At 34.7% G+C, this 144,179-nt stretch overlaps 4 protein-coding genes and 1 long non-coding RNA gene across 5 annotated transcripts; 4 read left to right on the plus strand and 1 right to left on the minus strand.

Moving 5' to 3' along the window:
• Window positions 1-65,375: 65,375 nt before the first annotated feature.
• LOC115957136 (wall-associated receptor kinase-like 2) lies at window positions 65,376-66,287 on the plus strand. Its single transcript, XM_031075359.1, has one exon. It carries the CDS (start codon window positions 65,376-65,378, stop codon window positions 66,285-66,287), a length of 912 nt encoding a protein of 303 aa, XP_030931219.1.
• Window positions 66,288-75,659: 9,372 nt separating this feature from the next.
• Window positions 75,660-77,008, minus strand: LOC115954567. Its single transcript, XM_031072458.1, has 2 exons — window positions 76,377-77,008; window positions 75,660-75,861 (listed from the first exon to the last, which is right to left on the minus strand). The coding sequence occupies exons 1-2, from the start codon at window positions 76,998-77,000 to the stop codon at window positions 75,742-75,744; spliced, it is 744 nt and encodes a 247-aa protein (XP_030928318.1). The 5' UTR covers window positions 77,001-77,008; the 3' UTR covers window positions 75,660-75,741.
• A 4,076-nt stretch (window positions 77,009-81,084) lies between these two features.
• LOC115958102 lies at window positions 81,085-82,452 on the plus strand. Its single transcript, XM_031076466.1, has 2 exons — window positions 81,085-81,774; window positions 82,088-82,452. Exons 1-2 carry the CDS (start codon window positions 81,112-81,114, stop codon window positions 82,181-82,183), a joined length of 759 nt encoding a protein of 252 aa, XP_030932326.1. The 5' UTR covers window positions 81,085-81,111; the 3' UTR covers window positions 82,184-82,452.
• Window positions 82,453-106,540: 24,088 nt separating this feature from the next.
• LOC115958579 lies at window positions 106,541-108,101 on the plus strand. Its single transcript, XM_031077009.1, has 2 exons — window positions 106,541-107,267; window positions 107,778-108,101. The coding sequence occupies exons 1-2, from the start codon at window positions 106,629-106,631 to the stop codon at window positions 107,874-107,876; spliced, it is 738 nt and encodes a 245-aa protein (XP_030932869.1). The 5' UTR covers window positions 106,541-106,628; the 3' UTR covers window positions 107,877-108,101.
• A 19,695-nt stretch (window positions 108,102-127,796) lies between these two features.
• Window positions 127,797-130,551, plus strand: LOC115957972. The gene is made up of 4 exons (XR_004084429.1): window positions 127,797-127,950; window positions 128,552-128,603; window positions 130,095-130,248; window positions 130,363-130,551. It is a non-coding gene; the product is annotated as an uncharacterized LOC115957972 (long non-coding RNA).
• The last annotated feature ends 13,628 nt before the right edge of the window (window positions 130,552-144,179 follow it).

Here is a 144,179-nt window from a genome sequence, read left to right on the forward strand (position 1 = left end):
AGGTCTCCAAGTAAATAAGATTAATAGATTTGAAGATGCAAACCTTTAAATTCAAGACTAGTGGTGAAAAGATTTATTCAAAAAGAAATAGTTCGACTATGAAAAGATTTTTTCACAAATAGTAAAGTTTGACTCTATTTAGATTCTCTTATTCATTATATTTCATTTGGATGAAATATGGCAATGAATATCAAGAAAGCTTCTTTTGGTAGCAATCTTGAGGAAGACATCTATATGATGTAACTAGACTTGTTCATAGCAAAGAATCAGTAGTGTTTAGTATGCAAGTTGCTTAAAGTCCATTTATGGACTAATGCAAGCATCTAGGTCATAAAATATCATCTTTGATCAAGCAATCAAGTTGTTTGATTTTGATCAAGTATTAAAAGACCTCATGTGTGTAAAAACTATATAGAATAATAAATCTCTTAATGTATGGTGATGACATTCTAATCATTTAGAATGATGTAGAGCTATTGTCATCAATGGCGGTTTTTGTTGTCTAGTCTAGTTTGATATAAAGTACTTGGGAAAGACTAGTCATATCCTAAGAATTAAACTTTGTTAAAAATCAGAAATTAGGATGTTGGGTCTATCTCAAACTGCTTAAATAGATTAGATTCTAGCCAAGTATAGCATGTAATACTTTAAGAAAGGATTCTTTCCTTTTAAGTTTGAAGTTCCTTTATAAAGGACTATAGTCCTAAGACGTATAAAAGGAAGAGCATAGTAAGACAGTTCCTTATACCAAATTTATAGGAAGTCTTTATGCTATGCTAAATGTTAGGCTAAATATCTATTTCGCGGTGAGCATGGTAAGCAAATATCATTTGAATCAAAGATCACTTAATTTAGTGGTAGTAAAGCATATACTCAAATATCTTAGGAGAATGAAGGATTATATGCTTGTCAACCAAAGTAAGGATTTGATGGTTACTAGTTGTACAAATACTTACTTGTAGTTTGATTATGATTCATGAAGTTAGACTTCAAGATATGTGTTCATCCTAGGTGGTGAAGATACACATTAATTGTAAGTATCATCTCATTAGAGAGATATGCGTACGTGAGAAGTAGTAGTAGAAAAAGATAATTTATATAATAAATCTGGCTAAAACTTGTTTCCAAACCTTGCCTTAGAGTGACTAAGAATTAGTCTAAAAGGAGATAAGTGTCGGATATATGGTAAATTGTCTTTGAGGGCAAGTGGGAGATTGTTAGGGTTTGTGCCCTAAAATCCAATTTACTGGCATTCTATAAATAATTAAATTGTTTAATTATATGAGACTACCTATAAATGAACTAATGGGACATTATCTTAGTCCATAAGATGCATAATATGAGATTTATGTGATTTAGTCATAGAAGATATAAATCACAAGTTTTTTGTAAACTCAGAATTTTAGTTCGTAGTCGGTGATGAAATTGGGCATTTCATCTGCGAAGACTATAACATATCAACTAAGATGATTTGTCTTGATCATGTAAGTGGAAACTTTTAGTTGATATGTTAATATGTTTTAAGAGTTAAGACATACTGAACTGGATCATTGTGAAATTTATTATTATCATAACGACTATCAAATTAATAATAAATCTCACGACTTTTATTTACATCAATTCTAAATCATAAGAGAATAATAGATCCAATCATGAGGTGTAGGTTGCTTTGATATATCAGGAGTGAGATCTATAAGTCACAATCAAAACCTCAGTTTGTTGGGCGGCCTCATTTAATGTTGATGAAACATATATTCTCAAGATGGGAATTCATAATCTTTTAAAGGAGATATAAAATATTCCCTTGAGATAAGCTTAATAGGTTTGGTTATTCAGAGTGTTGGGCCCAACCACTTTAGTAAGAAGTTACTAAAGTATATATTTATGAAATTGGATTTCATAAATATATGATGAATAATATAAAGGATTAAACTGGGTACTCAAGAATTAACATGTAGTAATCTTCAAAGTGGCAGTCAACATTCATGACTTTGTATTACTAAGAATATTTTAATGAAGGGGTTGTATGTATAATAAAGTCTTAGGATACAATTTATTAATAAGGCCTAGAGTGCAATTATATTCTTATAATGATATTAAATATAATTAATGGTAACTTTGGACTTGTCAAGAGTTGACAGGAAAGCCCAAGACCCATTGGAGCTAGAGTCTTATTTGTTCCCTTTGGTCCCATCTCAAGCCACAAACTAAAGCCCAATTGGGTAGGTCCAAAAGGCTAACCCAATTAGATAATCAGTTTTTATTTAATAAGAATTATTAAATAAAGTAACTACTAAGGTAGTTAGTATGTACGTAGGATGAAAAAAAAAAGAAAATAGTTTTTCTCTGCAAGGAGAAGAAGAAGGATTTTTCTTTGAGAATCAATGTACAAAAAGACTAATTGAGAGACCACACATCTTGGGCACCATGTGGAATTGTGATGAAGACTAAAGTGTAAGGTTGAATTTAATCAACCATGTGTTGGCTTTATTCCATGACAAATTTGCTTGTAATATAGCACTTAGAAACCTTGTATTTAGGTGGGAATCATGTAAGGGTAGTGTGTGAGAGAGTGTGAAGAAATGCTCAAGACAGTGCAGTGAAGCAGAGACTCGTGGCTAGGACTCGCGGGTGGCTCGCGGCTTGCAAGCCGCCAAAAGTTGCTCACGTACAGAGCATGCAGGGGAGTTGAACAGTCACGCCACCTGGAGCACTACACGACAAAAATCCAGACTGGCCATTAAGTTTGCTCGCGACTTGAACTCGCGACTCAGTCAAGTCGCGAGGTCAAGTCGCCAGCTAGCCCTGTTTTTGGAAAAAACTGACTCTTCGCATTCTATTCTCACACCAGTATAAATACCCCTCATTCCCACAAAATAGGGGTGGCTATTCAGAAAGAAAAACCCTAAGAGAGGTTTCCTCAAAACACCCACCCAATTAGAGAGAGCTACTCATTCTTAGAGAGTAACCTTTGTAGTCTCTTCTCATTCCCTCTCTCATTGTCATACCTATTGAGAGGAGATTTCTATCCAAACACTACCCACACCAATTTAGAGTGTTGAGTGTTTTTGGAGCTTTGGGAAGCATTGGAAGATGCCAAGGATGGCGGATGCTACGGTCTAGTAGCGGAATCCGGTAAGCTAGAAAAGAAAAAGGTTCGGCGCAACCTCGTTGGAGCAAGAAGCTTGGAGGGCTTAGGTACATCGGGTAGATTAGGCTTGGAGGGTCTATTGCTGTTCATGTATCCCAACTACATTTTCTAGTGGATTATTGACCGTTTGGAGGGCGGCGGAGAGGTTTTACGCCGAGGGCTTCGGTTTCCTCTTCGATAACACATCGCGTGTTGTCTTTGTGTTTGCATTTTCCTTCCTCTTTATCTTTGCCTTTTTATTATATGCTGTGAATTGTATTTTGTTTTGGCTTAGATAGTTTTTAACCAATTTCATATTATAGCATATATTAAGTTTCCGTACACTAGTTGTTTGACATATTGCTTGAATTGGTTAAGTTGTAATTTGGGGGTCTAAACGTTCAAAGGTGTTTATACACATTTTTGAACTTTCAATTGGTATCAGAGCGGGTACACTTGTTGTGGTTTAAATACCTAAGTGTGATCCTTGACCCCTTGTGTTTATTTGCCATGGATTGTGCTTTGTATGCCTCTTTGTATGATTTGGTTGGTGATGAATGTAACATGCCACGTGTTTGTGAAAATGCCTCTATGAGTGTTAATCCTCATAAGTGTGATGACATGTTATTTGAATCTATGGGTGTTGTTGACAAACTCTTGAAGAAAAATGCTAAGAAGTTTCAAAAGAATTTGAGCAAGTTATTTTGTGAAAATGATGATTTGATTGCTAAGCTCAATGAATCCAACAAATTGGTTGAGAAATATAAAAAACTTGCTGAAATTTCTCTTGAAAAGCTGAAAGAGTTTGAATGTTTGAATATGGACTTGGATGCTAAACTTGTTTTGTCTAACAAACTTGTTGATGATCTTAAATGTGAAAATGAATCTCTTAAGATGCATGCCAAGTGTTTGATTGCTGAACCCATTGATAAAATGGATGATAATATGTGTTGCAATCATGTTGTGGTACCCGATCTTGTGCCTAATGTGTATTCTACCTCTAAGGACAAATCGGTGTACGTTCCTCCACACAAAAGAAATCAAAATGTGGAGAGAAAGACTGTTAAGTCACAGCCTCTATTTAGGTCTCAACCTAAGGTTTTGGATGGATCTAAGTTTGTTCCAACTTGCCACCATTGTGGTGTGATTGGTCATATAAGACCTCAATGTCATAAGTTGAAGAGGGAACAAAACCATGTTGCTAGATCCCTTCCCAAAAAGCCTAGTAGACCTAAACACATTGTTTGTCACCATTGTGGTGCCTTTGGTCATCTAAGACCTCAATGCTCTAAGTTTCATGCTTTTAAAAGAATCAAAAGAAAAGAAAAACTTGAGCTTTTTGGAAGTTGTGCTAAAAAGAGTAAACTGGTTTTGAGTGAAAATAGCATGTTGTTAAAGAAAATGTTTAATGCTCTTAACTCCTTGACTATGTGCATCTCCGGTTCTCATTCTTCCAACCCTCGTCTCACTTCTCTTGAGACACTCATTCCAAACAATCGTTCCGTTTGGATGAGGAAGGGTTCCTATGGTTGAGCTTTTGCTCTTTTGGTCCTTGATCTAATTCTTTCGATCTTTGTAGGACCCTTCATGCATTAAATGTCATATCTTCATGCATTTTGTGCATCTTGCATTTATTTATATGCATTGTTTTGTTTTTGATCTTACTTTTATATTTCAGTTTTGTGTGAGTAAAAAAAAAATAAAAAATCCAAAACCACATAAAAAGTGAAAAATTCAAAAAGTTTGATCGTATATGTTTGAGCACATATCACATGTGAGTTTGGCCTTGTACCTTTGTACAAATGGCTTTGTGCATTTACGAGCTTAGCTTGTTATTTTTGCACTTATATCTTTGTGGGAAAAATCTTGACATCTTTGTGTGATTGTTGTAAATCGATCTTCAAGCTTGTCATGAATGATTTGTCAATAGTCATGTTGGTTTTGATACATGCGTAGACTTGTGCTTATATCTCTTCCCACTCTTTTATTTTTATTGCTTAAAGAGCTCAATAAATGTAAATCTCAAAATGAAAAGAGATAATGAGCTGCAAAAGCCGTCGCACATACTAGTATTCGACTAGGAAAAAGGGAAAGCGACTTATATGAAAATGTATGATGCCTAAAAAGCCAAAGGCTTGTTCATCAAATTGAAATATCACAAATTTCAGGCATCAATCTCAAAATGAGATGTTTTGATTCAAAATGATCAAATGTTATGAATTGTAAAGAAGCCAAATGAAAAGCTTCAATCTTATGTAATCATTTTCTTGTGGGAGGTCATATATGTTCATTTCTATAATTGAGATAGACCACTTGACTTAGTACTAGTTGTGTATGACTTGATTGAATTGATCATTGAAACTTCACTCTAGACTAAGGACTATTCCACATTTGATACACACACACAACACACATGCCTAATGTTCAATAAATGTCTTATTCATTTGTTAGATTGTACTTGTCTAAATGTGATGTGTGTGTGCTCAATCATATATGATTCAATCCAAAAAGATTTTTGATCATTTTATATGTTTTTGGAAGTGATTTTTATCAATCTTTGTGTTCATGTTTAGTGTTTACTTTGTTTTTTCATTGTTTAAACATGTTCTGTATTGAAAAACAGGTGTCAGTGTTTTTCGCGGCTCAGCTGGCGACTCGCTAGTCGCGAAACCCCAGTCGCGAGCTCATCCAGAAGCTTTTGGCGACTCACTTGCGTCTTGCTCGTGACTCACTCGCAACTCGCGAAAATTTTCGCGACTGAACCTCGCGACTCGCCCAGTCACGAAACGCCTAGAAACAGCTTTTTAAAGGGCTTTTTGTGGGAAACTTGTTTTAAACCTCTCCCATCCTCTCTAAAACCCCCCTTTCAATATTTTTACATCAAAACCCAACCAATTTGAATGGTTTTTCATTCCATTAACATTTCTAAGGTAATTATAAATTCTTTTCATTAATTTTGATCCTTGGATTATGTTTTGGAGAGTTTTGTGCTCTTGGTTGGGATTTTTATCATTGGGGTTGGGAAAACTTAATTTTTGTCAAATTTCTTCATGGGATTGGTTTCTTTTGTTGATTTGCATTGGATGTTGGCCCCTTGTGGCAGAAAGAACATGTATTAAGGGTGAATTTCATGATGTTCATGCATTGTTTCACATTATTGTTCATAGTGTGCATGCTAGGTATTTGATAAAATGCCTCTTAGACATTTTCTCGCTTGTTTGGACTCCGATGAGTACCAAACTTTGGGGTTTCTCATGTTTCCTCATTAGGAACATGTTTGGTTCGTTGGTTGTGTATTTAACACACCTTGCCCCACATGTGCATTTTTCATGCATTGGTCATGCATTGCACTTAGCCACCTCTTGCACACACCTTTGCTACCCTTGTCATGCATTGGTCTATACCTTGCTTCTTCATCCTAGCATGTCATGTCTGTCTTATGCTTTGTAGCATTTTACTTTGTCATGGGTTTGAGCTTCATTTTCTCATTCATCTTGCACCCCTCATGCATCATTAGCATTGTTCGTACCTTCATCTCTTGCCCTCGTTTCTTCTTGACCCTTTGTCTATTCCTGACAAAAAGGGGGAGAGTATACTCTAGAGAATATTTCGGAGTATTTTGTCATTTCTATATGACTCTTGTGCACATCCTTAGGGGGAGAAATTCTATTTCTCATGCACATTTGTAGGGGGAGAGATATTCCATAGGGGAGATGCATATACCAAGGGGGAGAAGACATTGAGATAATAAGAAAACTTTGTTTTGAACAAGCACAGGCTTTATGGTGCTTTGAGTTATGTTTTGTGGTTCTCTTCGCATCATGTTTTTGTTTTGGACATGCATATATCCCTATGCTATTATGCTTCATTGAATGCATGTTCAGATGATCATTTGATTTGATATGTGATCATTGTAGTCATTTCTATATGACTATTTTGGTGTTTGATCAAGTTTCTCATATGTTTCACAACATGTTTACTTGATCGCTTTTTACTTGTTACATTATACTTGTCCTTGTATTACTTGCTTTACCTTGAGGGTCTAATGTGTTTTGTGCAAGTGTTTCAGGTTACAAGTATATATGTTCCAAGTGCATCACAGCTTCTCATCATTTTGAAGGGGAGAGATTTTAAGTACTTTTAGTTTATATTGTTTAAGTTTTTATTCAATATAATGTGGTTTGTACCCATGTTGCTTTTGTAAGCTTTTAGGGTTTATGTTTGTAGGCTTTATGGTTTGTACCATGCTTTATGCAGCTTTTTATACTTTGTTTAAATCAGTACTTCTATATAAATGTATTGCATTTTCTTTTAAGTACTGTCACTCTTGTGCCCTTGTAGGATTGTTCATAGATGCATATACCTTGTGTATTATGCATTGGTTGAGTGTTGAGCATACAAGTATCTTGTCTTGGGCTTGTTAACTTGTATGTCCTTGTGTTCATTCCAAGTGTGAATGAGCACTGTGATCACTACCTTGTGGTGTTCACTTGGTTGATCAAGTCATGGTTTGTTTCTTAACTCCATCTTTGCTTGATCACATATTGCCTGTTTCATATGCATTTTATGATTTTCTGCTTACAATGATCATGGTGTATTGTTGTGTTTCAGGAGATTCATGTTCATATGATTCAAGAGCTGCACAGCTTCTAGATTTAGGTGTGAGTGAGTTTTGCCATTGTTCCCAAACTCACGTTTAAGTCTAGAGTCTGTTTTAGGGTGTTTTGTCATGGAATAGCCAAAGGGGGAGATTGTAAGGTTGAATTTAATCAACCATGTGTTGGCTTTATTCCATGACAAATTTGCTTGTAATATAGCACTTAGAAACCTTGTATTTAGGTGGGAATCATGTAAGGGTAGTGTGTGAGAGAGTGTGAAGAAATGCTCAAGACAGTGCAGTGAAGCAGAGACTCGCGGCTAGGACTCGCGGGTGGCTCGCGGCTTGCAAGCCGCCAAAAGTTGCTCACGTGCAGAGCATGCAGGGGAGCTGAACAGTCACGCCACCTGGAGCACTACACGACAAAAATCCAGACTGGCCATTAAGTTAGCTCGCGACTTGAACTCGCGACTCAGTCAAGTCGCGAGGTCAAGTCGCCAGCCAGCCCTGTTTTTGGAAAAAACTGACTCTTCGTATTCCATTCTCACACCAGTATAAATACCCCTCATTCCCACAAGATATGGGTGGCTATTCAGAAAGAAAAACCCTAAGAGAGGTTTCCTCAAAACACCCACCCAATTAGAGAGAGCTACTCATTCTTAGAGAGAAACCTTTGTAGTCTCTTCTCATTCCCTCTCTCATTGTCATACCTATTGAGAGGAGATTTCTATCCAAACACTACCCACACCAATTTAGAGTGTTGAGTGTTTTTGGAGCTTTGGGAAGCATTGGAAGATGCCAAAGATGGCGGATGCTACGGTCTAGTAGCGGAATCCGGTAAGCTAGAAAAGAAAAAGGTTCGGCGCAACCTCGTTGGAGCAAGAAGCTTGGAGGGCTTAGGTACATCAGGTAGATTAGGCTTGGAGGGTCTATTGCTGTTCATGTATCTCAACTACATTTTCTAGTGGATTATTGACCGTTTGGAGGGCGACGGAGAGGTTTTACGCCGAGGGCTTCGGTTTCCTCTTCGATAACACATCGCGTGTTGTCTTTGTGTTTGCATCTTCTTTCCTCTCTATCTTTGCCTTTTTATTATCTGCTGTGGATTGTATTTTGTTTTGGCTTAGATAGTTTTTAACCAATTTCATATTATAGCTTATGTTAAGTTTCCGCACACTTGTTGTTTGACATATTGCTTGAATTGGTTAAGTTGTAATTTGGGGGTCTAAACGTTCAAGGGTGTTTATACACGTTTTTGAACTTTCATAAAGGTATTCTCAAATTTTGTTTTTGAATTTCACTGCATCAAGGTATGCTTTCTATTATTTATTCTAGAATTCAAAGTTAGATGTTATCTTTCATGAATGAAGTAGATCCATGATTGTTGCTTTCGCTGTGTGTTTTGTATGGGATACAAAACCAGATTTTCTAATAGGTAAGACCTCTTTTCTATTTGTTCTGGTGTGTTTCCAAAAAATTTCTCCTTTTTTATTTATCAAATAATGAATTGGTTGTTATTTTTTAAATGTTTAACGTTGAAAATTATTTTTAAGACAAACTTTTCATTCAAACACCAATCTTTCCGGTTTTTTATTTATATAGGAATTCATGCTTCTTATGGGTAACTCCTCTTTCTCTTTGTTTTGGTCTAGAATCAAACACGAACTCTTTTTCTTTTTCTTTTTTAAAGGAATTTACACCTCTTGGTATTCCAATTTAAGTATGTTTTACATTTTTAAAAAAAAATAATGATAACCTTAAAAAAATTAAATTCTCATTCAAAATGTATTGGTATTTGATTTCCCATTTTAACCCAATAACAACATCAATCATCCACTTTCCCATCATTGTTGATTAAGTCAAAGGAATTCAATGTGTTTGTGAATGAAAAGAGTCATTCAAAGTGTTTCCATTATAAATTTTTTCTCTTTTAAAAAAAAAAAAATTTAAATACTTGGTTTATTAGATAAGTTTATTGGATTGCACAATTTTATGCACAATTTAAAATTTTAAAATACTTGGTTTATTAGATAAGCTGATGTATGCACAATTTTATTGGATTGCATTGAGGAGGCATTGGAATGGAATATTAGATAAGTATGAATGCGAGAATTTACAAGAATTACTATATGATTCAAACTCCACATGAAGTGGTTGTTATCTAAGAAATTGTTGTAAAAAAATTTCTTTTGTAACAGAAACTATATTTATCATCTGTATAGCTCTATGTGAGACTCAATTTATAGTTTTTTTTTTTTTTTTTTGATAATGATTAATTTACTACTCCATCTCCCATAATAATAAAAAAAAAAAAAAAAAAAAAAAAAAACTTCTCCATCAAAAATGCTATGTAACTTTTCTTGGTTTTAAAGGTAGTTGCTAAATTTTAAATTTAACTTTTTTTTTTTTTATGGATGCATAGTAAGTGGCTAACTTTAAGGATTAAAAAGCTACATTTTAGAATTAAAAAAAAATGATAAATGCCATAATTTTAAAAAAATAAAAAAAGAAAAGAAATGAAAAGTGGATCCTGAAGCCTAACATAATAATAATAATAATAATAATAATAATAAAGTGAGCCTTTTACTGTAAAAAAAGAAAAGAAAAAAAAGATAGTTGCTAAATTTTAAATTTAAGCTCTTTTTAACTTTGTTATAGGGGTCATTCTACAGTACCCTTATGTTTTTTAGTGGGTATGGTACCCACCGAAATCTTGACCATCAAAATTAATGGTTTTTAATCTTGGCCGTTTATTCAATTTTAGTGAGATAACAGTTACCGGAAAGACAAGTTAGCATATAAAAGCAAAATGATAGAACCAGATCTTATTAGTTCTCTCTCGCGTCCTCCCAAACTCAATTGATCTTCTTAAAAAATAATCTCAGGCACGAAAAAGTGCTTGCTTGATTCTTTTGTCATTCTGAGAAAATTGCTTTTGCTTCTTCTCTCTTGCGTGCTCTTCGTACGTCAATCTCCTTTCCGCAGTCCGTCAATTTACTCACTAGTGAAGGTAAGGATAAAAAGAAAAAAACTTAATTTCACTCACCTCTGTTTTGTTTCCCCTTTTTCTTCGTTAGTTTTTCAGCTAATCCGTTTGAAAAAATATATACTTTTTATTTCAATTGGTTGTTGATTGCATATCACTGCCCTTTCTATTTGTCGAATATGGGTATTGGGTGCGGGATGGAACTTGCTTAGGGTTCAACACCGAGTAGGTTTTTTTTTTTTTTTTTGAACTCAACATTGAGTAGTTCTAAGTGGATTGGACCTTGTGAAAAATTCAATTGCTTTGTTTTGGTGGGTTCATTTTGAAACCGTCCTAACTGGACTGAACAGAAAAATCTGTAGTCATACCATTCAATTACTTTGTTTTGGTCGATTAAATTTTGAAACAATCCTAACTGGACTGAACTGGATACCTTGATAAAATTCTACCCCATTTATCAGTTATTACTAAGAACCTACCCTCCTAATCCATGGGTGTAACCAAAGACAAATCCTTTATGAATGAATTTATTAAATATGTTAAATTCTTTGCTTATTCTATGTATTGCTATTGCTTCTGTAAATGAGTCCAAACACTTATAACATGTTCTTTTAAAAGTAATTACTAATTTTAATAACTCAGGTTATCAATATGAATAATTTCCTATTTATTTTCTTTTCAGTGTCATCTTTTGCTAGGATTGATTTCTCAGATTATTAAGGTCAAAATTATACACATAAGATATCTTTTCCAAATGATGAAGTCTAAATTTGTGATGTTATATGGATATAAAAGTGAACTATGGCTATCTAGTGAAAACCTATAAGGCTATGGATCAATTGGGTTTTTATTTATAAATCATCTGTAACTGGGGAATCAATTATGCAATTTAGTGCTAAATAGAACCCTATGCTCTAACTGGTTAATGAGCCCTACTATACTGTAGAAACCTATTGTCTAACCATGATCTTAAGTTTCATTGTGAGCCATTTTTAGTTTAGAGTTGGGTGAGGTAACCTTGCTGTAAGTCTTTGTATTTCTATTGAAACCTACTGTCCAATTGAACTATTAGTTTCACTATGAGTCTTTATTAGGTAAGGTGAGTTGTAAACTCTGTTTTGTAATTATGGTTGGACTTGTTGTTCCTTGTACTTGTTGTTTTGGTCTTAACTTATACAGTACTATTGTTTTGTATAAAGGATTAAATTTTAAATGTTTTATTTTAATATATTCACTTCTTGAAGCTTCTTGTCAATTTGCTTGTAACAGAATGTTGCTAGCAGCTTCTGCTTTGATGTAATTGGCTTTGTAATTATGCTGTTTCCATAAAATCCAAACATTTCTGAGGAAAAAAAAAAAGAATTTGTTGTTGTTTATTCCTGCATATGCATTTGGTTCGTAATCATGATACATGGTTCCCTTGTGAGCTTTTGTCATTAATTTTTATGGCTGTATCAGTTTGTCAAATTGAGAAGAAATATCACTTCTTGATGAATCATCTATGCCTTCAACAATTGGAATCCTATTAATTGTATTATTGGACTTCATATTTTTTGGGATCTATTTGAACTCTAAGTACTAGGAAGTTGACATGCATCACATTTAGCCAATATCTATATGCTGTCTGATTTAATTATTTAGCTGTACAAATCATACTCATGAAAATAAATTATATAACAATACAAATCAAGCTCAAGCTATTGCTACTAAAGCGGCAACATCATTTAGTTCATTGATTATGATGAGTCATAGTCATCAATAACTATTCCCCACCAGCAATCGTTTTTAATAAGTAAAAAACAAACAAAATATCATTTAAGCAAGGACTGGACCTTACTTGATTCTATTCCTGCCATTTAAATTGCATTAGTTAGTTGTGTGCTATTTTTTTCATGGCTTCTTTACAAAAATACAATCACATATGATATTGGTACTACACATATGATGTTGGTACTGCACAATGTGACAAAATTACAGTCACATATGATGTTGGTACTGCACAGTGTGAGGCTGGAATCATAAAATGTGAAAAAAAAAAAATAAGAGAACCACCAAATGTGACAAAAGTACAGTCACATGTGATGTTAGTACTGCGCTTTATGAGACTAGTACCATAAAATGTGAGAAAAAAAAAATAAGGGAACCATCAAATGTGATAAAAGTACAATCACATATGATGTTGGTACTGCGCAATGTAAGGTTGATACCATAAAATGTGAGGAGAAAAAATAAGGGAACCACTAAATGTGAGAAAAGTACAGTCACATGTAATATTGGTACTGCACAATGTGGGGCTAGTATCATCAAATGTGAGAAAAAAAAAATCACCGAATGTGACAAAAGTATAGTTACATGTGATGTTAATACTGCGCTTTGTGAGACTAGTACCATAAAATGTGAGGAAAAAAAATAAGGAAACCATCGAATGTGACAAAAGTACAGTCACATGTGATGTTGGTACAATGCAATGTGAGAATGGTACCATCAAATGTGAGAAAAAAATAAGAGAACCACCAAATGTGACAAAAGTATAATCACATGTGATGTTAGTACTACACAATGTGAGGATAGTACCATTAAATGTGAGGAAAAAAAAATAAAGGAATCACCGAATGTGACAAAAGTACAATCACATGTGATGTTGGTACTGCATAATGTGAGGACGGTACCATCAAATGTGAAAAAAAATTAAGGAACCACCGAATATGACAAAAGTACAATCACATGTGATATTAATACTACACAATGTGAGGATGGTACCATCAAATGTGATGTTTAGGTAATCTGATATAGTAGGTTACCTATTAGTGGGTACCATACCCCCAAAAAAAAAGGGAGGGTACTGTAGAATTACCCTTGTTACAGATGTGTAGTATGTGGCTAAATTTTAGGATTAAAAAAATTACATTTTAGAATTAAACAAAAATTGATAATTGCCATAAATAAATTTTTTTCAAAAAAAACCAAAAAATGAAACAACTTGGGTCCTGGAGCTTTTCCTATAACAGAAAAAAAAAAAAAAATGTGAGCTTTTACCATAAAAAAGGAAAAAAGAAGAAGGAAAGAGAGGTAGTTGCTAAATTTTAAATTTAAGCTCTTTTTAACTTTTGTTATGGATGTGTAGTAAGTGGCTAAATTTTAGGATTAAAAAACTACATTTTAGGATTAAACAAAAATTGATAATTGCCATAAATAAAGTTAAAAAAAAAAAAAAAAAAAAAAAAAAAAAAAAAAAAAAAACAAACAACAACAACAACAACAACACGAAAAAGTAAAGATAATATCACCAAGTCATTACACCCTCTCCCTACGTTTTTTTTTTTTTAAATAAAAAATACCCCTAGTGGAATGCATAAACTGAGGTTTTGGTCTCAACGTCTATAGTTTTACTGCTTTTGAGTTCCATTCATTGTTGTCCAGTTTTTAATGCCCCGGTTCGCAAGCATTGTCATATAGATCTAAGGTGAGTAGGCTTGCTTTTTTATTTATTTGTAATAAATTTATTTCAGAATTTTTTTAATCTTAATTACAAGCCAAGCAAGACAATGTATGGTGCTATTAGCAGACCGTGGAACCCAATATGTAGAGCATTCCTCATATAGGGTGATACTCCAATAGTGACTCATTAAAGATAACTCCTCAAAATCTCAATAATTCTTTGATTTTGTAAGAAAATCAATGGAACCAATGGATAGGTTTGCCACTCAATCATTCCTTTGCTTGCACAATTTATTTGGTTTAGATTTTGGATTAAACATTTGCATCTTTGGCCTCTACTCTATAACACCATTTTGTGCTTTGTGTGGAGCCTATTGGTCTTTACCATTTTCTTGCAGAAGTTATGTACATGTGCAAGGAACAAAAGGATATTAGTAGGATGGGAGAACAATTGGATGCCCTACCCTCTTTTTTTTTTTTTTTTTTTTTTCATGTAAATTTTATGTATTGTAAGTAACTTACTTTTTTTTTTTCACCATTTATTGGTGAAAGTTCACTTAGTGTGTAAAACACTAATGAATGTTTAGAACCCCAAATACAAAATTACCAAAGCAAGCTTATATTCAAACAATTGATGTGTGGAATGATAAATATAAGCAATACCCAAATTGGCTAAATACTCTAAACCATAATTAATAATAAACACAGTAGCAGTTAAAAGGAATAGAGTAGGCAAGAGAGAAGCAAACACAACGATAACACCGAGATGTGTTATCGAAGAGGAAATCGAAGAACTCAGCAAAAAACCTTTCCACCACCCTCCAAGCGGTAAAATGATCCACTAGAGAATTAGTTGGGATACATGAATAGCAATAGACCCTCTAAACCTAATCTACCTGATGCACCATGGGCATATCAAATGAAAGATCTTTTCTCCTTTTCAGTAGCTCAGCATGGACCACTCCGAAACTATAAACATCACTTTTCTTGATCGCTTGACTTGTGTTCATGTACCCAGGGTCTAAGTATCCAATAATTCCTTGCACCATTATCGCTACTTCTGTTTGGTCTAGTGGAATCAATCTCGAAGATCCTACCTTTGTTGTGTAATTACTTTCTAGTAATATATTTGAAGAATTGACATCTCTATGATAGTGCTTCCATTGTTTCTATAACTATCCTAACTCAAGTCTCCCATGATATAGTGTGTACGGAATTTAACAAAAATCTCAACTTGTGAGAAACAAACAAAAAAAAAAAAAAAAAAAAAAAAAAAAAAAAAAAAAGAAAACGCATGCCAAAGAAAAACAATCACATGTACAAGACAATATTTACGTGATTAGGCAATTTGTCTACTTCCACAGAGTAGCAGAGATTTCACTGTTATCAAGGAAAAGTACAAAACTGTGGCTACAAGACTTTTCTACTCACTCAAAAACACGCCAACAACCCTATAAAACCCTAATCACCAAAGTCGGTTCCACAATGGGCTAAATGGGCCTATCGGCCCAAGCCTCCGCTCCATGGGCTAAGCTTCAGTAAATCTCCCGCTAAAAACCAAGCAATATTATTCAAGTTGGGTCGAGTCGTCGAATTGGATCAAACAAAACTAGGCCCCATAAAGCCCAACAAATCTCCCACTTGGAGGCTAGTTCAATCACCAACATCAACCGCAATCCTCCAGAACACAATCCCTCATCCCTACAACTCATCCTCCTGTCCTCAAGCTAGAAGACCAACTGAAGCTACACACAACTTTAGCTTCTCAATAGTGACACCCTTAGTCAACATGTCTACCGGGTTCTTAGATCCACAAATCTTCTCAAGTATTACCAACTTATCTTCAACAAGGTAACAGATAAAGTGGTATTTTGTTTGTATACGCTTCGACTTTGAATGAAAAGCCAAATTTTTGGCAAGAAAAGTTGCACTCTGACTGTCACTGTGTAGAATGCCCATCTCTTTCTTCTTAACCAATTTATCTAAGAAACCATGTAGCCAAATCATCTCCTTTCCAGCTTCAGTTGTTGCAACATACTCAACTTCTATAGTAGACAAAGTAACAATCTTCTATAAATTTGAAGCTCATTATATAGCTGTACCACCCAGAGTAAAAAAAAATCTAGTAGTACTCTTTCTACTATTAATATCATTAGCAAAATCAGCATCTACATAACCCTGCAGTTTCAAACTTGCACCTTTGAAGCAAAGACATGTATCTAATGAACCCTTCAAATATCTCAAAATCCACTTGACTGACTCCCAATGTTGCTTTCCAGGCCTACTCATGAATCTGCTCATAACTCACACTGTATATGCAATGTCTGGCCTTGTACACACCATAGCATACATCAAGCTACCAATAGCTGAGGCATAGGGCACCTTGCTCATGTGGTTCCTTTCTTCTTCTGTCTTCGGTGACTGTTCTTTGCTTAGTTTGAAATGACTACCCAAGGGTGTGCTCACAGGTTTAGCTTCATTCATGTTGAACCTACTGAGAACTTTCTTCGCATACTCTGACTGTGAAAGCTTCAATATACCATTAGCTTTGTCTCTAATGATTCTCATACCAAGGATTTGCTTTGCAGCTCCCAAATCCTTCATTGCAAATTGTTTGGACAATTGCTTTTTCAACTTATTAATCTCCTAAATGCTAGACCCTGCAATAAGCATATCATCCACATACAATAGTAATATGATGTAAGAATTGTCAAAAAACTTAACATAGCAACAGTAATCAACTTCACATCTCTTGAACCCAATTCTATATATATAACTGTCAAATTTCTTGTACCACTATCTAGGAGCTTGTTTTAGGCCATACAAGCTCTTTCTCAGTTTGCAGACTAAATTCTCTTGTCCCTGAACAATGAACCCTTCTGGCTGAATCATGTAAAGGTCTTCCTCCAAGTCACCATGAAGGAATGCTGTCTTCACATCTAACTGCTCAAGATGTAAATTTTCTGCAGCCACCATTCCCCGTACCAGTCTGATTATTAACATCTTCACAACTGGAGAAAATATCTCTGTGTAGTCAATGTCCTTTTTTCTGCTGGAACCCTTTAAAAACTAATCTAGCCTTGTAACATATGCTACCATCATGCTCATGCTCATTCTTTATTCTGTATACCCACTTGTTGTGCAAAGCCTTCTTTCCTACTAGCAATTCAGTCATTTCTCATGTCTGATTCCCCAACAAGGAATCCATCTCATCCTTCATGGCTAACTCCCACTTGCTTGAATTCTCATCTTGCAAGGCTTCATCATAACACTCTGGCTCACCCTAATCAGTCAACAGGAGATAATTTAAAACAGGTGAATAACATTGTGGAGGTCTAATGTTCCTGGAAGATCTGCGAACTTCAGCTATAGGTGTACTCAGATCTACCTGTGAATTCACATTCTTTTTATCTTCTTCACCCCGTTTCTAGACTTTACTTTCAATCAATTCATCTAAGTTGACAAACTCAGATTTCTTTTGATCTTCCATTAAAAACCACGCAATATTATTCAAGTCGAGTCGGGTCATCGAATCGGATCAAACAAAACTAGGCTCTACAAAGCCCAACAATAGTGAACACCTTGCTTTCATTATGTATATACTCAAACAGGGTACCATTAGGTACAAATTTATAAACTAGTAAAGAAGCAAATGTATCCAAACAACAACCCCATAATTTAACCACAATCCTGTGGTTAATTTGGGAAAGTACAACTACCGAACTATTCAATTTCGTTTTAATCCCCTATTTTGGACTTCTTGATAGCCACGATCTTACTATGTGGTAAAAATTCTTTGTGAACGATACCAAACTCTCCTTGACCAATTATTAGAGTTTCATCATAATACGATGAAGATTTTGGTGATATTAGCATGAATTTTCTGGTGTAGAGAGTCACTGTTGTAACATTAAACCACCACTTTGCTTAAAGAACCTTTTTTTTTTTTTAGTTTTATTGGCTTCTTCTGCTTGACTATCAAGTACAACCAATAGCAACAGACAAGCATCACAATCAAGCCTTTGTTAGCACTTAGAATTGAAAGAGAGAGAATATTGGGCCCCATTTGGTATAGTAGTTTAGCAAAGTATTTTCAGTTTTTAAACAACATTACATGCATTTTTACACACTTTTTTACCCAAACATATTTCTAAAAAATACTAACAATGTTATTAGAACAGCGTTGCCAAACGGCCCCTTAATAATTGACTATTGACTTCAAACTTTTTTTAGTGCGAATAGGTACAATCAAGTTGAAGGATACATTTTATTAAAAAAAGAAAGAAAGTTGAAGGATACATTAAAGAGTCATTTTGTACATTTCATACCCCACAAAGACAATCAAGTAGTGGAATTTTTTTTTTTAACTTCATAAAATTTTGTCATTGGACTTTTTGTGACGCTGAATTGGTAAAGCTACAATTATCCATGAAAATGGAGAATGGAGACTAAGGGTATGTTTAGTTGAGAGTGAAATAGGAAGGATGGAAAACGATGGAGAAAAAATGGAAAAAATGTGGGTTTGGTTAAAAGTTGAAATGAGGAAAGAAAATGATAGGACCAGACAGTTTTCTTTGTAAGCTCACCAAAACTCTTTCTCCCCCATTTGGGGAGAAAAGTCAGAAAACTCTAGTGGAAAACTGTTCTATGTTTTGGACGAAATTGTCCCAGTCCAACATTCATATTATTTGAACTTCTATTTCTTTTCCTTCTAAGTTATTTTGTCTTCTTCTTAATTTTGTTGTTTTGTCTCTCTTTTTTCTTTTTGTCATCTTATCTTCAGATTTTTTTTCTTCCCTTTTGTGCATATCCTTTCTTCCCCTTTCTTTTATTAAAAAATTTATTCTTTTCTTTTGCGCTTATCCTCTCTTTTCCTAATAGTTTTGAATTTTTTATTTTGGAGAAATTTTTTTTGAGATGATGAATTTAAAAAAAAAAAGAAAAAAAGAAGAAGAAGTAATCATTCATACATAATTTTTTAATAAAACTATAATTTATTAATTTTTATTTTACCTAATTGGGACATAATGGTAAATTTTTACCAATTCTATTTTCTATCATCTTATTTTTTTACTCTATCAACCAAACACATATGAGAGAAAACTAAATTTTTTCTATCCTCCCACTTTTCCATCCCTAACTCATTTTCTATCCTCTAACTTTTCTACCCCTCCAACCAAATGGACTCTAAAGAAAAATTTTTAGCAATGTCAACTTTCCTTTCTTTTCCCTATACCAACCACTTAAAAATAATAATCAAAAAAGAGAAAAAATACCTATTCTCTTGTCAATGGTAGAAAGTCATTCTAAATATAATCATAGATTTAACTTCAATCTCAGATAAAAACAGTATTTCTTTTTTAACAGATAAAAACAGTGATTTTTTTTTTTTTAACAGATGGTAATCGTACTAATGGCTAGGGCTCTACTTTCCTCCTTTACCCTCCATCCAATCAGGTCATGCGTTTAAAACATTAATCATGTTCAACATTTGATCCAAATTGATGATACCTCGGAAAGGATCTGAGCGTGCAATACTGGAAATATACTAACCAATTACGACGTTAACTGCTTGCGATGATTTACGAGTGGGGACACATGCCCCTTGTCCAGATGGGACCGCTTAATGCAAAAACAACAATAATCTCCGGGTTCATTAACACAATATTGAATGCTTGTGCAATTATTGAGCTCTTTAATTAACATCACATTAGTTAATTTTTGCATTTGCAGGAAAACCAATTTTAAGTAACTTGGAAGTACTATAATCAAAAGCAATGACAAACTAATGAAACGAACAGTTTTTATCCGTTTTGCTGTAAAATGTTCACTTAAAGCAAGTTTTCACTTAAAATATTTTCAGTTGTTTGATATGATGTAAAATTTTTCAAATACAAACCATTAAAACTAATGCCTCCCAACAAACGAATGTGTGAGTAGAGAGGTATTGTGTGTTTTCTGTAAAACGTTTTATCAAATTGTTTTAGCAAAACATTTTACAAAATATTTACAGATATAATAGTGCTTCCATTATTTCTATAACTATCCTAAGACAAGTTTCCCATGATATAGTGAACACCTTGCTTTCATTATGTATATACTCAAACAGGGTACCATTAGGTACAAATTTATAAACTAGTAAAGAAGCAAATGTATCCAAACAACAACCCCATAATTTAACCACAATCCTGTGGTTAATTTGGGAAAGTACAACTACTGAACAGTTCAATTTGGTTTTAATCCCCTATTTTGGACTTCTTGATAGCCACGATCTTACTATGTGGTAAAAATTCTTTTTGAACGATACCAAACTCTCCTTGACCAATTATTAGAGTTTCATCATAATATGATGAAGATTTTGGTGATATTAGCTTGAATTTTCTTGTGTAGAGAGTCACTGTTGTAACATTAAACCACCACTTTGCTTAAAGAACTTTTTTTTTTTTTAGTTTTATTGGCTTCTTCTGCTTGACTATCAAGTACAACCAATAGCAACAGACAAGCATCACAATCAAGCCTTTGTTAGCACTTAGAATTGAAAGAGAGAGAATATTGGGCCCCATTTGGTATAGTAGTTTAGCAAAGTATTTTCAGTTTTTAAAAAACATTAAATGCATTTTTACACACTTTTTTACCCAAACATATTTCTAAAAAATACTAACAACATTATTAGAACAGCGTTGCCAAACGGCCCCTTAATAATTGACTATTGACTTCAAACTTTTTTTAGTGCGAATAGGTACAATCAAGTTGAAGGATACATTTTATTAAAAAAAGAAAGAAAGTTGAAGGATACATTAAAGAGTCATTTTGTACATTTCATACCCCACAAAGACAATCAAGTAGTGGAATTTTTTTTTTAACTTCATAAAATTTTGTCATTGGACTTTTTGTGACGTTGAATTGGTAAAGCCACAATTATCCATGAAAATGGAGAATGGAGACTAAGGGTATGTTTAGTTGAGAGTGAAATAGGAAGGATGGAAAATGATGGAGAAAAAATGGAAAAAAATGTGGGTTTGGTTAAAAGTTGAAATGAGGAAAGAAAATGATAGGACCAGACAGTTTTCTTTGTAAGCTCACCAAAACTCTTTCTCCCCCATTTAGGGAGAAAAGTCAGAAAAATCTAGTGGAAAACTGTTCTATGTTTTGGACGAAATTGTCCCAGTCCAACATTCATATTATTTGAACTTCTATTTCTTTTCCTTCTAAGTTATTTTGTCTTCTTCTTAGTTTTGTTGTTTTGTCTCTCTTTTTTCTTTTTGTCATCTTATCTTCAGATTTTTTTTCTTCCCTTTTGTGCATATCCTTTCTTCCCCTTTCTTTTATTAAAAAATTTATTCTTTTCTTTTGCGCTTATCCTCTCTTTTCCTAATAGTTTTGAATTTTTTATTTTGGAGAAATTTTTTTTGAGATGTTGAATTTAAAAAAGAAAAAAGAAAAAAAAGAAGAAGTAATCATTCATACATAATTTTTTAATAAAACTATAATTTATTAATTTTTATTTTACCTAATTGGGACATAATGGTAAATTTTTACCAATTCTATTTTCTATCATCTTATTTTTTTACTCTATCAACCAAACACATATGAGAGAAAACTAAATTTTTTCTATACTTACACTTTTCCATCCCTAACTCATTTTCTATCCTCTTACTTTTCTACCCCTCCAACCAAATGGACTCTAAAGAAAAATTTTTAGCAATGTCAACTTTCCTTTCTTTTCCCTATACCAACCACTTAAAAATAATAATCAAAAAAGAGAAAAAATACCTCTTCTCTTGTCAATGGTAGAAAGTCATTCTAAATATAATCATAGATTTAACTTCAATCTCAGATAAAAACAGTATTTTTTTTTTTAACAGATAAAAACAGTGATTTTTTTTTTAACAGATGGTAATCGTACTAATGGCTAGGACTCTACTTTCCTCCTTTACCCTCCATCCAATCAGGTCATGCGTTTAAAACATTAATCATGTTCAGCATTTGATCCAAATTGATGATACCTCGGAAAGGATCCGAGCGTGCAATACCGGAAATATACTAACCAATTACGACGTTAACTGCTTGCGATGATTTACGAGTGGGGACACATGCCCCTTGTCCAGATGGGACCGCTTAATGCAAAAACAACAATAATCTCCGGGTTCATTAACACAATATTGAATGCTTGTGCAATTATTGAGCTCTTTAATTAACATCACATTAGTTAATTTTTGCATTTGCAGGAAAGCCAATTTTAAGTAACTTGGAAGTACTATAATCCAAAGCAATGACAAACTAATGAAACGAACAGTTTTTATCCGTTTTGCTGTAAAATGTTCACTTAAAGCAAGTTTTCACTTAAAATATTTTCAGTTGTTTGATATGATGTAAAATTTTTCAAATACAAACCATTAAAACTAATGCCTCCCAACAATCGAATGTGTGAGTAGAGAGGTATTGTGTGTTTTCTGTAAAACGTTTTATCAAATTGTTTTAGCAAAACATTTTACAAAATATTTACAGATATAATAGTGCTTCCATTATTTCTATAACTATCCTAAGACAAGTTTCCCATGATATAGTGAACACCTTGCTTTCATTATGTATATACTCAAACAGGGTACCATTAGGTACAAATTTATAAACTAGTAAAGAAGCAAATGTATCCAAACAACAACCCCATAATTTAACCACAATCCTTTGGTTAATTTGGGAAAGTACAACTACCGAACTGTTCAATTTCGTTTTAATCCCCTATTTTGGACTTCTTGATAGCCACGATCTTACTATGTGGTAAAAATTCTTTGTGAACGATACCAAACTCTCCTTGACCAATTATTAGAGTTTCATCATAATATGATGAAGATTTTGGTGATATTAGCTTGAATTTTCTTGTGTAGAGAGTCACTGTTGTAACATTAAACCACCACTTTGCTTAAAGAACTTTTTTTTTTTAGTTTTATTGGCTTCTTCTGCTTGACTATCAAGTACAACCAATAGCAACAGACAAGCATCACAATCAAGACTTTGTTAGCACTTAGAATTGAAAGAGAGAGAATATTTGGCCCTATTTAGTATAGTAGTTTAGCAAAGTGTTTTCAGTTTTTAAACAACATTACATACATTTTTACACACTTTTTTACCCAAACATATTTCTAAAAAATACTAACGTTATTAGAACAGCGTTGCCAAACGGCCCCTTAATAATTGACTATTGACTTCAAACTTTTTTTAGTGCGAATAGGTACAATCAAGTTGAAGGATACATTTTATTAAAAAAAGAAAGAAAGTTGAAGGATACATTAAAGAGTCATTTTGTACATTTCATACCCCACAAAGACAATCAAGTAGTGGAATTTTTTTTTTTTAACTTCATAAAATTTTGTCATTGGACTTTTTGTGACGCTGAATTGGTAAAGCTACAATTATCCATGAAAATGGAGAATGGAGACTAAGGGTATGTTTAGTTGAGAGTGAAATAGGAAGGATGGAAAACGATGGAGAAAAAATGGAAAAAATGTGGGTTTGGTTAAAAGTTGAAATGAGGAAAGAAAATGATAGGACCAGACAGTTTTCTTTGTAAGCTCACCAAAACTCTTTCTCCCCCATTTGGGGAGAAAAGTCAGAAAACTCTAGTGGAAAACTGTTCTATGTTTTGGACGAAATTGTCCCAGTCCAACATTCATATTATTTGAACTTCTATTTCTTTTCCTTCTAAGTTATTTTGTCTTCTTCTTAATTTTGTTGTTTTGTCTCTCTTTTTTCTTTTTGTCATCTTATCTTCAGATTTTTTTTCTTCCCTTTTGTGCATATCCTTTCTTCCCCTTTCTTTTATTAAAAAATTTATTCTTTTCTTTTGCGCTTATCCTCTCTTTTCCTAATAGTTTTGAATTTTTTATTTTGGAGAAATTTTTTTTGAGATGATGAATTTAAAAAAAAAAAGAAAAAAAGAAGAAGAAGTAATCATTCATACATAATTTTTTAATAAAACTATAATTTATTAATTTTTATTTTACCTAAGTGGGACATAATGGTAAATTTTTACCAATTCTATTTTCTATCATCTTATTTTTTTACTCTATCAACCAAACACGTATGAGAGAAAACGAAATTTTTTCTATCCTCCCACTTTTCCATCCCTAACTCATTTTCTATTCTCTTTCTTTTCTACCTCTCCAACCAAATGGACTCTAAAGAAAAATTTTTAGCAATGTCAACTTTCCTTTCTTTTCCCTATACCAACCACTTAAAAATAATAATAAAAAAAGAGAAAAAATGCCTATTCTCTGTCAATGGTAGAAAGTCATTCTAAATATAATCATAGATTTAAACTTCAATCTCAGATAAAAACAGTATTTTTTTTTTAACAGATAAAAACAGTGATTTTTTTTTTTTAACAGATGGTAATAGTACTAATGGCTAGGGCTCTACTTTCCTCCTTTACCCTCCATCCAATCAGGTCATGCGTTTAAAACATTAATCATGTTCAGCATTTGATCCAAATTGATGATACCTCGGAAAGGATCCGAGCGTGCAATACCGGAAATATACTAACCAATTACGACGTTAACTGCTTGCGATGATTTACGAGTGGGGACACATGCCCCTTGTCCAGATGGGACTGCTTAATGCAAAAACAACAATAATCTCCGTGTTCATTAACACAATATTGAATGCTTGTGCAATTATTGAGCTCTTTAATTAACATCACATTAGTTAATTTTTGCATTTGCAGGAAAACCAATTTTAAGTAACTTGGAAGTACTATAATCCAAAGCAATGACAAACTAATGAAACGAACAGTTTTTATCTGTTTTGCTGTAAAATGTTCACTTAAAATATTTTCAGTTGTTTGATATGATGTAAAATTTTTCAAATACAAACCATTAAAACTAATGCCCCCCAACAATCGAATGTGTGAGTAGAGAGGTATTGTGTGTTTTCTGTAAAACGTTTTATCAAATTGTTTTAGCAAAACATTTTACAAAATATTTACAGATATAATAGTGCTTCCATTATTTCTATAACTATCCTAAGACAAGTTTCCCATGATATAGTGAACACCTTGCTTTCATTATGTATATACTCAAACAGGGTACCATTAGGTACAAATTTATAAACTAGTAAAGAAGCAAATGCTTCCAAACAACAACTCATAATTTAACCACAATCCTATGGTTAATTTGAGAAAGTACAACTACTGAACTGTTCCATTTGGTTTTAATCCGCTATTTTGGACTTCTTGATAGCCAGGATCTTATTATGTGGTAAAAATTCCTTGTAAACGATACCAAACCCTCCTGAAACAATTATTAGAGTTTCATCATAATGTGATGAAGATTTTGGTGGTATTATTTGAATTTTGTTGTGTAGAGAGTCACTGTTGTAACATTAAACCACCACTTTGCTTAAAGAACTTTTCTTTTAGTTTTATTGGCTTCTTCTGCTTGACTATCAAGTACAACCAAGAGCAGCAGACAAGCGTCACAATCATGCCTATCCCAGCACCTAGAATTGAAAGAGAGAGAATATTTGGCCCCGTTTGGTATAGTAGTTTAGCAACGTGTTTTCACAATATTACATGCATTTCTACACACTTTTTCACCTACACGTATTTCCAAAAAAATACAAATAATATTATTAGAATAACGTTACCAAATGACCCCTTACTAATTGACTATTGACTTCAAACTTTTTTTAGTGCGAATAGGTACAATCAAGTTGAAGGATACATTTTATTAAAAAAAAAAAAGAGAAAGAAAGTTGAAGGATACATTAAATAGTCATTTTCTACATTTCATACCCCACAAAGGAAATCAAGTAGTGGATTTTTTTTTTTTTTTTGTCATTGGACTTCATAAAATTTTGTCATTGGACTTTTTGTGACATTGAATTGGTAAAGCCTCAATTATCCATGAAAATATAGAATGGAGACTAAGGGTATGTTTAGTTGAGAGTGAAATAGGGAGGATGGAAAATGATGGCAAAAAAATGGAAAAATTGTGGGTTTGGTTAAAAGTTGAAATAAGAAAAGAAAATGACAAGACTAGGCAGTTTTCTTTATGGGCTCACCAAAACTTTTTCTCCCCCATTTGGGGAGAAAAGTCCAAAAACTCTAAATTCAATTTTGTTTTTCACTTTATCAAAAAAAAAAAAAAATCTCTTCTTTTTTCTTCTTCTTCTACTTTCATGAAGTATTAAACTCATTTTAGATCTATCCAATTACAAGTAAAGTGCATTTGGCAAAAGATTAGCCGATTACAAAAAATATGACCCTAACGTAAAGTAAATATGAGCAATTCATCAATGATTTATTAAAGAGTCATTTTCTACATTTCATACCCCATAAAGGAAATCAAGTAGTGGATTTTTTTTTTTTGGTCATTGGACTTCATAAAATTTTGTCATTGGACTTTTTGTGACGCTGAATTGGTAAAGCCTCAATTATCCATGAAAATAGAGAATGGAGACTAAGGGTATGTTTGGTTGAGAGTGAAATAGGGAGGATGGAAAATGATGGCAAAAAAATGGAAAAAATGTGGATTTGGTTAAAGGTTGAAATAAGGAAAGAAAATGACAAGACCAGGCAGTTTTCTTTCTAGGCTCACCAAATATCTTTCTCCCCCATTTGGGGAGAAAAGTCAAAAAACTCTAAATTCAATTTTGTTTTTTATTTTATCAAAAAAAAAAAAAAAAAAAACTCTTCTTTTTTCTTCTTCTTCTACTTTCATGAAGTACTAATCTCATCTTGGATCTACCCAATTACAAATAAAATGCATTTTGTCAAAAGATTAGCCAATTACAAAAAATATGACCCTAACATAAAGTAAATATGAGCAATTCATCAATGATTTAGTTGTCTTTTCCCAAATTAATCATAGGAATATGGTTAAATTATTGGGTTATTTGGAGATATCAGTTCTTTTACTTGTCGATGACTTTGTACCTAATGAGCCTCTTTGAGTACAAACATAATGAAAGCAGGTATCCACTATATCGAGGAAAGTTTGTCTTAGAATAGCAATAGAAATAATTGTAGTAGTATTATAGAATTCGCATTTTGTACCTCTTACGACTCGGGCCCCCATTCCCCAATGATGTTGGAATTCTAAAGCCCAAGGTAGGTTTAGGGTTCGTTCTGATTGAAATTGACTTGAGGAAGGTGTTTTTAGAAAAATATAAATTTTTATGAATTAAATAAATCTATTGTTGGAAAATTAAGGCCAAGAAACCCTACGGCATGCGTATGCAAGCACAAGTATGTGCATGTATGTCATCAAGCTGCATACACAGGTCTTATGCATGCGTACGCATACATGGGCTTATGCATGCATGCTAGGGCTCTAGAAATTGTAAAAGGCAAGTTTTTCAGCTTTAAGTGTGAGATTTGGAATGAATCCCACATCATCTGGGAGTTGTTCCAAACCCCAAATTTTCAATTATATAAAGCCATATATAATAGCTTTTCAAAACACAAGAAAAATCCTAAGGGAAAACAAAAAAATCACTAGAAATAGTGAATCAAAGAGGGAGTTTTTCACAAAACATCCTCAAGTCAATATTTATCTAATTGAGACCTTTTTTGGCCTTGATCATGGAGTTTTGAGATTACTGATCACTTTCTTATTTATTTGTGATAGATTTGACTGAGAGGAATGGTCAAAATCAAGCCAAAGAGCTTTTGTTTTTGAGATATAAGTTCTAACCTTTCGTTTTCTTTTTTTAGCCTTTTCTTCTTTTGATTCTTGTTTTGTTCATGTTTTTCTTGTTTAGTTATGCTATAATATATTTGCTTAGTTTAGGTTTTCTTTATCTTTTGATATAAAGCATGATAAGTTGTTAGATTTAATAGTTTTATTTTCTACTTTGTTCTGCGTTTTTGCTTTTATGGGTTAGGGTTTTAAGGTGTGTATAAGTACGCATGCTCTCTACATGTGCACACATACTCAAAGTATGCATACGCATACAACTGGGTTGCATATGCAGACCCAATGTATGCGCATGCATACTCGTGCCCAGAAACCCTAATTTGACCTTCTGGTTTCTGTTTCTTTATTTTGTCTACACCATATGCTTTTGCTTTGTTCTATTTTATGCTTTTGAGTCTCTACTTCCTTGCTACTTACTTTGTTTGCTCTTCACATGCTAGATTAGGGTTTCTTTTCTATTTTTTTATCCTCTTGCCTTGAACATGCATATGATATGACCACGCATTGATTCATAAGTGCTGTGATGCAGTGAGGTAAGTCATGCACTTATATGAACATGCATTTGTGTGGGAATATGCCTTCGATGATAAGTATGAATACGCTTGTTTGAATGTTTTAGATACTCAATACATGCTCATTTGATGCCATGTCTACGTTTCTGCCTTGAGAGTGATATATGCTTGTTTGTTTGCTGCCTTGAATGATATGCATGATAGACATATGCTAGGGTTTTGGATGAAAACACCATGTTGTATGTTAGATGCATGTTAGTGTGTGTGTGAGTCTAGAATGATAAATGTTGAGCTTGCCTTTAACGATATTAAGACGTAAGACGTAATGAATGGAAGCTGACCCATAGGTCAAGCGGTCTTGGGTGCCTAATACCTTCCCAAGCAATACCTAAACTCCAAACCCATACTCTAGTAATAAGACCAGTCCTTCCACAAAAGGGCGCTATATGTATGGTTCCAAGACCTAAACTAGGTGGCAACTCCATTTTCTTTTCTTTGCCTTGGTCCACTCAGTTGAGGCATACTCCCCTCTCTATTGTGCCCACAAATATCATATTTTTTCTATGCCTCTCATCTTAAGAAAGCCTCTTCTTGTCAAAATTAAGCAAAATATGATGCATTCTTTGGATTAAAGGCTCTTAGGCCGCTATATATATATATATATATATATATATATATATATAAACATTTTAGAGTAGCATTAAGGAAAATATCGAAACTGATGTCGCGAAAGTTACAAGAAAAAAACACGTTTCTTTCTAAATGAAAAAAGAAACTAAACACGTTAGCTTATGAATGAAAACCTCGAATCCACGAGGGGTGCCTTGAATCCACAAGATGATAAGGTTTTGGAGTCCACCAGAGAGAAATAGACAAAGTTTGTATTTTTATAAAATCTGAAAACTGAATTGCCTTGGAGGCTACAATATGTTTAAATGGTAAAAGAAACCCTATGTCGATTAGGGCAATGCCCAAAAACCCTAATTTGTGCTAATCACGTAATTAAGTGGCAAAAGTAGTGATTTTTACCAAAAAAAGCAAAATTGAAATAATTGTGGAGATCAACTTCCTACTTGTAGACTGTTCCTCCACCTACAACACCATCATTAGGGGACCCCCTTTCAATGCATGGAAGGCAGCCACCTCTACTTACCACCTGCTAGTAAAATTCCCAATGAAGAATGGGGTAGGAGTGGCATGCGAGGACTAGATGGCAGCTCGCGAGTGCTATGCAACCATGTTAGAGATGGACGATCATTTGCCAGCCTTAAACATTGTGTTGGGTTAAGATAGATTGACCCCGGTTAATTAATTCAATTACCTAAGTTGATTAATCAGGTCAAATTACATATGAATCGTGGAGGCACCAACAAATCATCAAATAACTAAAATGCAGTGGAAAATAAATTAACACGATGGTTTGTTGACAAATGGGGAAAAGTTTTTACAAGGCAAAAAACCCCACCGGGTGAATTTAAGGTCACCACATCTAAGAATCTACAAATTAATAATCAAGTAGTTATAAGTTGCACCTGGCCTATCCCAAGATACCAACCTACAGTTGAACGTTTGCTCCAATAACCAATTAGACTTGATCTTGTAGCAGCTTTCTTTCCTTTGTTGCACAAATATCTAATTTGTGACTAACTCCTTTGCACGGATCCTTGTACATGACTAACTCCAGTAACTTGAATGATTGTTGTTGGCTCCAAAGTTCTTTACTTTACCAACAATGAAGATTAGGAAGCACTCGGTTATAAAACCCTAAGGCATACAAATGCAGCAACTTCACACAGAGTATATGAGTTCTAGGTCTTTGTATTCATGTCTAACGGATTTTAAAATATGCCTTATATATGACTAGGGTTGTGAGAAAAGAAACTCTAATGAAATAAGTAAGCATTGACTAGATTTCAGATTTGGAATTTCTAAAATCGTAATTCTCAATAGATCAAGCTTGTGTCGAGCTTCTTTTGAGACTTAATGGATCCAATTTTCTTCACTTGTTTCTTGGACCAATTTTTATGACTTTAAAGATACCACTTGATATGTTTGATCAACATACTTCTTGCTATCTTAAACCCACCTTAGATTTACTCAATTACAAGTAAAATGCATTTTGTTAAAGGATTAGCCAATTACATAGAAAATATGAACCTAACAGTCTCCACCTTTGGAATCCATGACAAAACCACAACCATAATGATGAGAGAAGTATAAAATAACAATCTCCATAACTATTACACAAAAAGTACATAAGCCTAACTACTACTATGAACTCTTGAAAAATTTGCAAGAAGAGAAATCATGGCATGAAAAACTTGCAACCTGTCTTTGTTGAAACACTTAAACAAGATCTGTCAAGGCATCAAGGAAATGTAGACAAGTTATATAAAAGAAAAAACATGTGCATAAAGAGAGAAAAGAAACAACACATGTGAGATAAAGGTGAAAAACTTACATCATCATCATACACAAAGAAAGAAGAAGTATAATGGATGTAAAAGGTCACAAGACCAAGGTACATGTAATGAGAACTATACAACAAAAACCTCACTACATCTCTCAAAAACATCTCCCCCTTTCACTAGGCTAGCTCTCCCCTTAACAATATGACAACTCTCTCATAACCAAAACTATTCCTCCTTTTTGTCATGAGTGACAAAGGGTGAGTCACTGAGAATCAGTCATCTCATCATCATGAGCAAAGCTGGAAGCATCATCACTCTCATCATCTCCACCATCAGAAGACTCCTTAGAAGGATCAGGAGAGGGAGAAGGAGCAAAACCACTTAGGCGAGACAGATAGCAAGCGATGCGTCCAATCTTGGTGTTGATCTGACACCGAATACCTCTACTCTAGAAGAAAAAGATGGAGTAGATGAAAAAGAGGGTCGAGAGGCATAGGTAGCATCCTCCGTAGCACGAATGTTAGCCTCCTTTTGCTGAGCGAGAGTGGAGTCCACATGAGGCGACTTGGCCTTAGAGGCCAGCCGTGCATCACTCCACTATATAGACTCCTGTCTAATAGCACCCATACAAGAAAAGAGTGGAGAAGGAGGAAAAGAAACATGCATGTTTGTGAGAATGCATGTGATAACTAAAGGAAAAATTGGTTTATCACGTGTAGTCGTGCCTTGATAGATATCTATCATAGATACTGTGATATGTGAAGGAAAGTCTATAAAGAGACCCTTCAAGAGAGAGAAAAGAAAATGAGCACGAGGATCAATGATAGTGTTATAGTGTGATCGTGGAGTGAGAACAATGATCATCGCTATATTAAGGATCCTTGGACCTTTAGCAAATTCATGTGTGGTGAAGTTAAGAGTATCACCCACACCATGGCTTTCTCACAGAAATGTGAGGTTGGCTCGTCTAGAGAAATAGAACGAAGACGAGAATGACTAGGGTAGTTCGGACGAGCTACCCTAGGGACACGTATTACTACGATACATGTTCCTTAGAATACAGTAGTAAACTGGGGAATAGAGGTATCAATAGCCTGTATGCTGGAGTAGAACTCCTATATAAACATGCTAGGACACCTTGGGGGTTTCTCTCATAGAGATTTCCAATCCCTAGAGCTAAACGCACTAGGAGAGGTGTGTCTGGAAAATTAGACAAAATGACTCAGTGTTTCGAATGAATCGCTCGGTCACTAAAGTTCTCATCAACATTCTTTTGGGATTTTGAATCACAAAACCTGTCTCTAGCAGGAAGAGAAGGAAGAGAAGATGAAGATGAAGAACCATGATGAGAGATCGGGTTCTTCGAAGGCGCAAACTTCTTGGGTGCCATGTTAGAAAAACTAAATAAGAGAACAAAAAGATAGAGGAACACAGCAGAAGAGATTCTCATGAAAGGAATAAAGAAAAAAAGAGCAATGCATGGGAATGAAAGCATGTGATGTGCAAAACAAAATTGTATCATGGGCAAAAACCTAATGCAAACTATAACACTCACAAGATATAATCAGTAGAATGCTAAAGAATGCAATGCATGATCATTTGATTTCATAGCAACAAAGCGCAACCCAAGAATTTCAACAAAAACACAAAAACCCCAAAAATTTTCCCAAAAGAAGAGTTGAATTCATTCTTACTCCTGACAAGACTTCATCTTCCTTTTAAAACGTCTAGTATTTACGAAGCTCTTCACATAGACACTATGATACTCTTCTTAGAAACAGTGGGGCGAGCTATAGTTTTCTAAATTCCATAGGATGCTTATGCTAATCACTTGGGTTGGAGTGATATCATTAGTAATGGCAGCCGTGGCAACAGAATTTCCATTAGCCCTGCCTAACTGCCCCGACAGTTATGGAGATGTAAAAATTCTACATACCTCTGGCACAACTGAAGGTTGTTACTTGAATGATATTGTGGAGATCTTGTGCAACCATTATATACATTATCTCTTTCGCAACATATAAAACTCATGACTATATAAGACCCACATGTTCTGATAGAGATTATGCACATACCAGGTGCATGTTATTATTGGCATCGTAAATCTCCAATTGAAAATCTTTATGGTTGGGTAAACCTTTATATGCGGGGTTCATATGTTAAGAGAGAAACTATGTATATATATCTAGATATCAACAATACTGTGCTGTCCCCCATCCTATACATATACATCAACAATTAGGGGTGTGTGTTTGAGTTGAGTTTGGTTGAGTTCTTTTTTCAACTCATCCCAACATGGTGTGTTAAAAAAAATCTAACTCAATCTAACCCAATCCATCTTAGTGGTCCAACTCAACCCATGTGGATTGGGTAGGCTATGGGTTGGACATTTTTATTATTATAAAATTACTATTACTATTACTATTACTATTATTATTATTATTATTATTAATAAATTGAGCATTAGAACAACACCAGTATAAATAAGAGCAAATTTATAATCAAATAACCATAAGCATAACACCAAACCAATTCAAACTATATAAGAAGTACTTAAGGTTTGGATTTTATATAAGAAGAAGGGAAAAAAAGTAAATAACAAAATTGTATAATATATTTTTTGATATAAGTGGGTCGAGTCAAGTTAGGTGGATGTGAATCTTATAACTTGAACCCAACCCAATCCACTGTAGAAAAAATTTCATAACCTAACCCCACCCTCCAACCCTTTAAAATTGATCCACCCCGGCAAGTTGAGTTGGATCAGGTTGGTTTTTGTGGGTTGGCTGCACACTCCTACCAACTATTATAGGAATGAATCCCACGGAATTACCTAATAGAATTTAAGTTAAAATTCTAGAACATATTTTTGTAGGGAAGAATTTTTTGGGGGTGGTTTTAAGATGCTAACCTGAGGATCTTATAGATCTCATGAGATTTTAGGAGCCTCTATGTCAACCATTTGAAAAGGTTTAAAAATTATTGAAGCTAAACAACCCCCCCCCCCCCAAAAAAAAAAAAAAATCCCTAACCATGGTACTTTTAATAGTGGTGTCACAAACACTAGAGGTTGTTAGGCATTAATCTGAGTTAGCTTGTAGTTATTATAGCGAATAAAGTATGGTGACCATTAGTTTTATTTTTGAGAAACCATGTGACCATTGCATTGTATAGTCAATTTAGGTGCAATTTGTAATCTTTGATAAAATTGGAGTGAGTTTAATAATTTGGGGTGCGATTATAGATTCCCTCCTTTTAGGCAACTGAGTGAATTATTCTTTAAAAAACAAGTTTATTATAGCTTATTACATTTACTCTATTACTTAATAAGTATAATCGAGAATTGTCAAAGTCGAGGTCTACCTTTTATTTTATTTTTTTGGGTATTAAGTCAAGGTCTACTTTATTGTCTATATATATATATATATATATATATATATATATATTTTGAGAGAGTTTCAACTTATGGCGTCTGCTTCTGATGATAACTCTTTATTATTATATCAAGACACCAATCAGTTTTTTGTGTAGACTGGGATTGAACTTCAGATCTCTTATACAATCATCAGAGATTTTACCAGTTGAGCTAACTAGAACCCAGATCTCTTATACTTTATTGTCGACTTAGATGTGAAGTGTGAGCACAAATCTAGTTGACTCGCGTATTTAACCGGTCTCTTTTTAAATTATTATTATTATTATTATTTATTTATTTATTTTTCTATAATGGGTATTCTCTTTACATCTGTCTTTAAAAAGTCCAGCAACTTTATGAAGCTGATACGTACCAAGACATTAATCTAAGATAAGCTACTCTTCTGGGAAAATAGTGGGGGAATATGGGTTTCCATAGTACTAAGTTTGTTGAAGTCATCTGGGTTGGTGTGATATTATCAGCAACTATGGCAGCCGCAGCAACAGCGTTTCCAATAGCCCTGCCTCATTGCTCCGACAGTTGTGGAAAACTGGAAATGTTCCAATTCCATATCCATATGGCACAACTGAAGGTTGTTACCTCAATGATGGGAATTTTCTCATCAATTGTAATACTACCAACGCGTACGGCCAACCTCAACCAAAAATTGGAAGCTTTAACGTTTCAAGCATTTCCGAAAATGAAGGTGAGATTGAGGTCCAGATATTTAACTCCCTTAACTGTTACGACAAGTCAGGTGCGTCTCAGAAAAACGACTCTCAAACAGTCACCCCTCCCACTTTCACAGTTTCTGCCACAAAAAACAAGTTCGTGGCAGTTGGCTGTGACACTTACGCATACCTTAATGGTGATCTGAACGGTCAAGCCTTCTCCGTGGGCTGCCTGTCCAAATGTGAAAACATAAGCAGTGTAGTCAATGGGACGTGCTCTGGAATTGGGTGTTGCGAGGTGCAAATTCCTGAAGGAATAAAAAACGTTAATTTTAAAGCATATAGCTTTGTGAACCACACAAAAGTCTGGGATTTCAATCCATGCAGCTACGCCTTTATTATCGGAGCAGACAAGTTCAAATTCTCCTCAGAGTATCTTATTAGTCTACAATACAACAGAACCTTTCCCATGGTTCTTGATTGGGCAATTGGTAATGAGACGTGTGAAGTTGCTCAGAAGAAAGTGAATTACCTATGTGGAGTGAATACCGCATGTTTTAATCTCAAAAACCAGTCTGGGTATCGTTGCAAGTGCAAGGACGGTTACGAAGGGAACCCATACCTCAGTTGCCAAGGTATATATTCAGCTTGCTTATGAATCTCTATGACAAAAATTAAGGAAATAAACACAATAAAACATCTTTTTAACGATTTTTTAACATATATATATGTGTATATATATATATATATCATGTGACAATAGGTTTCACATTTCATTTTCTTTTTAATAGTTTGTCGTTGCTTTTGATTGTAGACGTAGTACTTGTTTTATGATACTTAAAAATTGAACTTTTTATGTTTATTTATTATTTTACAATTACAGACATTAACGAGTGTGATGCTAAAGAGCTTAATAACTGCACAAGTTATCAATATTGTGTCAATGAACTCGGAAGTTATCATTGTCCGTGCATGGAAGGGTACCATTCGTATGGGGAGGCATGTGTCCCTGATCAATCATCACTAGCAATTAAACTCACAGTTGGTAAGCATATTTATTTGAAAGTAATGATTATAACACACTTGTTATTGCATACTCATATATGCACAATGCCAAGTGAAATAAAATCATGTTTTCAAAACATGATTTTAGATTTTCCCTAAAAATTTTTCTTTAGTCTCCATTGTATTCTCCAATCATGTCACATAGGCATTCCACAAATTCATATTCATCCAAAAAACAGTATCACTAGAATTGAATAAAATACTAATGTTGAAATGGCTTGAATTGTAATGTCGGTGGATTGACATTAAATGCTATCTTGCATAAATAGTCAAAGAAAAAGGCAAGGAACAACATCAACTTGAACTAAATTCATGCATTCCTCTTCATAGCCGAAATGTACAACTCCATTGGCAATAAATGTTTGCCATTTTCTTTGACTAAGTAAGTCTCATGCCTATGTTAGAAAGTATGGCTTGATCAACGAAGTCAGAATTTTCAAAGAAAAAGGCAAGGAACAACATCGACTTGAACTAAATTCATGCATTCTTCTTCATAGCCGAAATGTATGACTCTATTGGCAATAAATGTTTGCCATTTTCTTTGACCAAGTAAGTCTCATGCCTATGTTAGAAAGTATGGCTTAATCAACGAAGTCAAAGACATGCAATTTAGCATGTAAGAGCATTCACATCCGCAAATTCTATCTTATTCTATTTTCTCATCTCAAAACTTTACTTTATTAATTATACCATACCATTTTACAATACACCCAACATCCAAACTTTTATTTTCCTATTCTACTCATGAAAATAATATATTTATACAATAAAATATATTTTTTCCTTTTTTTTCCCTAATTTTCTCCTCCAGACGCATATGTACCTTCCAGACCCCTCCATACCTTTACTTTTCACCTCCTTCCAGATTCCTCCATTTTTTTTTTCTTTCTTTATGCTTCTCTCTGGTTCTCACTCACTCTCAGATCAACCCATCATTTAACATTTCGTCTAATGTTTCATCTTCGTTTCTTTCTTGTTTTGTCTAACGTTTCCTCCATCGTTGATCAACCTAGATCGGCGAGAATCACAGTGTCACAATAGAAAAAAAAAAAAAAAAAAACCCGAAGAAGTAGAACTCCAAACCCCCATCCATATCAAACCATACCCAATTCAGCTACCCACCTCTTCCTTTAGGCATTAGTCACAAAAGAGAGAGAAAAAAAAAAAAAAAAAAAAAAAAAAAAAAAAAAACCCCCCGAACTCCAAAACCTAGAACACAAAACGCGACTCGGATCATAACCCACCAAAAGAAATGAACCATTGTGATGTGGTTTTGCCTTTGAATCCCATCATCCATATCAACCCAGATAGGTGAGAATCACAGCATCATAGCAGTTAAAAAAAAAAAAAAAAAAACACAGAACCTAGAAGAACCAGAACTCCAAACCCACCATTCATATCGAACCCATACCCAATTTAGCCACACCCACCTCTTCCTTTTTGTTGGGAAATTTAGACCCTGATTGATATAATTAGATTTATTATAAATAAAACTTGTTAAAACAAACAAACATCAATATCATGTCAATATCATGCAGTGGAAAAAATAAATAAGACAAGATATGATGACCCAGGAAAACCAATGAAACAAACTAGTTTCACAGTAAAAAACCTGGGGGAAAACCTTCCCAAAAGGCAATCCACTATAATAAAGAAAAGTTTCATATATAGTACAAAACTTTTATTCCTAGACTCTACAATCCCCGTAGATGAACTTATAACAGAAAAATTTTAACGCTTTAGAACCTCTGAACTCTTCAATATATGAACGCCACCCCTTTTTGTACGGATCCCAGTACGTGACTAGCCAATGATGCGCAGCTCCTAGTATGTGATTAACACACCAACTTGAAGAAGATGTTGGCTGCAAAGTTCTTCACTTTATCAATAATGAAGATCAAGAAGCACTTGATTACAAAACCCTAAGGCACAAAGACGTAGTAGCTTCTTTTAGAGAGAATAAGGCATTGGTTACCTTTTGCAATATTCTCCTTGTATTCTCTTATGTGACGACCTTTAAAATAAGTCTTATATATGTCTAGGGCTGTGAGAAAAGAAACCCTACATAAATACATAAGAATGGGCCGAAAATTAGTTCTGAAAAACTAATTTTCGTATCTATTGTGAGCTATCGAGAGGTATCGAGCTTTGATAGCCTAGCTGTCGAGAGGTATCAAGCTTTAAAATCTAGCATTTTCTCACTTGATTCTTGGACAGACTTGCATGGCTTTAACGCTTGAACTTGAAACCTTGTTTCTTGATACATTAAACACATCCTAGATCTACCCAATTACAAGTAAAATGCATTTTGTCAAAGGATTAGCCAATTATATAAAATAGTGACATATGTTCCTAACATTGAATTACATATGTGCTAACACTTTAGTCACCAGTCACAAAAAAAAAAAAAAAAAAAAAAAAAAAAAACACAAAACACAAAACAACCTAGAACTCCAAAACCCAGAACACAAAACATGACCTAGAGTGCAACACACCAGAAAAAATGAACCACTGTGATGTGGTTTTTTCTTTGAATCAAGTTTTGCTATTTCAAAACTAGGTTGGGTTGCTATCTAGTGTTTTGTCTCTGATGTGGTTTTGTTTAGGTTTGATCATTGATGTGTGATGTTGGATTTGGGAGGAGGATGGTGTTTGGATTTGAAGAGAGGAGAGAGCAGATGAGAAAGAGAGAAATAAGAGAGCGAAGAGAAGAGAAATAATGAGAGAGGGGAAAGAAATTTCAGGAATTAAAAAGGCGGAGAGAGAATGTATTAAAAAATTATTTTCGTACATACCATTCAGCTACAGTACCGTCATACATTTAGGATCTGTAGTAGTATGGCAAAAAAATTTGGAATTTTACAAGTTTCCACTTTCGGATGCTAAGCTCCTTTAGGCCTAAATGCCAAATTTTTCTTAAATTTGGCATTTCGCAGTCCCAATGCGAATGCTCTAAGCATGCGTGAAGAAATGCAAAATCTTGCATTAAATTTATTGACTTCTGAAGGCTTGCATTATTTTCATGTCAGTGTAACTATTGATATTTCGGCTGAAGTTTAGCTATAAATAGAGGTGGAGCAAGTGAGAGCCAAGGTGTTAGCAAGAGAGAATACCTCTACGTGCGTGAGACAAAGAGATAGCGAAGAACTTCTTCTGTGTGTGTGCATGAGAGTTAGGAAGTTAAAGTGTCTCGCAATATGTCTAAATACAATAGGGTGTTCTCTATTTATTTGTGAGAGAACCAAGGGTGTATTTGGGGTTTGGGTTTATGTGAGAGTGTCTTCAAGCCATTGTTGTAATATCCACAATTATAGTGAAAATTTATTCTATTGCCTCCCATGGACATAGGCATATTTAAATTCCTTGTGTAATATTTTCTTCTCTCTCTTCTTTAACCTTAAGTAAACAGCTTATTTTGCCAAGTCACACAACAACTGGTATCAGTTCCATAGCCAAGGTAGACGTTGTTAAGTTCGACCGAACTTGTAACTTCTGGTTATGGCAAAGAAGGGTGAAAGATTTATTGGTACAACAAGGTTTGGTGAAGGCTTTGTATAGGAAGCAAAGAAACAAGCGATGATGATGGATGACGAATGGGGAGAACTCAATATGAAGGTGGACAGTACAATTCGACTATGTCTGTCAGATAAGCTTATGTACGATGTCATGGATGACATGTCTACTGATGTCCAAGTCACTCACAAATAAACTTAATCTTAAGCAAGAATTGTATGAGCTTAAGGTGGTAGAGGGTGTGGATTTGGCTCAACACGTCCACATGTTCAATAAAATTATCAGTGACTTGTTGTGGATCGATATAAAATTCAATGATGAAAACAAGGCGATGATGCTTTTGTCCTCCCTCCCGGCATCCTACGAACACTTGGTTACAACCCTACTTTAGGGGGAAAGAGACTCTGGAATTTGAAGAGATCTTAGGAGCCCTGTTGGATCACCACAAATAGAAGAAGAATTTGGGTGAAAGTTCTAGTGAAGGCTTATGGTAACGGGTAATCAAGATCGTGGAAGGAAGAAAGATAGAGATCATAGTTCTACCAAGGGATATAGTAGATCCAAATCAAAAAGCAAGACAGTGAAGTGCTATAAATGCCAAAAGAAGGGGCATATTAAGCGTGACAGTCCAGAGTGGAAAAGAGGCAAGGACGAAGACAAGGAAGGGTTATTAAGATCTGCAAACATTGTGGTAGCAGATTCAGATTCAGATGGAGATATGCTTTCTGTTTCATCTAGTGCCAACAAGCTAATCAATTCTTGGATTCTGGATTTAGCATGTTATTTCCACACGACTCCTCATAGAGATTAGTTTGACACTTACAAGTCAGTTAATTGTGATTCTGTTCTAATGGGCAACGATGCTACTTGCAAAGTTGTTGGAATAGGAACAATTAAGATAAAGATGTTCGATGATTTGGTGAGGACATTAGGAGAGGTGCGACATGTTCCAGAGGTGAAAAAGAATTTAATTTCATTGGGAACCCTAGACTCTAATGGCTATTTCTATAAGTCTGAGAATGGGTTAATGAAGGTGTCAAAGGGCACTATGGTTATGATGAAAGGGCAGAAAGTGAAAGGTAATATCTATAAGCTATTTGGCAATACCATTGTAGGTGGAGCTACTGTGGTGACTGAATCAGAGCAGGATGATACACTCTTGTGGCTTATAGGACTAGGGCATATGAGTAAGCATGGTATGAGGTAATTGCAGAAGAGAAATTTGCTGGCTAGAGTTAAGTCATGTAAGTTAGATTTTTGCAAATATTGTGTCATAGGAAAGTAGTGTAGGATGCGATTCAAAACAGCCTTGCACAAGATAGAGGGTATACTGGATTATGTACACTCAGATATTTGGGGGCCGGTGCAAGTGGTCTCTAAAGGTGGAGCTCAGTATTTATGAGTTTCATTGATGATTATTCCAGAAAGGTTTGGGTTTAATTCTTGAAGAACAGGTCCGAGGCATTTGCAAAGTTCAAGAAGTGGAAAGCCGAAGTGGAAAGCCAAAGTGGAAAACCAGACTGGAAGGAAGATCAAGTGCCTAATATTTGATAATGGCACTGAGTACATGGATGGGGAGTTCTTGAAGTTTTGTGAAGATCATGGTATCAAGAAGCACTTTACAGTACGAAGAACACCTTAATAGAATGGAATGGTTGAGAGACTTAACCGGACAATCAGTGAGATAGCTAGATGCATAAGACTGAATGTTGGGCTTCCTAAGGTCTTTTGGGCTGAAGCAGTGAACATGGCTTGTTACATTTTTAACTGATCACCTAGAGACGCGCTTGACGGGAAAGTTGTTGAAGAGGTATGGATAGGGAAAGAAGTTGATTACTCATCGATTAGGATATTCAGGTGTCTAGCCTATGTTCATATTCCCATCGAAGAAAGGTCAAAACTTGATTTAAAATCTAAGAAGTGTATTTTTCTTGGGTTTGAGAAAGGAGTAAAAGGGTACAAGCTTTGGAATCCAGTGACACAAAAGGTGGTGATTAGCAAGGATGTGGTGTTTAACGAGATGATAAAAGATTCCAGAAAGGAAGAAGAGTCTCAAGAAAAGGGAAGTAGTAGTGACAGCAACAGATCAGTGGTACTAGTGGAGCTAGATGAGGTGGAATCTTAGCTAGAAAAGGAACCTCATAATAGTGATCAAGAAGATCACAACATGATATTAGAACAGCCTAAGATCTGATAATGGCACTAAGTACAAGGATGGGGAGTTCTTGAAGTTTTGTGAAAATCATGGTATTAAGAGGCACTTTACAGTATGAAGAACACCTCAACAAAATGGAATGGCTGAAAGACTTAACCGGACAATCGGTGAGATAGCTAGATACATAAGATTGAATGCTGGGCTTCCTAAAATCTTTTGGGCTGAAGTAGTGAACATGGCTTGTTACATTCTTAATCGATCGCTTAGAGCCATGCTTAACGGGAAAGTTGCTGAAGTGGTATGGACAGGGAAAGAAGTTGATTACTCATTGATAAGGATACTTAGGTGTCTAGCCTGTGTTCATATTCCCATTGAAGGAAGGTCAAAGCTTGATTCAAAATCCAAGAAGTGTATTTTTCTTGGGTTTGAGAAAGGAGTAAAAGGGTACAAGCTTTGGGATCTAGTGGCACAAAAGGTGGTGATTAGCAAGGATGTGGTGTTTGACGAGAAGTCCATGATAAAAGATTCCAGAAAGGAAGAAAAGTCTCAAGAAAAGGGAAGCAGTAGTGACAGCAATAGATTAGTGGTGCAGGTGGAGCTAGATGAAGTTGAATCTCATCTAGAAAAGGAACCTTACAATAGTGATCAATAAGATCACAACATGGTATCAGAACAGTTGAAACTGATAGGTTGCAAGTAATTAGTAGCAGGGATTCTTCCACTTTTCAGTAAGTAATTGATAGTTCTGAAAGGGACAAGTGGATGGAAGCTATGGTGGAGGAAATGGAGTCCTTGAATAAGAACAAGACTTGGGAGTTGCCAGAATTTCCAAAGGGAAAGAAACTGATAGGTTGCAAGTGGGTGTTTAAAAAGAAGGAAGCGATATTAGAAAAGGAAGGAGAATGGTTCAAATCAAGATTGGTAAGGGATACTCACAAAGACATGGGATTGACTACGATGAGGTTTTCTCACCTGTGGTCAGGCATACTTTTATCAGGGTAGTGTTGGCTTTGGTAGCATATTAGGATCTGGGATTGGAACAACTGGATGTGAAGACGGCATTCATTCACGAGAATTTGGAGGAAGAAATCTTCATGGAACAACCAGAGGGGTTCAAGAAACCTGGTATAAAGAATCTTGTATGTAGATTGAAGAAGTCACACTATGGGCTTAAACAATCTCCTAGACAATGGTACAAGAGGTTTGATTCCTATATGATTATGATTGGTTATACCACTCGTGAGTATGATTATTGTGTATATGTTAAGATGCTTGATGATGGTTCTTATATTTTCTTATTACTATATGTTGACGACAGGTTAATCGCTGCTAAAACCATGTGTGAGGTTGATAGGTTAAAAGCTATGTTGCGCAAAGAGTTTGACATGAAAGACTTGGGTACTGCTAAGAAAATTTTGGGTATGGAGATTTGTAGGGATAGGGAGTCAAGAAAGCTGTGGTTATCTCATAAGAACTATATCAGAAAAGTTCTTGAAAAATTCAACATGCAAGATGCTAAGCTCGTAAGCACCCTATTGGCAAATCACTTCAAATTATCTGGTAGTTAGTGCCTAAAGAATGAAAAAGAAATTGAAGACATGTCAAAGGTTCCATATGCAAATGTAGTTGGGTGTTTAATGTACGCGATGGTTTGCACCAAGATGAATTTGGCTCATGCAGTGAGTACTGTTAGTAAGTACATGGCAAACATAGGTAAAGAGCATTGGAATGCAGTGAAGTGGATATTTAAATACCTGAATGGAATCACAGAATATGAGATCTTGTTTGTGAGGCAACATGGGGATAATTCAGTGGTAGGATATGTGGATTCAGACTATGCAAGCAATATAGATGATAGAAGGTCTACAACAGGTTATGTGTTCACACTGTCAGGAGGGCCTATTTGTTGGAGATCCACACTACAATCCCTATTAGCCATGTCTACTACAGAAGCAGAGTACATGGCAGTAGCTGAAGCTACAAAGGAAGCACTGTGGTTGAAAGGGCTAGTCAAAGAGCTTGGTTTGAACCAAGGAGTACAGTTGCATTGTGACAGTCAAAGTGCCATTTACTTGGCAAAGCATCAGGTTTATCATGCTAGGAAAAAGCATATTGATGTGAGATTCCACAAGATAAGGGAGTTGACTGCTACAAGAGAAATTGTTCTTGAGAAGACTGACACTTTAGAGAATGCAGTTGATATGTTAATGAAGTTGGTACCTACAAACAAGTTCAAGCACTGCTTGGACTTGATCAATGTTTGTGGCTTGTGATAGGTCGTAAGGGCTAAGGGGGAGGCAATTGAAGAGTTTAGTTTGTGAAACTTGATACAATTCAAGCCAAGGTGGAGATTTGTTGAAATGGCTTGAATTGTAACGCCGGTGGATTGACATTACAAGCAAGCATTAAATGCTATCTTGCATGAATTGTCAAAGAAAAAGGCAAGGAACAACAGCGACTTGAACTAAATTCATGCATTCTTCTTCATAGTCGAAATGTATGACTCCATTAGCAATAAATGCTTGCCATTTTCTTTGACCAAGTAAGTCTCAGGCCTATGTTAGAAAGTATGGCTTGATCAACGAAGTCAAAGACATGCAATTCAGCATGTAAGCATGTGTGAAGAAATACAAAATCTAGCATTAAATGTTGACTTCTAAAGGCTTGCATTATTTTCATGTCGATGTAACTATTGATATTTCGGCTGAAGTTTAGCTATAAATAAAGGTGGAGAAAATGAGAGCCAAGGTGTTAGTAAGAGAGAGTGCCTCTACGTACATGAAATGGAGAGATAGGAAAGAACTTTTTCTCTGTGTGTGAACACCAAAGTTCGGAAGTTAGAGTGTCTTGCAATTTGTCGAAACACAATAGGGTGTTCTTTATTTATTTGTGAGAGTGTCTTCAAGCCATTGTTGTAATCTCCACAATTATAGTGAAAATTTATTTTGTTGCCTCCCGTGGACGTAGGTATATTGCCGAACCACGTAAATTCCGTGTGTCATATTTTCTTCTCTCTCTTCTTTAACCTTGTGTAAATAGATTATTTCGCCAAGTTACACTACTGATTATTACTAATTTGCCTTTTGCTTTATTAAGAGTGTGTTTGGATTTTGGATAGAGTGTATTTTTTATTAGTTTATCATTTTAACAATAAAACAAAACTGCATAATAATTAGTCTAATTTGTTAAACAAAACAATAAAGTAATTCTAAAAATTATAGTAATTCATTAACAAAAAGCTAAGGTGCTTTGAAACTTACATGCTCACCATAGAAAAAAGATTTATTAATGAACATTGTTAAATTTATTATTGCTGTAGTAGTGAGTTTTAATCTCCACTAAATATTTAATTAGTCGATGATATGATAGTTTCTCATTAAAATAGAAAAAGATATCCAATTAAAGAATTACTAAAAGTAAGCCAAACCCGGTAAAATCTACCTTCACTCCTTTCAACTAAACGTCAAACACAATACTCAGAATCATAGTTTTATGTAACTGTGGAATTAATCAAAGCGGAGAATTTTCAAACTTTGTAGAATGTATTGCCCTCCTACTCATAATATTGTAATCTCACGATATTGCGTAGATTCCTCGAAGTTGTATAAGGCTCACAAACCCTTTAAATACTTTTGGAATATCATTAGCCTCATTTGTCAACGTTGTCGGCGGGAAAACATGACTAGATACCATAAAAAAGAATAAAATTAGTGCTTTGTTTGTAATTGGGAGAGGGCATTTAGGATTTATTTATTAAAAAAAAAAATCTATTTTAATGACAGTAAAAAAAATACTTTATTTACTTTAACACATCATATCACAACTCACTCTACATTAAATTTCTTATTTTTCCTATAAAAAACTCTTATTTTTCATTTTTTTTTTAATTTTTTTTTTATGCCTCACCAAATGCGAAAATTGATTGAATTGGAGTGTGGTGCTGCTAGCTCTTAAAGTTGAGTAGGTCTTTGGTCTTTCCCACTTTATCTAGCATTCTGGATCCCAAGTACACTATTCCTTTGAGACATAAAGAGAGAAAGAGACAGAGATAAAAAAAAAAAAAAAAAAAAATACAGGAGCTACTGACATTCATGGACACCTTCTTAGGATATAACCAAATCCAAATGTCAGAGGAGGATCAGGAGAAGACATCATTCATCACCAGCCAAGGGCTCTACTGCTATAGAGTCATGCCATTCGGAATGAAAAACGTAGGAGCTACTTATTAGAGGTTAGTAAACTAGATGTTTAGCAAGCAAATTAGAAGGAACATGGAAGTTTATGTTGATGATATACTCGTCAAGAGTAAAGAAGAAGGAAGCCATTTGGAAAACCTTAAGGAAACTTTTGAAACATTAGGGCAATACAGGATGAAATTAAACTTGATGAAGTGTGCATTTGGAGTTTCCCTCGGGAAATTCCTTGGCTTCATGGTGTTGCAACGAGGAATAGAAACCAACCTGGAAAAGTTGAAGGCAATACTAGAGATTTCGTCACCCAAAACCGTCAAGGAGGTACAAAAACTGACAGGGAAAGTCGCGGACATCAACATGTTTGTGTCTAAGGCAAAAAATAAATGGTTGTCCTTCTTCAAGACTCTTAAGCAAGATTTTGCATGGATGAATGATTGTGAAGCAGCATTCCAAGAGTTAAAAAATTATTTGAGTAACCCACCACTTCCAAGTCCGTTTAAAAAAGGCGAGGATTTATTCTTGTATCTAGTAATATTAGCCATAGTTGTAAGCATAGCATTAATTCAAGAAGAGTCTAAAGTTCAATGCCCAGTATACTACATTAGCTAAGCCTTTTAGAAGGCAAAAGCAAAATAACCACGCATGGAGAAGATCACTTTTGCCCTAATCGACGCATCTTGGAAGTCGCGTCCATACTTTCAGGCAAATCTTATTCTAGTAAGGAAGAACCAACCAATCAAAAAGGCAATGAACAAACCATAAGCAATAGGGCGAATGGTACAGTGGGCAATTGAACTAAGCCAATTCGACATTGAGTACAAACCTCGAATGGTAATAAAAGCCTAGGTATTAGCTCATTTTATTGTTGAATTTGCTTTATTAGAAGACAAGAATATGCAAGATACAGCAACATTATGGATATTCCACACAAATGGATCGTCAGCACCGAATATGTGTGGATTTGGAGTCGTCTTTACTTCCTCAGAGTGAGACATCTTAAAATATGGGGTATAACTCCAATTCCCTACCACCAACAACAGGGTGGAGTATGAGGCGATACTAACAGAGCTTAGGGTGGCAAGGTCTTTGGGAGCCAAAAACATACTCTTGAAAAGTGATTCAAAGTTAGAAATAGGGCAAATCAACGGTGAGTATGAAGCAAAAGAAAGCAGGATGCAAAAGTACCTAAAGCTAACGAGCCAAATAGTCAGGGAATTAGATCAAGTAAACTTCATACAAGTCCCACGAAGTTAGAACTCAACAACAAATGAGGTGGCTACATACGCATCCAGAAGATGGAACAAGCTTGCTAGATCTGAAGCTGGAGATACAAAAGTCCCCTAGCATTGAAGAATTCCACACCTTTTTTATACAAGATAATGCTAGTTGGATAACCCCAATCCTACTATACCTCAAGGATAGACAATTACCATCAAATTCAGACGGCAAGAAAAATTAAGAAGTAAGCCACTAGGTTCACAATCCTAAACGACGTACTCTACAAAGGGAATTTTCACTACCTTACTTGAGGTGCATTGAACAGGACGAAGCTAGGTATATCTTAGATGAAGTCCATGAAGACATATGTGGAGACCACTCAGGAGCAAGGTCCTTAGTAGGAAAGATCATCAGGGCTGGTTATTGTTGGTCCACGATGCAAAAGGAAGCCAAAGGGTTCATTAGAAGATGTGACAGATGCCAGACATATAGAAACTTCCAATGAGTGCCTAAGGAGAAAATGACGACCATAACATCACTATGGCCATTTGCACAATGGGAAATTGACGTAGTAGGTCTTTTGCCCTAAGGTAAAAAATAGGTAAAATTCCTACTTGCAGCAATTGACTATTTTACCAAGTGGGTAGAAGCAGAAGCTCTAGCAACAATTACAGGAGCTAGAATATAGAGCATACAGTCAGTTCTGACACATGGGTATTAAGGGAGGCAAAGAGACTCCGCCGTATCTAATTTGCTTGCCAACTCTTCGGGTTCTACTCCTCTGTTTTGTATGGAAGAACATAGTTTGCAAGTTCTGCATACCAAGGATGATAATATGAGATAATGGCTATCAATTTGACAGCCAAGGATTCAGATCATTCTGCTCGAGCCTTGGAATCAAGAATCAATTCTCTTCACTTGGGCACCCTTAAGCCAATGGATAGACAAAGGTAACTATTCGAACACTGTTGAAGATCATCAAAGTTCTACTAGGGGGGCAAAGGGTTGATGACCAGATGAGCTACTTTGTGTCCTATGGGCATATCAAATCATGACCAGAACCCTAATAGAAGAAACATCTTTCAATCTCACCTACGGCAATAATAGAGAACCAAAGATAAACTTGGATTGCCTGGACAAAGTGAGAACTAAAGCGTCCCAAAGAATAGCGAAATACCAACAGAAGATGGCTAGATACTACAACCAGATAGTGAAGCTCAGAAGATTTGATGTAGGAAACCTCGTGCTATAGAAAATCACACCGGCAACCAAGGATCCAACCCAAGGAAAATTAGGACCAACTTGGGAAGGCCCCTACAAGATCATCCATTACTTAAGACAAGGAAGTTACCATTTGGAATCCGTGGATGGGAAGAAATTACCTCGTCCTTGGAACGTTGAACACCTTAAAAGATATTATCAGTAGATGTTAAATATATGTAAGTGTTGACATTTTTCACTTATGCTTTAAAGTAGTTCAATAAAAGAAGTACACATTCACAGCCTTCACGAGTATACTGAATCGATCAACCAATGATAAATCCTTACCAAAAAGAGTGTAAATCACATGATGAAACTAGTGATAAAAATCCTTACCAAAAATGAGGTAAATCACATGACAAGGCCAAATGATATAAATTCTCTCAAAAGAGAACGCAAATCATATGGTGAACCAAGAGTGATATAGATTCTCTTCAAGAGAATACAAATCACGTTGTCATCCAAATAATATAAATTCTCTGAAAAAGAGAATACATGTCATATGAAGAACCAAGAGTGACATAGATTCTCTTAAGGAGAATACCAATCATGTTGTTAGCCAAGCAACATAAATTCTCTTAAAGAGAATATAAATCACGTCATCGTCTGAACAATATGGATTCTCTTAAAGGAGAATACGAGTCTCTGACGATAAAAAAATGAAAATTCTAAATAGAATCTCATGCTGAGGAATAAAAACACAAGCATGCATACTATGAGCAAATAAACAGAAAATCAGCTTCAACATAAAAAGGAATATTGTTCAAAATAAAAAGTTAGGTAGATGTGTGGGAATAAAATGCCCAAAAACAAGTAGGGAACCATAAAAGAAAAGAAAAAAAAATAGAGAACTTAAGCAGTATCATCTCTAACCATAGGTTCGGGGGCATCACCTTTAGCCTTGGGTACATTGCCCTCTGTAGGAGCAACAACAGCGGTCTCAGCAGCTTTGTCAGCTTCCATTTCCTTGTCTACTGACTCAAAGTCCAGGCCTTCCAAGTCAATGCTAGGATTGTGCTTCATTAAGTACCTTATTAGAAGTTCGAAGCCATTGAAATAAGCTAAACAGAATGGTGTTGTACTCATCAGTAAGTTGGAAAGCTTGCATGACCTTGGCTCCTGTAGAGTTGATCTTTTGGTTGGTAGACTAGAGTTGCTCGTCTTTTTGCATTGTCAATAGCTTTTCCACCTGAAGTTCTTTAGTCAAGGCCTTAACTTGCTCCTTCTCCTTGTTCCCACCATCCATAGCTGTTATAATATTCTTCCTCAGCTTGGAACTTTTAGCTTCAAGTGCCTCAACCTTAGAATTGGCCATGACCACCCTTTCCTTATTGTTAAGATACTCAGTGGTGATGTGAATCATCTCTCCCAGCACCTGACAAGAAAAGAGAGAACCATTCATAAGAAAAAGGAAATGTGTGTACATGCTTATATGAAGACATAGGGAAAAAAGGATAGCTGAACGAGCATGTGAATGTGGTGATTCACCAGTTCGTGAGAAGGTACCCCAGAGAGACTCTTAAGTTTGTCAAGAGTAATAACATTGTGGGCTCTCCCAGGGCAGCTGCAGCGTCCTCCCAGATGTTGACATCGAGCTTATTTTTTCCTTGATCACCACCATGGGTCTTCTATAGACAAGGTCGTCTTAGCAACCTCTTTCTTAGTCACATTCGGCCTCTTCTAACCGATGCTAGGCATTTTTGGCCTTCATTCGTGCATACATTTCTTGGTTAAACTGGGTTGTCATCTCTTACATGACAATATGAGGAAGAAGTTAGCACAAAACACATGGATAAAACTATACACGAACATAAATTTTTTTTTTTACAAAGCTTACTCTTCTCCTATTTCTCTATAGCCCTTAAGAGGAAGGGGGAAGGCTCAAGACCCAAAAAATGATGAGATAAAGTATGAGGATCAATAAGATCATCAAAGTCATCTATAGTCCATGTGTAATCAAAAGCTACCTTAACTCGTACCTTGTACCCGCTCTTTAACTTTGGACGAGCTTTAGCTACAAAGGAACAAAAAATACAAAATAGGAGTCAGAACCAGACATGGACGATATACTTAAAAAGTCATTAAAATATTTGTTGCAATAAACAATGCACCAAGTTTTGGGGTCTCCCATCTACACAGCAGCCTAGGAACATCACCCCAGAGGTCTTCAAAGGGAGTTTCCCAACCACCACCATAAACAAAGAAGTATCTAGATTTCTAGTAACAGAATGACGAAGTAAGTTTAACGATGAGCATAGCCTTTCTATCCTTAGGTACAAGCTTATAATACCCAAAGTCCTTCGACTCTTTTAAATGATATAGGTGAACAAACTCGTCCAACCTTATCGTATCTCCGTCATTGACAATCATCCATATCTCCATGCAACTAATGACGATCTTCCACAAGTTTGGCTTAAGTTGCCCAGGATTTATGTTTAGGTGATGAAGGGGCTTTATTATGAAAGGACAAATGGGGAACCTAAGGCCACTCAGGAACACAACCTCATAGGAGCACACTTCACCATGAGTAAAGGTGTAGACTTTCTCACTTGAACGAGGGAGATGAACCCTTGTCTCATTTGGAAATTGGAACCGATCCCTAAACCTAATAAGGGTATCCTTGTCTAAGGTACATTTTTCATTAAGAGCATTAAAATCTCTAGTTTTGTTTTTGAAGAAGAAGGTTGTGACGATGACGACACCGAGGCGGCAGTTTCCACCTCCACCTCTACGCATTTATCACTAGACGATAAACCCGTATCTAAATCACTGGACCTAATCTTAAACCCTACCCTCTCTTCCACTAACATTTCTCAAAGGGATTGGAACAATTCAAGTATTGATGTAACAAAGGGGTAAAAATCGGTCAAAACCGATCTTAGAACACTATCCTTAGAAGCAAAAAGCTTAACTTAGGGGCAATGACACCTGAAGACTCAAGAAAAGCCCCTAGACGAGAAAGAAAAAAGAAACAAAAGGGGAGAGATTCCCAACCTTAGAATAATCAACCATTAACTCATGAAAAAGAGTAAAATTCAAGTAAAGGAAGACAAAACCATACCTGAGAAGAAAGGCTAAAGAAAATTCGAGCTTGGAAGAAGAAAAGTTGTAGAGAAATGAAGACAAGATAGAAGAAATGAGAAGATAAGAAGGAGAAAAAAGTTTAAAAAGGTGCCATCAAAAAATGAAATCACCGAAAAACCAAGGGTTTCATCGAGAGGCATGCCATCTCCAACCAATCAACACACGACATGTGGCCATGATGTGTGCAGTGCCATTACATCGCATTAAATGCGAAAGAAATGGAATCCCAAAAGCCATGTCTGGCACGAGGTGACTGTTTGCATTCCTAAGACTATCAATACATGTAACGACAATCATGGAATAGGGGGCAAATGATGAACCGATAAATTCCTATCATCCCAAGAAATCGATGGCTGACCAAAGCCAATCATTACAAACAGACGAATAGGTAGACATGACTGTTGGGGGATCTTCAAATCACCTCATTAAGTAAATAGAAGCTTTACAAAAAGGCAATAAGGCCCCCATTGAAAGCCTCCAACGACCAAATCCCATATAAATCACATCAAAACCCAAACAAAGCTACTTACATATGACATAATACTCTCAATCCTTATTATTCTCTCTCTCAAACACTTGACTTTGTCATCGGAGGCTCATTGACTGGCACCATGCCGGTGACCTTTACGAGAGAACACCATTTTTATCTTATGTAGGAATACAAATCCATTAGTTTATACTTCGTCTGAAGTCTCTGGAAAAACTTATCAAATGATGAATTTGGCTTCATCAAGTACTTAATATGATACTTCACTCACATGTGAATATTCCAACAACTAAACTACTATTTGTCCCAATTTTAGACAGATAAGACAGCCTCACCAAATGCAAAAATCAATCGAATTGGAGTGTGGCGCCACTAGCTCTCAAAGTCGAGTTGGTCTTCAGTCTTTCTTGCTTTATCTAACATGCTCGGCCCCAAGTACACTATTCCTTTGAGACACAAAGAGAGAGAGAGAGAGAGAGAGAGAGAGATAAACGAAAAAAATTAAAATAAATTCTCAAAAAAAAATATACTAGTTATTTCTAGGCTAGAAGAAAATATAATGGAGAGAGAGTGTGTGTAATATGGGCCCTTGGCCTTCACCTTCCTAGTTGGAAAAAAAAAAAAAAAAAAAAAAAAAAAAAAAAAAAAAAACTTCGTGACTTCCTCTCTTGTAAAGTCTTTATCGATTCTTGACTTTGTTGCTATTTTGGAAAATTGAAAAGGATAATTTGAGTGCAAATTTCCTTGAAAGACAAGAAATTTTTTGTGGTGTATAAACTAGAGAAGTTCTTTAAGATACAATTCTTCAAATGCCCTTCCACTTTTATCTTGTTCACCTTGATATCTTTGATACTTTTTAGCCCTCATTTGGGAGTAGGGAATGGAATGAAATGGAAAGGAATGAAAAGAATAATTTAGAATATTCTTCCATTTCCTTGTTTGGGAGTTTAATTGAGGGAATGGAAAGTCCATTCCCTTATTTGAGAGTTTAAGTGCCTGGAATGGAATTGGTAGGAGGGAACACTCATTCCTCTCTATTCCCTTAAAATCTCAAATTTAAAGTCCCCCCAAAATTGGGAGGAATGTGAGGGAATGGAATTAGGTTTAATGAATTTTTTACTAAAACTACCAAAATACCCCTATATATTAAACCTTTTATTTTAAAATATGGGTCTAATAGTAATACTGTCATAACATGATTCCATTCCATTCCCTCTATGTTACTCTAAACAAGATTACTTACATTCCATTCATTTTCATTCCTTTATTTTAAAACATCCAATCAAGATTGCTTAATTTCATTCCATTCCATTCTTTTCCATTCCTTTCCCTTGCTTAAATACATTTCATTCCCTTATGATCATTCCATTCCATTCCATTCCCTTGGGCAATTTTTAGCTTGGCTCTTTCGTACTAGTATGAAAAAAAAATGGTGTAGCGATCACCTTTTTATGCCTAGTCCATTATTGCCTATTGTACCCACTGATGAAAAATTTGGTTTTGTATCTCATACAAAACACACAGCAAAAGCAACAAACATTGATCTATTTCATTCATGATTGATAACATGCACCATGTAAATTTCAAAATTTAAGAACAAGATAGCTTACCTTGGTGTGGTGAAATTCAAAACAAAAGATTATAAGTACTTAGGAACACTTTTAATCTTCACTCCAATTCTACTTTAGACCCAAGAAGTGTGGTCTCTCAATTAGTTTCCAAGGGAGAATAATCGAGTGCCTTCACTCACACACACACACCCCATTTCACAATGATGTCTCTCTTTTTCTAATTTTTTCTAATAAAAAATTATGTATGTTTCTCCCTTTATAACTAATTGATTATCTAATTGGACTGGTCTATTGGGCCTTTCCAATTGGGCTTTAGTGTGTGGCTTGGAATGGGACCAAAAGGGACCAATAAGACACTAGCTCCAATGGGCCTTAGACTTTTCTATCAACTCTTGACAAGTCTAAAGTTACCATTAATTATGTTTAATACTACTATATAAATATAATTGCACTATAGGCCTTATTAATAAATTATATCTCAAGACTTTATTATACATGCAATCCCTTCATAAATATTCGTAGTAATACAAAGTCATGAATGAAGACTGCGACTTTGTAGATTATTACATCTTAATCCTTGAGTACCCGGTTTAATTATTTAAAGTTATTCATCATATATTTTTGAAATCTGATTTCGTAAATATATACTTTAGTAATTTCTTACCAAAGTGGTTAGGCCTAACTCTTTGAATAACTGAACCCATTAAACTTATCTCAAGGGAATATTAGATATCTCCGTTAAGAGATTATGAATTCCATCTTGAGAATATATGTTCCATCAACACTAGATGTTGCTGCCCAACATACTGAGGTTTTGACCATTACTTTAGATCTCACTTCTGATATATCAAAGCAACCTACACTCCATGATCAGGTCCATTATTCTCTCAAGATTAAGAGTTCATATAAATAGAAGTCATGAGACTTATTATTCATTTGACAGTCGTTAGGAGAATAATAACTCTTACAGCAGTCCAGTTCAATATGTCTTAACTCTTAAAACATATCAACATATCAACTGTCTCCACTTCCATGATCAAGACAAATTATCTTAGTTGATATGTTATAGTCTTCGTAGATGAAATGCCCAATTTCGTCGCCGACTACGAACTATAATTCCGAGTTACAAAGAACTTGTGATTTATATCTTCTGTGACCTTTCACATAAATCACATACTATGCATCTTATGGATTATATGATAATGTCCAAATATTCATGTTACCATTATTTTAGATAATAATAATAAAGAAACTTTATTAATCACATTATTAAGTCATAAATAATAACATACTTAAAATCATACATAGCATCTTACAATAGGATTTAAGGGCACTAACCCTAACACCTACATCACTTATTCCATTTTTCAGATCGGCATTCAAATCTTCTCTTATTTGTTTATATTTTGCAACATTACTTGGGTCTTCCACGTTTAGTTACCGGATGCAATAGCTTTTGAGGGTTGATAATGAGTTGAAAAAAACAACTTTCAATCTCAACCATTGTGTTGATGTAAAAGTAGAAAATTTTCAACCAATCATAAGATGCCATGTGCTATTTAGCAGATTCCATCGTAATCATTTGGAGACCAATAGAAACATTCCAAGTTTCATCGAATAGAAATTACAAAGAATATCTAAGCATCAATCACACGTTGCATGTGTTAATATTTAATATAAATAACATAAGAAGTTTAACAAAATACTGCCATGTATTATTTTAAATTAATACAATTTGGCTAATTAAATAACGACATGTGTCCTTTGGAGAGCAAGACATAAAGTCTCTCCATTCAAATTATGACATGTGTTACTGCTCATGATTGTCTCTCCATTCAAATTATGACATGTGTTACTGCTCATGGTCAATCAAGTGTCACCAAATCTCCTCAATACTCCTCTAAATAGAGACTCCCCTCAGTCTTATAGGGGGAGATTTAGAAACATTTAGAAGTCTTGAAGCTCTGCGGGAATCAAGCTCCAAAGCCTCCAAGAACTTCAACCTTCAAATATGAACAACAATCAAAGCAAAATCATTCAAGTTATCCTTCTAGATCTCAAAGTTCATTGCAATCAAGTTCAAAAGCCTCCATAAACATTAAGGGACTGCAAATTAATGAAGCTTTATGGATCCGAGCCTCTAAAGCCCCAAAATATTTCCACTACAAATCTTCAAAGACAAAGAACATTCATCCAAATCATTCTCTCAAGTCTCAAAATTTTACTAGAATCAGGATTAAAACCTCTAAAAAATTCAAATACTTTGATCCATCGAAAATTTATTGGATTAAAAAAACACACGAAGAACTCAAAGAACGTGAGGAACAAGATATCTCTAACAAGCATACAGCCAGATGTTCATTGCCAAAGATCTTTCAATCCAAGTGGAAGATATGTTGTGTTCAAGTCAAGACCACATCAATGCAATACTTGAATTGAAGACTTCCTAGAAGATCAAATTAGAAAATTATTCTATTGCATTAGAATCCAAATATGAAGAATTGTACCCACAAATTTATTAATACAAAAATACATTTGTGAAACAATTTCAATTGTTTTCTTTCCAAACATGAGATTTTGTGTTCACATTTGGGTTAAACGATTGACCTCAGGTAATTAATTCAATTATCTAAGTTGATTAATTATCCAAATTACATGCAATAACTTAGAAGCATAAACAATTTACCAATCTAACCTAGAATGCAGCGGAAATTAAATTGACACAGTGATTTGTTGACTAATGGAAAAAAAACCTTTGTAGGCAAAAACCCCATCGGGTGAATTTCAATTCACCATTCCTAAGAATCCACTAACTGAGATAAAGCGGTTACAGGTATAAAGAATCTTACTACTACCCAGCCTATCCCAAAATATTAAAGTACAATTGAACCCTTATGCTAATCTCCAATTAAACTTGGTCTTGTAGGTACTTCTTCAATGCACAAATATCCACTTCATGTCTAACTTTATAGCAACTTGATCATTGTTGTTAGATGCAAAATTCTTCAATCCATGCTTGTAGACTTGAAAGCAACTTGGTTACAAAACCCTATGTCGCACAAGAGCGAAGTAGCTTCAAAAAGCATGTATTTCAATATGAGTTTCTCTATGAGTGTCTCTATGTGTGATGATAACTATAAAATATTGCTTTTATATCCTCTGGAAACCTAGAGCATGAAACCCTAGAAAAGCCTTGTCATCATGGGCCGGATACAGATCTGCATACCTCAATAGATTGAAGGTATAGAGGTAGGTATCGCGATTCATTAAAGTTTGATAGATTAGAGGTGTTGAGCTAGGTATCAAGACAACCTATTTCGCTTTTCTTGTATTGTTTCTTAAGTAATCTTCATGTCTTAAATAAAACCATTTGTCATGATAATCTTGAATCCATTTAGATCTACCAATTACAAGTAAAGTATGTTTTGTCAGAGGATATGCTAATTACATAAATATATGATCCTAATAGTCTCCCCCTAGGCAATCTTTGAGAAAACTAGAAGAGTACAATGAATGTCCTAGAATACATTCTACTCAAAATTACACAAAAAATAAGTCTACTCTAATACTTGAACTCTTGAAAAACTTTGCAACAAGAGAGATCAATTTATGAATATGACTTTACAACATGTCTTTTAACTGAAACACTAAAGAAGATACATCAAGGCATCATGTGTGGAATATAAGATAAGTTATATAAAAGAATCAACACATGCAATAGATAAGAAAAGAAAAGCACATATGATATAAGAAAATAGCATACAACATAGTATATATCAAATAAGCTTAAATGTATGTCAGAGGTTTACAAAAACCATAAGTACATGAGATAGCTCCTATACTCTACAATAATCCTCACTACATCCCTCAAAGTAAGTACTCTCCCCCTAACAACTAACCTACCTACTCTATAACTACTCTTTTTTGTTATGATGAACAAATGTGGAACATTGGAATTAGTCATGTTATCATCATAAGTAGAAGCAGAAGCATCATCATCATCTCCATTGGAAAAAGTGGTTAACAGGAGAGTCACACTCTAGAGAAGGAGCAAAACCACCAAGTCTAGACCACTAGTGTGTAATATGTCCTATCCAAGTGTTCATATGAGACATCTTATTAGTAATACATGCTAGATGATCATAATGAGAAGACTAAAGCTCCCAAATCGTACCAATGTCATCTCACAGGAGAAGCATCTAATCAAGAATGGCAGTAAGAGTCACCTCCACTCCAAAAGGAGATGGAGCACAAGAAGATGTAGGTCGGGATGCATAAATAGCATCCTCAGCAGCTCAAAACTCAGTTTCCTCCCACTGGGTTGGAGTCTAATCATCTCTAGGCTGCTTGGCCTTGGCCGTCAACTGAGAATTGCTCCTAGATAAAGTCACCTTCCATAAGGCACCCATAACATAGAAGGGAGAAGAAGGTTAAAAGACATGAAAATGAGTGAGAATTTAAGTCATAGAAAGGGGGAAAATGAACTTCAAACAATTTGTAATATCATGATACATATTTAGAATGAATGGTATAAACTATGAAGGAAAGTATATGGATAAAACCACCAGTAAAAAAAATGAAACTAAGCACAACTTTCGGTGATATGTTATAATGAAGAGAGGATTGAGTATGAACGTCATAATCATGTTCAAAATCCAAGGATTTTTAGAAAAATCACTAGTTACCATATTGAGGATCGGACCCCAAGTAGATGGGAATTCACAAAAATGAGATGCCAATGCATCGAGAGAGAGAGAGAGAGAGAAGAGTACTAGTGCTCTAGGGTAATTAGGGTTAACTACCATGGAACATGGAATACTTTAGAGATAAGCTCTGGAGTAACAATGATACTTGTACCTCGAACACGTGTTATGAACTTGGGTATAGAGGTATCGAAAGTGTGTATGTTGGAGTAAGACTCCTATTTGTATACACTAGGGTAGGTAATTGTTTGTTGACATAGGAACTCCCATCCACGAGACCTAAACGTCTTGGGTGCCATAGTGTTTGTAAGATCAAACAAAATAACCTGACATTCTACATGAATAGAAAATAAAGAAAAGTCTTCCTTAAATTTCGTACAACATTTTGAGTTATGGAACCGTATAGCAATAGGAATAGAAGAAGAAGCAGAAGAAGAACGTGAAATAAGGTTATGTTTTGGAATACTCTTTTTGGGTGCCATTAGGAAGATTAGCTCTAAAGGGAGAGATAGATAGAGGGAGAATAAGTCATATGAAGAAAAAAGTGAAGAACAATGCATGGGAATGCATGAGTATGTGACATTAAATCAAATCTTCCATAAAGGGCACAAAACCCATTCCAAACTACAACATTCAAGCATAATTATGCACATAGTTCTAGAAAATGCATTAGCATACTCCAAAATGCTAAAGGAATGCAATGCATGACAATTCTATTATTAACCAACAAAACTCAAAGCCCAAAAAATTTCAAAATTAATACAATAAAACCCCAAAATTCTTAAAAATCTGAAAACCTAGGTCTAAAATGCATGAGAATGTGAAAATGCATGATAAGAGAGAGATATTAGGGACCTTCACCAAGAAGATTAAGGATTGAGAGGGCCGAAATCAAGGTTGGAAGCTTGATTTTGGTGGTTTGAGTCAAGAGAGATCAAGAGGAATCAAAGAAATTTCAAAGAGAAGGAGTTTGAAATGATCTGGGCTGAACCTCAAGTATATATAGAACCTATGTTCTTAATATATCAAAGAGTTATTGAGAGGTATCAAGCTTTAAAACTCGATGGATCAAAAGGTATTGGGTAGGTGTCAACAATAAAAATGTCTTGATAGATAGACCAAGTATTGAGGAGGTATCGACTAGATAGAGTGTTGTGAAGATTGGCTCGATAGATCAAAGAGGTATCGAGAAAAACCTAGATTTTGTCTTTGAAGTTTGATGGATTGGCTAAGTAATGAGGGAGAACACACATTATCGACAAGGTATTGAAAAGCTATCGAGAATCATTAAAATGTCAATTTTCAAGTTGAAACAAGTATAAGTATATGCAAACATGACAAACGATACCAAGCACCTGCCCTAAGCAATCAATCCATGATAAAATTTCAAAACATCACTCTTGATCAAGCATTGCACTCTCAATTATAAAAGCATCAAACAGTCAATCCAATTTTTATTCAAAAATAAAATCAAGACAATTAAGTATGCTTTTACTAACATTTGTGCATGCTCTGGTGCCACTTGTTGTGTTAAACAATTAATACCAGTTAATTAATTAAAATACCAAAGTAGATTAATTAATCAAAATGCATGCAATAATATGGAGGCAAAACAAATAACCAATCTAAATAAGAGTGTAACAAAAATTAAATTGATGTAATGATTTGTTGACTAATAGGGAAAACCTTTGTAGGCAAATACTCTATCGGCTGTGTGGGTGAAAGCACTCGTGACGAGTGGTTTCCTCATGGTAAGTACACCTCGGCCTAGAGTGGAATAAACGAATGGTGAAAATGGGGTCGATTTTGGGCCACTTACTTACATGCATAGATCTGCATTCCAAATTATGGGTTTGGAGTTTGAGTATGGCTTGGGAAATGTGTTAGGCACTCAAGATTGCCCCGCTTGTAGGCTGGCCTCCATTATATGTTAATAGGCCATATTTAATCAAAGAGTTTATTAAGAGAACTCTAATCTTTAACCTAAATATACATCATGCACTTAATAAAATAACACACACAACATATTAAAAATAACTTTTGGTGATGAAAATATTTTTGTCACTAAAAAATTAGGTGCCAAATAAAAAAATGGGGCACAAAATTTATTTGTTCTAAGGCAACAAAAAATTTCGTTGCTAAAAATTTAAACTTTTGGTGGCGAATATTTTTGTCACTATAAGTATTCTTGGAATATATTTGGTGACGAAATTATGTTCATCGCAAAAGATGTCCTTTAGTGACGCTATAATTTGTTGCTAGAGCTTATTTTCACACACTAAAACTTACTTTTGCTACATTAATATGGCATTTGGTAGTACACTCAACATCACATGTTCTAATTTCATGTCCTAATAATTTATTGTTCATTTCTCTCTCTTCCCCCCCACTAGTCTCTCACTCTCTCTAATCTGAAGCTCTCTTTACTCTCTCTTCCTCCACACTAATTCTCTCTCTCTCTCTCTCAACTCACCACCATCGGAAAAAAAAGCCAAAACACCATCATCATCACCACCTCAAACCCATAACCACCATAACAAATCACAGTCACATTCTTTATGTTGAAACCCACCACCACTAGAGAAAGAAAGAAAAAAACCAAAACATCCCATCCCACCACCACCAAAGTCTACTCTATCATCCATAATGACATGAAATCCACCACCACCCACAATCACAAGCAATCCATAACTAAAAAAAAAGAGCCGCCCAGACTCTAACACATGCGATCTCTACCAGCTAATCTCAATGGCAAAGGGTGAGAGAAATGGTTTGCGGCGAGGAGAGAGAGAGGGACAAGAGAGAGACAATGTTGATCTCCACAAAAAAAACCCAGCCACCGTTGATCTCAACCCCACCATTGCCACAACAACCGAATAAAAAAATAAAACCCACAACCACGGTGAGATAGGGACAAGAAAGAAGGGAGATGTTTGAGAGGGAGAAGAGAGAAGAGACGAAAGACAAAAGAGAGAGGGAAAAGAGAGGTTTGAGGTTCGTGTGAGAGAGGAAAAAGAAAAAATAAATTAAGAGAGAGAGGAGAGAATAGAGAGAAGAAACAATAAAACATAGTTTTTGTTTTTTTGTTTTTTTAAAACATGCTACAATACCCATTTTGTTAGTAGAATGGTATTGCAGCATGTTGTAAAACAAAATTGGGTTTATAACATTAAATAAGGTATGGTTTTCAGTGTTTGCTATGTCAAATGCTAGAATTTTAGCATTTGGCATACCTAATGCCAATGCTCTAAGGAAAGAATGTATCTCCTACAAGGAGTTAACTCAAGTCTACCACCTATCCAAAAACGAAGGTTATTGCACCAAATCAAACGTGATTAATGGCAATCTCTACAAATATAGGATTTCCAAGGTCATAGCCACTCCAACCTCATATATAAGGGATCCGGCCATAACCTTAATGTATGAGAATAAACCCTAATATCTACTTAAAAAGTTGCAATCCCTGACTTGAGCACCAGAATAACCTTTAGCTAGCACTACACTAGTGTTACTTAGGTTTTCTCTCTCTTTTTTCTAGCATAGCACAAAAGTGAATTCGTCCATATCTCCTCGACCTTGCAACAACTAATCCATCACTCTTAAAATTCATGCATCTCTAGAAAAAATTATAGCCTTGTGTGACTTACTAGGTCACACACTTTGTAGAGTTTAAAAATACTTTCGTATTTACAAGTACCCTGAAGGGAGCGACAATCTTTCCCTTTTATAATGAATCTTGAGATGAGTGGCTGCCAAGGATGCACTTTCACTAGAATGCAAAGGAATCAAATATTTCGAGGGAAAGAATCTTGTCATTCAAATGGGATGTATTCACCCAACATGTTGCTCAGAAAAATTGCAAACTCTAGATCATGGTATTCTAACCGTATGTCATAGGTTTGTACCCATAGTGTGACTCTACTAAGTGAGAATCTCCTTAAAACCATGTTTTGGGTCCAACACTCCACTACCAACAAATCTCTATCCACTTATCACTAGCCTTCGCATTGTTTGTGTTCAAGATCACAAAGGTTCTCAACTTGGAAGACGTAAAATCTTTTTTGTTTTCATACTGTTAGGTTTTAAAAGTTTAGAACAATTGGTAAACCATGAGCACAAACTTGTCTAGGTATAGATCTTAGAGTCTATAGAGTTTATTAGATAATGCTCAAGGTGTTACAAGCAAGAACACAAGAAAATACAAACTACAGAAAAAAGAGTTCAAATTCAGTGAAATCTGACTGATTGAAAATTAGATCCAACCAATCAAAAATCAAATAATTCAAATTTAGTGAAATTTGATTGATCGAAAATTAGATCCGACCGATCGAAAATCACAAACATGAAATTTCTGCAGAATTTTATTTCAGCCCAAACTCTGCTTAAACGTTTAGGGTTTCATTTAACACTCTCTACAAATAAAAGGGAAACCCTAGCCACATTTTGAAGAGCTTTTTGAGACTTTGGAGGTGCTCTTATGTGATCTAAAAGGTATTGTGCCTTCCTCTATCAAAGTCACTGCTGGAAATCATTCTCATATCATTAGATCCGGTAGATCTGAAGTTGCTAGAACAAGATCAACAATTGTTGATGATCTAAACCTTCAAGGGTGGTCTTGGAGTCACAAACTAGAGAATTTGTGTTACTAAAACCTTTGAGTAGGATCTCTAAGTCACAAGCAAGGTGGCTTGTGTTGCTGTAAATCCAAGAAGAGGAGTTTGTGGATTCAAAGCTTGCACGTGGTTATGTCAATAAGTTACTACTGGAGGTAGCATTAGATTTATGGTTAAATCTTTTGTAAAAACTTCAATCCTCTTATAGTGGATTGGTTTACCATGAGAATAGCTAGGTCAAATCCTCTCCAGGTTTTTACCTTGAAATAGTTAGTTTTAATGGTTTTCTTGGGTCATCATATCGTGGTGTTATTTATTTTTTTGCATCTTTGCATGATATGATTTATTTGTGTTTAACCTAGATCTGAAAATTAATCTAAGTAATCACTTGGTTAATATATTAGATTAAACAATCTGTTTAAGGGGTCTAAATGAACAAACACATACCACTCTCACTATTTCTAATAGCTCCCAAGTTCCTGAATGAAGCTTTGCATGCGGCAAACTAAGAAATTGTATGCATCTAATTGAAATCACACTAGGAAATTTCTTGATTAAGGACCTATTACACTTTATGGCATCCTTGCCCAATTGAACAACTTGTCTTCATTGAAGGGCGGTGTTTGTTAATACATTATCAGTATATGGGCCCAATGCTCAATCATGTCCTCATCAACATCCTAGACCTTCGACTCAGTCCCATCACTTTAACCTCTCTCTTTTCTATTAGAGCTAGGATGGGTGCAAATTATGTGGCTATAGATTTCAATTTGTGTCAAGTTTGATAGGCTACAAACTGAATGACCCCTTGTGATAGAAATTAATTAATTAATTAGCCAAGTTATTAATTAATCAATTTATTATGTGAACACGAGGTAGCATAAACAAATCACCAATAAACTAAATATGCAGCGAAAAATAAAAGAAATGGTGATTTGTTTATGAATGGGGAAAACCTAATGGCAAAAACCCCACCGGGTGATTTTCAGGTCACCACTCCCAAAACTCCACTATTATCACAACAAGCGGTTACAAGCAAAGGAATCCAAGTACCTTACCAACCTACAGTTAAACATTTACCCCAATACACAATTGGACTTGTTTTGTAGTAACATTTCCCCTTTCAGATGCACGACTCCCAATACATGACTAACCAATTGCGCGGATCCCAGTACTTGACTTCAATCACCAACTAAGAAGGTTGTTGATTGCAAAGTTCTTCAGTTCATCCACACGATGAAGATCAAGAAGTTGCTTGGTCACAAAACCCTACAGTGCACATACACAACAACTTCTTCAAGAGAAAGAGATGAACTACGGTAAGAACTTCGTCTCCGGTCACAATTTGCTTGAACAGAGTTTTCTCAAAGCTTGTGCAACTTGTGAACACTTTGACGGCCCTTAAACTGATCCTTTATATATCTAGGTTTAGGAGAAAAGAAGGCCCAAAGACATATTCACGGATCCCAAAAAAATCATATTGAAATTCTGAAAATCTTAAACCTCGACAGATAGCAGGTGTCAAGCAGCTGTCGAGCACACCAAATGTAGAACAGCTTCCTTAAGCTTAATAGATGCAGTTGTTGACCAGCTGTCGAGCTTTAATGATTTTGCACTCTGAACTTATTTTTTTGAACAGACTTGAAAGCTTCAATACTAGATCTTGAAACAAGGTTTCTTGAAGTATTTAAAACATCCTAAATCTACCCAAATACAAGTAAAGTGCATTTTGTCAAAGGATAAGCCAATTACATAAAATCATGACATATGTTCTTAACAAGTGAAACACATATGTCCTAACAAAGTTATAGGAGACACCAACACTAATTGTAAAAGGATAAAGAGAGGGATAGAAAAGTGGTTTTGGGTGGAAGTGGGGGGGGGGGGAATAGAAAAGTGATTTTGGTTGGTAACGAGGTGGAGAAGAGTTGGCTGTTAAGTTTAACAAAATTTTAAGACAAGGGAGAAGCTAAACAAGTTATAAAAGTTTGATCAAAGAAGATGTTAACAAGAAACTCTAAAGAGTCAGTTCATGCTTTAGAAGGATGAAGGTGACTATACTGAGAAAGTGCTGTCACAAGAGAGGTTTTTTGTCAATTGGAACACAATTGGACATTGCACATATGTACTAATTACTTGAAAATTTAAGCTAAAAAAATCGTTTACATTTGTTATATAAATTAATTGGAAGTTAACACTTATATGGACATTAGGAAAGTATGGGATTATGGGAACATAATTTGAAAAAATTGGTAACTTCTACAAAAAAATTAGGGCATATTTTAACAAACTCTATTTTACACATTCATAATTTATATATATATATATATATATATATATATATATATATAAAACATTGATATTTCATTTTTTTTTTTTTTTGACTTATGCAGGTATTGGTACAATCCTAGGAGTATTATTTCTAATATCTATTACACTGGTTTTATGCAAAGTGATAAAGAAGAGAAGTGAAATCAGGCTCAAAAAAAAATTCTTCGAAAAGAATGGTGGTTTATTGTTAGAAAGGAAATTATCTTCAAATGAAAACAATGTTCAAATTACAAAATTGTTCAATTCGAAGGAGTTAGAAAAGGCAACAGACAATTTTAGTAAAAGTAGAATACTTGGTAAGGGTGGCTATGGTATAGTTTTCAAAGGAATGTTAAGTGATGGAAGAATTGTCGCAATTAAAAAGTGCAACACAGTGCACAAGGGGAATCTCGAACAATTCATTAATGAGATTGTCATTCTTTCACAAATTATCCATAGAAATGTGGTTAAGCTAATTGGTTGTTGTTTGGAGATAGAAATTCCTTTGTTGGTTTATGAATTCATCCCTAATGGGACACTTTTCCAATATCTCCATGAAGAAAATGAAGATTTTCCATTAACATGGGATATGCGCTTAAAGATTGTCACGGAAATTGCAGGAGCTCTTTTCTACTTACACTCAGCAGCTGCCTCGCCAATTTATCATCGAGACATAAAGTCCACCAACATACTCTTAGACGAAAAGTACAGAGCGAAAATAGCGGACTTTGGGACATCAAAATCGGTAACAATTGACCAAACTCATGTAACCACCCAAGTTCAGGGAACTTTTGGGTATTTGGACCCAGAATATTTCCATACAAGCCAATTCACAGAAAAGAGTGATGTGTATAGTTTTGGAGTAGTCCTTGTTGAGCTCTTAACTGGAGAAAAACCCATTTTTTCAACAGGGTCAGAAGAAGGTAGAAGTCTCTCTGCATATTTCATTCTCTCAATGAAGGAGAACCATCTATTTGATATTCTTGATGATCGAGTAAAGAAAGAAGGTGATAAAGAAGGGGTCATCATAGTTGCTAATCTTGCAAAAAGATGTTTGCACTTGAATGGAAAGAAACGTCCTACAATGAGAGAGGTTGTAATTGAGTTGGAGGGAATTCGAAAAACTTCTGGTGATCAAGAAAATTATGAAGAACTTCAATATGCTAGACGTGAAGAAATTGAGGCTTCAGGTGTTAGTTTAACATCAACACAATCATGTTTTGAAATTGCTTCATCTTCATCATCAATCGTCCTTCCATAATTATCTTTCCCATCACTATGATTAATAAATTGTTTGTTTTGAGTAATTTGGTTTCATTCCATGCAGTGAACTATCATAGATTCTCTTAATATGTACGGAATAAAATTTAAGAATCGTTCATGAATATTTGTGTAGCCATGGCTTGCATACATAACAATAAACCTACATTTACAAGGTTTCTTTTACAAGTATGATGTACCATTTTTATCCATGATTTTAAGAATAAAATAGAAATGATAGAGCTAATACATTCTTAACAAGCAATGAAAAACTATAAAATCCCATCATTTAAGTGGTGATGTAGCATGCATCATATTTTGTTTCGGTAAAATCTTTGAAGGTCGGTTTTGAAAATAATGAGAGACTCTAATTATCATATGAGAAGAACTCTTGCTAGTTAGTTTTCTCGAAAGAAGCATTTAACAATGAATCCCTTGGAGTTATTTATTAGAATTCTAAGAAAATATTTTTGCAAGGAAGAATATTTTGGAGGTGGCTTCAACATTTTGGCCATAAAACCTTGGCCATAAAACCTCATAGATCGCATAAGACATTTATGAGATCTTAAGAATTATTAGGTCAATCTTTTGGAAAGTTAAAATTTTTAAATCACAATATTGAAGTTAGAACCTTAAAAAAAATATAATAATAAAAAAACCCTAACCTTGGTACTTAGAGTAATTGCACCATTCTATGTAAAATACAAAATCTGGTGAATTTTACACATTTCGGCTCAAAAACTACCCATATCAATGGGTCTATAGCATTGTACCTATGCAAAAATGCTACAGTAACCGTGTATATTTACACGATTACTGTAGTTTTATATTTGACTTTTTTTCTCTCTCTTCACTCAGCCTTGTCAAATCTCTTCTCTCTTTCATTCCATGACTATCTTCTATGCCCAGAGAAAGAAGAATGAAGAAGAGGAAAAAGGAAGACCAAATCATCACCACCGTAGCCCTGCAGCACCGTAACCTAGCACCACCCATCCACCCACTACCCATTACAACAAATCATCATAATTCAAACACAAAATCAACCCAAAATCAAAGAAAATCAAATCAAAATAAACTCAAATGCATCCCAAACCAAAATCAAAATCAACCAAAAACATAATCAGCTCAAAACAAAACCCAATGGAAAACCCAAATCAACCCAAACCCTAAGTCGTTGGCTCTGCCAAGGAAGCTCACCACTGTCATTATTGCTGCCACAAGAGAGAGTGATGATGAGGCTCTGGTGAGAGAAACTCTTCAGATTTGAAAAACCTAAAACCTAGCCAGTGCTACCATCGCCTTTGCTGTGGAGACTAGCTACTACTATTGTTACTACCATAGGAAGGATGAGGCTCGGATGAAGAGAGTTTTCAGACTGATGATTTGAGCTGTAAAGGTCAATTGGAGAGAGAGTTTTTAGAAAAGGAGATAGGGTTTAGAAAAGAGGGAGAAAGTGTTTTAAAGTGGGTTAATAAAAAAATAAAAAAATATTATTTAAAGAAAAAATAATGTATAATAAGTAGACTGATATGAGTGTTTTTGTAAAGTATTTGTGTAAAAAAAAAAAAAGTAGGTTCTAATGCTAAAGTAGACAAAGTAGGTTCTAATACTAAAATACATAGAAAATTTTAGAAAGACTAATGCTAATGCTAATGCTCTTAGAGCCTTAGAGTTAGGTTACTAGGCTTTATCTTGAGTTATTCTAGATTGGAGTGATGACGTGCGCGTGGCCATTATTATTATTATTATTTTTTTGAGAAACAGGCCAAGAAGGCCACTTTATTCAACATTTGAAAAATCCAACAAATAACAATTATAAAAATCTGGTAGAACAGACTCCATCCAAACCAATAATGGAAAAGAAAACTTTGCTCTCTTGGCAAAGGCATTAGCTAAAGCACAAATGTGTGAGAAAGAAAAGCTCTGAAGAGAGCTAGAAAACAACAGAATGTCTTTTATAATATGACCACAAGATGAAGGTAATAATTGTCCATTACTAATAGCATTAATCAAAGACGCAGAGTCGCCCTCAAAGATGGAATTATGAAGGCCAAGTTCTTGAACAAATTGAACCGCTTGCTTAGCGAAATGCGGCAAAAGGAAGGAAAATCCATGGGCCGACCCCATCGTCTCCACCCCGTAGGAACTACGAGATCACCCCAAGGACACCTTCGGCATCCGGAATCTCGAATAGGGATTTTTTCTGCCAAGGCAGCAATCCTTTCGCCATGCCCATCCCGAATCACCACCCCAATACCTGCAGAATGTAAATCCTCAAAGATTGCCCCATCAAAATTTGACATAACCAGCATCTGGAGGTTTCCATCGTGGTCTCCTTGGGTGCGCCTTCTTTGTTGGTCACTACCTGGCCCGCTAAAATTCCTGGAGATATTAACGCGCCACACTAGCAACCTTATTCAATGGCCAAACCTCGTCACCAACCTGAACCTTATTCCGTCTATTCCAAATAGCCTAGGCTCCAGAATTTAAATGAGAGCTGAAAACTAAATCAACCAAGTCAAGAAATGAAGTTACTCTAAAAAATTCAGAAGGCAGCGAGGTGAAACAAGCATCCCAGACCGGTCTGATATTATCACATTACCATAAAGCATGAATAGTTGACTCCTCCTTTTCATTATAGAGGCTGCAAATTGATGATGAAGCAACCTTACACTTATGTAAATTCTGCATAGTCAAAATCTCTCCAAAGAAAAGTTTTAACCTTATTTGGAACAATTGATTTCCAAAGGGTAGACCAAAATTTTTTTCTCTCTGACTGCATCTGAAGATGAAGCTAACTCATTGCTACTCAATTCACACCACAATTTACCTTATTTGATACAAACTAGTCTATGAGTGTGGCCAAAAAAAAATCTTCCTAAGCAAAATAACACACAGGTATGGACTTAATCAACTGAGCATCAAACGGTAAAATAAATAAATGAATCTATAAGACTCGTATTCCACCACCTCGATTCACTATCCAGCAGCTGACCCACTGTGGCATCTTCAAAGAGCACCGAAATTGGAGAAAGAATCCAGCCAAAATTACTACCAAGGAGCCAAGAATCCATGAAAAGTTTTACAGAGGTCCCATCACCTATCCTTCATCTAGCTCCCAATAAAATCACCTTTTGAGCTTTGAGAATACTCTTCCAAGCATATGACCTTGATTTGGCCTTAGCATCAAAGATGGACCCTGTGGGAAAATATTTGGCCTTAAAAACTATATAAAACAAAGAATCAGTATCATGAACCAACCTCCACACCTGTTTAACTAACATAGCATCATTAAACTTTAGATTTTGGTTGCCATAGAGTGTAACATTTTTTCCAACGAATCTTCCTCCTATCACCCCTTTGGCCCCACCAAAATTTTTTGATCATTGCTTTAATATCATTACACAAACCCATAGGAAGTTTAAAACAACTCATAGCAAAAATAGGAATGGCTTGCACTACTGCTTTCAATAACACTTCCCTACCAACCTGGGAGAGTAATTTTTCCTTCTGTCCTTGTAACTTACTCAAACCCATTCTTTTATATAATTAAGACTTTCCTTTCTGTTCTTTTATATAATTGATCATTAGTTTGAATGGTCAATTTAGGTGCAATTTGTACTCTTTGTTAAGATTGGAGACTATTATGTCCTGTTTGGATGTTAAAAAATAGAGGGGGAGTAGAGTAGAGTGAAGGAGAGTAGTTTAATTATCTTATTTGGGAGTTTTTTAAGGAAGGAGGGGGAGGGATTTGGAGGGGTTTAGAGGGGTTTCAACTACCTCCAACCCCTCATTTTTAATTCCCCCAAATTGGAGAGATTTGGAAGGAGAGTAAAGCACATAAATTATTAAATATGTAAATTACCTAATTTACCCTTATTATATTAAAAAAATTACAAGGCATTTTAACGTTAAAAAAAAAAAACACTCTAACCCACAAGGTCTCAGTTCTCTCAAGCTCTCTGTGTTCTCTGTGTTCTCTCAAGCTCTCTCGGCGCTCAAGCTCTCTCGGCTCTCTCAGCTTACACTGGCTCTCTCTCTCTCTCACAACTTCTTCACTGTTCTCTCTCACGCCTAGCATTCTCTCACAAAGGTAAACTCTATTTTTAATTTCTATTTCATGGGTTTCTTTTAAGTTGAATCAAATAACTATGTTCTTAAAATTGTGATTTTATTGGGTAATTTCTTATTAATTGTGATTTTATGGGGTAATAACATGTTATTTGTGGGTGGGTTTCGGATTTGAGGGCTTTTTTTCCTTAAATTTTAAAGTTTCAAAATATTGCTCATAACGTGTTTGATAAAATGCTTGAGTGAGTCTAGATTGTGAACTTGCATAAATTTGTATATTTTGGCTATGGATTTGTGTTTCTTGTTTATTTTTATTGGGTAATTTCTTGTTTTTTGTGAAGGGGTTTCTGATTTGGGTAATTTCTTGTTTTTTTATTTATTTTTTTTTTTTTTGTGATGATTTGCCTAATATGTTTGTTAATGATTTGCCTCAAATTAAAAAGTGGCATGTTTTAATCATTGAGATAGACGACAATCACTACCATTTTTTTCCTTCTTTTTGGATTGTTTTTTTTTTTGTTTTTAAATTCTTTTGAATGATAATTTTGGGTTTCTGTTTATTTTTATATCATTTGAATACTTTGTGCTTGATTAAGTATGTTATGAAGAGCACAACTCATCTAACAAGTATAATAGATTAAGTTGAAAAAGCAAATCTACCTTATCAAAGCATGCTCTTGAAATTGCTATTTTTAGTTATTCCTCATTTTGCAAATATATATTGATAGTCACATGTTGACTCTTTCTGCAAGCCCAGTGTGAGACATTACCTAGAGTGTTGTCTGCAATGTTATAGTGCTTACTTTGAGTTTTCTGTACGCCGCTTACTTTAGTTTTCATATTTTTTGGGGGGAGTGGGTGGGTGGGTGGGTGGGTGGGTGGGTATTGGGTGTGGGGGTATGTAGCTCAGTTTGTGGTGCGAATGTATGTTCTAGTTCTGTTTAGAAACCAGGATATCTCATCAACAGTACTGGGTGTAGGGGTATGTAGCTCACTTTGTAGTGCGAATGTCATGTTCTAGTTCTGTTTAGAAACAGGATATCTCATCAACCAATTAAGGGATTCATAGATCAATTTACTTGAATGAATATAATTTTCTTCCCAGTTTCATATGCATGTCAAGAAGGGAAGTCCATGCTAATGACCATTTATCTGCCTTGGCTTCTTGACTAGACTTGTCCCTTTTACTGTATTTTTCCCTAAAAGCTTACATTACATTGGTAATGTCTCACACTGGGCTTGCAGAAAGAGTCAACATGTGACTATCAATATATATTTCAAGAGCATGCTTTGATAAGGTAGATTTGCTTTTTCAACTTAATCTGTTATACTTGTTAGATGAGTTGTGCTCTTCATAACATACTGGGCTTGGCTCAAGATAGGAGGCATTTTATATAAATACACTTATGCACCAAACCTTAAGCTGCTCGCCTGGCTATGGTCAAAGCCAATATTCATAGTTATGGGTCCTCCAATAAGCAACGGATTGTTGTAGTAGAGTTTAAGGTTGACTTTGTAATAAAAGGGATTATAGGGGAAGATAACAAAATTATTCCTCTTGGATTTGAGCAATGTTGCTGGGTGGCAAAAACAGTTTAGGGCATAAATGAATCTGCTAAGCCAGCTTACCCATTATGCCTTATGACTGTGCTCATTCAAAAACATATTGAGCAATGTAAGAAAGACAAACTCGAAAGGTAACTTCCCAAGACCACCTGCCCTGCTATACAACTACCTAATGCCTTTCCAAAGATCCACTCCATAAGAAGAAGTCTTTAACCTACTAAAATATTCATGCCCCCTCTCCATATTTCTTCTTTATCTCAAGCCTACAAAGCCCTTTCCAGAAAATTTTTCAAAAGCCATTACTTTGGAAGAACTTGATAAAACACTCCTAACCTACTGGAGCACAAACGCCACAACCTATTAAATAGAGATGGCATATGTGAAGATCTACTATACCCATAAACCCATATACCCACACATGCATGCACTCAATGTTAGAATACCAGTTATATGATTGAATTCACCATTTCCTAATAACTTAAAATGGCTATGAAGTTGTTTCTTTTATTTGATTTTAGTTTTAGTCATTACTATAACCATGAAGTGGCATTTCACTAGCAAGCCAAATACTTTCTAAGTTTTATATTCTTATATAATAGATTACACAAAACACATTGAATTGTAATAGCTTAGTGTTTTTATGCATATTATGGATTGTAATAGCGTTTCTGTCATGGTATATTTTTATTAGATGGATAGACAAGAGAATAAAAGGAGACGTGTATTGCAAATTTGGGAATGGAGACGTGGATTATGGGATTAGGAATGGAGACGTTGAATGACAATTGCTTATGTAGTTTGTCTTGTTGCCTATTGGTTAATACTTCGAAGGAGGCCTCAAAGGAGACAAGTAACTTACTCAATTAGTAGTTTGAGTTTAGAAAGACGAAGTGTTCGCGATGAACTAATGAGAGAGATAATTGAAAATAAAAAGTGTCGTGATATTATACGCATGGGGCCTGGAGCTTTTTTAGATTTGTGTGACATGCTACGTAAAGAAGGTGGCTTCCAACCAACACAACGAGCAACGATTGAAGAACAATGAGGACATGGAACAAATTATGGGAGCAATTCAGGATGTTGCTTTAGCAATGAGAGAAGGAAATTCAGCACTTAGAGAAGGAAATTTAATTTTTGAGAGGAGCTTGGCACGTCTTCCCATTCCTGAGCAAGACGTGTTCCATCTCTTGGATGAGATAGGAATTGATTCTAGATTGCGAATGAGGTAATCTCATACTCCAAATATACCAAACCAAACTATCCACAATAGCAGTCTAAATTTCTCTAACAGTTAGGCAAGTAATGTTCCAAGACAATTTTAGCTTCTAAAAACCTTTTCAATTGACCATTAAACTGTAAACTCTTGGGATTAATTTTTCTTTGACACTAGCTTGTGTTTATTTTTAGTTTTTCTTTCTAAAACAAGTATGTTGACAATTACAGATATGGTCATAGCTCATTGCAAGTATGTTGACAATTACAGATATGGTCATAGCTCATTGTAACAGTGTCCTTTTTTCAGTGGCTTGAAAACTTTGTCTGCTTACATTCATTTTTATGCTTTTCACTTCTTAGTTGTCAGGCATGATACAATGTCATATGAGGCCTTTGATTCAAAAATTGGCTGTACTGCCAATGCTCACCTGCTCCATCTCCCCCACCCCTCTTATATAATTATATATCAAATTTGATTATATTAGAGCTGTAGGCATATTCGATTTGTGAGAGATGACTTCATTCGGCACAACAGCATAGCATTCTATTTAAATGGCGATAAGAATATTCGATTTGTAAGAGATGACTTAATTCGGCACAATAGAGATATATCAAGTCCATATTCTAGGCCGAAGCTCATATACGAGTTTTTAGCTCAAATTGATTTCTTTTCTTTTGCCTCTTGCATGGTTCTATATGAAGAAGAAATAAAGGCATGTAAAGCTATCAAGCAGCAAATAATAAATAAGGGAAATCAGGCACACTATATGACAGAGAGGTACTCCCAATTTTTTTGACGAAAAGATTTGTAGTTGTTACTCTCAGTCTCATTTTTTAAAGGAAGGTGATCATCTTTCAAGTGTAAATTTGGACTCAATTAATCATGGTTCTATGGAGAACTTCTTGTGGTCTAGAAACAAAGTTGAAGCAAGGAAATTAATTTTTAGTAAATGATTCTTCCAATGAGTTGATACACAACACCAGGGGCCCAGTGTATTCAAGTCCCCAAAAGAATTTCTGCTTCAGTTCTGTACTCTCAAAAGTTTTTCTAAGATGGTTTTTTTTTTTTAATATAATAAAAAAGTAGAAAAAATATTTAATCATATACTAATGTTGATTATTTAATTCACATAAAAAAATTATCAAAAAAAAATATTCTAACAAATTAATCATAAATCAATGTTGCAAGTTCATTTTCAAATAGGGGTAAATTTGTCTATTTTAATCATTTCCTCCCCTCTCCATCCTAATTTTTAAAACATCCAAACAAGGGGAAGGGTTAATTACTCCCTTCCCCCTTACTAATTTTAAAAACATCCAAATAAGGTGGAGGGGAATCATTCCCCTCTACTCTCCTCCCCACTACTCTCCTCCCCTCTACTCCCCTCTACTCTCCTCCCTCTCAAAACTTCCAAACAGGCCATAAGCAACTCATTGTTGAGGTCATCATAACTCGACCATACAAAGTGATTGATAATTACCAGAAAACTAACGTTTGCATGATAAGTACTCTAAACACATGTTTTCAGTATATTAAAAAAAAAAAAAAAAAATTGTTTTCAGCTTTTCATGTTGTTTTGAAAAAAGAAACCCCAATAGTGTTAGCAAACGGACCCTAACATATTTGCATCTCATTTTGATGAAACATAATGATGCTCAACTAAGCCTCCAATAACTCAAAACTTTTTCTTCACCACTCACAATTTATCATGTGGTGAGTTATAACAAAAGTTGTAGAATAAGTTGTGATCTTAGCCAGGGACATAGTTAAGACTTAGAGTTAGGGGGAACAACTCGTTATGCTAGTTATGTGCGGCAACTCTACTGCTGCTTAGCCACTGAGGGTTTTATTTATTTAATTTTTTATGCATGTGTCAACTATTGGATAATGACAAAACTATTTTGGGTGAAATTGATTTACTCGGCTTAATTTTTTTTTTTTTTTATTGGAAATTGTTGTTTTTGGGCTAATTTTTTGGATCTTGTATATTCTGTTTTAGATTTTAAATCTATAAAAAAATTTATGGCCTTTAAAATGAGGAAAATGTTAGAATTACAAACTTTTTTTTACAAATAACTAATGTGGTGAGTGGTTATTGATATATAAAAAAGTGATGTAAATGATGGGTCCAAATATGAACTACTCCATAGTAAAAATTTACTAACCTAATAGTTTGTAAACTTTTTTTAGAAAAATGTGTAGCTATAGCATTAATGGTATTATTAAGAAGACAAATTATAATTTTATAAAAAAAAAAAAAAAGGCTAAAATTAATACTAAATATAAACTATTATTTTTTATAAAAAATTTGGGAGAGGCCATTGCCACCAAAGCAATGAGTGGCTCCTTCCCTGTTTTGCATACTCATAAAACAAAGAGGGAGAGAGAAAAGAGTGAGCATATTGCCTTAATATTGCTACATCGATTTGACCAACATTTAAACATATTTGCAACGTAAAAAAACAACAGTAACTTAAAAAAAAAAAAAAAAAAAAAAAACAGTTTATCAATACTCTTGGGAAAAGTCTAGTGACACAAAAAATGGCATGCTGTCACAACCCAGTTGTGGCAAAGAAAAGAAGTTATGTAATTTTTTGTGTCATCAGGCCGGCTCATCCTTTTGAGCTAATGTCTTACATTTGACTTCCTCTTTCAGCATCGAGAGGAAGACATCAGTTAGAACATTCTTTGAGTATAGAGAAGCCTTCAATATCTTCAGTCCCTAGCAACAAACCACATAAATTAATGATTAATTACATTTCGAATTGGGAAATACCGAATCTTTACTTTGAAATTAACACGTTTCAATGTTAGATGGAGAAGATCATTTTCCAGAAGAGAAATGACATTCCCACAATATGTCAGTTCTTTGTTTTGTTTTCCCCTTTTCAAAGACTAATAACAACTAACAAGTGACATTAAGGGGAAAGAGAGAGGAATGCAATATTTTATTTTTCAATATGAAATTAGAGTTGAATGATAGCATTTGAAATGAAAATTGACACACAAATCGTGTATGTACTATAGCCAGAAATATTGAGGTACATAAACTTGGGAATGAGACGGATCAGTGATCAATTCCAAAAATTTCGTCTCTTTCTTATACTAATATCATTGTTTAGAAATTAGGACTCAAACATCTTATTTTGCAGTAACTTTCACCATAATGGAAGGACAGAAACTAAAAATAATGGACTAAAAATGCACAGAAAGCAAAAGAATGATCACATAACATACCTCATCCATGCCCAAATTGACAACTTTCTCCTCTAGAGCCCCAAATTCCTGGACATTGAACTTGTTAAGCAGAGTGATAGTAGAGATGATTGACATGGGTTTCACCACTAGATCATCCGTCACCATGTATGTAACCAGCTCTTTCACGTACCCTCTCTCAGTACTTGCGCTTGGAGTTGGTGGGTCTACCATATTTTTCTCGCTGTTCATAACATTTCCGCACGAAGGACAGATTGCGCTGAAGTCATAAGCCAGATATGAGTCACAGGCGGAGCTGCTTCTAGCACAACTATACAATTTCATGAATGTCGATGATGATTCAATGTTTTGCAATAGAAGAGGGGGTCCATTACCACCACCAGAGATCTGTACTTTGGGCCTCAGGAGAGTGTCTTTGTTCACGCTTGGTTGCAGGTAAATACTGCCTAAATTTTCAATGCTCTCGTAAATATTGCCGAAGCTGCCCTGTATTCCTTGCTTTTCGAAAAGTGGAACGAGAGTTCCGATGGGTAGGGCCAGACTGTGAAAGAGGAAATCGATGAATTCCTTGCCCGCTTCGGCAAAAAGCACTCTTTGGCTCTCTCTGTCTATCAGAAGTTTCAAACTCACATTGGTTTCTTCCATGGACTCTCTCTAGCTGTCCTTTTTTTTTTTTTTTTTTTTTTTTTTTTTAGCTTTTGTGACAAACGATAAACCTCATAGCTCTCATGTAAATTAGTACATGTTGCTTGGAAAGTCACAGCTCCTGATGAACTACAATTCACTGTCGGCCATAGATTGAAGACTTGAAAAGTTATGAATATTGTTTTTATTTTTTTATAAAATATAAAAATCACCCATTTGAGGCTGAAAACTATTTAGACTTTTCAAAAATATTTTATTTGTCATATGCTTTTATACTTATATTGTATGTGTTTTATTTTTCAACAACTAATTTGTGATTTTTTTAATTGCCAAATTTCACAATGATAGTTTGTCTCAATTATTTGCACGAAATCTTAATACTAATTCAAAGAAATTAGAGCATTTGTATCATTTTGTGAAATTTTTTTTGGTCTATTTTAGTATAAAAATATACTTTTTATTTTTATTCTTTTATTCACTTTTTAAAATGTGCTCTATCAAATTATTTATTTTATATAACATTTAATTAAAATATCAATATTTTTAATTGTCACTCTTAATTTTTCACACACAACGGTCATTATTTACTTTCTTCCTTCATCTTCAACTTACTTAAAGAAAAAAAAAAACTAAATGCAAAATAAAAAATGCCAGTATTAATTTACATAGTTACTATAGTAATCATATATTTTTATATAACTTTGCATGATGTGATGTGGATGAATTTTAGACTTAATTGATTAAAATGTGGTACTTTTTATTATTCAAACAAGAATCCTTTTAATAGGTACCTTGAAAATTTTATTAATAAACTATTTATAAAAACTTTTAATATTATTTTCATGAAAAATTAAAAATATAAAAAGTTGTGATAAATTTTTTTAAAAATATTTTCTATGCATATTGTGGGGGGTTGGGCTCGAAAGGCACGTGCTAGCCTATCCCATTAGGACCCAAAGTAAGGTCCAAGGCCCATTAGAGAAGCTGAGCATGGCCCGAATGGAATAGGTTGGCTTTAGGCCCTATCACAGCAGGTCGACCCAGAAGCTAGAATGATGGGTCAAAGGAATGGTCACCTGAGGAAGTCTTTAGGTGGTTGGTCTAACACTGACTAATGATGAGGGAAACTGGAATAAGGTGCGAACATAATGGGGTTAGTAACCGAGGATTGATAGTGTCGTTAGGGAATTTGTTGCCGAACATTATTTTGACGTCTGGAACAAGTTCCAAGAGAATCCTCTAAAGTTGTGAGGATCCCTTAGGATTTTGACGGATGTTGGAATACGTATGAAGTGGGGATATAATGATAACAACCCTACTAACGAGAGACTATAAAAAGGGGAAGAGGGTTAACACTGGGGGTTGGTTGGAAAAAATGGGGGAGTGAGAAATCAAGAGGGAAATACTGGGAAACACAGGGGAGTAGAGGGAAACCTAAGGGGAGTACTTTTAGCAAGATTTGGTTGAGACAAATCAGGCGAAGTTTGGGACCCTACCTGTAGGATCATGACATAGCCGACATACAAATAAATTAGGGCCTAAATACTACTACTTGAAGATTTTTCGTGGACCACACATATAATTTCCATTCAAAGAATGATGCATTCGTTAGGACTTAATACACACCATTATGACATTAAAATTAAGTTGTGCTCTTTAAATTTTCTCTTTTCTTTGTGTTTACAATGCATGAAACTTTATTGTTCCCCCCCCCCCCCCCCCTTCCCACTCCTCTAATGCAAAAGCTTTTCTATTTGTTTGAACTTGAGAAAATGTTTGTGACCATTATTTATTGTGCATAGCTGACCACATAAAATGACATAATTCATATTATAACTTACTTATGTGATAAGTTATGAGTAGTAGAAGTGTGATGGTGGGTCCATATTGAGACACACTTTTATCACTCACAACTTACCACATGAGCGAGTTGTGGTACAAATTGTGTCATTTTATGTGATCCTAACATCGTTCTTATGAGCCTCTTTAAAAAGTTTAAAGGGAAAGAGACTTCATAATTTTTTTTAAAAAATAAAACCTCGTCCATGATTGCTTCTTTTTCTTTTTCTTTTTCTTTTTTTTGGAGAAAAAGCTTAGAAAACAATTTTCTTTGCTTTTAGGCTAGGAAGGCTTGAAACTTGATTAATATATATATATAAAGCTTACAACTTTTGAAAGAAAAGAAAAGAAAAGTAAAAAAAGAATAAGTGCTTGTTAATTTGGAAGGAGGTTGTATTTATTTTAGCAAAAGTTTTGCTGTATACTTGTATATAACAATTGTTACATCCATGAGCATGTGGCAGGAAAAAAAGGGACAAAAGTCTGAGGTCCGCCTAATAATTTTTTTGAAAAATATTTTCTATGCATATAATTTCCATTCAAAGAATGATGCATTCGTTAGGAGTTAACACACACCATTATGACATTAAAAGTTGTGCTCTTTCACTTTTCTCTTTTCTTTGCCTTCATGGTTCGTGAAACTTTACTGTTGTTTTAGTGACCCTGCTCCCACTCCTCTAGCGCAAAAGCTTTACTAACCTATCTAAAGTTGTGAAAATGTTTGTGACCATTATTTATTGTGCATTATTTTTTTTGGGTGAGTAATGCTAGGACTACATAAAATGGCATAATTTGTGCTACAATTTGTCTACGTAACAAGTTGTGAGTGATAAAAGTGTGATAGTGATAGTGGGCCCATGTAGAGGTGTGATAGTGGGCCCTTGTCATTGATTGCTTCTTTTTCTTTTTCTTCTCTTTGGAGAAAAAAGCTTAGATAATTGCTTTCTTTGCTTTTAGACCAGGAAGGATTACAACTTGATTAAAAAAAAAAAAAAAAAACTTACAACTTTTGAAAGAAAAGAAAAGAAAGAAAAAAAAAAAAGAGTAAGTGCTTGTTTGGAAGGAGGTTGTATTTTTTTGGGAAATTATTATTATATTATTATTATTATATTATTATTAATTATATATATATATATATATATTTGTATGTAACCATTGTTGCATACAAGAGTATGTGACAGTCAAAAAAAAAAAAAAAAGAAAAAGAAAAGAAAAGAAGATAAGTGTTTAAGATTTATCTAATCATAGGCCTTGCACACAACCCTTGAACACATATACCTTTTTTCTTTTTTTTTTGCTCCCTCATATTCTTGCATGCAGTAAGACATTAAGAGGCTGTTTGGATGGCTTGTTTCCGTAACTCAATTCTCAGTTTCCATAACTTATAACTCAAAAATGGTGGGACCCATAGCTCAATATCTGTTTGGCGCACGATAACTCTGTTTCCATTACTCAATTCTCTAATTTTTGAATTATGAGTTATGGAAATTGAAAACACATTTTAACTGTTTTCAGTTTCCATAACTCATAACTCAATGACATTTCCGTAAATAACACTACATGGAAGGACTCATTGTCAGTTACAGCCGCAACTTTTGACCATCTTTCTTTTTTTTTCTTCATTGGGTTCTGTGTGTGCATTCTTCATGTTCTTTTTTTCCTTTTTCCTTTCACACTAGTGGCTTCTTCATGTTCTTCACTGGGTTTAGTTCTTTTTTTTTTTTTTTTTTTTTTTTTTTCACTGGGTTCTTTTTTTGGCTGGGTTAGTTTTTTTTTTTTTTTTTTTTTAATTTTTTTTATTGGTTCGGTGGTTTGGGGTACTGAAAAAAAAAAAAAAAAAAAAAAAAAAGCTGCGTCGAGTGACAGGGATGGGACTCGCAAATAGTGTGAACAATATTGAGTGATGGAAAGTGAGTGATGGTACCAAACGGGTGTAAAAAATTAAGTGATGAATGATGGAAATTAAGTGACGAAAATTAAGTGATGAAATTTTTGCATCCAAACAGCCTCTAATTTTCTAAATAGTTTTGAACTTCAAATGGGTGAACTTTTGTTACAACATTCATAACTTTTTCAAGTCCTCAATCAGTGGCCGACAATGAACCGTGGGAGACTCTTGACTTTCCAAGCCATGTACCGATTTACATAAGCTCATTTGAGCTATCCAGAGTATCGTTTGTCCCCCCCCTACCCACCCCCACACACCCCCACCCCCCCCCCCCCCCCCCCCCCCCCCAAAAAAAAATAGAGGAAGAAGAAGAAGCTAGAGTCCATGAAAGAAACCAACGTGAGTTTGAAACTTATGATAGACAGAGAGAGCCAACGAGTGCTTTTTGCTGAAGCGGGCAAGGAATTCATCGATTTCCTCTTTCAAATTCTGGCCCTACCCGTCGGAACTTTCATTCCGCTTTTCGAAAAGCAAGGAATGCAGGGCAGTTTCGGGAATATTTTCGAGAGCATTGAAAATTTAGGTAGTATTTACCTTCAACCAAGTGTGAACAAAGAGATTCTCCTGAAGCCCAAAGTCCACATCTCTGGTGGTGGTGGTTCTGGGCTTTCTCCCCTATTGCAAAAGGTTGAATCATCACCACCGTCATCATCTTCGAGATCCACGAAATTCTATAGGTGTAAAAATGTCGGCAGTAGCTGTGACCCATATGTAGCTTATGACATTAGAGCAATCTGTCCCTCGTGTTCCCAGGTTATGAACTGCGAGCAAAATATGGTAGACCCACCAAGTCCAAGCGCAACGAAAACGAGTTCCTCATGTACTGAGGGAGGGTACGTGAAAGGGCTGGTTACATATTTGGTGATGGATGATCTAGAGGTGAAACTTATGTCCACCATGTCTAGTATCACTCTGCTAATTAACAAGTTTAATGTCAAGGGAATAAGGGCTCTTGAGGAGAAGGTGGTCAATTTTGGCATGGATGAGGTATGTTATGTCACTCATTCTTTTGCTTTCTGTGAATTAATCCATTAGTTCTATTTTATTAATTTCTTCTTTTACTTTCCCTAAGTACGTTAATGGTGAAAGCTATTGCAAAATAATACTCAAATTGAGTTTTTAGTTTTAGCTATTTCATGTCCTAATTTCTAGTTGGCACCTGCATGTTTTGTTTTATTTCTTTTCTGAAAATCTATTTGCTTTTGGAATGTGCCTATTTCAATGTGAAGACGTGCTATTTCACTGATCTAAATATAATTATTAATTATTTTGTTCCTTAATTTATGTGGTTTGTTGTTAGGGGGTAAAATTGCTCAAGGCTTCTTTGTATTCCAAGAGTGTTTTAACTGATGTCTTCCTCCCGATGGTGAAACAAGAAGTCAATTATGAGAATTGAGTGCAAGAGTTCAATGCCATTGCTAAGATGTTCTTTTTCTTTTTTCTTTTTTTTTCTTTTTTTATTTTTTATTTTTTATTTTTTTTTGGGTTGCAAATTAGGTTTTAAACGTTAGTCGTAAAGGCTAGTATTCTTGTTCTTCTCTCTCTCTTTACTGGAAGCTTAGTTTTAAGCAGCATTATGTTTCATTAAAAAAAAAATTTGTAAGTTTCTGTTAATTATTATTGAGATTGCTTGCTATCACTGAATTATGATGACCTTAATAATGAGGTGTTTCAACACATGTTTGCACAATACATAGTTATTTGATTTATCTACTAGTACCATAATATGCCACATTTTAATTGTTGATATCCTCTGCTGGACCAACGTTGCATTGTAAGCTCAATTAGTTTTGAAATAAATATTTTTAAACAAAAAATACTTTACATGTAAATCATTTTCAATATAATATTTTTAAGTGTTTGGTATGACGAGTAAAATTTTTCAAGCAAACCACCAAAATCAGTGGCTAGTGGCTGAACCATTGAAGCTACTAGTGGCTGGAGGGCCAATGACTTGATTGTTAGAACCAGCAGCGAGAACAATGGCTCCAACAATTGAATTGATAGTGACCATTGTCAAAGCGGTGTCTCCAATGACTGGATCGGCAACATTTTCAGTTGAGTTTGTAGTAATCCAACACAAAATATGTTCTCTCCAAAGAATAATTAATTCATTATGTGACTTATTTCTTAGTGCAACCATATGATTAAATTTAATGGGAAAATTACACTTTACTCCCTTAAACTATATCTCATTTTATACCTACTCTCTTAAAGTATGAGAATGCAGGTTTCTCGCTAAATTGTTACCTTGTAATACTTGCCCATGGAAGAAAACCCTTCTCATACATGGAAGAAAAAGAAAAGCAAAGAGATTAGTCACAATCAGGACTTTTCCAAGTTTTGAACTGATACAAAACCAAAGAGTAATGTTACATTCACAACATATTTATAATAAATTTTAGATAGCAAGCTGTTATTGTTCTAATTTGAGTTCACCACAAATTATTTTTTTACCTACCAATAATGTCTAGTAACTATATCCATTGCCACAAAGTTTGATGAATTTTCTTGGTTTGAATATAAAATTTTCCTAATACATAAGTTTTTTTTTTTTAAATAGTCTATTGCTTTATATGCCTCTTGACGTAGAATTGATCACCATGGTCTTCTCGGACTTTCAAGCAGACCTAAAATCACGCTAGGCAAAAATGCACCAGTAGAAATCATTTGGGCGACAGAGTCGAAATTGCATGAAATTTGGTAAGCTAAAGAAAAACGGTCTTCTGAGCAATAATCATTGCTTTGCCACAAGGTGCATCCTGGTTTTGGCAAATTCCTTCATTTAGCCCTTGAAAACCATGATTTTGTCTTTTTAGTAATTTTTGTTTTCTTAATAAATTTTTGCTCAATAGTTAGAATATGTCTCGCTTGTTTTGGGACGACCCTTAAGGACAGTAATTTATAATTTTGCATTTAACTCAATTTTACAATTATTGGTAAAATCTGGTATTTTGCCACCAATCTTGTAATTAGTGTGAATTAGGGTTTTAGACGTTTCCTAATCGTTCTAGGGTTTTACTTTTTCAATATTTATATGTTTTGTAGCTTCTAAAGGCAAATCAGATTATTATCAATAAAAATACAGTTTATTCTCAAACTTTTCTCTGGTGGATTTTAGTTTATCACCTTGTGGATTTAAGGAATCCCTTGTAGATTCAAGATTTACTATCAGAAGCTAATAGTTTAATTTCTGTTTTATCAAAAAAGTATCATGTGTGCTTTCTTCAGACTTCCTGAATATCACCTCTTGAATGCAGGAAAACTTTTTCTCTTCTTTTTTATATTTTTCGCTAAAATTGACTGAAAGATTGAGGTTTACAAAAGGGTATGTGCTAATTACTTTATCTTTACAAAAGAAAAAGAAAAAGTTTCGGAATTTGTGAAACCCTTATTGTACATGGAAGAAATAAAAAAGCAAAGAGATTTACTCACAAATTCACAATCAGTACTTTTCCTGTTCCTCAACCGGTGACTGACAATGAACCGTGGCTCACCAAAAGTAAGATTTTTTCACTATTCCTCGTTTTTTATTCAAGGATCTCAGCCCATACCATAGCTGATCAAAACCCGGAATCTCTTAAGCTCTAAGTATGATCCGCCAAGCAACATGAACATAAGCTGTCCAGTCAGTGTATTCGAAAAAAATACAAGGTTAGACAGAGTCCATGGAAGAACCCAATGTGCATTTGAAACTTTTAGAATTTTGTTTGGATACTACTTATTTTGCTGAAACTAACATTTATTGTTGAAAATACGGTAGATAAGGATAAAAGTTAGCTGAAATAGTACAGTTGAGCCTATGAATAATACCAAAAAGTGCAATGAGACTCATGAATAGTAATAAAAATAAACTGAATAGTAAAATAATTTTTATTTTTCATTGGTATCCAAACGGAAGCCTAGTAGACAGAAAACCAAAAAGTACTTTATGCAGAAGCGGGCAAGGATTTCATCCACTTCCTCTTTCACATTCTGGTCCTTCCCGTCGGATCTTACATTCCGCTTCTCAAAAAGCAAAGAAATGGTGGACAGTTTCCATAACATTTCGGAGAGCATTGAAAATTTGAGTAGTGCTTACCTTAAACCGTACGCGAAGAAAGAGACTATCCTAAACCCCAAAGTACACATCTCTGATGGTACTGCTGGTGGTGGTGTCCCTCGCCTATTACCAAACATTGATCATCCACATCCACTAAATTCTACCGGTGTTCTAATTCCAACCGAAACTGCGGTAAATATGTGGCTTACGATTTCAGCTTAATCTGTTCTCAGAAAGAATTGAGAACGTAACATAAAATTATTATGCAATTAAGTGACGTGGATCTATAAATTTTATTTACCACATCAATAAACTCTATCCAAATTTTAACAGTGGGGAGAACACCGAAATTTGATAAAATTAAAAGTAGATTCTCAAAAAAAGAAAAGCCAAATGTAAAAACACTTCCTTGGGTTTGAGTCGGTTACAAAAACATGTGGGACTCACTATGAGGCATACTCCTTTTGTGAGAGGTTGAAGCAGTGCTTTGTAACTATGTAAGAATTGTCTAGTGGTTGATAATTACAAAAAATTAATGTATGCATTATGAGTACTCTAAACACATGTTTTTAATTTTCTTTTATTAAAAAAAAAAAAACTATTTTTACATTCTTTTGAAAAAAGAAACACTAATACTATTAGCAAATGGACCCTAACATATTTGTATCTCATTTTGATGAAACATAATGATGCTCAACCAAGCCTCCAATAAAACAAAGAAGGAGAACTAGGGACGAAACCAAGATTCAAAAATGAGGGGGGCCAAAGTATAAAAAAAAAAAATTTTGGTATAGACCAAACTTAACATAAGCTTGTTCAATTGCATTGTGTTAATTAAAATTGAATGTTCAATTAGTGTGTAAAACACTAATGAATGTTTAGATCCCCAATTTCAAATTAACCTAACACAAGCTTATACCCAAATAATATATGTGCGGAATAATAGGTACAAGCAGAAACCCAAACAAATAAACAACTCTACACTATAATTAACCACAACACAGTAGCAATTAAAAGGTAAGAGTAAGGGTTAGAGAAATGCAAATACAAAGATAACACCAGCACGTGTTATCGAAGAGGAAACCGAAGAATTCGACGAAAAACCTCTTCGCCGCCCTCCAAGCAGTAAAATGATCCACTAAAGAATAAAGTTGGGATACACGAATAGAAATAGACCCTCCAAGCCTAATTTACCCAATGCACCTAAGCCCTCTAAGCTTCTTGCTCCATAGGGTTAAGCCTAACCGTGTCTTCTTTAGCTTCCCAGATCCAGCAATAAGCCCATTGCATTAACCAAATGAATTGGTCATCTTCAAACTGCTTCCCAAACACCAAAATACCTCCCCACTGATATAGGTATGATGAAATAAATATTTGACAAATGTACCTCTCAAGGATATGTCAATAGAAAGGGTGAGAGTAGAGAAATTTGGAGAATTAAATGTCTAAGATTGTGGATGAGTCAATCTTGGTTTTCTCTAGGCTTTCTTTCTCAAAATTCTCTTTGGAAACTCTCTACATTTCGTGGGTATAAATGTATTTATAGTAGTGTACGTGAAAAATGTGAAAGGTTATTTTTCTGCATAACTAGGCATTCTGGCAACTCAGTCTCGCGAGTGGGATGAGTCGCGAGATAATTGTTTAGCCAAACTGTACTTTTTGTCTTGTAGTGCTCCAACTGTCGTGACCCTTCAGCTTCCTGCATGCTTCACACGTGTGGCATTTTAGCGAGTTGCCAGTCACGAGTCACTCGCGAGATCCAATCGCGAGAAACCTCCAAATGCACACATTCTTGAATTTCTTCACACTCTTTCACACACAACCCTTACATAATTCCCACCTAAATACAATGTATCTAATTGCTAAATTACAAGCAAATTTGGCATGGAATAAATCCAACACATGATTGAATGAATTCAACCTTACAAACATCATAATATGTAATTCTAGATTATTTTATAATGAACTATTACCGATTTTATATATGGTGATTTTTAAAAAATTTATTTGATGGATTTTAGAAATTGGGACATCAAACTAGATGTTGACAATACTGCATTTTCAATATGAGCTTCTAAATTATTTTGAATTTTTCTTAATAAAAAAAATCAAAATTGAACGTTATTTTTCCATGATCTTAAAAAAAAGGCAACAATAATTAATTATAAGGAATTTATCCTACATCTACCTAACCATTTAAATAATATTTTGACATAAGATTGACAAATTTCTCTCATTTCTTAAAAAGTATCATTACCAAACAATTTATTACAGCAAACTCATTATATAAATTTTTTTAATAAAAAAATAAACATTATAATTACAAAAAACACAACTAAAAACTTTTTAAAAAGTAACTTAAAAAATATAACATTAAGCACTTCACAGTTCATACCATGTGAATTGAAAATCATACATTTGATAATGTCAAATTTGTGTTTTACTTTTGTTGTCAACATTAGTTTTCCTATAGGCAATTCATGTTATTTTAGCGCAATTGGGTTTCTTTGTCTGCAGGTAATTTATATTATTTTTTGGGCAATTGGGTTTCTTTGGACCAAATCTTAGCTTTATTTATTTTTTTTGTTATTATCCAAAGGTTATTGTAATTATTCTTCAGGCAATTGGGCAAAAGGGATAGAATAGAATATATACTTATGGATTTCATGGGCCAATTTATAATTTTTTTGGAAGGAGGGGGCCAAGATTGCATATTTTGGGGCAAACAAGCGAGCATATTGCCCTTAATATTGTCACACCTGACTTAACCAACATTTAAAACATATTTGCAACCAAAATAATAAACAACATTTTCGCAACACTCTTGAGCTTATGTCTTACATTTGACTTCTTGTTTCAACGTCGAGAAGAAGACATCAGTTATAACACACTTAGTGTAGAGAAGCCTTCAATATCTTCACTCCCTAGTAACAAACCACATAAATTAATTAGCAAAATAATAATGATTAATTACATTTAGAATTGGGAAATACCGAATCTTTACTTTGAAATTAACACTTTACATTGTATATGTTCTTTTTTCTCAACAATTAATTTGCAATTTGTTTAATTGCCGCAATAAAATTTCACAATGATGGTTTGTCACAATTATATGCACCAAAGCTTAACACTAACTTAGAGCACTCTTCTCAATTTGCGCAAAATATTTTGTCTATTTTAGCATAAAAGCTTACTTTTTCTATTTTACATACTTATTTTTCAAAACATTTTACATTAAATTATTCATTTTACATTACATTTAATTAAAATATCAATTTTAAAAAAAAAATTATTTATCTTTCTTCACATACAACAATCATCATGCATTCTCTTCCTTCATACTAAAGATATGAAAAGAAAAAAAAAAAAATGCAAATAAATAATGCCATATTTTTTTTTACATAACTTTACATGACTTGATGTAAATGAATTTTAGACTTAATTGGTTAAAATGTGATTTTATTTATTTATTCATACAATGATCCTATTGATGAATATCTTTATGATACCATTTTAGAAAAAAAAAATTAATGCTTTTATAATAAAAAATTTAAAAAAAGATTTAAAAAAAAGATAAAATATTTTAAAATATGTTTTAAATCTATGCACCTATACAAGTAATGTTACGGACACTTAAAATGATATAATTTTTGTCACAACTTACCATAAGGTGAATTGTAAACAATAAAGGTATAATGGTGGGTCCATGTGGGATCCATATGAGAACACACATCTACCATTCACAACTTATCACATAATACGTTGCTGCAAATTGTAACATTTTATATGTGCTAGCATTACCCATACATCCATCCAATTTTCCCTTTGCCTAACCCGCCTAGGTTCGAATTCTACTATCAATAGTCATTTGTTGGTGGGCATTCACAAAAATTGGCTTTAAGTCTTAATCTAAGTGCCGAAGGCTAATATAATTTAGCTAACCCCCATTTCCGTTTATCCAATAAAAAAGAAAAAGAAAATAATGGGATTGCTCTTATGACTTAAAAGACACCATTATGCATTAAAGTAGTGCTCTTTTAACTTTTTTTTTTTTTTTATTTATCGTGCATGTTCTGATGTATTAGTGGGGCCCTCTCCCACTCTAGCACGGATTAGGGTCCGGTGGGTGCATATCACCTACTTTCTCTCACAAATTTTTTTCACTTTTCACTTTTTTAACTTTTATTTTTTATATTTTTTAATTTTTCTCTAAACATTTTTAAATCAATGGTTGAGATTGAACCACTGAGTAATTGCATATTGCACTTGAACTCAATACCACGGGTTCTGTTTGTTTGTGATTTTATTGTGGACTATAGCTTTATTGGCCTCTATAAAAGGATTAAAAGGAAAGAGGCTTCATCATTTAATTTTAGAAAAATAAATCCTCGTGATGATTGCTTCTTCTTTTTTTTCTTTTTGGAGAAAAAGGTTAGAAATGCTTTCTTTGCTTTTAGAATAGGAAAGCTTACAACTTGATTACAAAAAACTATTATAAAAAAAGCATACAATTTTTGAAAGAAAAAAAAAGAAGAAGAAAGAATTGAGATTAATAGTTTTTTGAGCAGCGAGGTAAGTTTCGTAGACCTACCAAGCGCAACGAATATGGAGTCCTCCAGTGAGGGAGGCTACGTGAAAGGCCTGGTTTCATACATGGTGATGGATGATCTGGAGGTTAAACCCGTGTCCATTGTCTCTAGTACTATCACTCTTCTTAACAGGTTCAATGTCAAGGAAATAGGGGCTCTTGAGGAGAAAGTGGTCGATTTGGGCATGGATGAGGTATGTTAATTATGTCAGTCATTCTTTGCCTTCTGTGTATGAATTCATTAATTCTATTTTATGTATTTCTTCTTTTACTTTCCGTTCTAACTTCTAAACCATGATATTAGAAACAAACGAAGTTTTGAATTGATTGCTGATCCTTCACAATCCCAAGTCCATGTTCTTCAATGTTTCATGATGCCTACTGTGAATTACTTAATTATCAAAGGGTCTTTAGTTCTAGCTGGTACATACATGTTTTGTGTGTCAATTCTCATTTGATCTTAACTTATTGTCATCATGCAACAGTCATTTTCATTATATTATATGGATCATTTTATTTGACAAACTAAACATATGTGACAAGTTTATTTAACACTTAATGAAAAATATGAACAAAGATTTGCTAATGCAAATGAAATATAATTTTATTGAATAAAATCTAAATTTTGAAACTTTACGGAGTAAAATTCAGAGATCCCTAAACTCCAAGGGTGTAGTTTACACTTTAATCTATTAAATAATTGCTATGGAACCAATACGATTAAATGCTATCATTTAACTTTATTTTATATTGAAATATAATGCATCGCCTCTGTTTTTCCCCTTAATACCCATTCATCTAAATGTTATTTTGCTCCTTAATTTATGTGGTTTATTGCTAGGGTGTGAAATTGCTCAAGGCTTCTATGCAATCGAAGACAGTTTTGACAGATGTTTTTCTCCCGAAAATGGGAGTTGGAACATATTGTTCTGAATGATGTTTTCTCTCGAGAATGGAAGTTGAAACAAGAATTCAAACGTACAACCTAAGAGCATGACAAGAGTTTCGTGGCATTGCAAAAATAATGTTGTTTTTATTATTATTATTGTAGTTAAATTTTTAATTTGGTTGTTGTAGTAGGGAGGTTTCCTTTGCTAGTTTCTTCTCTTCTCTGATTGGGGTTTTCCCTATGTACTTTGTTTTTTTTTTTTTTTTTTCAATGAATTTAAGCTAAATTACCAAAAAAAAAAAAAAAAAGATGTTTTAAATGCTCTTTCTCTCTCTCTTGCACTCACTCGGCTTAGTTAAGCAGCATTATGTTTCATCAAAATGAGATGCAAGTATATGTAAGTTTCTATTAATTATCACCTCTTTGATATCATTGAGAGTTATGATGACCTCATCAATGAGGTGCTGGAAGATGAGTACGTATAAGAGTGGCTGAGCTAGAAATTTAATTTTAACCGGAGCTAAGCTAAATAATGGACTAGCAAATGGATACAAGTCACAATTTGTTTACCTAATGTAGAAGAAGCATCACAAATTTTCCTTGAACAAAGAGATTGTCAAAAATTCACATGCAAAAAGTATAAGAAGTAGAAAAATATATATTGGTAAAATTCATCAAAGACAATTAGGGCTGTCTGTGGGTTGGTTCGGATCGGGTTTGGGGTTGACCTGCAACTGACCCGATTGGATCAGGTGTATGAAAACTAGACCCGCGACCGACCGAATATTCGGGTCAAACCCAATATCTCAAGTCATCGGTTGATCGGGTCAGAGCCATCAGGTGAATTCAGGTTTGAAGATAAACACAAAAGAAATTAGACCCAAACCTAAAGAACGCAATTCAAAAGTCACAACCACAATCCAAAACTAGAGAAATCAAATGAAATCAAATAAAACCAAAAATACGGCAAACCCAAATCTCATCTGAGATTGAAACCAAATAGCACTAAAAACACCACAAACCTAGATTTGAGACTGGAATAAAGAGAGAAAAGGGAGACCCATATCTGAGATTAAAACCAAATAGCACCAAAAATACCGCAAAGCCAAAATCTAAGATCGAAAGAAAGAGAGAGAAAGAGGATACCTAGACCTGAGACTAAAAGAAAGAGAAAGAAAGAGGAGAAATAAGACTCAACTAGCATCGCCACCACTCCCTCCTCCACCATCATCGCATCCATCACTGCATGTCTACATCCATCACAATATTAGTACATCGACCCATTAGATTTTCACAAGATCAAAGCAAATTAGAGGAGGCTTTACTTCAAGGGAGTGGGTTTGAGCAAAACTTGACCCATGACAGTGGCAATAGGGCAAACTTGGCTACGGTGGCAATAAGGCAGAGGCTAGGGTTAGGGGTATGAGAGAGAGATCAGAAAGATAGATTAGAGAAAGAGAGATGTGTTCGAGTCTTAAGCATAAAAATGGTATAGAGTACAAAAATTTTTCCTTTTAAATTTTATGAGCTGGTCAGGTTGGTTGTTTTGGGTTTAAAATTCCTTAACCTGCTGTCCGAACCGAAATTTCAGTTTTTAACAGCATATGACCCGGATCCGATTGACCATACTATTCGGACCCACTCGTTGGGCTTCAAGTCCGGTGAATCCGATCGGTTTGGTCAGGTCAAGTGACTCACTGGATAGCTCTAAAGCCAATGACGATATCATGTGAAATTTGATGACTTGAAAGGAACCGTTGTGAGGATCAAAACTCATCACCCTATGGCCACAATCTACACTTCTTTTATAGTGAATTCCTTCATTTAGGATTAATTAGGCATTTAATTAGTCATTTTTATTCTATTTAGGTTTTTTTTTTTTTTTTTTTTAAATAATTTTGTTATAACTTATAGTTTAAAAGTTAGAACAAGATCTCCGTTGTTTTGGGATGTCTACTAGAAATAGTAGGAATTGATTTTGTAATTTTTTTTCAAAATTTCATTTTTTGGTAATTTTTTCTTTTTTTTAGCCTAATTTCATACTTAGCACAAATTAAGGTTTTTTAGGTGCTCCTAGCCACCATAGGAATACGTTAGGCCTAATTTTCTAGGTTTTCTTTTTATATTTAAAAGCATTATATGATAATATCCTCCTAAGAAATTCAATTTTTAATCAATAATATTTTTAGAGAGAGTTTACTCTTTTATTTTTGGTGGATTTCAAAATTCTTCTTTTGAATAGGAGCAACTTTGTAAATTCAAGATTTATCATCTTAAAGCCACTACAAAAAAATGGGTCTAAAGCTGCGTTTGAAAAACGCAGCTTAAGACCCCAAAAACGCGGCTATAGGCTTTGAGCCGCGTTTCCTATGGCCGCGTTTATAACGCGGCCTAAAGACCGCAGCTCAAAGACTATAGCCGCGTTTTTCAAAAACGCGGCTAAAGGTCTGACCTATAGCCGCGTTTTCTAACCGCGGCTATAGGGTTCAGCCTGTAGCCGCGTTTTTGGAAACACGGCTATAGACCAGCTTTAAGCCGCGTCTGAAAACGCGGCTATAGGTTTTTAAAAAAAAAAAATTCTGGGTTTTTTTTTTCCTCAGAAAATTCAAAATTGAAAAATCAAATATAAAAAATTCAAAATTAAACACAAATACAAAAAATTCAAAAACAAATACAAATCCAGAAAATTCAAAATCAAATACAACATACTCACAATACAAACACACCCAGAAAATTTTAAATTAAACACAATATACTCACAATACAAACACATGCACCCAAAAAAATTAAAAATCAAACATAAACCCAGAAAATTCAAAATCAAACACAATCTCGGAAAATTAAAAGCAAACACAACATACTCACAATACAAACTCAACATTCTCACAATATAAACACAACGAAAAAATTCAAAATCAAACAAAACGTGTTCAAAATATAACACAAACCCATGAATCTCCTCTCATTCAACAAAACCAACCAAATCTAACACTAATTCCATTCAATAAAACAAAAGCACAAGCTCAGAATAAAAAAAGAACACAAACCTGTGAAGAAGGAAGAAAGAAAAAAAAAAAAAAAAAAAAAAAAAAAAAAAAAGCAGTACCCAGATGTGAAGGAAGAAAAAAAAAGGAAAAAAAAAAAAAAGAAAAGAAAAGAGAAAAGAGTTACCTATAGCCGCGTTTAAAAGAGAGCAAGTGGGGGTAGGTGGGAAAGTGGGGTGCAGGTGTGAAAGGTAGTGTACGTGGGAAGCTTCAGGAAATTTTTTTTTTTTTTTTTTTTTTAAGAGCTACCTATAGCCGCGTTTATAAAAAGAAAAAACACAGCTATAGGTTACCTATAGCAGCGTTTTAAGTACGATTTTACGGGACCTATAGCCGCGTTTTCTAAAAACGCGACTATAGGTAACCTGTAGCTGTGTTTTTTCTATGTAAAAACGCGGCTAAAGGTGACCCGTAGCCGCGTTTTTAAATGACAAAAACACAGCTACAGGTTACCTATAGCTGCGTTTTTTGAAAAACGCGGCTGTAGGCCACCTTAAAAAATTATTCGGTTGGACCTATAGCTGCGTTTTTTAAAACGCGGCTACAGCTTATGTTTAGCTGCGTTTTAAGTTAGCTATAGTGGCGTTTTTAGAAAACGCGGCTATAGCATGTGGCTTTAGCCGCGTTTCAACGAAACGCGGCTATAGATCTGTTATAGCTGCGTTTTTTGTAAACGCGGCTATAGCCCGCGTTTTTTGTAGTGAGTACATGTATTTTGTTTTTTATGTCATTTTGCAGTGTAGCTTTGCCTAACTTCTCCTCCCCGGACCGCAATGGTTGGTTGAGTAGTAGCCATTACCCATTAGTTTTTTTTTTTTTATTAAGCATTAGTATTTCTCTCTCTTACTTTTCACTCTTTCTCTTTTTTCTTTCTTTCTCCGGTACCGGTTAGCTCCTCTCTCTCTCTCTCTTTTCTTTTTCCTTTCTTCACCTCTTTTGTCTTTCTTCTGGTGCTTCTCCTTTCTTTTCTCTTTTTCATTTTTCTTTCTTCGCCTTTCCTCTCTCTCTCTCTTCGTTTTTTTTTTCACCCGTTCTTTCTTTTTTCTTTCTCTCTCTCTTTTCTCTATTTCTCCATCTCTATGGCTAGTTGCTAAAGTTTTTATGGTAGATGTTTTTCATTATTTTAATGAGTTTTTTATATTATTTTAATCGAAATAGTAAAAAAATAAATTTTTTGATATTAAATATATTATAAAATGATATGTTAAAATAAGTAAAGTGAATTTTTAAAATGCTAAAAACTAAAAGTTTTAGCTTTGAGGATGCTATTTACTTATTTGAAAATTGGTGCAAAAGCAATTGGTAGCTTTTCAGATGACACATGCTAACTTTAGAGCATTTAGATTTGGAAATGCCAAAGAAAAAAAAATTTGCATTATCAAAAAATTATTTATCTATTTTACTAAATTATTTTTACAAAACATCCTACATCTTTTAGCATTTTATTATATTAAAATAATATTATTTTGTACACAACTGACACAAGCAACAAAAGAAAAAAAAGCAACCAAAGCTAGAGACTAGAGTGTCAAACAGTAGAGAGGAGAGAGAGTGAATGAAAGAGGAATAAAAAAATGTAAATTTTTTCATAATTACTGTATATTATTATTATTGTACATTTTTGGTGAATACTACTATCTACTACTTGGCTAAAAAGTGTAAATTGCTTCCTTAAATTTTGGGGTCTTTAAATTTTACATTTTGAAGTTATATTCAGTTTGCATCAACAACTCATCCATCCATTTTATTTTGTTAAGTGCCACATAAGCTTATTAATTGTGTTTTTGAAACTTATGAGTATAAAATTCAAAGACCTCTAAATTTTAGGGGGTGTAGTTGCACTTTAGCCTACTATTTTGCATTTTTAAAGGGATATGCATTATGCTTTAAAAAAAGGCTAAAATTATCACTATGGAAGTGTGGTTTGATGGTAAAAGCTTGTATTGTTTCACATGAAATTTGGTAGGAGTTGAGTAGTGGTTCAAGTAGCGAAATTTTAACGAATATGTTATGCCCATGATAATAGCCCCATCAAGGCCCTAATGGTATATGTTATATTATCTATTGCCTTCACATGACATGAGGTTGAAAAGTTCACACTAAAGACCCCATATATATATATATATATATATATATATATAAAGAAAGAAGAAGAAGCTAAAACTGACCAAAATGAACTAAGGGTGAAGGGTATAAAATGGTTTTATAAAAAAAGAGCTATGAAAAGGCAAATGCTGACTTTACAAAAGAAAAAGAACAACCAGTCTTTCACAAACATTTTTGACAATTTTTTTTATCACTAACTTGACATGTTGTGATGTTGAATCTTGACTAAGATCACGTTAACCTGTAACTTTTTTATACTATTATTTGATTTAATTTTAGTACCGGTTAAAAAGTCGTAATTTTTGACATAATTTACGTGACAGGTACTGTTATAACTTTCACTTTATTTTTTTTTTCACCACGATTTGCCACATGTGAATGTGATGCTAGAATTTTTGTTCTTTTACCATTCACAATCCACACGTAATTACGGTGAATGTTATGGCTGTCCACAGTCCAAAGATTTTTTTTTTTTTTTTTTTTTCTAAATTCTTTTTAGAATAATGCTATATAAATAAATAAAATTTTACAACTTTTATCATAATTTTCCAAATGATAAATTATGGCAATAATTACGGCACTTTTTGTGTGTACTTAGCATATTTCTTACAGGGAAGAAAAGCAAAGTGATTAGTCTGTTTTGAGTAAGTCTAGTGTTGAAATTTTTTTCATAATTTTGTAACAATTTTGCAACATTGAGACTTATACATAGTAAAATCATGGATCCAAATGAATCCACTATTTTATTTTCACCACAAGTCATCACATAGCAAAATTGTGATAAAATTATGAAAAAATTTGTGGGATTAAACATACTTCTCTATTTTTATTCTAATTTTTTTTTTCCTTTTTATATTGATTTTTTTGAGAAACATCGAATACTTTTCCAAGTCCTCGTTCTGTGGCCGACAATGAGCTGTGAGTTCACCAACAGGATACGTTGTACTATTCGAGATTTCTTAAGTTCTAAGTATGGTCTGCCAAGCAACATGTACATAAGCTGTCCATTACTGTACGTATAACCGTGATGGCATATCATTTGTCCCAAAAACTTGTAATAAAAATTAAAGAGAGCTAGGCAGAGTCCGAGTCTCCATGGAAGAAACTAATTGTGTGAGTTTGAAACTTCTGATAGACACAGAAAGCCAAAGAGTGCTTTTTGCAGAAGCGGGCAAGGAATTCATCGATTTCCTCCTTCACATTCTGGCACTGCCGCTCGGCACTTTCATTCCGCTTTTCGAAAAGCAAGGAATGTTGGGCAGCTTCGGAAACATTAACGAGAGCATTGACAATTTACGTAGTATTGATGATTACCTTCAACCAGACGTGGACAAGGAGACTCTCCTGAAAGCGAAAGTAGACATCTCTGGAGTCCCTCTCCAACTCGAAATGCCAAACGTTGTATCATCTGCGACATCAAGGAAATTGTATAGGTGTCCTAGAGAGTCCTCAAGATGTGACCTACAAGTGGCTTATGACTCCACAGCAATCTGTCCCTTGTGCCAGGAAGTAATGGTGTACACGAGCTATGTTTCGTAGACCCACCGAGCAAAATGAGAGGGTATGTGAAAGAATTGGTTAAATACATGGTGATGGATGATCTGGAGGTGAAACCCATGTCCACCACCTCTACTTTCACTCTGCTTAACAAGTTCAATGTCAAGGAAATGGGGGCTCTTGAGGAGAAAGTAATCGTTTTGGGCATGGATGAGGTATGTTAATTTTCTGTGAATGAATCCATTACTTATATTTTATTTATTTCTTCGTTTTAGTTATGGTGAGAATTGAATTATTGCAAAATAAAGATGTTTTCTTTTTTTGAGAGAAACAAAATAAGATTCTGAAACTGAGTATACTGAGGTATTAGTTTTAGCTATATATTCGTTTCCCAATTTCTAAACTATATATGTTCCAATTTCCATAATATAAGAAAGAGTTCAATTATTATAAATCCATGTAGCTCAATGGTTCATGATGTCTACCGTGAACTACTTAATTATAAGTCAAGTCAAAGGGTCTTTCATTTTTTTTAGGAAAAAAAAAATGTGATACTGTATTCCCTCGATCTCTTTCCCCTTAAAGGCCACTCGTTGATCCAGTGGAAAGCATGCTTTACTTTCCACAATTGAAGACTAAAAAAAATGAAAAAAAAAAATGACTCTACTATTTCTTTTCTGAAGAAGGAATGAAAGATTTCATCTATTTGTTTTTTTTTTTTTTTTTTTGGTGGATAATCTCATCTATTTGCTTTTGAAATGTGCCTATTTCAATGTGAAGATGTAATATTTTGCTGATCTAAATATAATTAATAATTATTTGTTCCTTAATTTGTGTGGTTTATTGTTAGGTTGTAAAATTGCTCAGGGCTTCTCTCCAGTCTAAGAGTGTTCTAACTGATGTTTTCCTCCCAATCTTGAATCAAGAAGTCAAATGTGAAACGTGAGTGCAGGAGTTATGTGCCATTGCCAAAATGTTTTTTTTCTCCTTTCCTTCTGGTTGCAAATAGGTTTTAAATGCTAGTAAATGTAAATGGAAGTATGCTTACTCCTCTCTCTCTCTCTCTCTATTGGAAGCTTAGTTAAGCAACATTATGTTTCATTAAAATCAGTTGTAAATTTCTGTTAATTATCACTGATATTGCTTGGTATCACTAAGTTATGAGAGGACCTAAAAAATGAGGTAGCAATGCAATCTCTTGAGCCACATAGTATTATCATGTTGGCTTTGATACTATCATGTGATTTATGTCACAATTTGAGATAGTGCTAATCACTCTGCTCAAAAAATCAGAATGACTAGTCAAGATCCACTTAATAAACTTCTAATGTAGGACCCAGTACAAATGCACAATCCACACTCATGTCCAATCTAATAAAAATCCAAATAGAAACAGAAAGCAACAAAGTGCTTTTTGGTGAAGCAGACAAACAATTCATCGACTTCCTGAAAAATCAAGGAACAGTGGGCAACTTTGGAAACATGTATGGTAGTATTGAAAATTTAAGTACTACTTACCTTCAACCAAACTTGAAGCACAAGTATACATCTTTGAAACTGGTGGCGATCCTCTCCTATTGCCAGACATTGAATCATCATCAATATCCAGGAAATTTTATAGGTGTAATAGTAGTAATAGTAGCTAGGCTCCAACAACAACTGTAATCCATACGTATCTGCTGACAACAGAGCAATCTATCCTTTGTACCACGGTTCTATGACCTGCAATGTAAGTTTGGTAGACCCACCAAACGCAAAGAATGCGGGCTCCTTAATGGGAGAAGATCTATCATCTAATACATACATGTATCTACTCTCTTACGTAGGGATGTGTCTCATATATGTAATATCATCTCCCTCTAGTGGGGGAGAGTACGTGAGATGGGTGGTTACTTACATGATTATGCATGGATGATCTGGAAGTGAAGCCCATGTCCACTCTTTCTAGTATTATACTGCATAACAAGTTTAATGTCAAGAATATAGGGGCTCTTGAGGAGAAAGTGGTCAAATTGGGCATGGATGAGGTATATGTTGGTCATTACTTGCTTTCTTTCTTTCTTCTATGCACATTCTATTTTATTTATCTAATAGGAAACGTCTTTTTGGAAATAAACCATGTTGCCGATATTAGGATGTGATATTATTCAAGGCTTCTCTGTAGTCAAAGAGTGTCTTGACTGATGTCTTCCTCTCAAAGTTAGAACGAGAAGACAACATTGAAATTTAATTTCTAGGTGCCAAATAGTATAGGATTGCCAAAACTTAATTTGTTATTTTGCTGCAAAGAAGTTTTAAATGTCAGTTAAATCTGGTGTTGCATGATATATAACTTTCTTGAAACTTTAGGTTGTTTTTTTTATTGGAAAAAAATTTGTTGGGCTTGAATCTGTTTTAGTCCTGAAATTTAAAAAGTTCTCGTTTAACAAAAAATTTCTATCAAGTCCATTCTTGAATTTGCTTCACATAGTATTGCTTGCTGACTTGGTTAATGGAGTATTGATGTGGTTTCTTTTACCTGGTCTTTAAACATTTGGTAGAGATTGATCTCTTAATCTCAAAATCCTCTCTCCATCAATCTTTCATTATCTTTTATGTTATGTTTTTCTTTTGTTGGAAATGGAAAATTACTGTAGCTTTCGAAAATTCATGATGGTTATTTTTTCAAAATATTTTTATATCTTTGATGGTTTGTATATGCATAAACCAAGCTATAGGAATAGGTGCTAGTAAATTTAATAAATATGTTATAAGCTATGAGAAAATTTTCGTTGTGGGGGGTCAAAACTCAAAGGAGTTTGGGAACCCAGATGTACAAAATGACTACTATTTGGCCACATCTTGTCTATTCTAGGTGTTACTTTAAGGTATGTTTGGATACCGCTTATTTTATTGAAACTGAAAAATTATTGCTGAAAGTACTGTAGATAAATGTAAAAATTAGTTAAAATAGTACAGTATGACCTATGAATAGTGCCAAAAAAGTGCAATGGGACCTATGAATAGTAGAAAAATAAGCCGAATAGTGAAATAATTTTCATTTTTAATCTCTTTCCAAATGCACACTTAGTTTATTTAATTTGTCTTTGATTTCAATGTTACTCTTATTGTTAAAATTTGGATGGAATTTGCTTACATAGCATAGAAGTTAGTTCACACATTAATTTACCTAATATGGACAATTTTACCTGATGGCATGGTATCATATCACCTAAGTTTGTGCCACATCAACCCTCAAGGACTAACCCGACCCCGAAGCAGTAGGTAATTTTGAATGGAAGAAAAGTAAGGAGAAGGAGGTGACCAATGACAAAGTGTTTGCACAATTTAAAGTTGAGGGACCTCAAGGGAGAAATTACACTATAACATTCTAAACTATATTCTATATTACACTTTGCATTTTAAATTTTTCGAATGCATGTTTTGCACCATAAACTATGACTCTTGTTATACTTTGCACCCCAACATTAAGTTTGCTATTAACTTGGATGGAAATCCAAAGTTTAGGGTGCAAAGTGTAATCAAGAGTATAAATTAGGGTAGTAAAGTGTAATTTCTTATTTGTTTTTGAAAGTTCAAAAACGTGTAAAAACACCTTTGAACGTTTAGACTCCCAAATTACAACTTAATCAATTCAAGCAATATGTCAAACAACATGTCAAACAACTAGTGTGCGGAAACTTAACATATGCTATCATACGAAATTGATTAAATACTATCTAAGCCATAACAGAATAAAATCCACAGCAGATAATAAAAAGGCAAAGATAGAGAGGAAGGAAAATGCAAACACAAAGACAACACACGATGTGTTATCGAAGAGGAAACCGAAGCCCTCGGCGAAAAACCTCTCCGCCGCCCTCCAAGCGGTAAACAATCCACTAGAAAATACAGTTGGGATACATGGACAGCAATAGACCCTCCAAGCCTAATTTACCCAGTGCACCTAAGCCCTCCAAGCTTCTTGCTCCAACGAGGTTGCGCCGAACCTTTTTCTTTTCTAGCTTACCAGATTCCGCTACTAGACCGTAGCATCCGCCATCCTTGGCATCTTCCAATGCTTCCCAAAACTCCAAAAACACTCAACACTCTAAATTGGTGTGGGTAGTGTTTGGATAGAAATCTCCTCTCAATAGGTATGACAATGAGAGAGGGAATGAGAAGAGACTACAAAGGTTTCTCTCTAAGAATGAGTAGCTCTCTCTAATTGGGTGGGTGTTTTGAAGAAACCTCTCTTAGGGTTTTTCTTTCTGAATAGCCACACATATCTTGTGGGAATGAGGGGTATTTATACTGGTGTGAGAATGAAATACGAAGAGTTAGTTTTTCCAAAAACAGGGCTGGCTGGTGACTTGACCTCGCGACTTGACTGAGTCGCGAGTTCAAGTCGCGAGCTAACTTAATGGCCAGTCTGGATTTTTGTCGTGTAGTGCTCCAGGTGGCGTGACTGTTCAGCTCCCCTGCATGCTCTGCACGTGAGCAACTTTTGGCGGCTTGCAAGCCGTGAGCCACCCGCGAGTCCTAGCCGCGAGTCTCTGCTTCACTGCACTGTCTTGAACATTTCTTCACACTCTCTCACACACTACCCTTACATGATTCCCACCTAAATACAAGGTTTCTAAGTGCTGTATTACAAGCAAATTTGTCATGGAATAAAGCCAACACATGGTTGATTAAATTCAACCTTACAGTTTTTAAGGGATTGACAATTGAAAAGGGGGGCAATCAGGTCTTTTCACATAATGTCATACTTTTTCATCCAAGTTAACACCAAACTTAACGTTGGGGTGTAAAGTGTAACAAGGTTCATAGTTTAGGATGTAAAATGTGCATTCGAAAAGTTTAGGGTCCAAAATGTAATTTAGAATATAGTATAGGGTGGTAAAGTATAATTCTCCTAGATCTCAAGTCGTGTAATTGGGTTTATGCGATGGCTTTGGAATGGACTAGAAATTTTGATGGATTGAGGGTTTATGATTCTCATAGTTGAATGGGCCTTATGGATATGGTGGCTGCTTTGGATTGTTTCAATGGGTTGGTTTTGGAGGTTTAAGAGATTGGGAAAGCTTGATTGTTCATGGAGATGAATGTGTAGGATGACAGTAATTAGTACAAGTGTCCATGTCTTATTATCTTTCATTTTTATGTGGATATGAGATATACGTAGTATTTATTTGATTTTATGTCACATGTTTTTTATTTAAATAATAATATAAGGAAATTGAACCCACAAGACGCAAGTCAATGGTCGTGCCAATGATCTTGCCATTGCCCATTGGGATTTTTGGGCCTTGAGTTCGAATATGGTGGAGATATTCAGATCTTCGCCAAATCTACTGGAGATTTTGAGATTCTTGTCAAAGGACAGTGATTGACAATGATGGTGCGAGAGAGAGAGAGAGAGAGTTAAGGGTGTGTTTGGATAGAACTTATTTTGTTGAAACTGAAAACTGGAAACACTGTAACAAAATAATTTTTAAATGTGTGAATAGTATCGTGAGACCCATTTTTAATGAAAAAATTGATAAAAAATGAAATTTGTGTGTCCGTGAACAGTGCACGAATGCACTGTTCACGTAAAATTGGTCAAATGTTGCGGCTACTGTTCATGTACAGTACATGAACAGTAGCCGCTTGTGAGGGGAAAACGCGTGAACAAAAAAAAAAAAAAAAAAAGAGAACGTAGAAAGTGAAACGCAACGCAGCAAACGCGAATACAAACACACACTAAGTCTGATCTAATACAAAATCAGAGAGTAATGTTACGTTTAAACATTTTCATAATAAATTTTAGATGACAAGTTATTACTGTTCTTTCTGATATGAGTTCATTATAAATTGTTTTTTTATTCACCAGTAACAATTAATAATTATATTTATTGACAACAGTGTTTGATGAATTTTCTTGGTTTGAATATATTTTTTTTCTAGTACATCAGCTTTTTTTTTTTTTTTTTTTTTTTTTTTTTTTTTTTTATAGACTATTGCTTTATTTGCCTCTTGATTATATAAAAGCTTTTTTCTCTCCTCTTCCATTTTTTTTTTTTAATTTTTTGCTAAAATTGACTGAAAGATTGAGGTTTGGAGCAAGCACATCAGTTCGTGCAATTTTCTGTCTATTTGGCAAGAAAAAACTTACTTTTTCTATTTTACACATCTATTTTTACAAAACACCTACATCAGTTTATCTATTCTATACATTTATTCAATAAAATATTCATTCTTTTTACATTTTTTATTATTTCCTTCGCTCTCCTCCTCTCTGGAACCCTCTCACAGACCCAACACAAACCCAAATCACCCACACCCAGCCACCACCATCAAACCCACCCACCCTAGCCACCACCATCAACCCACAATCATCAACCACCATCACCCCACAGAAAATCCAAACAGAAATTCCAAACCCCATAGAAAATTCAAACAGTAAATCCAAACCCAACAGAAAATCGAGACCCTTAAACCCCATCTTCAACGACTCTCATCGTCTCGATCCTCGGCGATGCTGGAGTTCAAGACCTCAACCCCACACAAAAACTCCATGGCATCGGAGGAGGCGCTGGAGCTATCCAGGTAGTAACGAGCTTCACCCTCCATGTCTAATCAATTCTCCTTCACCATCTCTGTTTCTAAACGGATTGTTGGATCGGAGAGGCTGATTGGCGTTCCCAACTCACTTGCCGCCCAAACTCGTCGATCAGACTCAATTCGTGGCGCGTGAGATCTCTGTTGAGCTATCATCGTCTTCGTCTTTGAAGCTTGAGATTTTGAAGAAGAAGGAGAAGTTGATCGGCTTTGTAGAGTTGAGATGAGAGAAAGAGAGAGCTGTGATGAAATAAGAAAGAGAGAGTTGAGATGAGAGTCAGACGTAGGAGAGAGAAAAAATTATTAAAATAGTAAATACACGAGCTTCACATACATATATAATTAGATTAGGCTAAAGTAATTTTCTATCTTGTATAAAAAAATAATAAAAAAGAAAAAAGAAAAGAAAAGATGAGTAGTTAGTGAAATGTTTAATTCCACGTTGAAAATGAGATAAACGTTTTTATTGTTTTTAAGTGAGGTGATTAATGGGTTAAAATGTATTGGAACAAATACTGGGCAAAATACGTGCACGTACTCTCGAAGAATGTATTGACCCCAAAGTGTTAAATCTGGTGTTGCAAGATATATAACTTCTTTGAAACTTTAGGTTGTTTTTTTCTTGGAAAAACATCTGCTGGGCTTGAATCTGTTTTAGCCTGAAATTTAAAAAGTTCTCTTTTAACAAAAATTTTCTATCAAGTCCGTTCTTCAATTTCTTTCACATAGTATTGCTTGCTGACTTGTTTAATTGAGTATTGATGTGGTTTCTTTTACATGGTCTTTAAAAATTTAGTAGAGATCGATCTCTAAATCTCAAAAGTCTCTCTCCATTAATCTTTAATTATTTTTTATATTTTGTTTTTCTTTTATTGGAAATGGAAAATTGTTGTAGCTTTTGAAGATTCATGTTGGTTCATTTTTCACAATATTTTTCTCTTTGATGATTTGTATATGTACCAAGCTTTAGGAATAGGTGCTAGTAAATTTGATAAATTTGTTGGAAGCTAGATGAAAATTTTCGTTGTGGGGGGTCAAAATTGAAAGGAGTTCATGATCCCATGTGTACAAAATGACTACTAATTGGCCACATCTTATCGAGTCTAGGTGTCACGTTAGTTCTTTTAATCTGTATTTTATTTCAACGTTACTCTTGTTGTTAAAATTTGGATGGAATTTGCTTATATGACATAGAAATTCACATATTAATTTACCTAATATGGACAATTTTACTTGATGGCATGGTGTCATGTCACCTAAGTTTGTGCCACATCAACCCTCAAGGATTAACCCAACCCCGAAGCATTAGCTGATTTTGAATGGAAGAAAAGTAAGGAGGAGGTGACAAACAACAAAGTGCTCTCTCAATTCGGAGTTGAGGGACCTTAAGTTGCGTAATTGGGTTTATGTGATGGCTTTGGAATTGACTAGAAATTTTACTGGGTTGAGGGGTTATGATTCTCATAGGTGAATGGGACTTATGGATATGGGGGTTGAACTTTTGAAGGGAACGCTGGTGGTTTGTGGATTGGAAAAGGGTGATTTGTGTGTGCCTTGGATTGTTTCAATGGGTTGGTTTTTGAGGTTTAAGAGGTTGGGTAAGCTTGATTGTTCATGGAGTTGAATGTGTAGGAAGGCAGTAATTACTACGGGTGTCTATGTCTTACTATCTTTCATTTTTATGTGGATATGAGACACATAGAACTTATTTGATTTTGTAGCTCTTTTTTGGTATTATTCATAGGTTTTATTGCACTTTTTAGTACTATTTATGGATTCCATTATACTATTTAACTAGTTTTTAACCTTTTTTTTTTTTTTTTTTTTTACACTTTCAGCAAAAAATTTTCATTTTCAACTAAATAAATTGTTCTCAAATGGACCTGAACAATTGCTTTATTTCCCTTTTTTGACAAAAGAAAAAGAAAAGAAAATTCCCAGCTAGAATTGAGTAGAGATTAAAGAAAGCTTACAAAAGAGAACATGACGATTACTTTTTCTTTACGAAAGTAAAAGAAATTACGAGTTTTCAGAATATGAAATCCTTCTCGTACGTAATTGCTTTAGCAAACGAACTCCAGAAGTTTTAAAGGTTAAAAGAATAAAAAGAGAAGCAAAGAAATATTTACAATTAGAACTTCTCATATAAGTCCTCAACTTATGGCTGACAATGAACTATTGTTCATCAATAGAAGCCAGTTACTATCCGGGACTTCTTACATTCTAACTTCTAAGTATGGTCCGCCAAGCAAGATGATGATGATTTTAATGGTAGTGTTGAGAGAGAGAGAGAGAGAGAGAGTTAAGTCTAAATTGAAAGTTTGAAACAAAACTAAAATAGAGAAAATGATCTCCAACTACAATAAAATCCTTTAATTCTGTTTAAAATTTTGGACACGTATCATCATCTTGACAGTAACAGGTCTATTGCCTAGCCCATGCCAAGTCCTAACTTGATAATGTGGCAAAAATGACACCACATCATTTAAGTTGCTTTACAATTTAGGAAAGGATCAACTACGATAAAATCTTTCAATTCCCTTTCATTTTTAACTGGATGTGAAACATGCATCTAGTATTTATTTGATTTTTAAGTATCACATGTTGTAAATTTAAATGAAAATATGAAGGAATTGAAATATTAAATAGGAGAGAATCTTATAGCAATAGATATAAGTTTTTTCATATGAACTATTGCTTTCTTTCCTTTTGGCAAATAAAAAAAGAAAACTTCCCCAAAAAAAAGGGTTACAAAAGGGTACGTACGTGCAGTGCTGATTACTTCTTCTTTACAAAAGTAAAAGAAATAAGGTTTCAGAATATGAAATTCTTCTAGTACATAAGTGCTTTAGCAAACGAACCCAAGTTTTAAAGGTAAAAGAAGAAAAGGAAAAGCTAAGAGATAATTACAGTTACAACTTCTCATTAGTCCTCAATTCGTGGCCGACAATGAACTGTGGTTTCACCCAATAGGAGCCAGTGCCTATTCGGAATTTCTTAAGTTGATCCGCACAAGCAACATGTATATAAGTTGTCCATTTTATCAAGGTTATGCCATATTGTTTGTCCGAAAATTTTTGAACAGAATCCATGGAAGAAACCAATGTGAGTTTGAGACTTCTGATAGACACAAAAAGCCAAAAAGTGCTTTTTGCTGAAGCGGACAAGAACTTCATCGACTTCCTCTTTCACATTCTGGCCTTGCCCGTCGGAACTTTCATTGCCCTTCTCACAAAGCAAGGAATGGTGGGCAGCTTGGGGAATATTTACGAGAGCATTGAAAATTTAAGTACTACTTATCTTCGACCAAACGTGAACAAAGAGACTCTCCTGAAGCCCAAAGTACAAATCTCTGGTGGTAGTACTGTTCCAGGAGTACCTCTCCTATTGCCAAACGTTGAATCATCTTCTACATCATCCAGGAATTTGTATAGGTGCCCTAATTACTACGGTCACAACTATGTGGCTGATGACACTAGCGCAAAGTGTCCTTCGTGCCAGAATTATATGATTGACAAAGTAAATTTCGTAGATCCACCGAGCGTAACGAATGCGGGCTCTTCCTCCAGTGAGGGAGGGTACGTGAAAGGAGTGATTGCATACATGGTGATGGATGATCTAGTGGTGAAACCCATGTCCACCATCTCTAGTATCACTGTGCTTAACAGGTTTAATGTCAAGAATGTAAGTGTTCTTGAGGAGAAAGTTGTCAATTTGGGCATCAATGAGGTATGTAGGTCGTTCTTTGCTTTCTGATCATGAGTCTGTTACTTCTGTTTTGTCTATTTTTCCTTTCTTTTAATTAGCGTACTTCTTTTGTTAAGGTGAAATTTATTGCAAAATAAGATGCTTAAACTGAGGTATAAAAGATTGAAGCTTTTCGTGTCCTAAATCGTAATTCCGAAACCATGATATGAGGAAGAGACGAAATTCGGAGTCAGTATGTTCAAAATTCAAATGCTATCATTTAACTTTAATTTCCATATTGGAAAATTAATATTGTGTTCATTCCTACTCTTTCCCCTTAAGGTCACTTGGTTGTTCATCTTTTAAAAGAGTAAAGAAAAAAGAAAGTTACAAAGAAATGTAATATTGTGAAAATTTCATTTTTCTTCTTTTGGAAAAAGGATCTTCATCTGCCTTTGAAATGTGTCAATTTCAAGTAAAGATTTACTATTTCATGAATCTAAATGTAATTAATAATTATTTTGCTCATTAATTTATGTGGTTTGTTACTAGGGAGTGAAACTACTCAAGGCTTCTATATGGTCAAAGAGTGTTTTGACTGATGTTTTCCTACCAATGTTGAAACAAGAAGTCCAATGTGAGAGTCAGTGAAATGTAAGTGCAAGAGTTCTGTGCCATTGCCAATATGTTGTGTGTGTGTGTTTTTATTTTCGTTACATATATGTTTTAAATATACGTCAACTCTGGTGTGGAAATGTAAAGGGCAATATGCTCTCTCTCTCTCTCTCTGCATGTTTTATTGGAAGCTTGGTTAAGAAGCATTATGTATCATAAAAAATTGAGCCCCAAGTATATGTAAGTTTTTGTTAATTATCAGCTGCTTGGTATAATGAGATGTTTGACGATGACTAAGGCACAAGTTTGTTGACCTTATGCTCTATCGGTCCCAACGTGACCAATGCCCATAATAAAGGCTACCCCCTGCTTCCTTCTCTTCATGCACCTCCTTGAAGGCCCTTCAAACAACCCCCCCCCCCCCCCCCCCCCCCCAAACAACTCTCTTCGGATTTGTTTAGGAAATATTTTAGGGACATAATTATATTTTGTCACAATTTTACCACCACTCTAAAGTGGTTGACTGTGGGTTGTGAGTTTATGTGAAAACAATTATCCACCACTTATAATCGAACAATTTATCAAATTATGGCAAAAATTGTAACAAATTATGTGATCTTAGAAAAAGGATTAAATGCAACAAAATAAATTTATATCCCACCCATTTCTAAATAGATACATCCATATTTAAGTTGACGAACAATGTGTGTCACCGAAGGGGACTTACCTATCGACAATGGGAATCAAAGATGTAAGAATTGCACTTATATGCGAAGTGCTGCAAATTAAACATGAACACCTTTTTGGTTATATAAACATCATATGGGGTAAAAGGAGTTACTTTATGTTGCAAAGTGACAAACCAATAATATGGGACGGAGATAGATTAAGGGATGGTTTCGCTATTCCTTTCTTGTTTTTATCCTATTCCTTCCACTTCTTTGCACGTACAATAAAGATATGGCTAAAAGTTTTATAGCTTATCTAGTACTTCTAGGTAGTTCCAATGGGGAAATCTAGGATTAAAAATCTCCCTCCCCATTGTTGTAATTAATAATAATAATAAGGCTTCGATTCATACCAAAATGAGGTCTATCTCTCTTGAACACCCTTTACTTCGGACAAAACTTTATTAAATTACTGATTATCTCAAAAATTTAAACTATTGGAAACTGGTAAATTTAATTACTTAACTACACACTTTTAACATTTCCCCACATGAATGGGCTTAAACTCCCTTCTAATTAATAGGCAAGGCCCGACATGTGAGATTTTAAATATGAGGTATAGTAGAAGAGGTAAGGGTTAAACTCAGAGTCAGCTCTGATACCATGTTAAATTACCAATTCTCCCAAAAACTTAAGTTATTGAAAAATAGTAAGTTTAATCATTTAATCACATTCTTTTACTATATTATGTACAGTTTTTTAGATGTAATACATTGCGTTCTTTAATTAAATTCAACTGCATACTTGTTGCATTAAATTTAAATATCATTAAAAATGATATTGTAAGGTTGAATTTAATCAACCATGTGTTGGTTTTATTCCGTGCCAAATTTGCTTGTAATTCTACATGTAGAAACCTTGTATTTAGGTAAGAATAGTGTAAGGGTTGTGTGTGAGAGAGTGTGAAGAATTGATCGAGTGTGTGTAATTAAGAGACAACTCGCAATTAGCTAGTCGCCAAAATGCCACACGTGTGAAACATGTAAGAAGCTAAAAGGTCACGACAGTTGGAGTACTACAGGACAAAAAGTACAGTTTGGCTTGACAATTATCTCGCGACTCAAACTCGCAACTCATCCCACTCCTGAGGCTGAGTCGCCAAAATGCCTTATTTTGCAGAAAAATGACTTTTCACATTCCTCTCATATCCTACTATAAATACCATTATACCCATGAAATGTAATGTGCTGAAAAGAGGAGCCTATTGCGAGAAAAACCCTAAGAGAGGTTTCTACAACACACCCACCTTATTAGAGAGAGAGCTACTCATTCTTAGAGAGAAATCTTTGTAGTCTCTTCTCCTTCCCTCTCCCATTGTTATATTCATTGAGAGGAGATTTTTACCCATACACTACCCACACTCATTCAAAGTGTTGAAAGTGTTTTTGGAGCTTAGGAAGCATTGGAAGATGCCAAGGATGGCGGATGCAAAATAGAGCTTATTGTGGGATCCAGAAAGCTAGAGAAGACACGGTTATGCTTAACTTTGTTGGAGCAAGAAGCTTGGAGAGTTTAATTAGGTGCATCAGGTAGATTAGGCTTGGGGGGTCTATTGCTATTCATGTATCCCAACTTTATTCTCTAGTGGATCATTTTACTGCTTGGAGGGCGGCGGAGAGATTTTTTGCCGAGTTCTTCGGTTTCCTCTTCAATAACACGTGCTGGTGTTATCCTTGTGTTTGCATCTCTCTTCCCTTACTTTTTAACCATTAATTGCTGCTAGGTTTATGATTAATTATGTGTTGAAGTAGTTTGCCAAATTGGCTATTGCTTATATTTTATATTCCGCACATATATTGTTTGAGTATAAACTTGTGTTGTGTATATTTGAAATTGGGGGTCTAAATATTCATTAGTGTTTTATACACTAAGTGAACTTTCAGATAACAACATTGATGTTTTATTAATCAATCAATATACCATTGTGTTTGAATGTAATTGGAGAAGGGAATGTAATTCACACAAATTATTATAGTTTAATTCTATCCAAAATAACTTTAATATTATCACTTGGATCTTTTTGAAGTGAAAAAAGAATAGTTTGATAGCTAGATATTGTATTGTGGTTAAATATATCTTTTGAAGGCATGTTGCGGTTTTATAATTGATATAGCCGTGAGTGGTGGTGAAGTCAGTGGAGTGGGCATTGGGTCCTAGGGTATGAGAGGGATGTGTTACCTTAATTAATAGGTTATATCATGATACCACTATTTTTCTCAATATATATATATATATATATATATATATATATCATGATACCATCTTCTTAGCATGCATGCTTTATCACTATTTTCTACATCTCTTTTCCTTTTTTGCTTTTCGAAGCTGGCTGTGTAAAAGACTAAAAGTTATAGAAGCTTCTGTTCCTCGTACTTTTTTGTGTTTTTTGTTTTAATCAAAGGCAATAGCTTATAATAAAACAAAATTAAAATCCTAATATACAATGGGAGCCATTCAGAAGCTTCTGCACCTGATCTTCTGTTCCTTGTACTTTTTTGTGTTTTTATTTTAGGGTCCAGTTAATGAGTGCTTTTAAAACATTTAATAATGAACTATTTTAAAAAAATTTCGATGTCACTGTTATAAGAAATATAAAAACGATTAAAAAATCAGTTTGTTTTTTTAAATTTTTCATAAATATTTCTAAAAGTATTTCCTAAACGAATACTTTTAAGCCATCCATTAACAAAATCTTTTATTTATTATGTAGTCTAATCCCACTAATCACATTTATTGACGCATCTATTTTTATTCTCTATTATGTAATAAAATTTGTAGTATATTTAGTATTTTATAGTATTGTGTGATAATAAAAAACAAAAAAGGGTTGTACATTGTTTTTCTTATCTCTAAAATTGTCTCCAAAATATTAGACCAATAAAAGCTCAACTCAATTGAAAATCATAAATATTTTGGGCAGAAAAAAAATGTTTTGAGGCTTTAATTTTTTCAAACCAATATCCTACATAGTGAATCGTCAACAATAGCCACCTAATTTCCCATATGACCATCTTCTCAAAAAAAAAAAAAAAACTCTCATATGACCACACATCAAACAATCTCTATCCTTTTCTTAACACCAAAATCAAAATTGAAAATTAAATTACAACTTTTCTTAACAATAACAATGCATCGCCTTGTCCTAGATAAGGTAAACATCTTGGAAAAATATTTGTTGGTCTTGAATCTGTCTTAGTCCTGAAAGATAAAAAGTTCTCGTTTAATTTAACAAAAAATTTCTATCCAGTTCGTTCTTCAGTTTCCTTCATAGTATTGCTTGCTTACTTGGTTAATGGAGTATTGATGTGGTTTCTTTTACATGGTGTTTAAAAATTTGGTACAGATCGACCTCTTAATCTCAAAATTCTCTCTCTTTCAATCTTTAATTGTCTTTTATGTTTTGTTTTTCTTTTGTTGGAAAAGGAAAATTATTGTAGCTTTCGAAGATTCACGTTGGTTAATTTTTCAAAATATTTTTACATGTTTGATGATTTGTATATGTACCAAGCTTTAGGAATAGGTGCTAGTAGATTTGATAAATATGTTGGAAGCTAGATGAAAAGTTTCGTTGTGGAGGTCAAAACTCAAAGGAGTTCAAGATCCTAGGTGTACAAAATGACTACTATTTGGCCACATCTTTTCGAGTCTAGGTGTCATTTCAGTTCTTTTCATTTGTATTTGATTCCAATATTACTCTTATTGTTAAAATTTGGATGGAATTTGCTTACTGACACAGAAATTAGCTCACACATTAATTTACCTAATATGGGCAATTTAATTTGATGGCATGGTATCATGTTACCTAAGTTTGTGCCCCATCAACCCTCAAGGATTAATCCAACCCTGAAGCACTAGCTGATTTTGAACGGAAAGAAAAGTAAGGAGAAGGGGGTGACAAACGACAAAGTGTACACTTGATTTGGAGTTGAGAGACCTTAAGTTGTGTAATTTGGGTTTATGCGATGGCTTTGGAATTGATTTGGAAATTTTGATGGGTTGAGTGTTTATGATTCTCATAGGTGAATAGGTCTTATATATTATGGGTATGATGGCTGAACTTTTGAAGGGAACCACTACAGTTTGGGGATTTGAGAAGGGTGATTTGTGTATGCTTTGGATTGTTTCAGTCGGTTGGTTTTGGAGGTTTTAGAGATTGGGTAAAGCTTGATTGTTCATGGAGATGAATGTGTAGGAAGGCAACAACTAGGGGTGTCCATGTCTTATTCCCTTTTATTTTTTACCTGAATGTGAGACACGTAATATTTATTTGATTTTTAAATGTTATATGTCTTATATCTAAATAAAAATTAGAGGAAAGTGGAAAATTCAATAGGAGAGGGTCTTATCACAATAGATATAAGCTTTTTCATATGAACTATTGCTTTATTTTCGTTTTGATAAAGAGAAAAAAGAAAATTCCCCGCTAGAATTGATTCAAGGTTAAAGAAAGGGAATGTGATGATTACCCTTTCTTTACAAAAGTAAAAGAAATGAGGTTTCAGAATATGAAATCTTCTTGTACATAATTGCTTTAGCAAATGAACCCTAGGAGAAGTTTTGAAGGGGAAAAAATAGCAAAGAGATAATTACAATTAGAACATTTCATAAGTCCTCAATTTGTGGCCGTGTGTTTGAGAGAGTGAGAGAGAGAGAGAGAGAGAGAGTTAAGTTTCAATTGAAACAAGGGGGAGGGGTGATATTTCACACAAATGAAAGCACGCCCTGTGTTAAAAAAAAAAACCGCATATGTCGAAATCAACCCAAACCCACCAATTGATTCAAACCCGTAAAAACCTGAAAACTTCACCCGATTCCGCTTGAATAATTAGGCCAAAATCCTTGATGACCTTTCGGTTTGGGTCAAGTCATCCAGGTGGGTTTCTTGGACAATCCTAACGTGTGGTATAGTTTGTTAACATGGCTTGGGTTTGAAGTGGTTTTGTGGAGTAGGTCTAACATACACCGTCTAAGTATGACCATGTTGTGGGGATGTTAAGATTGTAAGTGCGGTTGTTCAATATTTGTGTTGCCATATCTATTATGTGTTTTTTTTAATGACTAAAATAGGTTTTTGGTCCCAATATATACATTTAAGCTAGATTTTCGTCTTGTGACAATTTTTTATTTTATTTTATTTTAATCCTTTTGATTTTGATTTTATTTCGGTTTTTCTTTACAATAAAATTTGGATATAGTTTATTGATGTGGTGTATGGAAACTATCGGAATCTATTTTTGATGACATGAACAATAATATAACCAAATATAACTTGATAATGTGGCAAATATGGCACCACATCCTTAAGTTGCTTCACAATTTGGGAAAGGATCCCCTATAATAGAATCCTTCAATTACCTTTCATTTTTAACTAGATTTTTGACATGCATGTAGCATTTATTTGATTTTTAAATATCACATGACTTAAATCTAAATAAAAATGTGAAAAAATTGAAAGATTTAATAGAAGAGAATCTTATCTTATTGCAATAAATATAAGCTTGCTTTACAATTTGGGAAAGGATCCCCTATAATAGAATCCTTCAATTACCTTTCATTTTTAACTAGATTTTTGACATGCATATAAATGTAGCATTTATTTGATTTTTAAATATCACATGACTTAAATCTAAAGAAAAATGTGAAAAAATTGAAAGATTTAATAGAAGAGAATCTTATCTTATTGCAATAAATATAAGCTTTCTCATATGAAGTATTGCTTTCTTTCCTTTTGACAAAGAGAAAAAGAAAAATTCCCAAGGGTTACAAATTAAAGGGTACGTACATGCAGTGCAGTGCTTATGAAATTCTTCTTGTATATAATTGCTTTAGCAAACGAACCCAAGTTTTAAAGGTAAAAGAAGAAAAGGAAAAGCTAAGACCCTAACAGATAATTACTGTTACAACTTTTCATAAGTCCTCAATTCGTGACCGACAATGAACTGTGGTTTCACCCAATAGGAGCCAGTGCCTATTCAGAATTTCTTAAGTTGATCCGCCAAGCAACATGTACATATATAAGCTGTCCATTGAATCACGGTGATGCCATATTATTTGTCCGATAATCTTCGAACAAAGTCCATGGAAAAAACCAATGTGAGTTTGAGACTTCTGATAAACACAGAAAGCCAAAGAGTGCATTTTGCTGAAGCAGAAAAGAACTTCATCGACTTCCTCTTTCACATTTTGTCCCTGCCCGTCGGAACTTTCATTACGATTCTCACAAAGCAAGGAATGGTGGGGAGCTTGGGGAACATTTACGAGAGCATTGAAAATATAAATATTACTTGCCTTCAACCAAACTTGAACAAAGAGACTCTCCTGAAGTCCAGAGTACACATCTCTGGTGGTGGTACTGGAGTCACTCTCCTATTGCCAAAGGTTAAATCACCTTCCACTTCCAGGTACTGGTATAGGTGCTCTAGAAAGTATAGCTGTTACTCATATGTGAGTAATGACTCCAGCGCAAAGTGTCCTAATTGCGAGCGCTCTATATATGAATGATAATGTAAATTTCGTAGACCCACCACGCGCAACGAATGTGGGCTCTTCCTCCAGTGAGGAAGGGTACGTGAAAGGAGTGGTTACATACATGGTGATGGATGATCTAGTGGTGAAACCCATGTCCACCATCTCTTGTGTCACTCTGCTTAACAGGTTTAATGTCAAGGATGTAGGGGTTCTTGAGGAGAAAGTGGTCGATTTGGGCAATGGAAATTAAAGATGCATGAATTGCACTTATATGTGAAGTGCTGCAAATTAAACATGAATAAACACCTTTTTGGCTGTATAAACATCATATGGTGTAAAAAGAGTTACTTTACAATGCAGAGCGCTTGCATTAGTGCTTGTATAACAAAAAAAGTACCATATCTTAAGCAATCAAGCCAAAAATTTACCCACATCAAACCATGCAAAATTATGTAAAAATATATAGTTGTAATAGTAATTATGTAAATTTATACTAACACTATTTATCTTACATTTAGTTTTTTATTCTTTTTTTATGTACTCTGAAGATAAAAGAAAAGAGTAGATGTTTGTTGTTGGACATGTGTGAAGAAAGATAAATAATTAAAAATCAAGAATATTTGATATTTTAATGAAATGTAGTGTAAAACAAATAATCTAATATAGCAAAAATATATAAGAATTTTTTTATGAGCTGTTTTTTTTTTTTTTTTTTTTTTTTTTTTTTTTGAGGAATTTATGAGCTGATCGGAATGCTAAGACTTACCTAAGATCGATGGTCCAGCTATTCCTTTCGAAATATTGTGCACTAACTCCATTTGGCTTCTCCTTTGCTTGAAGTTATTACTACTCATAACTCTCGTCAATTTGTGGCCAAAATTGAAAGGATTTTCCATTGAGAAAGTCGAGTCCATGCATGCAGCAAATGATTATTTTACCGTTCCAGTTGCCCAAGGTTCGTGAATAACGAGTGCCAATGAAGAGGGTAGCTAAATAAGGCACCTCCCAGAGTGAATTCTATATAAAAAGGAAACAGCCAAGCCAAAGCAGCCACTGAACTATATTATAGACAATCCATTGAAAGTTCCATAACCCTTCACATATACCAAACACGGGCCATGGCTAACACTAAGGTAAGCCTGAAATTATTTATAGACAATAGGAGTCACCGAGTGATTTACGCTGAAGCTGGCAAGGAATTCATCGACTTCCTTTTTACCATTCTTGCCCTGTCTGTCAATCTTTCGTTCCGTTTCTCAATCAGGAAATGGTGGGCAGCTTGAAAATCATTTACGAGAGCTTTAAGAATTTTAGTCCTACTTATCTTCAACCATACGTGAACCAATCCTCTCTTCTGTACCCCAAAGTATATTTCCCTGGTAATGCTGGAGGCCCTCTCCAATCGCCGGCCAAACGTTCAATCATATATCAACATCCATGATATTCTGTAGGTGTTGTAATGAATAATGATCTCGCATTCGTCTCTGATTTTTAGATCCATGCGCCATTCCTAGCCGCAGCGCATTGTGTCCTTTGTGCGGAACATCTATGGATCGTCCTGTTATTTTTGTACTTTCGTTTTGGTGAATTTTATAAAATAAGCAAGCTGAAGATACTATTTGTAGCTACACAAATCCTTATTCCTAAACATGATAATATTAATTGTCCTTTTAGGTAGACTAGCAAGTAGCAAGTGTGTAATTCAGGAAGGGAAAAAAAAAAAAAAAAAAAATCTTTGGTTTAATATCGAAAAACGAGATATTGTAACCAGGTAACCATGTTTTTACCATTGACTCGTTGAGCATTGTGGTCACTTCTATGTATAACATATAAATACATAAGAATCATTTTGATCTTTTTATCTTTGCTTTTGCTAGGGAGTGAAGTTGCTGAAGGCTTCTCTGCAGTCAAAGACTGTTCTCACTGATGTTCTTCTTCCATTGTTGAAACCAGAAGGAAAACTAGAGGTAGAAATTAACATCCTATTTATAAAGTTACACATTTTTCAAACCTTAAATTTCTAAAAGATTTAATGATTAAAAAAATCACTATTGTCTTTGCTCTCTATCATTATTAAGCGTTTACTATTGCCTTCCAACTTAGCTTCCTAATTAGTACTCTTACATTTTTTTTCTCTCTCCCTTATTGATCATATTTCCGGCTATTATAACGCTTAAAGAGTGAGAGACAGACAACCATGGGAGGCAATGGTGCTGATGCTGTTGCTGCCCCGGCTGGTGGTGGTGCCCCTGCAGCAGTTGTTGCTAATTTGAAGAATGAGGAAAACGTGGAAGACACGGGAGTGTGGCGATTAAGAGGATTTCTATTACGGCCTAGCTGGCCAGAAAGTATTAGAAAAAGCACCATAAAAAGAAACTGTATTTTTTTTTCCTTATGATAAATATAAATAAACACACTACTCTCTCCATAATATAAGTCAGAGCTTTACAACATATTTACAACAATACAACTACAACTCATGTGTTGCCAAAATACTGGAATTTATTCCAAAACTCCAAATGAATCAACACAGGACCACAAACCCCCCTAGAAACTCCAAAAGCAAATCTAGGATTGGCACACCCAAGGATTACAACTCCAAGAGTTTCATCTCCAAAAGAACTAACTATGGCTTTTTTAAAATTAGCAAAGCTGAGTCACCAACTATTTATAACACAAGTCTCCCAATTAGCATAGTACTCCAATAGCCACCAATAAACTAAGCTTCATGCCTGACATATAGCAATTGATTTGTAAAAGTGTTGGAGGATGGGATGAGCTAAAGCCCAATAAATAGCATAATTAATGGGGGTAAGGGAAATGCAAGTTTTGTGATAATGAGCATTTTACAAAACATGTTATAATTGGGAATTTCAATTGAAATACTATTAAATCATTTTTCAATAATAATATGACAAAAATGATTATACAAGATAGTGCCAAGCTTGTAGCAATAATTTCCATGGAACTACATACTATGTACTATGAGCAATAACACCTTTCCAAAACCAAAAACAAGGAAATCCAGCACAAATATGACCTCTTTTGCATGTGGTCTCTTGGCCCCATAGGTAGCAGCTCCACCCATACACAATTAAGGAATCTCTTCCCCCATGGGGGGCAGGAAAGAACGCATCATCCAAAGTGAAGGGCACTAACCTGGATCTAACACCGTTGTCACAAAAACTACGGAAATCAAATCGGGTGATCACCAGGAAATCACACATAGCATAAGGTTAAAACAATATAAAGCTCACAGGTTACATGTACTTTCAAATACATAGTTTATTTCCACAAAGTTTAGAAAAACCTTAAATAACCAAGACTTCCACAAAGTTTGTAAGGTTTTCAATTTCATTCTTTGTCAACAAGGTTTTCTATCAATTTCCCAATAAAACATCTTTAGTATTTTCAAATAATACCATAAATCCACGAAATCCACTATCAAAGGAATTCAAGATGCTTTTCTTTTCTATGCCAAATATTCATGCATTTCCTCATTTGCAATATTAAACATGATGCTATTTTCATATGTAATCATATATAGTAGGGTCACAAAACGACTATTTTTAGTAAACCATAGTTTCACAAATAATTTTCCAAAACATGTTTAACCCAAAAACAACATTTTATACAATATGATTATTTTTCTAAAAATCCCATTAAAAAGCCACTTAGCTCGAAAAGCCAACCAAATTTCCCTCAACCGAGCATCATAAAATCAATCAATCTAGTCACTAGGTCCATCACCAAGAGTATCAGAACCTAGAAACAGAATAATCAAGCCTATAAATAACAAGGCCTATCACAAAGTACCATTACACTTATCTCCATAAATCAAAACAATCTCCTAAAATCGAACCAAATGCCCTAAAGCCTAGCTTGCCCAACCTAAGACAAGTATCCATTCCCAAACGGAAACCAAACAAGCATACAAGAGAACTCATAGTGCCATAACACAAAACTAAGGCATTTAATTCTCTACTACAAGAAATGTGCATATAAGCATAACATAAAACACATCACTTCAAAATAGAGGTAGCATATCTCACGAGTTTTCTTTTTGGGTACTAAATGATTAAACCAAATCATAATTAAAATCAACTAAGTGAAACACATGAATTTACAAGCCAATCCACTCAACAAATGTTTGAAGTAAATTCCACAAAATGTCAGTGTTTTCATCACACTTTCAGATTCACTACATAGTAGGCCAACCATTTTGTAAAAATGGTTTGGTCTATGAAAAGTTATTTGATTAATTCAAAATTTAAGGGAACATACCCCTATATATATACACACAAAGTACCATAGAAAATTCAGCTCAAAAATATTTTTATATAATTTATTAAAAATCACATATTGCAATTGAGTCAAATCTACCCCTCACAACTTTAGAATCCAAAATAAAATTGCTATAATTTTAATACTAGCCCAAATGCTTTGAGACTTTATTCACATTAAAACCACATGATTTAAAGCATATTAAAAACAAGGAATCAAATCCATAATCTCATATAAACAATTTATCAAACACTTGGTATGCAAAAAGCACATGCTCACATCACTTGCATAAATTTATAGTTAACACTATACTCACACTCACATATCCCAAAGTTATTTCAAAATGCAAGGAAACCCTCTTTCAAAAATTAACCCCAATCTCCCATATAAATCAAAAAACCCAAATGATTTCTTAAGAAATCTAACTCACACGGTGGCCAAGCAATACATCCATCCATTTCACCTCATTATATTAAAAACCTCCAATCAAGTCTTAAATGTCCCAACTAACTCCATAAAACAACTCCCAAAAACAAACTCACAACATCAAAGAGCAATCCTAACAAGATAGGATAAAAACCCAAAGATATTAAAAGGTAGGTGAAGGAGATTTTACCTTAGATTCATGTTGGGAGAAGTCACAAACCATGAAAAATAGTTTTGTGTTTGAGGGTTCGTTTGGGAACAGCTTATTTAGCTGAAATTGAAAATTTTTTACTGAAAGTGTAGAAAATAAGGTTAAAAGCTAGCTGGATAGTACAATGGGACCCATAAATAATGTTGAGAAATTTAGACTTCGGTTGATAGAATTAACAAGTTTTAAACCCAAGTTGTTAATTAGATTTATTATGAATAAATCTTATTAAAACAAACAAACATCAATATCATGTCAATATCATACACAGCGGAAAAATAAATAAAACAAGATATGATAATTCAAGAAAACCAATTAAACAAACTAGTTTCACAGTAAAAAACTTGGGGGGAAACTTTCCCGAAAAGCAATCCACTATAATAAAGAGAAATTTCAGGTCTAGTACAAAACCTTTGTCCTTAGACTCTACAATCCCCGTAAATGAACTTACAGTAGAAACCTTCACCGCTTCAGAACCTTTGAACTTTTCAATATATGAACGCCACCCTTTTGCATGGAACCTAGTACGTAATTAATCAATGATGCACGACTCTCAGTATGTGACTAACTCACCAACTTGAAGAAGATGTTGGCTGCAAAGTTCTTCACTTCATTAACAATGATGATCAAAAAATACTTGGTTACAAAACCCTAAGGCGCAATGATGCAGTAGCTTCTTTCAGAGAGAATAAGACACTCAGTCACTTTTTCATGTGTTCTCCTTGTATTCTCTTATGTGACATCCTTTAAAATAAGCCTTATATATGTTTAGGGTTGTAAGAAAAGAAACTCTACACATACATGTCAGCATGGGCCGAAAATCTGATTTGGAAATTCTGATTTCGTAGATCTCGATAGATACTATATCTGTCGAGCAGTTGTCGAGACCTCAATAGATATATTTATCGAGCTATATGTCGAGCTTTAATGAACAACACTTCTTCACTTGTTTTTTGGACAAATTTATATGACTTTAATACTAGGCTTGAACTCTTGTTCTTTGAAGTACTAAACCCATTATAGATTTAACCAATTACATGTAAAGTGCGTTTTGTCAAAGGATTAGCCAATTTACAATTACATATGTTTCTAACAATATCTACATATGTCCTAACAATCTCCCTTTTTTGGCAATCTGTGACAAAATCACAATAAACAAATGAAATATGAGAGAAGTCATAAATCACTTAACTCATACGCACTTGTTAAATACAATAAAATCTAATCCTAACACAAGCTCTTGAAAAACTTTGCAAGAAGAGAATTCATGGCATGATAGATTTTGACAACCTGTCTTTCTAAAACACTTTAAACAAAACTCATCAAGGCATTTTAGTGTAAAACAGAAATATAAGATTGTATATGTAAAGAAACATGTGTATAAAGAGAGAAAAGAAACAATACATGGAGAGATAGGTGAAGAAGACATACATCATATATATATATATATATCAAGGATAAGCACAATGTATGTAAACATGGTCACAAGACTGGCGTACAAGAAGCTCCTAAAACAACAAAGAGGTAAACACTTCCCCGAACAAGATGAAACACAACTCCCCCTTACAAAGACATGTATTTCTCCCCCTAACATGTAGAATCTTAAAAAGAAACCACATTTTCTCCCCCCTTTTTGTCATGATTGACAAAGGGTACAAGAAGCCATAAAACTTCACCCAAGAAACATAGAGATGATCTAAGATGATCAAGGGGGCACAAAGAATCCATATAAATGATTGAATGTAATGAAACAAGATGCTATGGATGACAAGATAATAAAAAGATGCAAAACATGTGAAAAGCAATGCAGGCAAGAGGGTCTCAATAGATTAAGAAGTTGTCGAGCTGCTATCGAGCAAAAGCCAACCTCGATGGATCAAGAATCTGTCGAGGATCTATCGGCCAGATAGTTTCACGATGGATCGAGAAGCTATCGAGACAAAGTCCAAAAACCTCGATAGATCGAGTATGCGATAACTTTTGTTGAGAAAGGAAGTATAAAGGGCTCGATAGATAGAAAGCTGTCAAGGATCTGTTGAGATGCTATCGAGCTTGATAAAAAGCAGTTTTTCAAAGAGAGGAAAAACGCACAGAGATGAATGCAAACAAGCAAGCTACTCAAACATAGATCCAATCAACATGTTAAGCTCTCAAAAACATCTCTCAATAAGAAAATGCAAAGCATTCATAGATCCAAAATACACACACACACACACACACACACACACACATACACATACACACACACTAAACAAGTTCAACCAATTTTATATTTCAAAATCGAGTCAAGACAGTTTAGTGAGTATACATTAACACATGTATCCTTTTGTGATGGCCAAATCACATTATTCCTACACATGTATCAAAAGTAGCAAAGAATTTTACATGTTGTGTATGAAAACATCATAAGATTGCATAAGTGTCTTATGTTATAACGATTTAAGACATGAGAAAATCAATTTAACTCACACACAATCATAACTACTTGATGGGGACTATCACCTTTGAGGTACATTCTATAACTCCCACATCTCATAGAAACACACTTGCAACCATATTTAAAAACATTTTGATTCTTTTTTGCTTTTGATTTTCTTTGCATATTTTTTTCTTTTAAGCATATCATGCATGAGCATATAAGAGAGAGAGAAGAAATACTCAATTATGTTAAGCTTAAACATCACAATTTTGCTATGTCAAAGCATACATATATTATTCATGATTGGCGGGTTTTAGTGGTGAGATGGTTATTTATGTCTTTCTCTTAGGATTTTTTAGTCATTCCCTTAAAAAAGAGTGATATGAGTGTTAAGTACAAGAGATTACTTTATCGTACTCATCACAAACACGAGCCACAAAGTTTACTTATTTAGTTGTGCATTGAGATGTTCATCTAAGTTACAAAAGATACAAAGTTTAGAAAATTTTGTTTTAATGGCTATCCAAGGTACACAAGTACCAATGTACACAAACATACACTGTTTTTGTATATATTTTTTTTAATTTTTCTCTTTTTATTTTGAAAAAAAAAAAAACTAAATAAAAACTAAACAACCAAACAAAAACAGATAAACAACATGAAAGAATGAAGATAGATGTAGATTCATGAAAGCATGATTCCAAAAGTAGATAAAAAATCAAGTAAAGAGAGTCTTACTTTAAATAGAAAGGATTAAAGTAGAGGATAAGAGAAAAGACAATTAAGTCTTAGGCTCCTTTATCACTCACACAGTATGAGTCTTTGGTCGTGAAGATAAAAATGCACATGTTCGAGTATGTCTACTAAAGAACATAGAAGAATCAGAATTCTTCTGAAATTGAGTTAAAAAGCTCAAAACTTTCAATAACTCTCCAAACAAAGGTGTAGTTCCTTGAGAGGAAACCTATGACCGTTTGAACACTTGCTTTTGAGGATACAACTTAAAGCAATTATGACAAATGTGTCCAGAAACACCATAATGGTAACAAACATGAGCAATTTTAGGACTACTAAACTTACTAGAGTGAGGTCTAACAAAGGATTTAGAATTATATAGATCAGTTATGGATTTCATACATTTATCACATTTCTCAGATTGTGGCACAAAAACAGTCTTTGATCCAGAATCCATGGAAGAGGAGGGGCTGGAGGAAACAGCATATCCTAAGCCAGTCTTATCAGAACTAGGCTTTTGAGTACTCAAAACCTCATCAAGCTTTGCACTAGACATTCTCTTTATTTGAGTTCTAGCTTAACTAAGCTCAATCTCGAGATTCTTGACCTTCTCTTCTAATGAGGTGTTCTCCACAACAAAAGTCTCAACTGTTAGGACATATGTGATTCACTTATTAGGAACATATGTCACTATTTTATATAATTGACTAATCATTTGACAAAATGCACTTTACTTATATTTAGGTAGATCTAGGATGTGTTTAATATTTCAAGAAACCTTGTTTCAAGTTCAAGTGTTGAAGGCATGCAAGTTTGTCCAAGATTCAAGTGTGAAAATTGCTGTTCATTAAACCTCAACAGCTAGCTATCTATCGAGACTTGTAGAGCTGTTGAAGCCTGTGGCTTGACAGCAGCTCGACAGATAAGATATCTGTCGAGGTTTATGAAATTAAGTTTTTAAGGACTGTTTTTCATTCAATCCATGATTGTATGTTTGGGTTTTCTTTTCTCACAACTCTAGACATATAAAAGGATTATTTTAAAGGCCATAAAAGATGACACAAGTTGCACAAGTGTTAAGCAAAGTTTGTTTAAGAAAATTGTGACTGAAGACATAATTTACCCTAATTCATCTTTCTTGTGAAGAAGTTGTTGTGTTTGTATACCGTAGGGTTTAATGACCAAGCATCTTTGATAGGCCAAAAACGAATTGACCCCTTGTGATAAATTAATTGATTAATTAGCCAAGTTTATTAATTAATCAAATTAGCATGCAAAGCATGGTAGCACAAACAAATTACCAATTAAACTAAGTATGCAGCAGAAAATAAATTGACACAGTGATTTGTTTATGAATGGGGAAAATCAACATGACAAAAACCCCACTGGGTGATTTTAAGGTCATCACTTCCGAAATTCCACTATTATCACAACAAGCGGTTACAAGTAAAGGAATCCTAGTACTTTATACCAACCTACGGTTGAACCCTTACCCCAATACCCAATTGGACTTATTCTGTAGTGACAATTTCTCCTTTTGATGCACGACTCCCAGTACATGACTAACTAATCGCGTAGATCCCAGTACGCGACTTCAATCACCAACTAGAGAAGGTTGTTAGCTGCAAAGTTCTTCAGTTCATCCATGATGAAGATCAAGAAGATGCTTGGTCACAAAACCCTATGGTGCACAAACACAACAACTTCTTCACAAGAATGATGAACTAAGGTAAATTCTGTTTCCGATCACAATTTGCTTGAACAAACTTTGTTCAACACTTGTGCAACTTGTGAACACTTTGACGGCCTTTAAAATAATCTTTTTATATGTCTAGGGTTATGAGAAAAGAAGGCCCAAACGCATAATCACGGATTAAAGTCAAAACAGAACTGAAAATCTGTTTTTCATAAACCTCGATAGATACCCTATCTGTTGAGCTGTTGTCGAGCCATGGGCTGAACAGTTCTAGAGCTGTTGTCGAGCCATGGGCTGAACAGTTCTACAAGTCTCGATAGATAGCTAGTTGTCGAACTAGCTGTTGAGTTTTAATGAACAGCACTTCTTTAGCTTGTTTCTTGGACAGACTTGCATGGTTTTAACACTTGATCTTGAAACATAGTTTCTTGAAGTATTAAACACATCCTAGATCTACCCAATTACAAGTAAAGTGCGTTTTGTCAAAGTATTAACCAATTACATAAAATAGTGACATATGTTCCTAACAAGTGAATCACATATGTCCTAACAATCTTCTCGATCTTCATCGTGTGTGATGAACTGAAGAACTTTGCAGCAAACAACTTTCTCTAATTGGTGATTGAAGTCACGTACTGGAATTCGTGCAATTGGTTAGTCAGGTACTGGGAGCCGTGCATTACAAGGAGAGATTGTCATTACAGAACAAGTCCAATTGGGTATTGGAGTAAGGGTTGATAGGCCACAAACTGAAAGACCCCTTGTGATAGAAATTAATTAATTAATTAGCCAAGTTATTAATTAATCAATTTATCATGCAAACGCGTGGTAGCATAAACAAATCACCAATAAACTAAATATGCAGCGGAAAATAAAAGACACAGTGATTTGTTTACGAATGGGGAAAATCTAATGGCAAAAATCCCACCGGGTGATTTTCAGGTCACCACTCCTGAAACTCCACTATTATCACAACAAGCGGTTACAAGTAAAGGAATCCAAGTACCTTACCAACCTACAATTGAACCCTTACCCCAATACCCAATTGGACTTGTTCAGTAGTGACAGTTCCCCTTTTAGATGCACGACTCCCAGTACGTGACTAACCAATTGCGCGGATCCCAGTACGCGACTTCAATCACCAACTAAGAAGGTTGTTGGTTGCAAAGTTTTTCAGTTCATCCACACGATGAAGATCAAGAAGATGCTTGGTCACAAAACCCTACGGTGTACATACACAGCAACTTTTTCAAGAGAAAGAGATGAATTAGGGCAAGAACTTCGTCTCCGGTCATAATTTGCTTGAATAGAGTTTGCTCAAAACTTGTGCAACTTGTGAACACTTTGACAGCTCTTAAACTGATTCTTTTATATGTCTAGGGTTAGGAGAAAAGAAAGCCCAAAGACACATTCACGGATCCCAAGAAAATCAGATTGAAATTCTTAAAATCTTAAACCTCGACAGATAGAAGGTGTCGAGCAACTGTCGAGAAGGTGTCAAGTACACCGAATGTAGAACAGCTTCCTTAAGCTCGATAGATGCAGCTGTCGAGCCAGTTGTCGAGCTTTAATGATTTTGCACTCTGAACTTGTTTTCTTGAACAGACTTGAAGACTTCAATACTTGATCTTGAAACAAGGTTTCTTGAAGTATTTAAAAACATCCTAAATCTACCCAAATACAAGTAAAGTGCATTTTGTCAAAGGAAAAACCAATTACATAAAATCATGACATATATTCTTAACATGTGAAACACATATGTCCTAACAAGGGTTCAACTATAAGTTGGTATAAGGTACTAAGATTCCTGTACTTGTAACCGTTTGTTTTGATAATAGTGGATTTTCGAGAGTGGTGACCTTAAAATCACTTGATGGGGTTTTTGCCGTGTAGGTTTTTCCCATTCATAAACAAATCACCGTGTCAAATTTATTTTTCGCTGCATATTTAGTTATTTGGTGATTTATTTGTACTACCACACGCTTTGCATGTAATTAACTTAATTAATTTACTTGGCTAAATTAATTGGTTAATTTATCACAAAGGGTCAATAAGTTTTTGGCCTATCAAGTGGTACCAGAGCCCGGTCATAGGTTCGAGTCGTTGGAGCCACATTGTGAGGGAGGGATTGTGAGGGATTTCACAATTCGCTCTAATACCAATGGGCTTGGTCTGTAATCGAATGCTATAAAAGATTTATGCCCCTTCATCCTTCACCAATTGGTCATTGGATGGATCGGTTAGGCACATGGTCCGACATCAACTAACCTTGTAGTCTCATCTAGTTTGATTAACAGATCAGTTTTTTCAGTTTTCACCTCATTAAACTCTTTTCTATAAAGATAAGAAGTCTTTTCAGATTTTATAAATCTAGTGCATAGCTTATCATAAGCTTCCTGAAAAAGCAGCTTTAGGAATGATGGGTAACTTTGGAAACATTTATGATAGCATTGAAAATTTAAGTACTACTTACCTTGAACCAAACGTGAACAAAGACACTCTCTTGAAGCACAAAGTTCACATCTCTGGTGGTACTGGTAGGTCCCTCTCCTATTGCCCGACATTGAATCATCATTAACATCCAGGAAATTCTATAGGTGTTCTAGACTCCAAAACAACAACTGTTACGGATATGTGGCTGATGACGGTAATGCATTATGTCCTTCATGCTAGGTTTCTATGACCCGCGATGTAAGTTTTGTTGACCCACCAACGGCTGATAATACAATATCTAGTGGGGGAGGGTGAAACGTCCCAGTCAGCAATATATATATATATATATATATATATAAAGAAGAAAAAAAGAAAAAAAAAGGAAGAAGTCAAGATCAGATATTTTTTGGGTTCCCATGTGCCAAAGCCCCACCTAACCCCATTACCCACCACACAATCACTCCAGCTTATCTTCTCTTTGGCCGGCTCACTCTCAACCTTTCCTTCTTTTCATATATATATATATATATATATATATATATATATTTGTTTGTTTGTTTTCTGTCATACGCTCTCCTCTCTACTCTCATCCTCTCCACCGGCACTTCCACACCACCACCACCACCACCACCACCATTTCCACCATCATTTTCTGGCAAGGTCACCGGAAAATTCTTGGGAACCCATAAACACCTTCACATCCTTTTTTTGAGGTAAAAATTTCTCATCTTTTTGGTGGGTTTTGCACTTTTGCTTAAGGTTATTTTTATCTAAGCTTTAATAATGATACCCATGTGATTTATGAGCATTGGAAGTGATATTTATGTGTTTTTATGTATGAGTTTTGTATTGGTGGAATTATTTGATGAGTGGATATATAATTTATGCTATTGATGACTACTTAAGGTTTATGTATGGTGGGAAATTTAGGGGTTTTAAGTTATAATATGTGATGGTTGGTAAATTTAAATTTTCCATTGCCATTGGGTTTATTTGGAGTTAGTTGAAGTTCTAAATTTCTTGTTTTGGAGGATATATTGATTTTGCTTTCATGGGTCTCTTAATGATGTAGTATAAATTTTATGGAAGCTAGTCATAATGTTGGTGATGATATTAAATGGGTTAATTTTATAAATTGGAGTTTATGCCTTGTGAATCTATTTGTTGATAAATTTTGGAAGTGGAATATGTTATTATTGATGAGATTAAATATTAGGCTTGCCTAATTAAGTGATTATTTGGCAATTCCTAAATTGTGGCTAGATGCAATCAAGCTCTATGCTTATTGTGATAGGTTTACTTGATATTGTTTAGGTTCTAACTAATCTCCTTAGAGCTTAGAGAATTAGGATTTTGCGGTTGCGAGGTAAGTAGCTTTTTAATGAGATTTTTGAAAAATAAACATTTTGCATAAATGTTGTTTTGGGGTTGGACACGCTTTTGGAAACTACTTATGGAAACTATATTTTCCTAAAAACTATTGTGTTGTAACCTTAATATATATATATATATATATATATATGATTATATATGAAAATACATCATATTTGGTATTGCATTTGGGGAAATGCATGAATTGTTGATATGGAAAAATGAGCATCTTTTATTTAATCTTAGATAAGGAAATCTTAGATTTTATGGTATATTAGAAAATTTAAAGATGCTTATCTTGTCTTGTTATGTGGGAAATTGATAGAAAATCTCTTAACAAGAATGAAGTTGAAAACCTTAAAAATTTGTAGAAGTTAGATTATTTAAGGTTTTTCTGAAACTTCCTGGATATGAACTATGTGTTTCAAAGTAATGTAACCTGTGAGTTGTTTTAACACCATGTCATGTGTGATTTTCTGGTGATCACCCGATTTGGTCTTCGTGGTATTTGTGACAATGGAATCAAATCTAGGTCAGTGCCCTTTCACTTTGGATGACACGTTCTTCTTTGCTGCCCATGGGGGGAAGATGTTCCTTGATTGTGTGTGGGTGAGACTGCTATCTATGAGGCCAAGAGACCACATGCAAGAGAGGTCCTATTTGACGCACTCTCTTTGCTGCCCATAGGGGGAGAGAAAAACCTTGAGGGTATGGGTGAGGCTGCTGTCCATGGGGCCAAGAGTCTGCATACTTGAGAGGACAATATCATGCAAGTTGTGAATGGGTGGATTCCTTGACTGGTCTATGTGGTAGTGTGGTAGATTTGTGATAATTTATCTTATGTTGGATATTATGGTTTTGGAAATTATATTGTTGATACTCACAGATTATAGTATATAGTTTTAAGGTATTTACTTTGAGAAAATTTGTGTTTCATTATTAAATCATTCTTGTCATATTATTATTTTTGAAGATGAAACTTGCATTTCCCCCACCCCTTTAAATATGCTATTTACTAGGTTCTGTCTCATTTCATTATTTTATAAATTGTTCAGAGTAGGCAACAATCTTTTGAAACAGCTTTTTGGTGGCTAATAGTAGTTAGACTAACTACTGATGAAGGCTGAACTTTTGTAATGGGGATATTAGATGTTGAACATCTTAGAATAGAGTTGACTCATTCTTTTGTATATTATAGTGGTTGTGACTTTATTTCTACTAATGGGACAAGTTGTTGATATGTAATTATTTATTCAGACCTCTATTCTTTTGTGGCCATTGGACCTTGTAATTATTGCTTAGAGCTCTGACTTACTTTGAGAGTATATTCAATGGAATTATTATAATGATTCTTGATGTTGGTACTTGATATGATTGTTGTGGATTGAATTGTCAAAAACGAAGAAAAAATAATGAAAAAAAATTTACAGGTTCTTTGAGACATATTTCTCTTGTTTTGAACTCTTTGGGGTTTGAGGTGTGACAGAGGGTATGTGAAAGGGGTGGTTACATACATGATAATGGATGATCCGGAGGTGAAACCCATGTCTACCATTTCTAGTATCACATTGCTTAACAAGTTTAATGTCAAACAATTAGGGGATCTTGAGGAGAAAGTTGTCGAACTGGGCATGGAAGAGGTATGTTGGTCATTATTTTCTATCTTTTTTTCTTTCTTTCTGTGCACATTCTATCTTGTTTTATGGAAAACAACTATTTTGCCCATGTGTTTTTTTTTTTTTTTTTCCGGTTAGGGTGTGAAATTGCTCAAGGCTTCTCTGCAGTCGAAGAGTGTCTTGACTGATGTCTTCCTCCCGAAGTTGGAACGAGAAGTCAACGTAGAGAGTTAATTTCAAGGTGCAAGAGTTGTGTAGGATTGCCATAACGTTGTCATTTTAAATGTCAGTTAAATCTGGTGTTGCTTTCTTGACCCTCTAGGTCTTTCTTTTCTTGGAAAAATATTAGCTGGTCTTGAATCTGTTTTAGTTCTTAAATTTAAAAAAGTTCTCTTTTATCAAAAAAATATGAATCAAGTTCATTCTTCATTTTCCTTTATACTGCTTGCTTACTTGGTTAATGGGAATATTGATGTGGTTTTATTCAAATGGTCTTTAAATTTTCACAGAGATCGACTTCTCAATCTGATGTAAAAGATCAAAATTCTCCCTGGATCAATCTCTAATTATATTTTTATGTTTTGTTTTTCTTTTGTTGGAAATGGAAAATTATTGTAGCTTTCGATGATTCCTGTTTTTTTTTTTTTTTTTTTTTTTTCAAAAGATTTTTTTATCTTCAAAGATATGTGTTTGTACCAAGCTTTACCTCGCTAGAATTGACTAAAGATTAAAGAAAGGTTACAAACGGCCGGGTGCAGACTACTTATTCTTTTAAAAAAGATAAAGAAAAGTGGTTCCTGAGTTTGCAAAAGGAGTAACAACAATTAATTTCCACAATTGTAAAATATTATTTGTGCTTAAGGGACAAATGATCAACTGCAAAAGAATTAGCCAAACGGTGTCACGGGATAAGATGACATTCAGATCGAATGATGGTAGAGAATCCACAAAGACCATTGTTGATGGGTGTTGTTGGACGGAGGGGGTTTCAATGAGGCGAGGGAAGAAGAGGTAACCTTTAGGATGGCCATTGGTCACGTTGGGACTGATCGGGGGTAAAGAAAACAAGTTGTGCCTTAGCCCCTCAGTCATCCTTAAGCAACTCATTGTTGAGGTCATCATAACTCGACCATACAAAGTGGTTGATAATTACCCCAAACTAACGTTTTCATTATAAATACTCTAAACACATGTTTTTAGGCAAAATTTGCCAAACAGTGAAAATTCTGAAAAATTTTAGCCGGACAACACGCGTTGAAACTTATTTAGTTAGTTAGACTGTTTTTGAAAGTCGAGTTTGTCAAACTCGACTTTGGGCTGGAATACAGACACAATAGTGGCGTTTTTTTTAGTGGCGTTTGTCAAAAACGCCACTATAGGTTACCTATAGTGGCGTTTTCTATAAACGCTGCTATAGCCACTAAAAAAACGCCACTATAGTGTTCGTTTTTCAGCCCAAAGTCGAGTTTGCCAAACTCGACTTTCAAAAACAGTCTACCTTACTAAATAACTTTGAACACGTGCCACGCGCCTAATTTTTTCCCACAAATAGTCTATTTGGCAATTTTTTCCCATGTTTTTAGTACACTTTTTTAAAAATTGTTTTCGCGTAGTTTTGAAAAAAGAAACCCTAATAGTATTAGCAAATGGACCCTAACATATTTGAATCTCATTTTGATGAAACATAAACATAATGGTGCTCAACTAAAGCCTCAAATAAAATAAGAATAATACTAGAGATACAAAATATTTTACAAATAGTTGATGTGGTAAATGATTATTAATAAATGAAAAAGTGATATTAATAGTGGACTTAGATGAAAACCAATAAGAGATTGACCACATCAACATTTTTAAATAGTTTGTGACTGTATCATTACTCATAAAACAAAAAGGGAGAGAGAAAAGAGTGAGCATATTACTCTTAACATTGCCACATCAGATTTGACCAACATTTAAAACATATTCGCAATGAAAAAAACGACATTTTAGCAATACTCTTGAGCGGAAAATTATTGAATACTTTGAGAGTATCATAAATGTATACTTTTCCCTCTTACATGAATTGCAAATCCTATAATGAATTTAATTAGTGGAATCTACTATATATATATATATATATATATATATATAATTTTTATGAATAATGGGATCCACTATTTTTTGAGAAGAATGAGTATATATTTATGTTATGCCCTTGTTTTTTTCAAAATAAAGGTTATGCCTTTGTTTTTATATATACCGTGCATGTCTCATATTTGACTTCCGGGAGGAAGACATCAGTTAGAACGGTCTTTGAGTATAGAGAAGCCTTCAATATCTTCGCTCCCTAGCAACAGACCACATAAATCAATGAGCAAAATAATTAATGATTAATTACACTTATATTCAGAAGTTTTTATTTTTTTTTATTTTTTTCAGAAGTTTTTGGGACAAACGATACACCTCATAGCCCTCATGTAAATTAGTGCATGTTGCTTGGAAAGTCACAGTCTCCTGATGAACCACAGATCACTGTCGGCCACAGATTGAAGACTTTGAAAAGTTATGAATATTGTTTTTTTTTTTTTTTTTTTATAATATAAAATATAAAAATCACCCATTTGAGGCTGAAAACTATTTAGACTTTTCAAAAATATTTTATTTGTCATGTGCTTTTATACTTATATTGTATGTGGTTTATTTTTTCAGCAACTAATTTGTGATTTGTTTAATTGCCAACTTTCACAATGATAGTTTGTCACAATTATCTGCACAAAATCTTAATACTAATTCAAAGGAATTAGAGCATTCCGTATCATTTTGTGCAATTTTTTTTGGGTCTATTTTAGTATAAAAATACACTTTTTATTTTTATATTTTTATTCACTTTTCAAAATGTTCTTTATCTGATTATTTATTTTACATAACATTTACTTAAATATCAATTTTTTTAATTGTCACTCTTAATTTCTTCACATACAATAATCAATATTCACTTTTTTTCTTTTGTTTTTGACATATAAAAAGAAAAAAAAATTAAAAAATAAAATGCATAATGAATAATGTCAGTATCAATTTACATAGTTATTATAACAATTATGTATTTTTTTTTTTTTTACACAACTTTGCATGACATGAGGTAGATGAATTTTGGACTTAATTTGTTAAAATGTGGTACTTTTTTATTAGGGTTGTGTTAACAGGCACCTTACGGTGCTCGTTAACAATCACTTTTGTGCAACCTTTTGTCATAAAAAATTAACAAATTTTTAATAAATTTTTATTCTTTTTGACAACCCTTTTAATAATTTTTTGCATTTTTTTTCCACTTTTGACAATCCTTTTAACAAGTACCGTGCGGTACTTGTTAACATTTCCCTTTTTATTATTCAAACAAGAGTCTTATCAGTACCTTAAGTGTTGTTTTTTAGGTTTCCCTTTTAAGATTCAACTATGTGGCTACTTAATTAAAAAATACACTTCTATTCCATGAAAAAAAAATTCACATAATAGAATTTTAAAAAGAAAAACTAAAGAACAGCATCTAAATACTGTATCTAAATTTTGTTTTATTACCAAATACCCTTAAAAAATTTACCAATAAACTATTTTTATGAAAAATATAATAAATTATAATTGTAAGGACTCAATTTGTAATGACTCCAAAATAGTATTGGGTTCGCACGTGAAAAAGCCCAAACAATATAATTTGTAGAGTGTGGGTTTGAAAGGCTAGGCCTTGGTCATCGGACGGTGGTTAGTCGAGGTGTTCATATGGAAAATAAACTATATTCGCTCGAGAAGTCCATCTCCTCGATGGGGTCTGGGAGGCTCTAGTTCTTGGCCTTTTTCCCAGCCACCTTTCCTTGACTGCTTACTTCTCCTTTTATACTAACCTTTACCCCTCCCTCCAACATCCACTTGTAGGTTCGACTTTCCAGGATTGATACTTGTCCCATCAACTCATACCCAAAGTGGTTGGGGGTGGTTGTAAAAGCTGTAGAGCATGGTCCTGTCAGGTGCAGAGTATTCAATGGCAGTAATGGCAGCTTTCCCTTTGTCCTTTGTCGCCATATTATCTAGGGGTCCTTTCTCTATTAACGCGGATATTTTAGGTTTTTCCCAAAACTATTCCTATACTGTTCTGACCCTTTCCTTTGGAAGGGCCTTGGGGATGCCGAGGACAGAGTCATCCTCGGCTATGTCTCAAGGCTACTTGGACTCTTATTGTATGTCCTCGGCTATATCCCTCCTCGGCTCGGGCCTTGGATCCCAATGTAAAAGTGGGCCAGGGCCACAAATTATTGGGCCCTACAATAGCCCCTCAAAATCCTGCTGTCCGACCTCTTGATCGGGAAGGAGTGTTTTGATAATGTTAGGCCGGTATCATGGCTTGCCCAGCTTTGTCCTTCATTAATGTCGGTGTCTCTTCATCTGCCTAAAAAATGCGCCGGATTACGAGACATTCTTTTAGATTTACTCACAATGCGCTCCAGTCGTTTCCGTGTACGAGGCGCGTCTTTAATAACTTCCCTTTACGAGGCTAATCAAATCTGACGGTTATAGATGGCGTTGGGGAGTTGAGTGGACACTATCTCGTTTGCAGCTCTTCTTGGAAATCTGTACGGATTAAATACCACTGAACTTACCTTCCATATAAGAAGCGAGGCAAAAGGGTACTTCCTTTACATAGAGACCCTTTAACCTTTCTAAAGCCTTAAACCTCAAGCTGCGCTCAAGGTTTTCCTTATTAGCGCAATTAAACCTTAGAGTGTGATATGTTTGAGGTAAAAGCAGGGGTGAAGGAACCACACCCTCTCCAGAAGCACCATGTCCCTCCGAAGCTTAAGATGTCTTAGTCAGGATAGGGTAGGCATAGACTCAAGATATTTTTCACCTTCCTTCAGCCAAAATTCGAAGCAGGCGTTAATCGCATCAAATTTTTGGTGCAACTGAGCTGGGGTTGCTCATCATCAGTACCATCCGCTCTCTTTCGAGCATAGCTAATATGGTACCAGTGTGATAGGAGTAAGGGCTGACACAGGGATTAAGTATCCCTGCTTCTTCCTCTCTTCCTTCACTGGTGCCTCCTTTTGCCTCCTCTTCTTCTTCTTTCCCATCACCGGATCCATCCTGGTACTTTTACTTCTTCCTCTTCTTCTCCTCATCCATCAAAGGGGGTCACCCTCTTATACACGATCATTACTGGAGCAGAGTTTAGAAAGATTCGTCATTTCATTGTGTACTTTCTTTTTATTTTCGCTTTTGTAATTAGCTTCCTGTATAGGCTTGTTTAAGCCCCTCATTGTACACTGTACTACTTTTTTATATTAATAAAAGTTTACATTATTTTATTCTATGTATTCTTTCTTTTCTGCAATAGTTATGCTGTGAATGGATGTGCTATTATACGATTTTTTTATTTTATTTTATTTTATTTTATTTTATTTTATCATTCTAAACGATACTTAGGGCCGAAACCCCTGTTAAGAAAAAGATATCTTTATGAGCTTATTGAAACTATTCGGCACAATAATGCCGACCTAAAAAAAAAAAGATACCTAGGGCCGAGTTATTAAGGAAAAAATATTATTTCGAGCTTATTGAAACTATCCCGCGCAATAATGCCAACCTGAAAAGACGATACTTAGGGCCGAGGCCCTTGCAAAGAAAAAGATATTATTCCGAGCTTATTGAAATTATCCGACACAATAATGTCAACCTGAAAAAGGTTACATACCCAAGACTAACCAAGATAACAGCTGAATGCTCGGTACTGTGTAGGAGGCAATCATCCGAGGAGGGGTAACCCAAAATGAGCTGCCCATGCGGGTCGCCAAGTACTAGGGTGCTATGCCACCTGATTAATATCCTTCCTAGCCTTAGCCATTTTTGGCATCTGGTCCGAGGATTGAGGTACGATCGTACTGAACTTAAACGCTCGTTTGCATCAGTTCCCTTAAAACTGAGGATCCAAGGATAGGTCGGGATCTTCATTCCATCTAGGACTTAATCCAACTTTTAGTATATAATCATCCCGTAGGTCTGAGCAATCTAGAATTCTCCTTAAGTGGTTGATTTCTCCGTAGGTTTGAGTCTAAGGACCATGCAATACCTGGGTTCTGTCCAAAACTTAGTTTTTTAAGTAGTTGGTTTCCCCATAGGTTTGAGTTCGAGGACCATGCAATACCTTGGTTCTGTCCAAAACTTAGATTTTAAGTAGTTGGTTTCTCCATAGGTTTGAGTCCGAGGATCATGCAATACCTTGGTACTGTCCAAAACTTAGTTTTTTAAGTAATTGGTTTCCCCATAGGTTTGAGTTCGAGGACCATGCAATACCTTGGTTTTGTCCAAAACTTAGATTTTAAGTAGTTGGTTTCCCCATAGGTTTGAATCCGAGGACCATGCAATACCTTGGTTTTGTCCAAAACTTAGTTTTTAAGTAGTTGGTTTCCCCATAGGTTTGAGTCCGAGGACCATGCAATACCTTGGTTCTGTCCAAAACTTAGATTTTAAGTAGTTGGTTTCCCCATAGGTTTGAATCCGAGGACCATGCAATACCTTAGTTCTGTCAAAAACTTAGTTTTTTAAGTAGTTGGTTTCCCCATAGGTTTGAGTCCGAGGACCATGCAATACTTTGGGTCTGTCCAAAACTTAGATTTTAAGTAGTTGGTTTCCCCATAGGTTTGAGTTCGAGGACCATGCAATACCTTGGTTCTGTCCAAAACTTAGTTTTTTAAGTAGTTGGTTTCCCCATAGGTTTGAGTCCGAGGACGATGCAATACCTTGGTTTTGTCCAAAACTTAGTTTTTAAGTAGTTGGTTTCCCCATAGGTTTGAGTCCGAGGACCATGCAATACCTTGGTTCTGTCCAAAACTTAGATTTTAAGTAGTTGGTTTCCCCATGGGTTTGAGTCCGAGGACCATGCAATACCTTGGTTCTGTCCAAAACTTAGATTTTAAGTAGTTGGTTTCCCCATAGGTTTGAATCCGAGGACCATGCAATACCTTAGTTCTGTCAAAAGCTTAGTTTTTTAAGTAGTTGGTTTCCCCATAGGTTTGAGTCCGAGGACCATGCAATACTTTGGTTCTGTCCAAAACTTAAATTTTAAGTAGTTGGTTTCCCCATAAGTTTGAGTCCGAGGACCATGCAATACCTTGGTTCTGTCCAAAACTTAGATTTTAAGTAGTTGGTTTCCCCATAAGTTTGAGTCTGAGGACCATGCAATACCTTGGTTCTGTCCAAAACTTAGATTTTAAGTAGTTGGTTTCCCCATAGGTTTGAATCCGAGGACTATGCAATACCTTAATTCTGTCCAAAACTTAGTTTTTTAAGTAGTTGGTTTCCCCATAGGTTTGAGTCCGAGGACCATGCAATACTTTGGTTCTGTCCAAAACTTAGTTTTAAGTAGTTGGTTTCCCCATAGGTTTGAGTCCGAGGACCATGCAATACCTTGATTCTGTCCAAAACTTAGTTTTTTAAGTAGTTGGTTTCCCCATAGGTTTGAGTCCGAGGACCATGCAATACCTTGGTTTTGTCCAAAACTTAGATTTTAAGTAGTTGGTTTCCCCATAGGTTTGAGTCCGAGGACCATGCAATACCTTAGTTCTGTCCAAAACTTAGTTTTTAAGTAGTTGGTTTCCCCATAAGTTTGAGTCCGAGGACCATGCAATACCTTAATTCTGTCCAAAACTTATATTTTAAGTAGTTGGTTTCCCCATAGGTTTGAGTCCGAGGACCATGCAATACCTTGGTTCTGTCCAAAACTTAGATTTTAAGTAGTTGGTTTCCCCATAGGTTTGAGTCCGAGGACCATGCAATACCTTAATTCTGTCCAAAACTTAGATTTTAAGTAGTTGGTTTCCCCATAGGTTTGAGTCTGAGGACCATGCAATACCTTGGTTCTGTCCAAAACTTAGTTTTTAAGTAGTTGGTTTCCCCATAGGTTTGAGTCTGAGGACTATACAATACCTTGGTTCTGTCCAAAATTTAGATTTTAACTAGTTGGTTTCCCCATAGGTTTGAGTCCGAGGACCATGCAATACCTTGGTTCTGTCCAAAACTTAGTTTTTTAAGTAGTTGGTTTCCCCATAGGTTTGAGTTCGAGGACCCATGCAATACCTTGGTTCTGTCCAAAACTTAGGTTTTAAGTAGGTGGTTTCCCCATAGGTTTGAGTCTGAGGACCATGCAATACCTTGGTTCTGCTCAAAACTTAGTTTTTAAGTTTGGGGAGATTAGCCCCTCGGCCAAGGTACGGGACATTGGTTTGGGGGGATTAGCCCCTTGGCCAAGGCCCTAGAACTATCCGCACTACTGGCGCTTCGAAGCGTAGCCCCTCGGCCAAGCCCCTAGTGGAAAAACGTAGCCCCTAGTGGAACTTTATGTTAGGGCACTACAACATGCTGTTGGAAGTGAAGAGGAGACTTTTTTCGACCCACCGCCTATGCCAACACACAAGCCTTCCCCACAGACGGCGCCAATTGTAAGGACTCAATTTGTAACGACCCCAAAATAGTATTGGGTTCGCATGTGAAAAGGCTCAAACAATATAATTTGTAGAGCGTGGGTTTGAAAGGTTAGGCCTTGGTCACCGGACGGTGGTTAGTCGAGGTGTTCATACGGAAAATAAACTATGTTTGCTCGAGAAGTCCATCTCCTCGATGGGGTCTGGGAGGCTCTGGTTCTTGGCCTTCTTCCCAGCCCCCTTTCCTTGACTGCTTACTTCTCCTTTTATACTAACCTTTACCCGTCCCTCCAACGTCCGCGTGTAGGTTCGACTTTCCAGGATTGATATTTGTCCCATCAGCCCATAGCCAAAGTGGTTGGGGGTGGTTGTAAAAGCTGTAGAGCATGGTCCTGTCAGGTGCAGAGTATTCAATGGCAGTAATGACAGCTTTCCTTTTGTCCTTTGTTGCCATATTATCCAGGGGTCCTTTCTCTATTAACGCGGATATTTTAGGTTTTTCCCAAAACTATTCCTATACCGTTCTGACCCTTTCCTTTGGAAGGACCTTGGGGATGCCGAGGACAGAGTCATCCTCGGCTATGTCTCAAGACTACTTGGACTCTTATTGTATGTCCTCGGCTATATCTCTCCTCGGCTTGGGCCTTGGATCCCAATGTAAAAGTGGGCCAGGGCCACAAATTATTGGGCCCCACAATAATAAATTTTTTTAAAAATATTTTCTATACATAATTTCCATTCAAAGAAAGACGCGTCAGGACTTAACACACACCATTATCACATTGAAAGTTGTGCTCTTTAACTTTTCTCTTTTCTTTGTCTTTATGGTGTGTGAAACTTTAGAGCATTCACATCAGCTCATCTAAAAGATTCCGTCTATTTTACACCAAAAACCTACTTTTTCTATTTTACATCATCATTTTTACAAAACACCCACATCAGTTCATCTATTTTATCACCTCTCTTTTTCAAATAATCAATTTTCTTAATTATTTTATTATTTCTCTCACCTAAACCCATTTTTATACGCGCTCTCTCTCTCCCTCTCTCATATTTTCTGATTTCTTTCTCTCTCTCTTCTATCTCTCCATACCCAGTCTCTCCCTCTCGGTCTATCTCTCTATCTCATCTCTCTCCCTCTCGGTCACAAACCAATCCACATCATCACAGCTTCGATCACAGCTCCGATCACCGATCCATAGCTTCGATCACAGCCTCGATCCATAGCTCCGATCACCGATCCACAGCTTTGATCACAGCTCCAATCACAAGCATCGATCCACAGCTTTGATCATTGATCCACAGCTCTGATCACAAGCATCGATCCACAGCAGCATTGATCCACAACTGCACCGATCCATAGCTCCGATCACAAGCACCGATCCGCAGCTCAGTTCTCCCTAGCTCCGATCCACAAGCACCGATCTCCCTAGCTCCGATCAGGCAAGACCCATACCCACGAGCTCCGATCAAGCGAGACCCACGAGCTCTAATCGTTCCGATAAGCACCGATCTGTCTCTTTTTTGTTTTTCCATTTGGGTTTGTTTGTGTGTGGGTGTGTTTGTATATCTCTCTCTTTTTTTTTTTTTTTTTTAGCAAGTATATCTCTGTGTTGATTTTTCTGTGAAGATGTGTTTGTGTGCATCTGAGGAAAAGAAGATGAGGAGTTGAGGTCGTTGTGCACGGAGAAGAGAGAGAAAAATTGGTGCGAACGAAAATTAATAAAAAACTAAATACACATGTTACAGTGCCCATGTAAATTTACACGGGTACTGTAGCTCGTTGAAAATTTTAGATGATTATACACGATTTTAAATGGACTGATGGAGTGTGTTTTTTGCTACAAAATGTGTAAATATGGTCAAAATGTGTATTTTACACATTTATACACAATTATCCAAGAGTTGATGTGAATGCTCTTACTGTTGTTTTAGTGGCCCTGCTCCCACTCCTCTGGTGCGAAAGCTTTCCTGTACTATCTAAACTTGTGAAAATGTTTGTGACTATTATTTATCGTGCACCAGCTTTATTAGCTGATTAATGTTAGAAACACATAAAATAATACAATTTATGTTATAATTTGTCCATGTGATAAGTTGTAAGTAGCAAATATGATGATAGGTTTATGTAAAGATATATTTTTACTACTTACAACTTACTATATAAGCGAGTTATGACACAAATTATACCATGCATTTTATGTAATCCTAATATTACTCTTATTAGCCTTATTAAAAGGCTTAAAAGGAAAGAGACTTCATAATTTGTTTAGAAAGATAAAACCTCGTCGGTGATTCTTCTTTTTCTTTTTCTTCTTTTTGGAGAAAAAGCTTAGAAAATTGCTTTATTTGCTTTTAGACTAAGGAAGGCTTACCCTTCTCACAAAAAAAGAAAAGAAAAAAAAAAGACTAGGAAGGCTTAGAGCTTGATTAAAAAAAAAAAAAAAGCTTACAACTTTTGAAAGAAAAGAAAAGAAAAAAAAAAAAAAAGAATAAGTGCTTGTTTACATTTTTACTTTCTCAATATTTATATGTTTTGTAGCTTTCAAAGGAAAATCAGATTATTATCAATAAAAATACATATTTTTTCTCAATTTTTTCTCTAGTGGATTCCAGTTTATCACCTTGTAAATTCAAGGAACACCTCGTGGATTCAAGATTTACTATCAGAAACTAATAGTTTAATTTCTGTTCCATCAGGAAAGCATCATGTGTACTTTCTTCGTACTTCTATGACATCATGTAACGCCCTAGCCCAAGTCAAAAAAAGGAAAGAAAAAAAAAGAAAAAGAAAAGGTGGTCAGATTTTTGACTCACATGAGCCCCACCCACCTACCCTTTAATTCCCCACCACTCATTTTCTCTCAAAATTTCTCCCTTTTGGCCGGCTGGCTCTCCTCTCTTCTCACTTTGCTCTCTTTTTCTTTTTCATTTTGTCTCAAACACCCACAATCCTCTCTCACATTCCCTCACTCTCCCACCGGTGCATCACTCCACTGCCTCCACCATTATCTTCCGGCGAAAAAGCTCCATAAAAACCTCTTAAGCTCCTACATCTCATCTTTTTTAAGGTAAGAGCTTTTATACTTTTTGTGGGTTTTCATATTTTGCTAGAGGTTTTTGTAATCTAAGTTTTGAAAGTGATATTCTTGTGATAATGTTTATGGGTTTTGCTTTGGTGGACCTATTTGGGTGAATGGTTGTGGATTTCGTACAATGGTAGCCATTTGAGATTTACCCATAGTAAAGATTTGGGGGTTTTGACTTTCTAATGTGAAACAATTGATGAATCTAATTTTTATTATTTATTTGGAGCTAGTGGAGGATTTACATTTGGGGTTTGTAATGATGGATATGGTTATATATGTTGTTGTTTTGTGGGTCTCTTGAAAATGACATGTATGTTGAGGAAGAAATTTATAAAGTGTTGGGATCTCTTATGGTAAAGAAAAGGCTTTGAATGATATGATTATAAATTGGAGTCTAAGCCTTGTAAATGAAATTGTTGATAAACTTTGGAAGTGAAATACATTATTTGTGAGGTTAAGTACTTAGGCTTGCCTAATTAATTTCTTATCTAGTGATTTATAATTTGTAACTAGATAAAATGTCAAGCTTTATGCTTATTGTGATGGTTTTGTTTGGTATTGTTTAGGTTCTAACTAATCTCCTTTGGAGTTTTGGAACTAAGCTTTTTGCGGGTTGCAAGGTAAGTAGCTTTTAATGAGATTTTTGGAAAATAACCATGTTGTATAAACATTGTTTACGGGTCAAACACAATTTGGAAAATTAATGGTGGAACTATGTTTTTCTAAAAAGTGTTATGTTGTGACCCTACTATATATGATTATATATGAAAGTGCATATTCTTATTGCATATGGGGAATTGCATGATTTGTTAGCATGGAAAAGACTAGCATCTTTGATTGAATTCTTGAGAATGCATTTTATGGATTCATTGCATTATTTGAAAATTCTAAAGATGCTTTATCTTAGTTTGTATTATTTGGGAAATTTACGCAAAATATTTATGACAAGAAATAGTTTAGAGGACTTTGAGAATATTGTGGCTATTTGGTTATTGAAATATTTTATGAAACTACTTGGAAGTGAACTGTGTATTTTAAATACATTAACTTGTGAGCTTTTGACATGGTTTTGTCATTGTACAATGATATTGGTGATTACACCATCTGTGTGACGACCTACTGTCTGTGTGACGACCTCATCTGTGTGACGACCCCGTCTGTGTGACGACCCATCTTTGTGACGACTAGTCTGTGTGACAACCTTGTCATGTGGCCTTGGTTGAGGTTTCTGGATTTGAAATGGCATTGGATATTTTATGGCTCACAATGAATAATATGTAGTTTCATAATTACTTTGGGAAGCTTGGTGCTACAATATGTCTATCATTCTTGCCATGATGTTAAGGAAATTTATTTGCAGAATTCAAATGGAAATTCCCAAATTTTAGCACGTCTGTAAAATGTTCATTGTTATGAAACTTGCATTTTCCCCACCCCCATTAATTATGCTACTTACTGGGCTTTGTCTCATCCCATTATTTTATAAACTTTTCAGAGTAGGCAACAATATTTTGAGATAGCTTTTTGGTGGCTAACAGTAGTTAGACTAACTACTGATGGAGGTTGAACTTTTGTAATGGGTATATTAGATGGTGTACATCTTAAAATAGGCTTGACTCATTCTTTTGTATATTATAGTGGTTGTGACGTTATTTTCACTAATGGGACAAGCTGATGGTATGTAATTAATTATTCAGACCTCTATTCTTTTGTGACTAATGGTCCTTGTAATTATTGCTTAGAGCTCTGATTTACTTTGAGAGTATATTCAATAGAATTATTATGATAATTTTTGATGTTGGTACTTGATATGATTTTTGTGGATTAAATTGTCAAAAGGGAAGGAAAAAAAAAAATCTACAGGTACTTTGAGACGTATTTCTCATGCTTTGGACCCTTTGGGGTTTGGGGTGTGACAGTTATGGTATCAAAGCTTAGGTTATGATTCTGTAGACTTTGAAAATAGGAATTTATTTTTATCTAAGTCAGAGCAATAAAGGTTTGATGCATTCTTTATTTTGTACCTTTGTTTCAGCTTCCACCAGTTATTCCTTTTTCCTTATCTATCTTTTCTATGCTAACCTTCTATGTTGCCTTGCGATTTACTTGCTTGTTCTTGGGTATAGGTATAAGTACCTTGGTACACTATGCCTCCTAAAAAGAAAGAACGTAAAGTAAGGCATGCAGATGAGGTTACAGCTCCAGAGCATGGCCATAGGCAATGCCGAGAGCGTAGAAATCTGTTACTCCTGATGGTGGTGAGATTGATGAGGTGGCAGTGGCAGACAGGATTTATGCTAGGATTGCTAGAGCAGTCTAGGGTGGTGAGCGTAGGAGGGAGGGTTGCACTTTTGGGGAGTTCCATAAGCAAAACCCTCCAACATTTGATGGGGTGCCTGATCCTTTGGCAGTAGAGAAC

The sequence above is a fragment of the Quercus lobata genome, chromosome 8, assembly GCF_001633185.2.
Source record: "Quercus lobata isolate SW786 chromosome 8, ValleyOak3.0 Primary Assembly, whole genome shotgun sequence".
NCBI classification, from domain to species: domain Eukaryota; kingdom Viridiplantae; phylum Streptophyta; class Magnoliopsida; order Fagales; family Fagaceae; genus Quercus; species Quercus lobata.

Coding starts and splice junctions, on each gene's coding strand:
- LOC115958579 (XM_031077009.1), top strand. CDS start 106,629: ATGGAAGAAACCAATGTGAGTTTGAGACTTCTGATAGACACAAAAAGC. Junction 107,268..107,777: donor TCAATTTGGGCATCAATGAG/GTATGTAGGTCG, acceptor GTTTGTTACTAG/GGAGTGAAACTACTCAAGGC.
- LOC115954567 (XM_031072458.1), bottom strand. CDS start 77,000: ATGGAAGAAACCAATGTGAGTTTGAAACTTCTGATAGACAGAGAGAGC. Junction 75,862..76,376: donor TCAATTTGGGCATGGATGAG/GTATGTTATGTG, acceptor GTTTGTTGCTAG/GGACTGAAGATATTGAAGGC.
- LOC115957136 (XM_031075359.1), top strand. CDS start 65,376: ATGTTAAGTGATGGAAGAATTGTCGCAATTAAAAAGTGCAACACAGTG.
- LOC115958102 (XM_031076466.1), top strand. CDS start 81,112: ATGAAAGAAACCAACGTGAGTTTGAAACTTATGATAGACAGAGAGAGC. Junction 81,775..82,087: donor TCAATTTTGGCATGGATGAG/GTATGTTATGTC, acceptor GTTTGTTGTTAG/GGGGTAAAATTGCTCAAGGC.